Source organism: Cyclospora cayetanensis, unplaced genomic scaffold (genome assembly GCF_002999335.1).
Source record: "Cyclospora cayetanensis isolate NF1_C8 unplaced genomic scaffold, CcayRef3 CcayRef3_contig_1, whole genome shotgun sequence".
NCBI classification, from domain to species: domain Eukaryota; phylum Apicomplexa; class Conoidasida; order Eucoccidiorida; family Eimeriidae; genus Cyclospora; species Cyclospora cayetanensis.
In genome coordinates, this window is record NW_020312036.1 from 28,293 (window position 1) to 139,666 (window position 111,374).

At 53.9% G+C, this 111,374-nt stretch overlaps 21 protein-coding genes and 1 non-coding gene across 22 annotated transcripts in view; 12 read left to right on the top strand and 10 right to left on the bottom strand.

The window, feature by feature from the left end:
• Positions 1 to 2,412, bottom strand: part of LOC34622599 — a 4,218-nt gene extending 1,806 nt beyond the window's left edge. Inside the window, exons 1-4 of the mRNA XM_026334107.1 lie at positions 2,335 to 2,412; positions 1,966 to 2,196; positions 775 to 1,878; positions 23 to 534 (exon numbers count right to left, since the gene is read on the bottom strand). Coding sequence (XP_026189892.1) covers positions 23 to 534; positions 775 to 1,878; positions 1,966 to 2,196; positions 2,335 to 2,412 — 1,925 coding nt within the window. The remainder of the gene's footprint in view (positions 1 to 22; positions 535 to 774; positions 1,879 to 1,965; positions 2,197 to 2,334) is intronic.
• Positions 2,413 to 3,885: 1,473 nt separating this feature from the next.
• On the bottom strand, positions 3,886 to 9,657 carry LOC34621448. The gene is made up of 13 exons (XM_026334194.1): positions 9,464 to 9,657; positions 8,271 to 9,228; positions 7,425 to 7,999; positions 6,905 to 6,997; positions 6,362 to 6,792; positions 6,152 to 6,260; positions 5,899 to 6,061; positions 5,503 to 5,601; positions 4,808 to 4,908; positions 4,459 to 4,617; positions 4,403 to 4,424; positions 4,159 to 4,350; positions 3,886 to 3,948 (listed from the first exon to the last, which is right to left on the bottom strand). The coding sequence occupies exons 1-13, from the start codon at positions 9,655 to 9,657 to the stop codon at positions 3,886 to 3,888; spliced, it is 3,159 nt and encodes a 1,052-aa protein (XP_026189979.1).
• A 317-nt stretch (positions 9,658 to 9,974) lies between these two features.
• Positions 9,975 to 12,051, top strand: LOC34621447 (ADP-ribosylation factor-like protein 2). Its single transcript, XM_026334286.1, has 4 exons — positions 9,975 to 10,039; positions 10,705 to 10,867; positions 11,483 to 11,563; positions 11,914 to 12,051. Exons 1-4 carry the CDS (start codon positions 9,975 to 9,977, stop codon positions 12,049 to 12,051), a joined length of 447 nt encoding a protein of 148 aa, XP_026190071.1.
• Positions 12,052 to 12,472: 421 nt separating this feature from the next.
• Positions 12,473 to 14,168, bottom strand: LOC34621446. The gene is made up of 3 exons (XM_026334379.1): positions 13,866 to 14,168; positions 13,512 to 13,736; positions 12,473 to 13,288 (listed from the first exon to the last, which is right to left on the bottom strand). The coding sequence occupies exons 1-3, from the start codon at positions 14,166 to 14,168 to the stop codon at positions 12,473 to 12,475; spliced, it is 1,344 nt and encodes a 447-aa protein (XP_026190164.1).
• A 1,771-nt stretch (positions 14,169 to 15,939) lies between these two features.
• LOC113146595 lies at positions 15,940 to 17,424 on the bottom strand. Its single transcript, XM_026334462.1, has 2 exons — positions 17,385 to 17,424; positions 15,940 to 17,225 (listed from the first exon to the last, which is right to left on the bottom strand). Exons 1-2 carry the CDS (start codon positions 17,422 to 17,424, stop codon positions 15,940 to 15,942), a joined length of 1,326 nt encoding a protein of 441 aa, XP_026190247.1.
• Positions 17,425 to 18,178: 754 nt separating this feature from the next.
• On the bottom strand, positions 18,179 to 24,448 carry LOC34621445 (probable cathepsin C; the record flags this gene model as incomplete). The annotated part of the gene is given in 17 exon segments (XM_026334556.1): positions 18,179 to 18,347; positions 18,402 to 18,449; positions 18,514 to 18,565; positions 18,627 to 18,745; positions 18,810 to 18,893; positions 18,952 to 19,014; positions 19,086 to 19,219; positions 19,277 to 19,419; positions 19,473 to 19,537; positions 19,593 to 19,880; positions 19,942 to 20,096; positions 20,161 to 20,240; positions 20,301 to 20,382; positions 20,441 to 20,634; positions 20,703 to 20,811; positions 20,872 to 20,899; positions 24,420 to 24,448. Coding segments are annotated over 17 exon segments (1,842 nt in total), but the record flags the coding sequence as incomplete, so codon positions are not given.
• Positions 21,540 to 22,873, bottom strand: LOC113147447. The gene is made up of 5 exons (XM_026338108.1): positions 22,787 to 22,873; positions 22,512 to 22,617; positions 22,163 to 22,266; positions 21,946 to 22,041; positions 21,540 to 21,839 (listed from the first exon to the last, which is right to left on the bottom strand). The coding sequence occupies exons 1-5, from the start codon at positions 22,871 to 22,873 to the stop codon at positions 21,540 to 21,542; spliced, it is 693 nt and encodes a 230-aa protein (XP_026193893.1).
• Positions 24,449 to 24,496: 48 nt separating the features above from the next.
• LOC34621444 lies at positions 24,497 to 25,817 on the top strand (the record flags this gene model as incomplete). Its single annotated transcript, XM_022734658.2, has 5 exons — positions 24,497 to 24,697; positions 24,837 to 24,918; positions 25,077 to 25,236; positions 25,446 to 25,536; positions 25,683 to 25,817. Coding segments are annotated over 5 exons (669 nt in total), but the record flags the coding sequence as incomplete, so codon positions are not given.
• A 675-nt stretch (positions 25,818 to 26,492) lies between these two features.
• On the bottom strand, positions 26,493 to 27,449 carry LOC34621443 (hypoxanthine-guanine-xanthine phosphoribosyltransferase). Its single transcript, XM_026334738.1, has 3 exons — positions 27,442 to 27,449; positions 27,136 to 27,283; positions 26,493 to 27,005 (listed from the first exon to the last, which is right to left on the bottom strand). The coding sequence occupies exons 1-3, from the start codon at positions 27,447 to 27,449 to the stop codon at positions 26,493 to 26,495; spliced, it is 669 nt and encodes a 222-aa protein (XP_026190523.1).
• Positions 27,450 to 33,529: 6,080 nt separating this feature from the next.
• Positions 33,530 to 35,053, top strand: LOC34621442 (ultraviolet-B receptor UVR8). Its single transcript, XM_022734656.2, has one exon. The coding sequence runs from the start codon at positions 33,530 to 33,532 to the stop codon at positions 35,051 to 35,053; it is 1,524 nt and encodes a 507-aa protein (XP_022588093.2).
• Positions 35,054 to 36,310: 1,257 nt separating this feature from the next.
• On the bottom strand, positions 36,311 to 38,200 carry LOC34621441 (protein disulfide-isomerase A4). The gene is made up of 2 exons (XM_026334915.1): positions 38,141 to 38,200; positions 36,311 to 38,032 (listed from the first exon to the last, which is right to left on the bottom strand). Exons 1-2 carry the CDS (start codon positions 38,198 to 38,200, stop codon positions 36,311 to 36,313), a joined length of 1,782 nt encoding a protein of 593 aa, XP_026190700.1.
• A 4,086-nt stretch (positions 38,201 to 42,286) lies between these two features.
• On the bottom strand, positions 42,287 to 53,991 carry LOC34621440 (zinc finger CCCH domain-containing protein 13; the record flags this gene model as incomplete). Its single annotated transcript, XM_026335011.1, has 4 exons — positions 42,287 to 44,197; positions 44,382 to 44,458; positions 44,647 to 44,764; positions 53,872 to 53,991. Coding segments are annotated over 4 exons (2,226 nt in total), but the record flags the coding sequence as incomplete, so codon positions are not given.
• Positions 53,992 to 55,199: 1,208 nt separating this feature from the next.
• LOC34622913 (probable splicing factor, arginine/serine-rich 4) lies at positions 55,200 to 57,309 on the bottom strand. The gene is made up of 5 exons (XM_026335106.1): positions 57,238 to 57,309; positions 56,447 to 56,662; positions 56,081 to 56,169; positions 55,725 to 55,890; positions 55,200 to 55,262 (listed from the first exon to the last, which is right to left on the bottom strand). The coding sequence occupies exons 1-5, from the start codon at positions 57,307 to 57,309 to the stop codon at positions 55,200 to 55,202; spliced, it is 606 nt and encodes a 201-aa protein (XP_026190891.1).
• A 7,071-nt stretch (positions 57,310 to 64,380) lies between these two features.
• Positions 64,381 to 65,976, top strand: LOC34622912 (AF4/FMR2 family member 4). Its single transcript, XM_026336852.1, has 2 exons — positions 64,381 to 65,289; positions 65,404 to 65,976. Exons 1-2 carry the CDS (start codon positions 64,381 to 64,383, stop codon positions 65,974 to 65,976), a joined length of 1,482 nt encoding a protein of 493 aa, XP_026192637.1.
• A 187-nt stretch (positions 65,977 to 66,163) lies between these two features.
• LOC34622911 (mediator of RNA polymerase II transcription subunit 15) lies at positions 66,164 to 67,542 on the top strand. Its single transcript, XM_026335196.1, has 4 exons — positions 66,164 to 66,586; positions 66,724 to 66,799; positions 66,888 to 67,044; positions 67,176 to 67,542. The coding sequence occupies exons 1-4, from the start codon at positions 66,164 to 66,166 to the stop codon at positions 67,540 to 67,542; spliced, it is 1,023 nt and encodes a 340-aa protein (XP_026190981.1).
• A 3,232-nt stretch (positions 67,543 to 70,774) lies between these two features.
• On the top strand, positions 70,775 to 76,031 carry LOC34622910. The gene is made up of 16 exons (XM_026335293.1): positions 70,775 to 70,909; positions 71,015 to 71,602; positions 71,687 to 71,851; positions 72,130 to 72,182; positions 72,269 to 72,365; positions 72,627 to 72,770; positions 72,873 to 73,017; positions 73,134 to 73,226; positions 73,397 to 73,548; positions 73,769 to 73,874; positions 74,178 to 74,377; positions 74,537 to 74,566; positions 74,727 to 74,802; positions 74,996 to 75,106; positions 75,278 to 75,588; positions 75,861 to 76,031. Exons 1-16 carry the CDS (start codon positions 70,775 to 70,777, stop codon positions 76,029 to 76,031), a joined length of 2,577 nt encoding a protein of 858 aa, XP_026191078.1.
• A 1,000-nt stretch (positions 76,032 to 77,031) lies between these two features.
• On the top strand, positions 77,032 to 86,329 carry LOC113146833. The gene is made up of 9 exons (XM_026335384.1): positions 77,032 to 77,274; positions 77,334 to 77,531; positions 77,597 to 77,668; positions 77,715 to 77,756; positions 77,816 to 77,908; positions 77,979 to 78,072; positions 84,080 to 84,086; positions 86,072 to 86,184; positions 86,307 to 86,329. Exons 1-9 carry the CDS (start codon positions 77,032 to 77,034, stop codon positions 86,327 to 86,329), a joined length of 885 nt encoding a protein of 294 aa, XP_026191169.1.
• A 3,854-nt stretch (positions 86,330 to 90,183) lies between these two features.
• Positions 90,184 to 96,709, top strand: LOC113146855 (ice-structuring glycoprotein-like; the record flags this gene model as incomplete). The annotated part of the gene is made up of 8 exons (XM_026335481.1): positions 90,184 to 90,377; positions 91,174 to 91,312; positions 91,380 to 91,408; positions 91,745 to 91,760; positions 93,382 to 93,568; positions 93,695 to 93,769; positions 94,541 to 94,921; positions 95,589 to 96,709. Coding segments are annotated over exons 1-8 (2,142 nt in total), but the record flags the coding sequence as incomplete, so codon positions are not given.
• Positions 96,710 to 99,510: 2,801 nt separating this feature from the next.
• LOC34621138 lies at positions 99,511 to 102,869 on the top strand. Its single transcript, XM_026335574.1, is given in 6 exon segments — positions 99,511 to 99,538; positions 99,749 to 99,854; positions 100,415 to 100,624; positions 101,038 to 101,638; positions 102,586 to 102,617; positions 102,803 to 102,869. Coding segments are annotated over 6 exon segments (1,044 nt in total).
• A 114-nt stretch (positions 102,870 to 102,983) lies between these two features.
• LOC34621139 lies at positions 102,984 to 103,925 on the top strand. Its single transcript, XM_026335668.1, has 2 exons — positions 102,984 to 103,260; positions 103,621 to 103,925. Exons 1-2 carry the CDS (start codon positions 102,984 to 102,986, stop codon positions 103,923 to 103,925), a joined length of 582 nt encoding a protein of 193 aa, XP_026191453.1.
• A 522-nt stretch (positions 103,926 to 104,447) lies between these two features.
• On the top strand, positions 104,448 to 104,519 carry Trnap-agg. Its single transcript has one exon. It is a non-coding gene; the product is annotated as a tRNA-Pro (tRNA).
• Positions 104,520 to 105,105: 586 nt separating this feature from the next.
• On the top strand, positions 105,106 to 107,378 carry LOC34621140 (alkyl hydroperoxide reductase C). Its single transcript, XM_026335757.1, has 3 exons — positions 105,106 to 105,349; positions 105,727 to 105,878; positions 106,992 to 107,378. The coding sequence occupies exons 1-3, from the start codon at positions 105,106 to 105,108 to the stop codon at positions 107,376 to 107,378; spliced, it is 783 nt and encodes a 260-aa protein (XP_026191542.1).
• The last annotated feature ends 3,996 nt before the right edge of the window (positions 107,379 to 111,374 follow it).

Genomic DNA, 111,374 nt, shown 5'->3' on the forward strand with positions numbered 1-111,374 from the left:
CCCATGAGTCGGCTGCCGCTGCAGCAGCTGCAGCCTCGCCACAGCTCCCAACAGACTTAGCACCTGCGAAGGTGTCAGCTGCAACGGCAAAGCTTCCATGAAGGGCCTTCCTGTAGGTGCCTCTGCCGCCAGTGCTTCTTCTCTGCTTGCTTCTTTCGGTGTAGCTGCGGTGGGAATCCCCCCGAAGGTGTCTGTGGCAGAATCTCTGGAGGCGGAAGCAGCCGCAGTGCACTCTGCTGCACCCTCTCCGCAGAAGGAAGCACCAGACGGCCGATAAAAGACTTCGCCGTATCTCCCACCTGCACCTGCTGCGCTCCCTGCCAAATGTCGTGGCAGCTGCGACAGCACCCGCGAGGCCTCTACCGAGTCGCTGCGGAGTCGCACCAAAGCGTTCACTAAGTCCACAAGACAAGCCAAAGCTGGCTGTCTGCATCTTGGAGAATTCTCAGGGGCCCCCTGAGTTTGCACCGCCTTCCCCGAAGGCGGTGAGGGGTTCTCCAAGGGCGAGAAAGGCCCTCTCATGCCGTCCAGCTGCTGCAGGTGTACCAAAAGCCGAAGAAGAGCTTCTCTGCATATTTGGCGCATGTACGTCTGAGTGCTGTCGCTGCTGCAGCTGCTTTTCCTGGGGTTGCTGCTCTGTTTATTATCACCACTCCTGGGGCCCTCTTTCTGGCGGGGGGCCCCCTGAAGGCCCCTCCGTCGCGTTTCCAGCGCTCCTCGGGTCCAGATGGGGCACCTCCTCTGAGCCTTGTTGCTGCTGTGCTGCAGGTACACCGCAGCAGCAGCAATGAGCCTCTGCAAGGCCTTCAGAGAGGCGATGTCGTGTTGCTGCAGCACTAATCCACCACTTTGAGGTGTCTGCTGCGGCGACCTCCTCCCGCCTTCGACGTGCAGAAGGAGCCAGAGGGCCCTCTGAGCCATAGAAGCAGATAGTCTCTGCACAATTCCAGCGCAGAACAGAAACCATGAGATGGAATCGTGCAGAAGCAAGCTTCTCCTGAGCTCGCTCTGCTGTTTTTCTGGCAACAGGAACGGCTGCCACTGCCGCAGCTGCTGCACTCTGCTGACCAGAGGCTGGAGCAGCTGCTCCTGCCGCTGTAGCAGCAGCTCAGAGAGCTTCACCAGCTGCTGAAGGGGCCTATTCTCAAACTCTTGGGGGGCCCAACCCCTCGCCACGACCCCCCACAGGAGCGCAGTAGACACGCCGTGACTCCGCAGGCGGTTCGCAGCAGCAGCAGCTGCAATTTCTGCAGCTGCAGCTCCAAGGGCCTGTGCTGCGGCATCCCTGACGCTGGAAGGCACACCACCACTGGCTCCGACAGCCGAGGATTCAGCGTGCGGCAAAGGAGTCTGCGCAAGGCTGTCTCCAATCTGTGAATTGGTCGCACGAGTCCCCTTCCCGCAAACAGCCTGGGCAAGGCTCCCGTGTGAAGCTGCCTTCGCGCCGCAGGATGCGGGGGGCAGCTTCAAGCCTCCCAAGACGTCTGGAGGGCTGCCGTCTGCAATCTGCCGCGTGAGCTGCTGTATGGCTGCCTCGGTTGAAGCAACAAATAACTGCTCGCACGCTCGCGTGTCAAGAAGGCGCCTCGCGACTGTGCTGCAGAGGCCTGAGTTGCTGCTGCTCAGTCGACTCAGAGAAGATATAAAGTGGGCTGTATCCCGTAAGGAAGTTTTCAGACACACTGCCCTCAGATGAGCCTCTGCTGCAGCAGCGACGGCTGCAAGGCGCTCCTCAGCAGACTGGCCTGAGGCTTCCGCCGCCTCGAAAGCGTGGCAAAGTCTCCGCAACAGCTCGCGGTGCTGCCGCTGAAGCTCTGCTCCTGGGGTGATCCCACCGAGGGATTCACCGCCTTGTGCAGCGTGTGAGAGGCAAGCGTCCTTCCCCAGTGCAGGAGTGTGTTTCGGCATGGGTTCTACGCCAGCCGTGCTGCTGCCGCCGTGGCTGCCGCCGTGGCTGCTGCCGCTGCTGCTGCTGCTGCTGCTGCTGCACTCCTGCAGCGCCGCGATTACGAGGGGCCCCCAGGCCCAGGGCCCCGCGGCTTCAAAGAGTTTCTGCAGCTTTTCTTGAAGGCAAGCGTGACGTTGTGACGTGGGATTGTGCCCTTCAGAGGCCCTCACGGGGAATCCTTGCAGCTGGCTTCCTTCCTGGCGTTGCTGCGTGGAGTGTCTCCGCGCGCTGAGGCGCGGCGGCTGTTGCTGAGCCTCAGCCCGATGAAAAAAAAGACTCGGAGGAAACATCCATCCACGCGGCAGCCACCGCTTCCAGCGGCTTCCCCGGGAGGCCCTCGAAGTCGGGTGTGCCTCTGGGAGTCGGCAGGGAGGGAAATGTGTCGCCCTCCTAGGAGCAGTCTGCCCGATACTGAGGTCCTTTAGGGGTGCTAGCCAGCAGGCGTGCCTTTGCCGGCACGCCATCTTAACAGGAGGCCGAGTTTCGCGCCGAGAGGGAGGAGAAGAAAGGCGGGAAGGGGGCCAGTAGTCGCCCCCTTCCCGCCACTTCCTCCCTCTCAGTGCAAAAACTGGTGCATCCAGCTAGGGGCCCCCGAGGCTAGGCTGCCAAAAGAGGCGAGACACTGGAGAACAGCCAGAACAAAGGTTTTTGAGCCTCGTTTCCAATTCTCGTATAAGCCTTGTGGTGGAAGACAGTCGGTGACAACTGGAAAAAGGCGTATCCGAGTTCCCTGTGTCAGCAGCAGGGGTCCAAGGACGACTCGTTCAGGGGCCCCCGCCCAAGCGCCGCGGGGGGGCCCCGTAGTTGGAGAGGTGTTGCGGGAAAGAGGAAACCGGGTGGGGTAAAATTATCCAAAATGAGCCGGAATCACCCTCATGAGAAAGAAAACAATGGACGCACAGCCACACGAAGGCTCCGCCGTTCTGGACGTGTGCTACCCGTGATAGCTCGAGGGTCCCCCGAACGGTTACTCCTAAAGCCTCTTAGAATGCTGGCCTTTGAAGCGAGTTGTCTTTCGCTTTATCTTCGAGCTCCACACATATGTCACGCTGACCAGCCACTGCGCTTAGCTAGCGGCGCGCTGGCTCGCTTTTAGGGTGTATCTCACTAGCTGACTGGGGGGTCGCTTCTTGGTGCCCCTCAGTGCGCGTTGTGACACGCCAGAAGGTATAGAAAACAGAGACTGCCGCCCCACGCGTTTCCGATAGCAGTAGTGGCAGCAGCCGCACTAACAACAGGTGCGACAGCGGCGCAACCGAGGGGACTACACACCAAGGCGAATGCGAGTGGGGGCCCTAACGCCTTATAAATACAGAGCAGCAACTGAACTCAGGGACCTCTGCCTGGAGGCCCTGTACCAAAAGCCCGGAGGCTGCTAAACACAAACAAGAATGGAGCCTGTGGCGTCTAGCAAGGGGCCCCTGCTCCCCGAAGTGCTGCAATCGGGTATCTCTCTAAAGACCCCTGTAAAGGACCTCGTGAAAACGGGCGTGCATGCACCGTTAGATTTTCTACTGGGACGATAAGACGCTCCTGAAAAATCAGACGGCAGCGACGTACTGCTGACAACTGAGCTGGGGAAAAGCAGCGGCCTTCGTTGACAGCAAAGGCGGCAACAACGGCAATAACAGCGTCAGAAAAAGTGTCTCAGGTCTCACTGGATCTGCCCTGGTGTTAGATGAACCTGAATCTTAAAGTCTGCCGCCTCAGTGGGACCACTGGCTTCCTCTGTTTCCTCTGCAGGAGCACAACAACCAGTCGCTTACGCAAGCCGCTTCTGGCTGTTGTTGCCTCGCCAAGTGCTCCTCTGAGCGCGTCGGAAGTCAGACTAGCTGTTCACGCTTTTTTCTCTGCGCGTTCGCCACACGAGGGCTCACAAGAGGCCCACACAGCGGCCCCCCTTCCCTCTTCCCCTCCTCCCCCCTACGCTTGGGTTGTCACCACTTACGGGAGTCTTCCTCTGTCTCCTGAAGAATGGAAACTTTTCTGGCGTTTGTCAGCTGCGGCGAAAACGCATTCTCTAGACCCTGACACACGGCTTGCAAGAGTCTTCGAGAGTCTTCGATTCCCCAGTCCTTCTGGAAGCCTAGGCTCTTGAATACGAGGGCCCTGAATTATGCAGAGGGCGCTCAAGCGAGAGCGAGGGGCCCCACCCCAGGGGTGTCCACTGTACAGGGGAGTTTTTTGGGGGCAATAAACACAATCCTCACCAAAAGCGTTGTGAGGAAGGCCCTGCAGACCTCATATCGAGGTTTCCCCTGAACCAGCGATGCAAATGTAGCTGTTGGACTGCTGGTGCGAGCGCCACTGCCACTGTCGCTGCTGGGATTAGGGCTCTCAAGCGAGGCGGAAGGAGAACTCTCCTGGGGATGTCTGACAACGTCAGGCAGCGCACGAGGTCCCTGAAGCACCAGAGCACCGCCGTATCAGAGCTGACACATCAAGGCTTGAAACGATTTCAGGATCATCTATCTCCCTCTCCTCCCCCGCCGCACGGGAGACTCGCAAACGCCTCTCTTCGCACCTCTCGCTCCTGTGACTGCTGCTGCTTCTGTTGCAGGAGCAAGGCCTCCCGAAGGAGAGACGTCTCATATGCCCGAATATCAAACGATGGCAGCGACTGCAGCGTCAGCAGACGGTCCTCCACGTACGCATTCCAGCGGGCTACCCTGTGCATGCGTCAGCAGTGACCATAACAACACCCGACACTCAGCAGCCCCAGAATCATCAGGAGCATGCAGCGACAGCGCAAGTAGCAGTGCAAGTAGCAGCGCAAGTAGCAGCCGAGAGCAGCAGCGTCGACTATAAGGCACGCAGTAAAAGCAGACGCGGCTTGAGTATACAAAAGCACATCCTGACCGCATTTGTATGGCAAGCTCCTCATCTGCTGCAGCAGTTGGCAGCCCTCCTCCTTCTCCTTTGGAGCTCCTCCTTGCCGCTGCTGCTGCTGCGTTCAGCTCCTGAAACGCAACACGCCGGCTGCGGCAGCAGCAAGTAGAGAGGCGAGGCTGCGGAGGCAAACGCTTCTCTCGAGCAAAAAGTATTCACAGAGGGTCAGAGGGTCGTATCGAGCGAAGCGCCAAGAAGGGCAGCACAGCGCAAACGGGGAGCAGAGAGCAACGGGCAGACGTCAGCAGGACTGAAAGGCATGCACGCGTTGAGGGCGAGAAGGGGCTTCATCCTGAGAGCAGCTGCCTCAGCGACTGCCGAATGAGAACTCCTTGGCTTTCGTATGAGTTGTGTGAAGGTCTCTACTGTTGCCGCAGCTGCTGCTGGGTGTCTCGCGGCTAAGGGGGCTGCACGCGGACGAAGAAGCCCTCTTTCGATTGCTTTTCTGGCTAGAGCCTTTCTCTGGCAAACCGCGGTGTCTCCGCCCCGCAAGGCCCTTAAGCCCAGCTCAGAAGAAGAAGCTCGAGAGGGAGGCACAACCTTGCAAGCTGCTGCTGCTGCTACTACTACCCAACGAGCCATCCCAAGGCCAGTAGGGAGCAGAGACGGAAGGGGAGCCATAAGAGCCAACCGCGAAGAGCAGAGAGGGATAGAGAGGGGCCTACCGCCATTCGGTGCTGTTGTGCCTTGCAGATTTCCTCTTGTATTGCCGCAGCCTCCGTCGCACTCAACCGCAGCTCCCCGCATTCCCACGCGTCCTCTCCCTGAGAAGGCGCAGAAAGCACAAGCCCGCAGGAACGCCGTGGGCAGACCGGAGGAAGTCTTTAAACTTCTCTAGGGGTAAAAAAAGAGACAACAAAAACGAATCAAGCGCGTGAGCCCCCCTACAGCAGTCTACTGCAGTGACCCCCTCCTCCGTTCCCTACGCCGCATTCTCTCCGGGAGTTGCTGCACTCTATCGAGGATGCATGCGAGAAAGCAGCCCTAACACTTTTTCCGGCAAGAAGGGCAGCAGCAGCACAAGCAGCCATAGCACAAGGAGACTTTTCATGAAGACGCACAAAATTATCTGCCATGGCCTCGTCCTCTCCCCGTTCGCATGAACCAAGAACTGCCAAACTCTCTTCTGCCGCGGCAGCCTCCGCCTGTGCCGCTGCAGTGGCTGCTGCTGCTCTCTCTGCTGCTGCTGTCTCTGCTGCTGCTGCGGATGGACAGAGAAAGCGACTCCGCGAAAGGAAGGATCGAGCCAGACGACGGCAGTCCGCCCGCTGCATGCCAAGAAATATTCGCAGCGGCAGGCGCAGCAGGAGATACATCGGAGCCACGAAAGATGCACCAACGACGACTACTACTTCTGCTATTACTACTACTTCCATCAACCCTCTGTCGGTAGGGGCAGGAGCTTCAGCACGTGCTGCAGCCACTGTAGGAAGGAGGGGGGGATCCACGGCGTGTGTCTCTGCGCGAAAGATAGGAGTTTCCTAGGAAGCACTAGGACTGCGGTCTAGGATTTCGATGGCTGGCTTGCCTGCATCCGCACGACCTGCTTCCTTGCGGAGAGGTGCTCCCGAAGACGCAGCAGCAGCAAGTCATCTGCCCACTGCCAGCGCTGCAGCCACTGTAGTCGCTGCGGTTGCTGCTGCTGCTGCTGCAGGTGTCTGTCCAAGAGAGGAGGGCACAGTTGTCGCCACAGGAGGCGCGCGTGGGGGGCCCCAGGGAGCCGAATCTTTGGGTAGCCGGGCAGCGTTGCGCAACACGGAGGGGCCCCCTTCGAGTTTGCGCTTGCGACACCGCCAGAATGCGGGATCTCTCTCGTGGGGATCGCTCCCCAGAGGCCCCTAAGAAGGGCCTCCTGCCCCTCCCTTGTAGAGGCCCTATGAAACATGAGGGGGCCCCCAGGAACTTGCAGCAGCGAGTTTTCTTCGGGCGCCTCCAAGATGCTTGGCGGGGGGGCCCTGAGCAGGCAGCAGGAGCAGAAAAGAGACAAAAAACTCCCGAGTGGAAGAGTAGCGGACTTCGCAGGAAGGCAGGCGGCTTTGGATGCAGCCTGAAAAGGCGAGAACCTACCGGCACACGACCCCCCCCTGGGGCCCCTGAGTCTCTCTGGGATCTTCGCACGTGCTTGGTAAGCTCATCAGCGCATCGAAGAGAGCGCAGCCTCTGAAGACTTCTTGAGGAGGAATTTGGGATGCCCCAGGGGCCTCCTTCTCGCGCTGCGTGGGCCCCTCTGCCAGAATCATCTCCAGCAGCGTGGCGGCTGTAGGACCCCCCCCGGAAGATGCCCCCTTCTCCTGGAGACGTCTTCGCTTCTGCTTCAAAAACAAGAATTCGAGATGCAGGTGTGCTGAGAACGCAAGCCTATCAAGGGCATTAGCCGCGACGTGGTGGGGGGGCACGCCCAGGAGGTCGCCATAGAGAGCTGCACAGCAATCCGCAGCACCGCAATGCACATCCTAGAGAGGAGGAGAGGGCTGCATGCACTGCCGCTGCTCTTTCACGGGCTGCTGCTGCCGTTGGGAGTGAACTGTTGCAGCGCGTGAGGAGAAGGGCCTCACAGTTAAGGAAGGAAATACGATGAGGGGGGAGCTCTAGGGGGCGAGTTTTAATTAGCCCTTCAGCAGGGGCCTCCTGAGGGCCAGAATCTTCTGGCAGTCCCAGAACAGCGCGAATTTCGGGTATACCCAGAGAGACAAGGGGGCCCCCAGGGGCCCCGCAGGATTTCTCATGGGGGGGGGCCCCTTGGCCCTCTCGCAAAAGCTCACGAACCCAACAGTCGGGTTCGTTGAGTTGCTGCCGAGGGGATCTCCCGAAGCCTTCGCCTTGGTCTGTCTGTAGAGCTCCGGAACTAGTCGCTGTGACTGGAGAAAAGCCATTTCGAGAGTCTTTTGCAGAGGAGGGGGCCCCTTTGGGCCCCTCTTCTGGATGCGGCGGTGGGGTTGCGCGAGCCTCGCATTCCTCAAACACGTCTGCAGACTCCTCCCATGTGCCAGCAGAACCCGCCTCCGCATACGGAAGGCCTTCCGCAGGAGACACCGTCACTAGGCCCTCTTTTGGACGTTCCTGGTGTCTATCAGCTTCTCTAGCAAGCGCGTTGTAAGCGGCAGCGTCAGAGGCAGTCGCTAGAAGGGCCCCCGTCTCCCTATGGACCCTCAAGATCGTCACCTGAGTGAGGTGTCGAAAGCGGCCAGCACAGCTCGAGAAAACACTGAGGATTCGAGAGGGAGTGACTGCAGGATTAGATGCATCAAAATCAACATACAGAGCGAGCCCACTGCAATGGCAGCAGCAGCAGTGGCATCCGCAAAAGCCCCCCAGTACACAGGCTGTGGGGAAGCAGGATCTTCACCCTGTGCCGACCCCTCCTTCGCTCGCTTTACGACACCCGTAAGGGCCCAATCAGGGGCCCCCCAAGAGACGGACGCCCCAGTCTTACCTGTAAACCACGTAGCTCGTTGTATGCCATTCGAGGCCCCTCGTCTGGTGCCTGAGGCATCGCTACAGCGCTGCAAAGTCTCTTTTCGGAGCCTCCGTCCTCAGCGCTCTGGTTCTTCGCCTTTTCCGGGAAGGGAGGCGCTGAGGGGCCCCTAAGAATCGCAGGTAGGCGGATGATGTCAGGGGCTTTGGTCCCCTGAGGCCCCGGGGGGGGCCCCTCTTGCCGGAGCGCAGGTGGGGCCTCTGGCATCAGAAGACAAGGGGCCGACCCCAACTGGCGAAGCGTTTTCTGTCTCAGTTGTTGCAAGGTGAGAGGGGGCCCCCCGAGATCCTCAGTGAGCCTCCTGCAGGCCTGCTGTTGTTGCTGCTGCTGCGCATGGTGGAGCAAATTGAAGGCCATCGCATGCAGACTTTCTATGCGTGTGCCCCAAACTGCCGTCGAGCGCTCAATCAATAGTGCAGCTTGGGAAAAGTTCATAGTATGGGCTGCATCGCCCCTCCGCCTGCTTCTGGGCGACTTGCTACCGAGGGGGCCCCCCTCCGGGGATCCGTCGTCTGGGGACAGAGAAGGGATGGGAGACCCTTCGAGGCCCCTATCGTCTGCATGCTCCATCTCTATGAGGCCCTCGTCCGTCAGTCGCAGGAAGTCTGAAAGAATGGACCCCAGATCATAATCCCAAAGCCCTCGTGCTGCTGCTGCTTGTGCTGCTGCTGCCTGTGCTGCGCCTCCCTGAGGCCCTTGCAACATCAGACGAGCCAGCTCGGAGAAGAACGCCTCCACAGAGTTCTCCGAGGGGCCCTCTTCGTGAGTATCCCCTAAAGGGCTCCTGCATTCTTCTGGAGTCAGGGACGCCTTCATCTCTGCAGTGTGTGGCCTAGGAGCCTCTGAAGGCCCCTTCCACAAACGTGCGGGTACTATCCCAAGCCGAGATCCTCCACGAGGCCCCTTCTGGCCGCCGCTTCTCAAGAAAGTGAGGGGGAGGGGCCAGGGCCCCTCGATGCATCTGCTGTACGCAGGGAGAAATGTATCCGTCCACCCTTTCTTGAATTGTAGAGAGGCCAGTGGGCCTCTCTGCAGTCACCGGCATAAGGATGCAAGAAACCCCCAGTAACTAATGCCTAAGAGGTCTCCCCTATTGCTTTGAGCTCACTTTTGCAAGAAGACACTGCCCTGAGTCTCTGCCCCCTACTTACTACAGGGAGGCCCGAGGCGCCTGTGGTGGTGCTGCTGCGCCGTGTACGACCCTCGAAATTAAGGAGAACGCGTAATTAAGTATTTCTAATAATACAGGGGAGCAATGTGGGCCTATGAGTTCCGCCAGAAAAATAGCACAGTTTTCACGTCCCATGGGGGGCCCCCGTACCACCGACCCGGTCATGGACCCCATTCGGCAGGGGGCCTCGCGGAACCAATCCGGATTGCAGAAATCCATTCTCTAGATATTTTTAGATTGCGTTCGCACATTTCTGGCTGCTGCGATTCCTGTGCCTGCTTATTTCGCAAGAAACGCTGAATCAACCTGCGTATGCTTCTGCAGCGCAGGGCGTGGCGGTGTCTCGCCAGCTGCACTACAGAAGGCCCCTTGGGGGCCCTTCCTCGCTGGTTTGGCCTTGCACTGTCACCACAGAGCTCCCTTAGGACCCTCTTTGAAGGGTGCATGCGCCCGTGTACTTCCTGAAGGGGCCTTCGGAGGCAGACTTCAAGATGGTGCTCCTGAAGGTTCTGAGGAAAACAAAGGCGAGAGAGAAGGAACTTCGCCTCCTCATGCTGTAGGCCCCTCCAACCGTCCCGTTCGCTGCATGCCTTGCCCTTTGTATCCATCCAAAGTGCCCCTCCCATAAAGACACCCTAACGGGTGCGTGTGAGAGGTCTCTCTGTCGCCCTCAGGACGGGGGGAGGCAGCTGCCCTTGTGCGCTGCCTTATGGGCTTTTCCCCTAACCACCCCAACAACGGCTCCGATCACCGATCCCTCGAGAGCTTCTTGAAGCTGCTGTTCACTCGGTGATTTTGCGTATGCACAGAGGCCTGGATGCGGCGGGAAAAACAACTTTTGTTCGCCGACTGAACGGCTCGGAAGTTGATTCCGTGGCACCCACCCTTGGCTTCAGCATTTACCCGTTCTCCTTCCAAGGGTAAGATACGCCTCGTTTTCTGCTTTCTTCTTTCTCAAGCCTCCCGTTGGCATGGCTGGGGCCCCTCTGCTCCGTCAGAGAGACTCCCCCCACGGGCTCTCCGGCCCTCTACCCCATGCTCCGCACATGCACCACCCACCCCACCACTCCCAAGACGCCCCTTCTGGCCTTTTCTGCTCGTTCTTTGCACCGCGGATAAGCTGCGCATCTCCGTCTTCCCTGGATACCTCTTTCCGGCCCTCTAGGGAAGCCTGCTTTGCATGCATAGAGGAAGCGCTTGTGTTGCTGTCCATGCATGCAGGTTCCGTCTAAGCGTTTGGGATGTAGGGGGTCAAAGAACCATTCGGGCTTTTTGGAGGCATTACTTTGAGTGTACGGATGGCCTCATCTGGGTAGTGGACTCGGCAGACAGAGAAAGGATGAAGATCTGCAGAGAAGAACTTCACAGACTCCTAAAGGAAGAGGTACTGATTGAAAGCCATGCTTGGGATAGACAGACTCCACAAAGAGGGAAGCGGGGAGGCGCTCGTGCGATGCGCAGTTGAATGTGGTGGGCATGAGACATACATGTACATACACACATGTAGATACACACACATATATACACACACTCATACGCATACCCATGCACATAGGCATGGGACATACATATACATGCACATATGTGTACACACACATGCACATACATACACATATATATACACACACATGCACATACACATAGGCATGAGACCTACATATACATACACACATGCACATACATACACATATATATACACACACATACACATACACACACAAACACACATACACATACCCTATACGTTTTAGGGGCTAGGATGCAATTTAGATGAGAGGAGCGAGGAAGTCTCTTGCGTTCTCGTCTGCCTTTACTTGTCTGTGTGCGGTTCTTTCTCGCCCTGCGTACTGTTGGTATTTGCTGGTGACTGAGTCACTTCTCTGCCCTTCCGTAGTGCCTTTCAGGCCTTCTGCCTCCCTGAAAAGAATGCTTCTCTTCCCCCCTTGTGGGGCAAACCTTAAAACAGCTTGCACGCGTCTGCTCCGCTGCTTTCTTGCAGCGCCTGGCCGGCATTCCCGTGCTGATCCTTGCGAATAAACAGGACGTTCCATCAGCTCTCTCCCCAGAAGAAATCAAGCTGGTCAGTGAAGGCCTCTGAAGGTCGCCTCGAGGGAGAAGCCCCTCCCTCCCTTCCCCCCCACCCCGCCTCCGATGCTGGAGCTATAAAAGGCCAAAAAGGATAAGAAAGGCAGTCGTCTTGCACGTATCTTGCAAGAGATGTCTCCCGAGAGCTGCAGGGCGCTTATGCCTGCGTGAGGTCGTTGCGCAGAGAATTTGGTAATAGATTGCGTTTCCAGAGAGAGAGAGCGACTTTTGCTGCTGTCTAGTGCGTGGCCGCTTAGGCTCTCTCCCCTTATGCGTCTGTGCATCATTCGCCGCTTTTCTCAATTTCTGCATGCGCCGTATGGGTGTATCTACCTGTCTCATCAGGCCCTCGGTCTGGACGCCATGGCTTCCTCCCGCCACTGGGCAGTTTTGCCCTGCAGCGCTAAACAGGGAACCGGCTTGCTCGAGGGGATGACATGGCTCGTTTCGGATATTGCAAACAGAGTTTTCATCAGACTCTGAAACAAGAGAGGCCCCTTTTTTTGGACCACCGGCTTTAAGGAAAGCGCCAGAGGGCTTCCTTGCCGCGAAGGCTAATTGAGAGTCGCAGTATAGCTCTTCTCCCGCGGGATGCCAGAATTCCCCATCTTTGCTGCACTAAGGGCACTTCTTTCTAGAAAGGCTTCTCGTGTGCATCCCATGGCCCTTCCTGTACAGAGTGGCTCTTTTTCGTGCCTATATATGAACAGTGAGACCGGCCTACTGCCTCTCGAGGCTGGAGCACGGAGAGCTTGCTGAGCCTCCGAAGCTTAAAATGGGGGCCTCTATGCGGCGGCCGCACGTAATCCCGCCTCGCGAGGCTCAGCAAGGCAGGTTGTTATGGTTTCGGAAAGCATTGTGCACTTGTGTCACTGCCAACACACAGGCTGCTGCTCGCAGCCGCCTATAGGGCCTGCACGAGGGCGAAAAGGGTACCGACCCAGTGGTCAACAACTGCCCTGAGCCCCCCCCTACTTGAGGGGTTAAAATGTAGGAAGCAGCTTATGCGGTCCCCCGGGGGCCTCGCGAGCTGCCAGGCGGTGAGGCTCTCAGCGTCTTGTCGCCCTGTCGGGGGGGCCCCCGCTAAGAAGCGGCTTTTATGCCCGGCAAGGGGCACAGGCAGCAAATCCGCCACTGCTCCCACCTCGGGGAGCGGCGTCTCAAGAAGGGCCTCGGTGGCTCCCAGAAGGGAGATGAGCTCTGATACGGCGGTTTTCAGGGCGGGGCGCTGCTGTCGATACACCTCCAGGGCCAAGACAACGGTGGCTTGCCCTGTGGGGGCTCCCAGGGTGTGCATCACCCAGTCGAGTTCGTTGCCTTTCGCATGGAAGAAGTTCGCAATAGAGCCAAAATCGCACGGCTGGTCCTCCAGGACGCAGGCGGAGGCTCGAACTTGCCCAGCAACGGTCTCCTGCTTCGATGCCGCCCCCATGAATGTGCCCTCTGCAAAACTGGAGGAGGGACCATCACGGTCGCTAGAAAAGTGCCTTTCTTGAGGCCTTGATGGAGCGCCACTTGGCAGATAGACACCGTAATCCCCCGAGTGCACAGACACGAAAGCAGTTGGCTGGTACTCTTTCAGCACAGACTGAAGGATGCGCGTCTCAGGTTGTTGGGGGCGCCCTACCCTTGCTAGGCCTATAGTGGCTGCTGCTGCTGAGGCTTCCCAGTCGCGGTTGAGGTCTGCACCCCTCGGATTAGTTCGCATGCAGTATGCCCCCTGAAACAAAGAGCACAGTATGCTGCAACAGGCCTTTTGCACCAATAGCAGGGCAGTAACACGGCCTGGTCCTCCCCAGGATGCACAGACATACATCGAAACACACACTCACACTGGCAGCACACGGTTCTCCTGGCAGGCAGGCAAGCTGGGTAACGTCGGGCCCGTAATATGTGAACCGTCTTTAGGGACTGTGTTGCCTGTGGGAACACACTCGCTCGACCGCTTCTCTCGCTGCGGAGCTAACACTGAGCACAGCCATAACCTCCAGATTGCTTCTCCGTGCATGGAGGCTGGCTCTCTCCTGGGGAAGCCCCTCGCCCCTGCAGAGGGTCTTCAGGAAGGCAAACACAACTTCAGGGGCAACGACCTCTCGGGCGTGGTCTCCAGCGAGAAGAAAAAGGCGTTCGGATGGGATCGAACTCGCCTTCAGTACGAAGAAGTCCACCTACCCGCAGAGACGCACACCTACAGCTCTAAGATCACCTCTCAGCAATGATGAAAGAAACACTTTGGGCAATTTCACCGTCGCTGCAGCATCGGTGCAGAAAAAAGCCAGACGCCTTGCAAGACCCACCCTAACGCCGTCTTCCGTCTTCTGCATCAATTCGAGGCCACAAGAAGACCCCAGTCTCTGCAGCTCTTCTAACATCTCAGCATACGAGTGGTACCAGCTAGGAAGCGCGTAGTCATGATACACTGTATCGCCAGAAGCCTCTGATTGTTGCTTATAGGCGTGTTCTGATGTACCTTGTGGTGACCCCAGGTTGCCCTGCCGATGTCTGTGCTGAAAGTCAAGGGCGTCCGCAATCCAACGGCCAAGAGCTATAACGGCCAAAAGAGCCAACGCAATCATCCAGAGTAGCTGCTTTTTTCCCATCTTGTGAGATTTCAACGGTAGAAGGAGCCTGGATTTTGGGTAGCCCATAGACACTAGAGCTAGAGGCTCTACCAGTAGGCCACCAAACCCTGAGGCAACTAGCCTTCACACGTCCAGGCAGTTTGGAAGCATAGCTCGCTTATCTTTTGAGTAGCATGATCTGAGATGCGTCAGAATAGCTGCGAGTTGCATACTCGGGTTCTTAGCAGTACACCTCCACCAGTTCAAAGCGGCGATGCTCCAGGAAGCCGGCTACCGGAATTATTACGCAGGCAACCCCGGCCACCCCGGAATATGGACTTGGAATAATACAATATCCAAGCGCATTAAAAAGGGGAAGCAGATTGAGCTTCTCCTATTTGGAAGAGAATCAGATGCTATGGGCGTGGTCCATTTCATTGCCGGCGTCGGGTGAGCCTGGAGGTGCGGAGTCGGCCCAAGCAAACACCGCGACTGATGGAAGCAATAACGATTTTGCCAAATTCTGTAAGTCCTGAAAATACAAGTGTGATTTATCAGGTGTTCCCGTGTCTTTCACATACTTTCGATGTTCCTGCAAGGCCTTTGCACTTGGGGGACCTCAGTCGCTGCAGCGTGCGTCTCGTTGCATTGTTTCTGCGACGGTAACACGTCTCAAAAATGCAGCTACGCAGCACATATTTCATCAGTTCTTCACAATTAATAATTTTGTTGTCGGTTTCAGTCCGTGTCTACCTGTGCTACCTCCCTTCCATGATTGGACAAACTTGCCGAAATCATGGATGCCCCCAAAATACCGCATGGCGTGAAGAACGTCAGGCTCAAAGCGCGCGTTGTCCAAAGCATTAGGTGTCCCTTTACTCTGCACAGTCGCCTGTGTTCGTCTCGCTCAACCCCGTTGGCTATTTTACGTGCCTCTTAGCTCAAGGTAGCACTCACACTTCGCTTCCACCAACACCTGCAACCCGAAATTCCCACCTACATAGGTAGCCCTCATAGGTTGAACACTGTCAGTGGATGCATTGGGTCATACTGGGACGGGAGTGGGGGGAGAAAGACAGGATGCCAGCGCCTGGCCTTGGCAAGCGGCAACTTGAAAGAAGGCAAAGGGCTAATGGGAATGTTGCACATACTCGCGAGACTGCAGATGCAAACGAGACATAGGGAGGCACAAAAAATGGCATGAAAACAGAAGATGCGTGCAAACCATAGAAGTCACCGCGGTCAGTCAAACAGATGCAGTAGGTAAAGGATGGTGGAAGCCTTTTGGAGGGGGCCCAAGAAAAAGCACCCACGGTGAGAAACACGCAGAAGAGTGGGTAGAGGAAGGCGTGGGTCGTGCAGCAAGAGAAGACAGAGTTCGGCGACAGGAAGATAGAAAAGCTACATTAGAAGCGGAGCCTTGTAAAGCATGTAAATGCACATGGACGCTCTCCAAGGGACCGTTAGAGACAAGCCAGGAAGACAGGGTGACAGAGGGCAAAGCGGCCCAAGAATAATTTAGAGACAAATAGAACGATCCTGCTGCAGCACACCACACAGTTCCTCACCATTGACCTATTCAGCTGTTAGTGACAGCATTCCGTAAAAACGGGAGAATGACCCGTCGCCTGCCACCAGACTCTAGTAGCAGCCAATAATACTTCATAGTATAATGGTATACATGTTATTTCGCGCACAAAGCGAATACAGGACAGTTTGAAACGACAAATACATGCACTGAAAGGCGGAAGAGATACAAAGTCAGGAAATTCCTTCTGCCTGCGTGTTGAGGTGGACTGTAGAACATAGCCTACGGCACAGGCTTCTCAAGATCTAGCTGATGCTGTGCCGCACGGCGTCTCCTAAGGGCTGCCAGGAGAACAGCGCCCTGAACGTTGTTAAGAATGTGGAGCGCTAGAGACATCAGAGGCAAAAGTGCCCTTTTCTTTTCAAGTACTGAATCCCTAAGCACAATGCGGGGACCTAGGCCCCACAAAAGGCCTTGGAGAGTCGCTGTGAGGCAGCGATTGGCTCTGATGCATGCAATAGTAGTCGCTGAAGGGGGAGGAGCCCCTTCAGGTGACAGCGCAAGGGGTGCACCGTGGTGAGCCAGGCCAAACAGCACTGAGCAGGCACAAACAATGCCCGTACTGTGGATACACCTGAAGATGGTTACCGGTGGCCTTCGCCTCGCTTTCCCTTCGTGCAGTAAATTCCGATTGATGCCTTTCTTAGACTGCCCCTCCCACCTTTCATATTTTTCTCCTTGTTGTCTCTTTCCTCGCCGTAGAACCCCCGCAGCTCTCCAACCACGACGGAGCCTAGCTGCGCTCGTGAGATATCGCGCGGCGGGTAGCAGTAAACAGGGGAGTGCTAAGCGAAACTGAAGCTCCTCTAACAAGGGACCCAGAAGGAGCTGCTGCAGCCACGGGCTTCTAGGGAGGATACGACCAAGGGCCTCTGCATGCCATCGAGCGTGCAGTGCCCCCGCTGCGGCAATGGATGGAGGTAGCCGCAGAAAGATGCCCCGGCGTGAAAGGCATACGTTTGCCGCCACGCCGACGGCAACCACACTCGAGCTCAGCAGATGCAACACTAGAAATCTCGCAAATAGAGATTTCACGTTCTGTATCCGCCGTTTGGTATTTGCGGCCCTAGGTGTGCCCAAGGGTCTCCTGCTTGGGATGAAAGCTATTTGGAGAGGGACCGCTACAGTGACACGCCTGGCTTTCCCGTAATGAAGCTGTCGCGCACGAGCTGAAGCTGGCCTTTCTATGCTGAAGGCTTTGGAGAGGACGATTTGGGAGAAACTTTTGAGGGTAGTATTGCGGAGGAGACGACCTTGGAGTGCCTCTGTCGCGGAGGCTGTCGGATTGACACGCGTAGCGGGATGGAAATCCCATCTCTGTCTATCCTTCCTTCTATCCTTGGAGGGCTTCTTCAGCCATGCTAACACAGCCCTCTCGCCCGCTCCGTTCTTGGGTGTTGGTGCTTGCAGCAATGCAGCGCCGGAGAGTCCGCAAAGGGAAGGATCGTGGAAGTGTTGGTGCACTTGAGATCCACGACAGTGCGTCTCTGCACCAGAAGTTACCAGGCCTAAAGGGGCAAAAATCAGAGTACAAAGGAGGGAGGAGAGGGAGAGCATTGGTGAAGGGGGCTATGAGGAGTGAGCTGCCCTGTGGCAGCTCGACTCCTCAGATCCCTGAGTCTCGTCCTCTTCCTCGATTCCGTAGACGTGACATCCCCCGAGCTAACAGCAACAGTAGGACGAATCAATCCCGAACCTTGAATTCATGCTAACGGCTTATTGATCGCTGCACTGCTAACCGCCGAAAGGCCCCAGTCGACAGGTCCGCGTCGGCGGTGGCTTGGGGTAACTTGAGCCCCACGCCTCGGGGACCCACTTGTCTGCAGAGGGAGTGAGGCTGCTTTGCTTTCTGGTAAATATCTTGCAACTACTTTTGCCGAAATTAGTGTGAAGCGTAAAAAGGGTCGCAGTCAGGGGCCTTGGTTGGGTAGGAGGGGAACACCAACGCCTTTCGGAGGAACAGGCTATGGCCTGGGAGAGGAGCTGCAGGAAGAACTGTTGGCAACCTCCACCATTCGAATAGAGATGCTGCCTAGCCGCTTCAGCAGCTGAGGACGCGTGACCATGGCTGCATGGAGATAAATACAGAAAGAGGAGGGGCCCAGCGCCTGGTTTTAGGGCCGTCTTCTTGGCGTGCTCCTGCTGACTCCCTGAGACCTCCCTCCAGCGTGGGTTTGCCTCTACGCTGGGGTGAAATGCGGCTCCTCCTAAGATAATGTACAGGTTTCCGCACCGCAACAAGACGTGTGCGTCTGCGGGGAGAAAGCGGGCGTTGGAACGGAATGGGAAGTAGGTGTTTTGATGGCCAATTCTTCGGACGTAGACCGGGCCCAATAAGTTTTGAACGATGCTGAATGCTGTTGTTGGAGGGCATGCGTTGCTCCTAGAGATATTCTGTTGCAGCGTGCCTCCGCTGTGGAGCGTTGCGCGTGGATTAGATGTGCTCCGCTGACTGAATCCTTTAGGGGCTTTCCTTTGCCATCTGGGCCCGCAACTGCTTCACAAGGTCAGCTGCTCTCCCCCGTGTCAAGTCCGGGTCGATTGCCACAGCCTGAGACTCTATTGCTGCCAGGTTCTCCCCGCGCTTCATCTTTACATAGCCATTACGCCCCCATTCGTTGCCCCACGTACTGCATCCAGGATATGGTATTTGGATTCTCCAGAAGCTACGCAAACAACCTTACTTTCTCACTACCCAAAACTTGCGGGGTGGCATCCCTGGCATTCTAGGGCTGTGCAGAAGTTGGTTGATTAGCCGTCTTGGTGAGCCTCCCATTAAGAAAAATCGCAGCTTACGGGTCTTCACCCCATCCGACGATGGCTATTGCGTGATTCGTGTACTCCCACCCTGAAGTTTCCACCTGCTTGTAAAAACAGCCTAAATAAAGCAACCGACTAGAGCGACTCACCAGTGAACCCCTTGTGGGGAGAGTCGCACAGCTTCCCATGATCGGCTGGCTTCGTGTCGAAAAATCCATCATCATAGAGGAACAACGCGTCTGGTGCATCAATGGCGGCAACCAGCGGCCTGAAAAGTGGTAGTCATAAGGGAGTTCGCTGTCGTAGGGCTAGAAAGCTGAACTGCACAGTACCCATGGTTATAAATTTCTTCCATCATCTTCTGTTCGTCGCACCCCTCGTAGAACCCGCCGACATAGTTGTAGTCTTTGGCGTACCTGCAAATTTGCTGGGGTTCCCGCGTTTACCAGCCACTTCGAAATAGAGCCAACCCACCATCGATCCTCTGGGCCGCATCCCGGCTCAGATTCCTTAGGTGACCGGAGAAAGTTTCCCATGCTAAAGGAAGCAAGAAAACCAGCGGAAGCTTTGCTGTAGGGGGAGAGGCAGACAGGACTGTCGAATCTCACTGCATCGGGCAGGGTGCCTCCGATGGACTGTGTGTCGCCAGATACTTCTGGCAGTCTTCAGTCCCCACACCAAATTCCTTGGCGTGCTTCCCGACGAGGAAAGGGTAACCCCCGTCGCAGCCCTGGTTAAAAGGCTGAAAACACTTTTCAATAGAAAGGGCACGGCCACATAAGTGTTTTATGAGGCATACTGAACAGCTTAGGACGGTCTGCGCAGAGAGGGGCGAGGAAAATATCGGTGTCTTTTTGTTTGGAAACAGCTTGGAGAGGAGGATTTCAAAACGTTTCTGCAGAGCATACACGCCAGAAACGGCGTAGCAGCTGCCGCAGTTCCCTGAAAAATCATGTGCAGAGCACACTATTGATAGGGCGCCTGGCTCTCCTTACTTTGATTCACCACAGGGTCAGATTCCGGGTCGTAATTCACAGAAAGAAAGGGGTCACCCCATGTCCTGAAAACAGCAATGAACCAACTTTCAAGTCATGGAGCTTCTGATAGGAACATACCACTCGGTAGGGAGGGGAGCTGAGGGTTTCTCCGCGTGGAGCATGACTGGATCCTCGCACGCATATGGCTTGTCAGAAACATCCTTGCCTGCGTCAGCAGTTGCTTATCGGGCTAGGAAGAGATTTGGTGTGAACTCACCATCGCTGTCTTTTTGAAGGAAATTCGGCAGCGCATACTCTAACTTCTTATGATACTTCTGGTAGCCCATATGGCCCTTATACATTGCCAGTTCGTCGGGTGGTATATTGCTGAACTGCTTGTGATCCGCAATCCATGAGCTGTGCTTGCTGCACAAATGCGGAAAGTATGCATCTTCGTGAACAGCGAATGGCGCACTAAAAGACTTACTGTTCAAAAGAAGACGCAGATAGGTTTGCTGGCAGCACAGGTAAGCCGTAACCGTGGCCAGACATCACAAATGACTCCTCGGTATTTGTTGGGCTCTCCTTTTCAGCATAGAAGCACCCCCATTTGTAACGTGTTTTATCCCCTTCGCGGCCCTCCTGAGAGTAGCGTCCCGGCTCGTCTATCTACCATTGGCATTAATTTACTGCTCAAGGTATTTACCTTTACGGTCCAGCCCATGTGAAGCTTTGAGGAGTCTGTCGCATAGCATTTTGTTCGACCAAAAACATCTTCGGAATCTCCTGAATACGAGAATTCCGCTCGAAGATTCAAATAACTCTGAAGCAGTATGGTCATCTTACCATTCATTCTAGCTGTACACTTTTCTCCACCGGTCGTGCGGTATTTCATGAGACCAAAAAATCGCTTTGCTCCAATCCGCACCTGGTCAAGCGGCAATGTTGCATCTACCTCAAGGGGGGATTTGTCCCCAAGTACTTACTTCAAACCCTTCGTCGTAAACCATGCTCCACGTGCCAATTTGCTTTTGACTATTTGGCAGCGTTACGGCTAAGTAGCTCCACCGTTTTCGAGTTGGTGTGCTCGTTTGAATAGAGCGCTGATCAGTGAGAACTAGTCTCGTGGTCAACCCTAGACCAGTTTCTTGTGTTAGCCATGAGTAATAGTCTTCGATCCCTACGCAATTATAATAGGAAGCGAATTTAATTCCTATTTCCTTGGGTACTCATGGTGAAGGGCCTTACTGGGCTCGAGGTTTTCGAGATTCATGTTTGGGGCGCCGCCGCCGCAGGCCATGGGTTCGTCTGCTTCCTCAGCACTAACGCTGAACCGCCATGTGCCCACAATATCTGACTGGAGAATTGTGTAAAAGATAAAAGATATGAACGGGAATACTGGGAAACTCCAACTCACTAGAAGCGCGTGAATTGGGAGGTCCGCCCTCACCGTTTCAGCGGCAAGTGCGGCACCCGCTGCAAAAACAAGTCTCAGTACAGGCATTCTTAATACTGGAATAATTGCATAATCCCCCAATTTGGCCGCTAGTTGGCGCGTGTCTGGGATGCGCCCTCTCAATACACTTGTACAGAGGGCTATAGTGGAATTTGATTGCTCTACTAGGGGTCCCTACACTCGACAACTATCTACAGTAGCACCTTATCGATGTTTTAGTGGTTCATGGTGCATTGCGAACTGACAATGCCCTTCTTGGCCGATGACGAGGGGGCAACCCACATCATTATTCATAAGAGCGCGCCATTGCGTTTTGGTTCTTCCAGGTATCTGGACTCATGGGGTCTGTCTGTTTCATGACGAACGAGGAACCAGCTAATATCAACTGTCGAGTTGAAAAACTAAGGTGCAGCTTATTACAGGGTGAATTTTCTGCAGTGGAAGATGCCCCAAAATCTTTGAAACGGAAAGTTGACTGGTAGAGTCTAAATGGCGCTTAGCTGTTCAAAAACTGTCCATCGCAAGCCACTGGAAGTACAAGAAGGCGCGCTCCAAGGACAAAGGAAACCACAAGCCACTAATACGGCTCATATTGGAGGGGTAAGGCCTGTGTCACGACCGCTCGGCCCTCAGTTTCTAGTCACCTCGGCAGAGTATGTAACCACTGACGACGACGGCGCACCGTAGACGGTTGTCGTGGTATATGGAGCCGGGTGGTATGACAGAGGGCTTGTAGGGGCGGGGTTGCTGTTACAACAGCTTCCAGTCGAAGGAGGGAAGGAGGAGGTAAACCCAGCCGGCTGGAGCGGCAATAGGCTGTGCTTACTGACCACCTGCGGATGCGGGCAGAAGCCCGACGCAGCCCGTATAATGTAGTCACGTTCCTCCGTAAAAGCGCGAACGCGTCCAGCAATATCAGCGAATGTTTGCTGAGCACCACAATCATAAAGAAGATAGTGTTCTTTAAAGGGTGATCTTCCGAGTAATTCTACTTCTACCATCTGCCTGTGTCCAGGGTGACGCCTTCACTCCTACCTGTAAGCGCACTTTGTGACCAGGCAACCACATTGCCTGGCTGAATTTCTCTATGTCGTCTAGAGATTCAGCAGTCAAAGTACAGAGCGTTTCAAGCTGCGGAAATCCAACAACATTAATACTAGTACAGGTTTGCAATGATTCACCCCCGCAAAGGACCCGATGCATGAGAATCGTCATCAATGCCATAAATACAAAAAGATTGCGCACAACTCACTGTGTCAAATCCTGCATTGGTGAAGTGCAGTGCCACATTTGTGGGCAATTTCTGGGCCTTAAAGAATTCAACGACCATCAGCCGCTCTCTCTCCAACTCGGGATCTGTTAGTCGTAACAACCACAATAGTGTGACACACTAAATGTTCTCTTCAACTAAGTTGCTCAGAATGGTGTTACAACGAGGAGTTGCGATAGTGCAAAAGATTAAACCGTTTCTGTGCCCCTAGACCCTCACCCCTTAAGCGCATAAACATCTGTAGTTCCCTCTTTTAAGCAAACGCTAATTTCAGAAGTATGGAATGAAAAGAATAGTGTAACTGAAAAACTCTGTATGCTATTTGCCGTACCAGCATTCCAAACCGATGCAAATCCTTTAAGATGCTCGGGGTAATGTTTGCACAGAAAGTCCACAATGAAGTAAATGGCATTTTGCGGCCTAGCTTCTTCAACTTCCTGAGGAATACAACACCCCATGATAATTTCAGACTGTCCCAGCCTATGGCTACGCTAATCTGTTCATCGTGGTATGTGGCGGTATTTCCTGCACAGTAGATGCTGGATCAAGCCTCTACATGTGCGGCATCATACGTACCTGCTGAAGACGGGCGAACAGCTGGGCGACCCGAGATACTTGTGCCTTTGCGAGACGCTCTGCTTCAGCTCCCGCTTCAGCACGGGCTCCTTTGCTCGTTCCTTCCTGTTGTGGCATCGTGACGAACTCGTTGACAGGGGGCTGGCAAGCTTCAAGTGCTTTGCAGTGGTTCTCACCTGAACCCTTTACGAGTTTGGCTTTTGAGGATGTTTGTTGTATGCCCCCCCCTATAATCTCAGAACCAACGACGGAAATGATAAGCGCAGGTTTGCTGGGGGGAGCCGCAGCGACACCAGTGGCTTGACAGACAAGACCTGCAGAAACAGGGTGCGTCACCCTGTGGGTATTTTGCGTTGTTTTTCTCGCCAAATCAAATTTGGCTTAAGCCCAAACAAATAATGGCCAGATCGGGCACGTGCTGAGGTGTGCAGAAAGGGTGTTCTTCCGCCTGACTAGCTTGGGCAACGGTCGCAGCAGGGCTTTGTAAGATCTACTTTTCTCTCCAGAATGTTACGTATTCCCCGGTTGACAAAGACGACCAAACGAAGCTGAGGTTTGAAAGCCTGAAGGATGATTTTAAGACTTCTAATGTTTCCTTCAGCATCGCCGTCCGGGGACTGCCGAGCATCAGGGCAGTCGGGGGAGGTGATTGGCTGTATCAATCGCGCCCGAAGAGAAGCAGGGAAACTCTTAATAGCACCAGAAGTGGCTTTGTCTGAGACTTTTGTTCTCGAGGAAGAAAAGAAGGCACTGGTGACGACAAGGCAATAAATGACCGAGTGCCGCTCCCAAATTAGGGCTTCATCATCTCTGAGGAACACTGTAGCGGCGAGTCACGTACTGCTAGTGCTGCTGTTGCTGCCGGCTCGCTGTAAGCATGTATCCAGTGTAACAAGACAAATATCCATGTGTGCAGATTATCTATTCTTTATGCCTCTGGCCTTGCTCTTTCTCTTTTTAGCCCTCTTTAGCCCGTCTTCACGCCGACGACCACTTGAGGGCCCCGCGATCGTCTGTGGCAGCACGTGCAACGTCGAGCTGACGCAAGAATTCTGTGTATCTCATTCATATCCCGGGCCTTTATCTGCTCGTCTTCGGCTCAGCAAGGCTCAATCACCAGGTCTGTTGTTGACCTCATGCGAACCGTACTGCGTCAAGTTACCTCCAGCGTGAACTCCTAATCACCGTAGCCATTACAGGCGAAGAATTTCAAATAAGGGCGGCGGCATTCCTGTAACGCACTTTATAATGCTCTAATAAGTGGCCCAGCGGCTTTTTGCCCTCCACGGGTGCCGCGCATGCCTGGTGCTTTGGAGTGCTTCCGTTCACGTACCCATTCCACCCTTCCCTCGGTGCTCTATTATGGGGCGGAAGGAGGACTTAGGGCAAGAAATATCTGAATGTGTCGCCGCCTCGGCAATAGCAGCAGCTCCGGGGAAGTCGCTCCGCAGACGGCGACGGCCGCCTCGTGGCTCTGCAGACACGGTCCCCGCAGCTGCAGTCGACGAGGCAGCACCTGAATCCCGATATAGCAGCTCCAGTATATCTAGAGCTGGAAGAAGAGATTCATGCGACAGCAATGCCCCCGACGGAAGGCATGCTGGCCATCGCAGCAGCAGCAACGGCAGGGATGAAGCAAATAGTACAGAAAGCCGGAAAGCACAAGACGAAGACGAGCAGAGCAGCACTGCTGGTGCATCAGCCGAGGGCGCTGCTGAATCCTGCAGGGAGAAAGATCAGGATGAAGACAAAGAGCAGCCTACCGGTGACACCAAGGCTGCCCAGGAGCAGCAGCACCCGCAGCGAGGCAAAGGAGGTTCTCGCCTGCTGATAGAGGTGACGCCGAAGATCCGGGAATTCCTTGAGAATCTCGCATCGCGGAAAAAGCAGCGTTGCATCATTGCGCAAGACAGAATCGATCTTGACGTCCTGCAGCGCTTGGTGAGAGGACTCATGTACGATGGGGAAGAGATATTTTTGTGGGCGGAGGCTGTGTCGGGCACCAGGAGGCAGCATGTCGTTCTTTGCCTCTTTTTAGCACTAAGGTTTTCCTTTATCACGCTTGTTTGATGGGCTGTAGGTCAAGGAATGGAACTCGGAAACCGCGAAGAACTGCCAGAATGTGTGCATGGCCGACTTGGTAGAGGGCTCTCATGTTGTTGGTAGGGCGTTCCCCTATTGCGTCGTCCCCCTCATGTATTGGCTGTTGCTGCCACGTCAATTGTGAAGCTTGCTAGTCCAAAACAAAGAAGGCTGCGCATGGTGAGGGATTTAGGGGCTGCACTGCTTTTTTCTTCTCTATTGGCTCGTGCTCTGACAGAGCGAATTGAGGCTCCTCCCGTGCACCTCGAGTCTCTCAGCTTCAAAGAGCGCACTAGGCTTTTAGCGGATGAGAGGAGGCACCAAGCGGCCGTTCGAAGCTTATGGGGAGAGAAAGGTGGCCACCAGGACTCCTTCGCTGATCTCAATAAAAGCCTTGCGTACGCTCTGGGCGTTCGCGGACCCTTCCTTCTCATACCTGTTAGCACCGGAATCCAGCGCTCACAACATTCCAAAAGATTTCTTTGAGTGGAACTCTTAGCACCTTGTGTGCACGGGTCTTAAGCGAAAAAGGGAGCTTAAAGCAGAAATTCTCTGGGCTTCAAGGTAGAGTGTTGGCGAGTTCACTGCTCTGTGTCTGGGGTTGCAGGATGGGGGTTAACGCGCTCCTTGGACTGTTCCTCACGTTCCTCGGCGGCTACTGGGCAGCACTGTACAGCGGAGTCGAGACCTTCCAAACTGTAAGTCAAGGGGCAGTCTACGCCTCAAGCACCGCAGCTGTTGCCAGCAGGGGGTACTGGGTCGGCCGGCCTGATGGGCTGTACAGGTAAGCCTCCATCCGTATACCACGTGCAGCCTCCCGTGTGGCACCTTCCATTGTATGCAGCGCGTGGTCGTGGGCCTCGTCTGTTCCATTGTGTGCCTGGTGGTGGAGGTGCTGCTTTTTGCGATTCACGACGAGCGGCAGAGGCTAAAGGCACAAAAGAAGCTGTCTCGAGGCCTCGTGCTCAAATCAATCTAGCCACTGTCGCCCTCGAGTCGCTAGTATACTTTCCCAATTCGGCGCTTTCCGAGGAAGTTACCGGTTGCGGGTTGGAGAGTAGCAGTGTGTATGGCAGTGGCTAAAGTCTGGAGGGACCCTTTAGGTCACAAGACTCACTCCCCTGCTTTCACCCCATATAGAGCTAATACAGATCAAAAAGGTATTTATTCCTTGCCGTTTGGAGACCCGTCTGTTCGCCACAAGGCGGGACGGTCCGAGGGTAGTAAATGATAAGTCACCTTTACCGATACGCCCCAGCCCGTAAGGAGGCGTGAAAACTTGCCTCCTTACAGAGCGGTCTGTGCGGGATCTTTGCTTTCCCGTAAGCTAAAAGACAAGATACGAGGTCAAACGCATAAATCTGGGCAAATGAATCTTTAAGCGTCTTCAAAACTGACCATCGTGACAGGCGGTGACCTATTATGCAACAGGGAAAGACCGTTGCAACCGACAAGACACATATAAGTAGCTGGAGAGCATCCAACGCGAGAAATAGGTGGTCGCAAAAGTCGTGTTGTGTAAGTGTGGAGCAAGTAACATGGAAAGTCAGAGCCAAGAAGCAGCCTTCTCCTCCCCTCCATGCGGCCTCACGCCGTATACGTCCGCACAGAGCACCACTACGCAATGCAGACTAGAAAGCACGTTCACATCCACCTAGACCCCCAGCAGCTTCTTTCCATTTTCACTAAGCGTACAAACATGAGGGATATCCCTAAACATCTGATCGCAATCGAAGCTGAATCCGATGACCCATTTGTCGGGGAGCGAAAACCCGATAAAATCGGCACTCTGTCCGTTTGAGCGAGTGGTCCTCTTCAGTGTAAGGGTTGCAATCTTCACGCTCTTTGGCTCGAACTGTTGCAAGTACTTTTGCAACTCTGTGAGGGTCAGCCCGGTGTCAATGATGTCCTCGACGATCAGCACATCCTTACCCTTCAGGCAAGACAAATCGTCACTCAATACCTTCAGCTTGTTGGTACTCTGCGTCCCCGCACAGGAGCTCACCCGCAAGTAGTGCTCGAAAAAGGGTGGGCAGGTTGCTGCCTCATCATAAAGGCTGAGTTTGGTCAAGTGCTGGAACAAGGCGGAAAAGAAGCTCCGTGAGCCCTTCAGCAAACAGAGGCAGTGAAGCTCCTGGTTCCTATAGGTGGTGCGGATGTCGCACGCCTGAGAACATGGCGCACAGTAATGGAAAAGTGACCATTAATGCGCTTATTTCTTTCTTTTTGAGGACGCCAGCACTGATGGTAGGTGCCAAGTGGCGTGGTCTTTCCACTGTGTCCAATTACTGCCCTACCATCTTTTCAATTCTATCCATAAGAAGCCCATTGGGGATGAGGATCTTTTCGATATACTTATGGTACTGCTTAGGCACCAACAAATCGTCGGGGGTGTAACACACAGAATCCTCTATCACAATGGGTTTGCTGGCCGCAACACAAATTCTGCAAGGACAGAGAAGCGCAAAGCAACACGGCAAAGAGCACTAGGTGAAACAATGAAAGCAAAAAGGAACACCACGTGAATCAAACGGAAGGCCAATATACTCCGTAATAGGAAGGTGGAAGAACATCCTGTAACAACAGAAGGAACGAAGACATACTGAGTCATCTTGACTGGCGCTGGCAAGGAAGGACGGAGAGCGAAGGTGCAGGGGTCCAAATATCCGGGAGATCATACGAGCGAAAAAATGAGAGTCGGCTTTCCTTGCGATTGTCTTTAAGCGTCAAGGGTTCCCCCCGCGAAGCCGGGGAGTGTCCGTCAACTTTCATGTGGGGCGGGAGGGTTTAGTGCCTGTCCGGAGCACAGGGCCTCTGGCAAATCGATATTAGCCATGCCAATTATGGATAGCTATTGTAAATACACATTAACACGGTGCATTAGGTTGTTCATCTCGAAAGCAAGCCAGATTTATTGAAAAGCTGTTCTGTAAACGGTGTTCCCACCCAAAATAGCGCGTTTAAAGGCGCACTCACGCAGTGCACCCAAGGCTGTGCTTCCCCACTTTTCTCCCTCGCAAAGCTTCCAAATTCAAATAAAATATAAGTACTCTCTTTTCCTTCGAATTATGGAAGGTCTCCGTCACTTCACTAAATATTGGTGAATGACAGGCGCCATCATGTAGGCCTCAAGATAACTAATGCCCCACGATGCAGAAAGGCAGGAAAGACACACGATATTTTGGGGGCTTTCCTCAGACTTCTCTGCACAAGACTTCTTAGGAAAAAATGGTTTCGACGGCTTGGGTGTGGCTAGATCGTGTGTGTTGCAGGACAGAAATGTGGCACTGTTGGTGCTCGGGCTGCCCGAGTAGCAGGCGAATACACGTAGCACTTTCTGCTACACTACTTTGTTAACTACAAACAAAGAGCTTATCAGCTTTTTGGTGAGGCTGTTCGCATACCTCAGCTTTAAAAGCGTAGCGGCAGCTCAGTATAATACAGAGCAGTGCTCCGTGCATGTGCGCTAGGTGCAAATGCCTTGTTTGCTTTGCGGGTCCAGTTACACGTTACCTAGCTGACCCTCTCTCCATGTGTTGGAACCCTGAGGAACGCGTGCGGGGTATGAAAGCAGTTCTTCTTTAAAAGTACTCAATACATTCTACAGAGTTTGTATTGACTCTGGAGTACAGACCTTTGAGGGGGCGTTCCAGCCAGTGGCACCTCTTAGCTCGATGCAGCTGCTCCCCTTCATTCACTTCCTGTGGAGATATTGGGATGTCAGGATTCTCTACACAAGTTGTCTCGTTTGAGCCAATTTGTTTCGCAATTCAGTATTTTAGTTTGTTGACAACAACCTGGGAAACCGCACCCTATGTCAATGCAAGCTGACGGCGGCGCAACGCCTGCTGGGGTGCACACAGCCCCGACTGCAAGCGCATATGAACGCATTAGCTCCACAGCTGTAAGAAAGGCATGACTTGTCAGCCGCTGACAAGCTTATGGATGCGTCAAGTAGGGAATGCCGATCAAGAAGGAATGGGGGCCGTGTTTGTGAGCAAATATTTTAAGATTTTATCGGCCAACTATAAAAGTATATCGCTTTGTACCCCTTAGTTGGAGGAAAACGGGTTATCCTAGCGGCATATTTATTGGGGGTAGAAGCTTTTTAACGGTGGCTCTGCTCTTTTAGAGGAAATAATCTGCCTGCAGGAACTGCTACAACCCAAGCCTTCTTCTAAGCCCTTACTCATTGGTTGTCGCCGAGACCAGCAAAATAGCAAGCTGTGGGAAAACTGAGGGATGAGGCAGGGAATTTAGCAATATATCTGCACGTCAATATGCGTAAAACTTTGGCCCGCACGAACCACAACGAGACGAACACATTCTTACTCAATGATTTTCTCAGGTCAACCAGAAAGGCCGCAGAAGGTGGCAGCAAAATGGGAAGCGACTCAACGATGAATTAACCGATCCTTAATGCTCCGACAAGTGATGGGCTGCTTGGGGCATCAAGAGCAAATGAGCATCCTTGCTGCGCCTTCCTGCTAAAAAAACAAGCGAAATCAGGGGAGTTTAGACTTATGGGTGTGACAGCTGTTTCACCTGGTCCTAGCCTACAGTCGAAAGCGACTGAGGAAAAAGCCGGATGGAACCCGCTTGCCTATGCAGCCCCAGGTAGCCCCAACAACACACTTCCTTTCACTGAGGGAGATTGACTCATGCCATCCGGAGCTGCAAGCGCACGCAATTTTATAAGAAACTTTGAACAACCAAATTAGATCTACCAGTTTGCTCGGAAAGCAAAGAAGGCGCATCAGGGAAAGGCAGCAAACAAAATTTGATATTCTCCGACAAACGAACCTATTGGGAGAGTTCCCTAGGTACACTTTCCTAATTATTTTAGAGCTTGCGGTTGAGCTGATCTCGGAAGGGGAGCTACAGAGGATGGAGTCGTAATTGGGGACCCCCACAGGTAAGCTCTGTGCTGATGTAAGTCCTCATTAATAGTAGGAAATCACCAGTGGTATTTAGCAGTAGGTTTAAAGCGTAACTGTTGCGTGAGACGAGGGTTCAGATGTGCGTTCTGTCTGTTCACTCGTTAAGCGCATTGTCTAAGATTCAGGATTAGTTGCGGGAGGCAGAACAAAGTGATCAGCAAGTCTGTGGCGAATAAAGCTACTGCAAATTGTATCTGGGTTATTTCTGCATGGCCAGTGACTTATAGACTGAACCCGCGCAGCGTACATAATCGAAGGTATGCCAATAATGACCCAGAGGAACGCGCACGCTCACGAGTCTGCGCATTGTGGAGGTGGAGTGTTAGGAGGCGCCAAAAAGAAAATGGTTTGTGGTCTCCTTATTACCACTCATTTCGCTCATGGTGAGAGGGCTTGCGTCAGTACCTCAAACAAGGTGAGGCGGGGCCTCCATGCGAATGTCTCGGGGTCACAGAAAGAGAAGACGGTCGTTTTATAAGCATTCATAGCCCTTCTTACTGTATCTGCATGTAGCACTCAATTAAAAATGTATTTAGCCGTATTTAAGGAAGAGCTGGAATCGGCAAAATGTGAAGGATGAGTCCGGGAATGTGCTACGTAATGACGAGTTGCCAGCAGTCCGGGAACCCGCCATTCGTTGGTGCACTGTACTGGGCTAATCATTAGCCTTGCTCCGTGTTATGTTTCACGGTATCTAAATTTCTTACACTATGCTTTTAAAAATGGATGCCAGGCAGATAATTTGTAGAAAACAAGTAGCAGGAATCGACCAGCGCTTTGGGGCGTAACCTGGTGCTAATGCCAAAAACAAAGAGATGGTAGCGCACATGCGTTAGCCTTGAAGCTCTTAAAAGGTCAACTGCGAAACAAAAACTTCTGACTATTCGCGAGGTACTTGACAAACTACACTGATCTACAGCCTACCTAACATTTAACTTCACCTTCCAAGGGCCCTGTGCACCCATATGACCGCCACGAAACGGCTCTACACACTCCCACCCGCAAACTTGAGTATCCCTATAGGCCGTTTGGAATTTTAGTGACCAATTCAGACTGCAAAAGCAAGCTTATTGGGACTTTGAATGAGCCTGTGAAGCGTGGCGGAATGGCTGTCTTTATAGACGACGTCTTATTCTCTAGCCAAAGCTTTAAGATTGCCCACAGCACCAACGGCGTGTGCATCAGTTGTTCGGAGAAGCAAAGCAGTCAGTGGTTTGTGGTAGCAAGCAAGATTGTTCTCATGACAACGCTTTTCCTCGGATTTCATGTTTTGGCTTCATGAATTGAGCCGCAACTAGCCGAGCTTCTGGCACTTGGGGCGTGGCCTTAATCTCAACACACCTGGAAGGACGCCGCAAAGCTCACTAGGCTTGCGTCTTGCTACAAAAATTTTATTCCTCGAATATTTCTTGCTTCTGCTCCTATGACTGATCCTCAGAGCAACACGCAGTATTTATGAATTTGGAGAGAGGAGGCTGTTGCAGCATCAAGTACGCTTGTAGGTCACCTCCAAAGTCCTCTGGCACTTGTGTTACCCCATTATTAGCATTAATTTTTAAACAGCGAATGCTAGAGACGTGGTGGTGCGTACTATGATCTCCCAGAAGGCTAGGTAGTCTCCAATGCACCAAATTCTTACTTGTCATTTCCATCGCTTAATAAAACTGGCAAAGCCATTCGGTGGGGGAGAAGCAAAATTGAACGCACTGTGGCAGGACGCTTTGAAATAGCCGAAACTATTTATGTGGGCGCCAGCCTACTTTAGTCAACCGAAAATCATTCTTTTGTGTACCTGAGGGGGAGTTTTCAGGACTTCGATAATCATACAGTTGTTCACCGGCTTAAACGGTATTTCCTGCAGTGCGAGCTTAGAGTAAAAAACATTACCAATATCACAAACGTGGTCGCCAACGCGCTCTCACGACTCCTCAGCACTTCATTGTTGTGCACTGTAACCACTCTTATTTGTAATGCTTCGTGACGTTTATCACAATTGCGTGAGTCTTTTCCTTTTGCCATTCTTGCGCCCTCTAATACTACCAAAATATACAGTAGCAAGGGTGCAGCACTAACAAGCTGGGGATGGCCGCCTGTTGTGGTTTGAAAAAAAGTAAATTTGTCGTTTGCGCATTCTGGCTATGCCCAGCACTTCGGCTTTGTGCAAAGCACATGTTCTTGTCCTTTCAAACTATGGTGCAACTCACAGTACGGTACAAAAGCTCTGATGGTCCTTCAGGAGGTATGGGATGCTCCTCGCGGAAGAGGAGCGTGCACTGTCAGGCCCGGCTTGTCAGCAGGGAAAGCCGTGCTGTCCGTCTGCTTGCAATGTACTCCGGTCCTGCTGTTGGACTGCCGGAGGTTAAGAATTAGGATATCATGTACGTCGTTGCCCAAACCTCAGCAAGTATGCCCATTCCATCCCTTAATCCAGCTGCGTCATGGCTCAGCAGGTAGCTCAATTTTTTTACGCTCATATCGGAAAGTCTCAAGTACTCCCCAGGAGTAACGTTACGGATAGGGAGCTGGCGTTTGTGCGTTTTGGCTCGTGGCAAGAAGTGCCCAAGTGTAGCGTAGCTCGGTGCAGCTCACGTATGCAACTAATCACCAGCAATCTTTACCACTGTACACTTCTTTTAATGCAGTCTGCGCAGACCCTTTTACAATTCTCTGTTAGTCCTCAGGTTCGCTTCAACAGTGTTTGCTCAACCCTTTCCCTACAGCTCACAGAAACTCTGCTGCTGCTAGCCTTGTGTGCAGAAAAGGGGAGTTAATTGCCTTAAGCTGCGTACTCAACGCCTGCCCCTTGGAGCAGCATGCATACGGGCTTGGATCACTGAAGGGGGCTCCAACGAGGCTGTCCGCTTCGCGGTAGATCGAGAACTTGCTCCTGAGAGATTCACAAGCTTCCTTTGCATGAATATTCGAGAGTAGCACCTTGAAAGGGCACTGGAAGACCTAGTGCTAGGCCCCCAAGGGATTTCATAAGGCCGAGGAAAGTAGCAGTTGGGATGAAGCAAACGGTAAATTCTCTTAAGATTTAGATATATGTCTAAGTACGAGACATTTGAGCTTTTAAATATGAAGAATTAGGGATAAGCATATGTAAATGATTCCCCAGCAGCATGTAGAAACCTAAATCCCCCACCGAAGGACGTCTCTTTTTATATACCTTGTGTATGAGCAGAGGCATGTGTCAGCTCCCTACTGTATATATGTGCTGGTTATATACCTGTTACAATTTGAATAATCAAGGAAAGTCTTATCAATGCCCCACATCTCCGAAAAGGGTGGGGCCTTTAGAGCCCGCCCCAGGGTGATAGCTCAGTCTGGCCTTTATGCATCCGCTAGTTTGTTTGTCCTTTTTTCCTTCATAAGTTGAATATTATGAAACATTGAGCAGAGATACCCTAGGTCGTGGCCTTCGTTCAAGCGATTTTTGCACCCTGATGGGGCCCCAGGCATATGGGGGCCCTCTGTGACACTAGGGTACTCATCGACTTCTTCGGCATTACGCGTCCCTACCCCCGCCTGAGTCTCTGCATCGTCTTGCCTAAACTTCCATTGGAGTTGTGCGTCTCTTCGACTGCCCTCCGGTGAGACACTTCATCCTTTGCCGTGCAGATTGTGGGGGTGCCCAAGCACGTCAGCCCCTCAGAAGGTCGCCATGGCCCTCCCCTCCGCAGCGAAGCACTTGGGCTTTCTCGCCTCGAGGCGAGGGGGAGTCTTGCAGCAGCAGCGGCTGTGGATTAAGATGGCCTCCTCGTATCCAGCGCCTGCAGCGGCAGTACCGGTGGAAGAAGTCGGGAATCGCGGCAGCAGCAGGTCCTCGCACAACACTGGCCGAAGAAACGAACGCGAGACTCTCATTGCTATAGCTGCAACAGGGTTGTCGGCGGCTTTTTTGAGCTGGCAGAGCTGCACTGGGAGGAGGAGGAGCAACAGCCAAGTTGCCTGTTGCTCCTCCTCCTCTTCCTCTGCCGTGCCGTCGGGTGGTTCTGAAGTGTACGTGTGGGGCGCGAACATTGATGGCCAGGTGGGGGTGGGTTCTGGCGTGTCGGTGTCTTTGCCAGCACTCCTCTCTACTCTCCCTCTACGTCCCCATGAGACAGTTTCTGCGCTGTCGGGGGGGGCCCGCCACTCAGCGTGCATCACCTCGGAGGGCAGGGTGTTTTTGTGGGGCAGGGGAGCAGAAGGAGAGGGAGGGGTTCCGTCTGCTGCTGAAGGGCCCAGGGAGATCGTGCTGCCGCTTCAGGAGGGCGACAAGCCGATCTTGGTTTCCTGCGGCAGCGACTTTTCGTTGGTGGTGACTAGAATGGGCTGTCTGTACACTTGGGGTAGAAACACACACGGGCAGTGCGGGCGGCCCTCGTCAGAGGGGCCAGCCGAGCAGCGGGGGGGGGCGCGGGGATCGTCTGCTCCCTTCCCGCTCGAGGGGATCGGCAGTCGGGATGTCTTTGGGGGCCGAGGACGCTCCGTCTCCTCGCTGCCTCCTGGGCAAGTGGGGGGTCAGCTTAGTGGTCGGAAGGTTGTGGGGGCGTCTTGCGGGGATCGCGTGTGCGCGGCAGTGACGGCGGAGGGGGAGGTCTTCGTGTGGGGCGAGGCGCGTGCAGGGGGCCCCCTTGGGGGCAGGTCGGAGGGGGGGGCTGCTGCTCCCCACGGGCCCCGGCTGGTGCCCTTGCCTGCCGAGGGGGGGGCGCCTGCATGCGCGGTTGCAGTGGCTTGTGGGGAGAGCCACTGTGTGGCTTTGAGCGCTAGTGGCCGTGTCTATGCCTGGGGGAGCAATGCTTACGGCCAGCTGGGGTTGGGCGGGGGTGCCCGAACAGTGGAGGGCCCCCATCTGGTGACTGCCCTTAGGGATCACAAGGTTACCGCCATCGCCTGTGGGGCCCTGCACACCCTGTGCCTCACGGAGCAGGGGAGTGTTTTTGTTTGGGGATACGGGAAGGACGGCCAGTGCGCGGAGCCGTCGCATTTGGACGTGCCCTTGCCCCTTCAGGTTGCAGTCGAGGGCCCCTCCGGAGGGCCCCTAGTGGGGCCGTGCACACACATCAGCGGGGGGGAAGGCCACAGCCTCGCAGTCTGTAGCGGGGGAAGGCTTTTTGTGTGGGGACGCGGAAGAGAAGGGCAGCTAGGTCGGGGAGGTCTCATTGAGAGCCCAGCAGCCTCCCGAGACGTGCCTCTAGAGGTGCTTCTCCCGGGAGGGAAGCGTGTGGTTACTGCTGCGTGTGGCGGGTGTCACACGATCGCAGCAACGTGCGCACCCGCTAGGGCATAGACCGCGCGCCGTGTCTCCGCTCGTGCAGCGACTCCGTAGAGGAAATAAACCCCTGTGACGGGGAAGTGGCGAGCGATGATAGAAAGTGTGTGGCTGTGCACAGGCGCCTCGCACTCTTCTTGCTGCTGTGTTTTATTAGAAACCGAAACAAAAGCGGAGCCATGTGACCCTCAAAAGCACACTCGAGAGACGGACTCTGATATGTATATATATACATGTATATATCTATATACGTATACATATATACACAATTAAAAAAGACGCCACCGCACACATCCTTTTTAGCATCGATACAGAGAGGAGGGCCCCTCACCATCCATGAGCACAAGGGTTTCGAAGACCCCTGCTCCTTGTGCTGACACATCGAGAGGCCCCAGCACTTTGTAGAGTCCAGGCAGGGGGCCCCTTGAAGCAGAGAGTTCGAGCAACCAGTGCAGGCCGGAGTTCTATGTATGTAGAAAGTATCCTCTGTCCCTCGAGGATTGTCCCCTCCGCCTGACGGGGTCCAGCCCCCTGCCACTCCGGCTGTCGCTCGCTGCACCCCGTAGCTGAGCACCTAAAGGCCTTTTAAGGGAGTCTTTGTGCGGAAAGGAGAGGTGGGGCCAACAGTGCCTTTAAAGAATTGGCCCCCTTGACGAAACGGGCAGTTCGCAAGCAAGCTACGGAAGGGGGGCGTGTCACGCCAATACATGGTAAGGAGCAAAGGGGGTCGGCACTGCAGTGGGTGGGAGTGCAGGAGGCAGCGGCAATCGATCTACGGCTACGGAATCCAAGAAAGCTCAGGGACCGACCCCACGGGAGGGCAGGAGGAAAGAGCGAGGGAGGGGCAGTGGGATGGAGAGCGCCCGGAAGTAGGAGCCAAAGCAAACGCCCTAGGGCAAAGTTTCTGGGGACTGCGTTGTTTGGGGTGTATGTACACCTTCCCTACTCCGTACTCATACCCCTAAACCCCGCGTGCCAGCAGCGAAAGGCCACATGGCCCGTCATTCCCCCGCGACCCCACCAGGTAGCAAAAGCGGAGAGCCGCTCGGCAACAGCAGCAGCAGCAGCAGACGTCGCTTCAGCTGGCTCTACAGGAAGTAGTACACCGCAGAAAGGCCACCAGCAGTTGCAGCACCAGCGGTGCAACACAGACGCTCCCCATCAGAGCTGCAGCAGCAACGGCAGCAAATCCCCCAACTTCAACCCCGTGGTCCCCCCTCTTCCTCCCCCTCTCCCCTGCTTTCCCCCCTCAGCACCCTCGATCCTCACCAGCCATCACAACTCCTCTAGAGCCGAGGCAGGCCCTTTGCCGCCATTGCTGCCTCCCAAGTCTTTCGCCATCAGTGCAAGGGGATCGAAAGAAGGGATGCCCCGAACCCTGGAATGAAGCCACTGAAGCATATCGGCTGTAGTCCGATCCCCTATATAAAGCAGCGGCTCCTGCTCCCCCGTTCTGTACAAGTAAAGCGTGGGATATCCGCTTATCGCAACGCCGTCTACCTCATTCCGAGTGGCGTCGATGCGCGCGATGATGAGGCCCGGCACATCGGCCACACGCGCCGCCAGCTCCTTGTACGCGGGCTCCATCTTGCGGCAGAAGCCACACCACGGAGCATAGAACTCTACGAGAACGTTCGCCTCCTGTCGCACATCTGAAGCAAAGGTAGATGCGACAAGCGTTCGAACACGGCCCTTCGGTTCTGGCACCTCCGGGGGGGCTTCCGAGCGGAAGTACGGCGCAAGCTGGTGTGTGAGCACCGCCTTTATGAAGCCATCAAGAGCACGAGAGAAGGCCTCTTGGCTGCCGCTGCTCTTGTCCGATCCTGGCGCAGGGAACGGCAAAGAGGGAGACGGTTTGTACTTCTGTGTGGGGTGGTGAGGCCCCTCCGACTTCGGACTCACGTACAAAAGGCGCACTTGCGGAAGGGACTCCTCCTCGATTCCTAGGAGGCTAAGAAGTTGCTTCTCGAAGCGCGTTGTGTTCCCGGATACGGCAGCGACAACGTTTGCTCTATGAGCCTCTGCCTGAGCGCGAAAGGCAGCAAGAAGGGGGTCCTTAGGTCTGGAGGCCGTTGCCTGCTTGAGCAGAACCCCGTGCTCCTGGCTGTCCAGCAGGAGCAGGAGCTTCGGCCTTAGATCCTTGAAGAAGGTGTTTCCAATCGTTTCCATGTCGAAGAGGGAGACAACTGGGAATAGCCACTGCCGTACAAACAAACGGAGCTCGTTGACTTCTCCCACAGAACCCCTGTAGATGTGGGCCGCTGTCTCATCCTTGTGAGGCACGAAGACTACAACAAACGGAGGAACGAGTTCTTTCAACGCTGCCTTCCCGCGGCGCTCAGCTGCAGGCAGTCCAGGCAGCACGTGCGCATCGATCAGATGCTTGATGACGTCTGGATTGGCGGTGTCTCCAAAGAATACTTCTTCGCCAAACGCTCGTGCCACCGACTGGAAGCCCCCCTTGTTGTAATCCGGAGGAAAGGCAGCCACCACTACAACGTGGCCGTCCTCCCCCTCGCCGCGTCTGCTGCTGTTAATGAGCTCATCTAGATGAGCAGTCGACACGAGCTGCTTGTCTCGATCCACCCTAAGGTCTACCCAATGAACAAGGTTCGTCCTCTCACGGCGGCCCTCGTAGAGCTGTGCCACCCCGTCTATGTAGAGCCTAATCGTCGGATAGGCCTGGATAAACTCGTTGTTGCACGTATCTTCATGCTCCGTGCAATCGATCTTCGCAGCAATCACCGGAGGCTCATGGTGAGACAGGAGCTTCGCTGCGGCGTCCAGCTCTGCGAAAGCAGCGCGGGACCAGTAACACCACGGGGCATAGTACATGACGAGCACGAGGGAGTGCGCAGCCATGAATCCGTCATAAGAGTCGCCAGACAAAGCAACGGCGCCAGAATCCATTGCGAACTTCTGATCAGCAGCGGCTCGCTCCTTCTGAGCCTCCGTGTAGACACGACGCTCACTGCGCAGTCCTTCTTCTTCAGCAGCCTCTGGTAGGGAGGCGGCTGCGGAAATTGCAGGAGCAAGGCAAGACAGGGAAACCACAAGCAACAAAACTTGCGAAAGGCGTCGAAGAACACTCGGGAAAAGGAAAGCTTTTGCAGGGGCCCGTGAGGGCCCCGTGGTTCCCAGAACGGGTGACGGGGGGCAGGCCATATTGGTAGAGGAGTCAAAACGCGAAGAAACTGAGCGAGCGAGCACAGTAGATGGAGCAGCTCTAGAGGCTCGCGGCGAAGGCAGAGAGACGAAAGCAGTTGCAGGACCGTTGATAGCACGTGGGTTGCCCACAGCAGACGAGGAGCCTCTATGTCCGCAACGCCGCCACAGCCGTCACTCAGATAGCACAAGAAGACAGAAAAGCCAAAGGGAGTAAGAGAGGCAAGTACAGACAAATCCAAGGAGTGTTCCGACCGACCCAGAAATGCGGTCTGGAGAAGAGAGGTTGAGAAGGAAGAAGAGGAAGAGAAGAGGGCGCTGAAGGTGCCCGCGCCACTAAAATGCACGCAGGACAAATCGAAAAGCACGTAGTGGCTATTTTCTAAATACTGAAAAGTACATAAAAACAAAATATCATGAAATCGTTCATGAAGGGAGAGGACACCCGCCGGCGACACAGAGTCACACACATAACACTACATGCACCTCAGCCCATAAAAGCAGCGAATGGAGACATAATCCAAATTATTTCGACACTTCCCTCTCGATTAAGAACAAAAAGATTTTATGCTAGCAGAATTCTATAGGACTGAAACGCTAGAATATTCGAAGGATTTGTCTCTATGCTTTTCCTGAACTTCTACAGCAGTCTCGCGGGGCCCTTAGGGGGCCCTGGCCGGTAACTTGAATAGGGCCATCTGCTCTTCCGCCGAATCAAGGAGACTGCTGTGTCGTACTCTCCCTCACATGCTAGTCTCTGCGGTTGTTGCTTGAGAAGATGATTTGCTTTACGCCTACGTGTTAGCTCGCAAAACTTATGCCGGCCTGCTCACGCAGGGGCTGCCCCTGATCCTTCTCCGGCCTCCCCCTTGTCCCATGCAGATGCCACGATCACCTATGCTTAGCAGGTCTGGCAAAAAGAATGCCCATATGTAGCCTGTGTTCTGCAGGCCAGAGCTCCCGGCGTCCTCTTCTTGGGGGGCTCTTGCAGGTACAGGTCTGGCGGCTCCGCAACGTCTGGTCAGGCCGCGGGGGGAAGCCGAAGTAATATGCACTTTTTGCTGTGCATTTCGGGCAGCACTTTTCCTGACTGTTCATAGAGTGTGTTGGTCGCTCGAACTGCTCTCCCCTCCGCGACCCTCTAAAAGCTGCTTTGCAATAAATGGGGACTTGGTTTGAGGCGAAACTCAGTGTAGTGGGTATTCAAAAAGTCTGCAGGACAGCTGGCCAATCAATGTGTGAAGACGGGAGCATGTTTCTTCTTTCTGTTCACGCGCTATAGAAGAAGAAGCAAGCGTATGCTGGGTATTGGGGTCTAGCAGGCTACACTACACTTAGGCGCCTTCGAATACTGTTGTTCAGTAACAATTACCTATGAATTGACGGCTTGGTATGGCTTTTCGTTCGTATTATTTCGTGCGGAGCAATTTGGTGGCTCGGGACGTCAATAATCGATTCTATGTCCGCGCCAATCGTAATGGGTAACTAGCTGGGAATGCTCGTAATGTTTTAAGGGCGCACTCTAGCTGTCGTTTTTCACCAATGTCGAAACCCTGAGGAGCGAGGCCGGGGAAAAGGAGGAAATCTATTGAAAGCACACGGAGTTTGTATTGAGGCTGGTTCTAACGGTCTACCTGCAACGACCACAGATAAAGCGTTACCCAGTATTGAAATGTAGAAGTGCGATCTTTTCTGCATCTCGTTTATGACAAGGCTAAAGGTGTAGTCTTGTGCTATCGGCTTGCAACTGATGCAATTGGTAGCCTCTATCAGGCTTGGCTAAGATCATGGCACAGATGTATACCTAATGGTACCCTGCAAGCCCATTCATGTGCTGAAGGCGCTTTCTCACTACCTTCTGCTTTCTGCATATGTGCTGAGGACCTCCACTATGCTTTTTCAGCCGTTCATGTTGTGGATCCAGTCCAAAATTCCCTTCGTGCACGCTGCTGTAAGCCAGGATGGTCTTTGCTACGGATATCAGTCGCAAGAGTCTTAGCGAGGTTGAGTGACAGTACTATACAGTCAAAAAGGCATTCTTGGAGAGCCCAGCCTGCATTATCTGCTTTCTCCAGCCGTGTTGGCATCTGAAGGAGAGGGAGGTTTTGATGCTTTGGCTATTTACAGAACATGCTTGGGTTTAACATAGGAGCTCGCAATATCTACAATATCATTCGAGCATTCTCGCTGGCGGATACACTAGAAATGACCAGCACGGCACAGAAGCCTTGTCCAGCTATCGCAGCACCATGTGCGTGATTGGACACACGGCGCATACCTCTTGTGCAAAAACCCTTCAACTGGCCTGTCTGGCGGCCAATGTTGCTTACTCAGTACTCTTAAAAGCGCTGTGCTCTCTTTTTGTCTTGAGCTCTTGTGTCGTAGTGCTTTATCTGACAGGTTTATCAACTGCCTGAAGAGCACCCACATCTTTTCGCTGTCTCTTCCCTCGCTGCCTTTTCCGAGCCAAGGCACTCCGCTGCCTTCTGCAAGAGGGCAGCAAGCACGGTATTCCACAACCAACAGAGAATCAATGGATAGTCTTCAGCTGCCTGGCATCAAGAAGTCAATCCTCCGTGGATATTTGCATCAAGCGAGACTGCTGTTGGCGTGAAGCCCCTTATAGCGTCTTCAGAATGCCAGGGGCTGTAGGAGGGCTACAACGATACCCCTACAAAACTGTGGCTGCTTGCAGCTACTTGGACGAGCAGTGCTCAGACAGCACTGCCCAAATGGCAGATGAGCCTCGACAGTTCAGGATGCACAAGGTGTAGCTAGTTACAAGGCCTCTCTAGCTCAGTTCGTGCATTGCTTGCTGTCTTTATTCATGGTGAGGTATACAGGCCAGCACACACGGCAAGACTAAGGGTAGTCTTGGGGTTACAAAGACGGTTACCAAGCTGGCCAATGCGTCGCCTTGTTCAAAAAGCGCCTCGTTCCCTAAGCAATATTGCTATTTGGACTTGCAAGTTGAACTTGCGATGCACGAACAGCGAGTAGGAATAGGACTTCGGCTTTGCATCTAGCCTTCGATCCTTCCTTGGTAGACTGACGAAAGGTTTCTTATGTGGACTGCATCTCCGCGCCAAAAATTTTCTTTGTTTGCCTTCAGAGAGAGCCGTCTCACTGTGGGTTGTAGCTGCTCGGACTCTAGGGGTGTATATATGACCAATAGGCAACCAAGTGACTTGCTGAGGCGGACTCCAACTGACCACGTGAATGATGTAGCTAGCCAGTCGCATCAGGGGTCTGCAGACTACAGCTTGCCCTGCATATTTTAGGAAGCAAACAACAATTGTTCCCCGCTGTGTGTTAGCTTGAGGCTCTCTAGAGGCATTGGGAAACCCTGCAAGGGCTAAGGGGGACTGTCCACATTTGGTAGCCAAGTGGAGCCACGTACGAGCCGTCCGCTAGCTGCCTGTACAGCCACAAAAAAACTGCTTACTAGCAGTAAAAAAGCCACAGACGCAGCAGCAACTCGCTGTCCCTGTCTTCTCCTAAACCCATTCCCGGCTGCGTGTGGCGCAACCTGAAAGAAAAGTGGCCGCTTGAGGTGCTTTTCGCATTGCGAATAGAATTTCACACCGCTACTGCAGTTGCCCATACACGCAGGCGAATGACCGCCAAGTAGGCCAGATGCGTAGATGTCTCAGATCAGGTTGTGCGTGAATAGCCACGAAGGCCGTTGTAGGCATACGCATCGGCGTACGGTGACTCTTCAAGTTCCCCGCTGCAGGGGCCGAAAAGGGGAAATTCTACGGCTGGCTTTTTGATTCCCAGCGTGGCACATCTAGCTGGCAACAAAAGTGCACAAAAACGCACGAGAGCTCTACAAGACTCTCAGCCGCACCTGACTGCGTAAGAGCAGGTAGAAAAGAGGGGCTCCTCCGGTGTCTCCGGTGGCCTCTCACGAAGGGGCGAGTACAGCCTCAAACGGATGTGTGAGTTCACTTTGATTTAGTTGAGGTGCGATGGTAAAAAGGAGAAGAGAAGGGCAGTAACAGGACGAGGCAACGCAGTTTTCTGCCCAGTGCTGTGCACTGGAGGGAGGCTCGAAGTGCAGACCACCTAACGTTGTTTGCACCCTCATGAGCGCCTCTTCCGGTTACGATGCTTCCGTTTTGAGGAACTCGGTCTCGCCAAAGTTTTATGCTGCGGGTTTTGCGGATGCGGATTTTGCCTTTGCTGCGACCCCTGCTGCTGCACTTGGGTGTTGTTTATATCGGCATCCTGGAAGGCAACGGAAGACATCAGTAGCATGGAGCCCTCAAGGAGAAGAGGGGGCCGCCCATTGGAATCTACGGGGCCCTGTACAGGCACCGTTGCCTGCCGTTGCTCCTGCTGAGGTCGCTGGCGCTGGACGAGAGGGGTTCCTTTCACAATGAGGGGAGCTGGAGGCGCCATTTGCACGTTCTCTGTGGAGGAGGCCGCCGACGTGTCCGCCTCATACGGCATTTCCTCACAGCTGCTACCGCAGCCCTTCGGGCAGGGGATGTCTAGAGAGCTGTCGGAGTCAATGAATCTCCACATTGCATGCTTCTTCTGAGTCACCGGGAGGCCCCTCTGTCCGCAAGTGGAGGGTCTACCTGGGTTGCTCTCAGCAGCTTGGGTTCGCTCCACACCAGAGGATGGTGCTCCCATCGTTTTGCGAGTGGTTTTTGCATAAAATAATTCCCAGAAGATCTCGGGGCTCAGGTCACTCTGAGGTGCTGCAGAAGCAGGCCGGCGAGCCGGAACACTTGCTGCTGCAGGTTGAGGCTGAGGCACTCCAGTTGCTGCTATGTGGGTTGCCGGTTGGAGCGCGGAGAGTGTGCGTGGGCCCTCTGCAGTAGGGTTGTCTGGTCTCCTGGCCCTGGGCATCGGTGAGGTGCAGCGAAGAGCTGACGTGTTAGAGCTAGTGGCAGCTGTCTCTTGCTGCGGCTGCTGCGGATCCTGCTGTTGCGGCAGGATGTGCATTGCACAAAAAGCCGGTGTTTTTTCTGCCTTAGTCTGGGCACTCTCCCTGGGAACTCGCCGTCCCCTACGTTGCTTTCCTGTGGTAAGGTTCCTTGGGCTTTGGAGCTCAATATCCTGGAAATCGTTGGGGGCCTCATCCAGCCAATCTGCGCTGCTGCTGCCGCTGCTGCAGCTGCTGCTGCTCCCAGGGGCTGTCTGTTTGAACTGTTGCTGCGCGGCCTCTCGCCGCCTCAGACTTGCAGGCGACGGAGAAGCGTCCGCAGCTAGGAGTCGCTCACTGATGGGCTTCCCATGTTCCTGGGTGGGGATGTTTGCAGGGGCTTGTGACCCCTTTTTTTTGCCACTGAGCTGCACTTCTGCAGGGTCTTTAGTGTCCTGCTTGCTAGTGATCTGATCCTTCACACCGACATCCTTCTGTGAAGGGCTTCTGCCGAAGAGCAGCGAGAGGTGTAGAGACTGACTGTCCCCTGCTCCGTCTGGGAGGTCTGTAAGAGATCCAATGCGCTCAAGGAGACTAAGGTGAAGATTTTCGCTGGCCTCCTCCTGCTGCGCCAGCTGCTCACTGATGGATTTGGGAACTCTACTGACGCCTGTCTTCTTCTTTCCTTTGGCGGACTTGGCACGCCCAGGGGCTGTCCCTCTAGAGGGCCCCTTGCCTGCTGGCGGCTTCTGCGTAGGAGGGGCCTCTTTCAGGGAAGAAAGATTGTGTAGCATGGACAGATGCAGCGTCTCATGATCCTCTCCACTTCCCAGACGCTCCAGAAGGCTGGGGGGAACTGCCCCGCCACTGCCTGTGTCCCGCAGCAAGAGGGCTTCCTTGATCTCCTGTGGCTCGGTTGAGGCCAGACGCTGCAACAGGTCCAGCCGCTGCAGAGTCTTCTCTCGCTGTTGTGGATCTTCCTGCTGTTGCGGCTGCCTCTGCTCCTTCTGGTGACCCTCCATATCCTTTGCGAAATCGAGGGAGAGGAGGCGAAGAAGCTCCAAGAGAAAGCCGTCGAAGCTTTGCGAACTTCCCGAAGAAACAGACGGCTGTCCCATCACCTGCCGCAATGCGCACACACACGATTCCAAAACAATAGGCTCAATACGGCGGAGTAGAAAAACCTGCACCCTAGAGTCAAAAAGCTGCAGTCTAAGTACTAGCCACATGGCAGGTCGTCAGGAGTCTCTGGAATTTCCTGTGCATATGCATGAGGAGTATCTGCCCAGGAAACTTTAGTCCAACCTGCTGGTCTGCAAAGGTGGTGGAACCAGAAAAGTCTTCCTGGACGGAGAGGTCGAGAAGAGCATCCGTCGCTTTTGCTGGCACAGCGAGCAAGTGCACATAGTGCGTTCGAAAGATCATTCAGCGGAACCTGCCCCAGAGGACGGGATGTTGAAAGGACACTTCCTGTTTAGGACGTATAACACGCTGTGTTTGTACTTTCTGTAGCGTGCATGAGCGCATTTTGTTGTTTCTAGTGCTGCAAAGGTGAAAGGTATATCCATACCTGCAGCGGTAGCGAGGGCGACTGCGTCCTCGAAATTCTTATATGCTTTTCTCTCGAGCTCAATGAGGGCACTGATGGCTCTCTCCCTAAGGTATTGTGGGTAGTTCGCCTCTTGTGGCTTTATCTGCAAAAAAAACGAGAGCAAAGCAACGCGTTCCGTTAGATTGTTTGTTACCCTCATACCAGCGCTTGTCTCTCCGGCGGGGGTGCCATGGAAGGGCCCCAAGCACATTGAAGGAGGGGAAGCAAGGCGAATCTGACCTCCCGTGCAAGGATCACATCACGACTGGACATGTGGCCATCGGGAACGTTGGAAATGGTCCTCTCGAACCGTTTTATGCCGTGGATGTGCCCTGTATTTTCTTCATTTGAAGGCTGTAAGTTGACAAGTCCCGTGCTGTTGGTGTTGCTGACGCTGCTGCTGGTACGGCTGTGCTCATTGCAGTTAGCGCTGTTGTGGGCACAGGACCTCCTGCTTCGCCGTGCCATTGTGCTTGAACAGAAGGGGCTGATGACAGAAAAAGTGATGGGGAAAGAGAGCCTTATTCGGTGGTTCGTTCCAAGGAAGCAGCCGCAGTTTTAGTATGGGGAGGTCCCCAGCAAACCGAGTGAAGCGCAGCCCCACGTAAACTATAAAAAGACGCGGAACCGATATGAGGAAAGACGCTACAGCCGGTGCTATCAACTAGTCAAAGGGGCCTTCTGCAGTGCGCCTTGCCAGACACCGCAGTAGGTAAGATTTCGGACAGAGATTATGGCCTTTTGGGCTGAACAGAAGACAGCTACAGCAATATGCAAGGCACCATCGCAAAAGGCAGTGGCGTGGAGGAGGCAGAAGGACGACGAGGGTGAGTGCTGTGCGCTCTTCAAGGCAAGACAAATGACTCCTTGCTAACGGCCAAGCGGGAGACTTTGAAGGCCAATTCCGCCTGCACGGCTGATAATAAAAAGAAATCAATATAGGAAAAGGAGAGGAAGGGAGCCTTAAAAACTTAGAAACTGTTTATTTAACGCAGATAAAAAGAATTAAAAATGCTGCATTCGCTCTTCGAGTGCACGTTAAGCCCCCTCCTGCGAGGAGCGGCAAGGCCAGCAGGCACTACAGCAAGCCGGGGTGTGCTCGTATATAGTATAAAAACAGCGGGCTTTCCCTTCGCCAGGAAGAGCGGCAAATAAAAAGGGGTACTGATATAATTTTAGAAAAGAAAATAAAATGGGCAGAATGAAGCCCTCAGTTGCACTCCCTGCACAGAGAGCGCGCGTATAGAGAGGGCATCGAGGTGCGTGTGGTTGTCGCGTAGCGCGGGTGGCGCCGCAACAAGCTCTCTATGCCCTCGTCGTTTCCTTTCGTTTTTCATAATGAAATTCCCAATAACTTTACTGATTTAACCCTAATTATGTAGCTCTATACCAAACTTCATGTAGGTACTCTGCACATAGCTTTAGAGCAAGCGACTACGAGCGGCTAGAAACCGTGGCAATCGATGGCTGCACGAGGTCACTTGGGGAGGACCATCGAGGGGCGTTCTTACAGAAAAGGTGAATCTAGAAAACCAAAACGTCCTTATAAGTCTAAATTTTGTCTGCTCACAGAAATTCACACGAGGAGTTTTTCGTCCGGCTACTTTCCTCATGTCCGGAAGCCGCTCAGGAGGCGCTTGTGAGCGTCAGAGCTGCACGAAGAGGAGGCTTAAGGTACTCTCTAGTGCCACAAAGCAAAAGATATTGAAAGCCGCTTAAATTATGATGTGCGCTAGCTCTTTTTAGAACAGCTCTGGTCATTGTCTGTTGCCATGTGAAAAGCACACTTGCTACCAGACCACACAGTCCCCCCCTGATGCTTCCCGTAGTAGGGCACACGACTGCCAACAGCACACGAGTGCCTCCTTGACTCAGCCGTGAACACACGGCATATAATCCCAGATCTAGAGAAGGAGAGTAGCGTACAGCAGCTTTCTGTACAGCTCCCACAGCGGGAGATAAACTTGTGCCCATGCCCTCGTGGCACAGGGGTGGCGCCACCTCTCCTAGAGCCTCCCCAAGGCGACCTTTTCTTAGCCACAACCCAATGAAAGCGCGATAAATTGCTGGTCAGTGCTTTTGCAAAAGAGCCTTCTCCCCCTCCCTGCTGTCCTTCCCCACACCACACCGTCCCTGCGTGAAGGGACCGAGACAGCCAACGTACCAGCTGCGCGCATCAACTCATAGCGCACAGGCATTGAAAACCCACTCCTATCCTATTGAGCTAAATCCTCAAGCTCCGCTGGAAGCAACAGACGAACAGCCCAGCCAAACAGCCAATTCTCCACTGGTCCTTGACAAAATACATTTAGCATAGTCGAAAGTAATACCACACTGGAAACGTTAACCGGACGCAGAAGGCCATGAAGCAGTCCCCTGAACAAGGGCTCACTAATAGCGTAACGAAGGATCAACCGGCAGAAGGCATTGGGGCCATTCGGGCAAACCATTTGTTGGTCTGCTTTCTCGTGCCCTCTGAGCATGCACGTCCGCTCCTCCATGCAGACTCGGTTAGCTAGATACCTACGCCAACCAGGCAATACAGGAACTCCCCTTCTGTATGCTCCTACACCAGGAAGGAATTCCTCACTCTACGTTCTCTCCAATCACCTTGAAGGCAGAGCAAGCGTTTCCTGTTGAATAAGGTGAGTCTCTGCTTCTTTCTGCCTCAACCGAGCAAACAGCTCCTTCTTTTAGAGGCATGCCACCAGCAAGTAAGCTGTGTACAGCCTGTAAATCCGAAGGCCGCAGCGCAGCCGCAGCTACAAGGAGGGGGAAAGGTCCTCGATGGACCTTTTGTTGAGGCTCATCAGATTTGCGTTGCTCTCGTGGTGCGGGAAGGCGACAGCAGCGCCAAGACGCGAAAAAATACAAGCCATTTATGGCAACAATGAGGGATACTTTTAATCTCTACGAGGATTTTTCTATTCGGGAACACAGTGCAATGCCCCTGTGAAGCAGCAGTAGCAGCGTGGCATAAGTTAAGGGGCGAGAGACTGACCATAACGGGTGAAGGAGCGTGGGGGAGAGAGAGAGCAAGATCGAGATAGCGATAAAAAGCTTATGCATATACTGGGGCCGAGGGCATGGAAGGCTAACAAAAGCCTTTAGGCTAACGGCGAGAGGACAGACACATGCTAGAGAGGCGTTCAGCAGAAGTCCTCCTTCTGCAATTTTTCTGCAGTTCACAGGTTCGAGAAGCGTCTTCTGTGCAGCATGTATTGTTGTACAAACTCAAGGGCCCCCTTGCAAAGGGGTCCTGAGCACTTCAGACTGGCGAGTCCCTCGGGGGCCCTCAACACGTTCGTCAGGGGCCCCTCCTGAGGAGTTCAGAAGCCTATCAGGTGTGCTTCATGATGAGGAGAACAAGCTGCAAAGCCAAATCCAGCAGCTGCGATGGGTAACTGTGCCAACTAAGAGCCAAATTGATAAAATCACGGAAACGAGGAAGGTACGAGGTGCGTTACACACCAGGTAAATATCTGCTCTCCCTACATGCATGTGCCCCCTGAAGACTGACCCCAGCACCTCAGGGATGCAGCGATATGGTGAGTCGCAGAAAGTGAGTGGAGCACAGAGTTACGGAGATTAGAGGGAGGGCAGAATGGAAGGAAAGAGGGAGGTGGACACACAGAGCCGAAACAACGCAAGACGCGATCAGCAGTGTGAAGATATTTACATGAATGCGTTCAAAGGAGATGCGGCCCGTGTGTGAGTACATGTGCCTAGAGGGAGGCCTAGCGAAGAGCAACAGAGCTCCTGAAGACGGCAGAAACGCTGCTTACGAGGAAGAAGATGGTAGCTGAGAGGGTAAAGATGCACTTCGCGGCTAGGCCGCTCCTTCTGCTCTCCTCTGCCTTGCGGATCTCCCGCGTCGCTTCGGCAGACTGATGTGCCACCCGTTCTACGTTGTAGTCGATTCGGTCCAAAATTGTGCCCTGAAGTAGAATAATTTGCGAAAAAGATTGTTGCAAGTGGGGCTAATGCGGCGAGAATCGAAACATGGAGGCCAGCGAGCGGCGGGGACGGGCAGGAGCAGCAGGGGTTTTATCGATAGGCTCTGAGAAGTATATCGCGAGCAGGGAGAGGGGTGAGAAGGCGAGGCTTCCAGGAGGCGTCAGCGTAACGCAGGATGCAAGGAGTGCGAAGACAGGTGTGATTTCACCCAGGGAATTCACGGGAGCAAAGGGCTGTGGTGACAGCAGGCCCCCTGCTGAAGCTTCAACTAGGGCGCGTTGCTAAGAGCGACAACTCTATACGCGTTTGGCACTAGAGGCTTTCGTTCTGTTTATATGATACCTGCTCGATAACGAGGGTCGCAGTGTCTCTGAACATCTGGTGCAGCTCTGCCATGGACTGCGCGATCTTTGTGATCTCCTGTGCGGGGAGAGGGCGGAAGCAGACGCAGGCAGACTCGTGGGTGTAAGGCGAGATGGACAGCAAACAAAAAGGGAGAGGAAAAGTGGTGTGGGTAGTGTTGCATGGCTGAGAGGCCTTCGAGAGGCCAAAAACACGCACTGAGTAAGGCGAGAGCAGCGGAAAGGAGATGGCAGGGTAGGGCTTATCAAGATAGGCATGAGGCTGTCGAGTAGACTGCTACAGGGGGAAACATTGCACTGCAGAGGTGGAGCAGAGAGGCGGACGTAGGGGAACTAGAGGGGGTCCCCGTCTGGACAGATGCACCATAAAGAAGCGGTCGCGCAGCCTTCCACGGCAGAGACACAAGCAGAAAGGAGACAAGAAGTAGAGAGAGAGAAAGGCGTCAAAGACACAGGACAGCCGCAGCCTCCCGTGATTAAACATCGGCAGAGGAGACTGGAAGCAATGGGTAGAGGTGGGAGGCGGCCGCAAAGGATGCTACACGCTACAGAAAGCACAGAGAGATCTATCTATCTATCTATATATATATGTATATATCTGGTCTAAGCATCCTATGGGCGCTACATCTGTGATGCTGCCTCACTTCTCGGCGAACATCGGTTTCTGACTCGAGAACATCCAACTGAACCGTCAAATCGTCGCTAAACCCCTGGTGAAGAACGAAGGACAGGTAAAAGGGCAGCGAGGGCAGCCACTAGACAGCGTGTCGAAAAGCAGCCACCGAAGGAGCTGGAGGCAGCAGAGACTCTGGGAGGTGATGGAAGGGACTGCAGCGCGAGACTCGTCGAAATTTCAGACCGCAAGGTGCAAAAAGCGCCTTTGCATGAGAGATGGCACGCACGCAGTTAGAGAGAACAAGGCGGGAGAAAGTGCGAAGGGAGGGCTTCTCGCTCACTCGTTGAGAGGCCGATGTGGACTCCTGCGCATCTTGCATGAGCTCACTGCCCTGGCAGCGTCTCCTGATTTCTGTAGTGCAGACGCAATCAAAAAGCGCTGGAGCCGACACATGGGGAAGGAAGGAAGGGGGGAGGAGGCATGCACGTAAGAAGGCGCTCTTTTCTTAGTCGCAGTGCAGCTCGTAAAGTCTCGATTACCGCATGCCCTGCGACTCTATCACTACCCCTGCAATCCCATCACACCTCTTCGACCCTAGAGGCTCCCCGTTTTCCCGTGGAGATCTTCTGGCTGAAAGCCTACCTTCCAAGTAAGCCTTCTGTTGCTGCCGAAAGGTTTGCGTCAGGCCCTGCAGCTGTTGCGCCACCGCCTTCTGTGCGTTCTGCTGCATCACGCAATCAGGAGACGTCCCCGCGGAAGACTCCCGAGGGCATAGCTGCTGCAACTTCGCCTCGCAGCTGCGGAAAAGCTGCAGAGCAGAGAGCCACCAAACAGAAGTCAGGAGCGAGAGGAGTAGGCTAGGCTTGCGGAGAGACGAATGGAGCACGTGGAGAACCGACAAAGGCGGTAGAGGGCGTGGAAAAAATTCTGCACAAGCAACTGTGCAGGCAATGGGAAGAGGCACAGGCTCCAGACGGATGCTACAGCCAACAAAGGCGGGGACTGGAAGCCGAAGCCACACAGCGGCCTTTTAAAGCTGAAGAGGAGTGCTGAGGAGCGAGAAAGGGGCAAGACGACAAAGGCAGAGACACAGAGCCGTTGGAGGCAGCAGATAAGGGGCAAAAGACACCTGCAAGACAGCGTGTCACACACATGGGAAAGTCGGAAACATGATGCACTTGACGGTGCGTCGACCACAGTGCAGCAGCACACAAAGGGCAAGCGGAGAGCAGGATAATATTTTTTAGAATAGGTAATCTCCAATTGGGTCGAGACAAAGAAGAAAAGAGCAAAGCGCACCTGCGAAAGGGCTGCTGTTTGACTCTCGATTTCTCTGCCAATAGCTGTCTCTCCGTATGAATCCCCAAAGACTTGCAGCAGGCGCCGCTGCTGCACTTTCTGCAGCTGACCCACTGCACAGGCGGCATGCAGATTCGCATGCATGCATGCATGTAGATATAAAAGTACATGCACACACATACATATATATATACATATATATGTATGTATATATATATATATATATATATATATATATATATATATACATACACACACCCACACCCACACCCACATACACACACCCACACACACACACACATACACATACACACATACACATACACATACATATATATCTATACACTGGTACGCAGGGATATGCAGGCAACTGGACAAATAAGTGAAGCATAATAAAGACCATTCGTGCTGCGCCTGCAGGCCCTGGCCGTTGCTTGCAGCAATAGCCGCTGGCATCCAACACGCGCCCAAGCATCATGAAACTTTAGCACGAATTTCGTTCGCAAGCAAATTTACACTCCCTGATCCCCCCCTCAAATGAATGGGGATCCCCTGACGGACTCCTCTCCTTGATGTGAGCGATTTCATCGTGCAGCTCCTCGAGGGCATCGACCTGCAGCGGCAAAACACGCCCATGAAGTTTCAGCTCTTTCTACCGAAGAGTGCCAGCCTTGAAATGGCACTCTAATGGACAGAGGGCTCAAGGGGCTCAAAAGACAGACCCAGCGGGGGGGGAGCTGCGGAGATAGTGCCCCTAAGTCGTCGTCATCTGCCTGAAAAGACAGCAGGCGTTGCTGCCCTGAGAAAGGCGCAGGAACAACCGTGCATCCCCCATAGAGTTGACGGAACAAGCAGCACTTGCACGGAAGTGCAGCAGCAGCAGCGGCCTCCCTCCCTCCCTGCCTCCTTTCCGCCTCTAGAAAATAACTACACGATCGAAGATTCAGAATTTTAAAAGGGATCCTACGAGTAGCGCTTCTGCCAGTAGGGCTGGGGATGCAGCCGTTCGGCTTGGAGAACCTCAGCCTCTTTTCGCGTGCCTGAGCCTTCAGGCGAAAGAATAGAGGACTCAGGTCCCTTATTGCCAGGGGCGCTGCCATGGGTGTCGCTAGTGAGTATAGCACTGCGGCAATGGCTGCAGGTAGGGGCCTCCTGCTGCAGTTGCTGCCTGCGCCGTCACGGCAGCGAATGTTGCTGCCAGGGGGACCTGCCTCGCCTTACGCTACGAGGCCTGGCAGACCAAATCCCCTGTCCTAGGCAGGAGCTGCCCGAAGAACTCCTGTTCTTTATAGTGGCAGACAGGATCTGGCCGGTTAATTGAGGTGCGCTGCGAATAGCCGCTCCAACGCGGGTGCTAACGGTTTGCGGCTCAGGGCTCCAAGATGCAGCTGCCTACGGTTGGGGCAGCGTCCCGCAAAGGAGCTGCAGAAAACTAGCGACGATAGTCGTTGGTTGCACGTACACCGACCGGAGCTCTACCAATGGACCGGTGGCAGCTGCAGAAGCAGCCACAAGACAAGAGCATCACACGCAGTCAGCGCCGACGCAGTTAGCTGCCCTACAGACAAAGCCTGCTATTGAAAAGCAGAATTTAGACACTTTTCCCATGTGTCCAGAAATCGCCTAGCTGTAGGGTGAGAGGCCCCTTGCTTGTGGGGGCCCCCCGAGTACCCGTGACCCAACCACAGCGCCGCCGGCTCGGCTGGGGGGCCCTCGTCCAGGATACCATATAAAAAAAACAAATAGTCAATCCAAGTGAAGTACCTACTTCTCATAATATCTATTTGGGGGTTTTGCCCTTCTCAGTTGCCGCTTTCGTGTAAGAATCATGAAAACTGTGCCCCTGAACTCCCCCTTATTGCTCCCTCCAGCAGCTACGGTGTATGTACTCCTGAGTGCACAGATCGTGAATATGCACCTAATGCCTTCATACTATCTTTTCGAAGGATTCTGTGTTTCGCCACCAGCCCTGCCTAATGCCTTCCTAATTCTGTGGTCCATAGGTACCATGCGGGACATATACCCATCCTAGAGCCCACGCCAATGAGATCTTTTGTGTTGGGCGCTTCCGATCCATAAGTCCACGCCTCTCAGTGGACAACACACTCGTGCGCTCTGCCCTTGAATCTTCTCTCGCGTTCTCCGTAACCAAAAAGACGTGTTCTTGTGCCCCTGGCAGACTACGCTACTTGCAACTCCTCCACAGGTGTAGGTCCATTGTGCACGCATTGGCAGATAAGGTTCCTAAGCACCCAAAAGGGCAGCTAGTCAGAGGAGAGTCTACGCATCATTCACTCAGAACGATCAGGAGAAGCAGAGGCGTCCCAAAGAGCGAGAGATAGCACCAGTGCAGCGGGCTAGGTTAACATTCTCTAGTACACTGAATGTATTTAGCTGGCAGTCAATAAAGTATTGAAAGTCCGTTTAGTTCGTATTAAGTTTGAAGCTAAGTGTTTCCTAGTGGAAGGATCTAGATGGGAATATATAAGTGGCCACTCAAGCCCCCACTTCCTGCAAAGGAGCAGCGTCTCAGCATATTTGGGTTCGAAATTGCGAGGAGATATTGTGCCTCCAGAAAACCTGCTAAACGTTTGATTCCTGATGTGGAAGCGTGTCTGCTCTTCATCACGGGGGGCTTGCGCAATGCAGCGAAACGACACCCCAGTAGATGTACACTCCAACGACAGAGACTACGATACATGGTTAAAGAGCAAGGGCAAGTCCCCAAAACGCACAGCAACAAGAGCTGCAGCTACAGTGCACGTACTGCAGAGGAAAGACGTCTAATGCCGTGCCCTTTTGGTATAGCGTTGTATCATGCCTTTCGAATCAATATGCAGTCAGTAACCGTGGTCATGGCAGCCTTGGCCTAGCAAAAGAAAACTCATTTTCTCACCACCTCCCCCCCACTACACCGGAAGGAGAGGACTGCAGTCCTTGATTTATCAGATACACGTCCACTATTGAGACGCGATCGCTCTCTCTCTCTCTCTGTGCCTCTCTCGCTGTCTCTGTCCGTCTGTCTGTCTGTTTGTCTCTCTGTCTCTCTCTCTGTCTCTGTCTCTGTCTCTCTCTCTGTCTCTGTCTCTGTCTCTGTCTCTCTCTCTCTCTCTCTCTCTCTCTCTCTCTCTCTCTCTCTCTCTCTCTCTCTCTGTCTCTCTGTCTCTCTCCAACACATCACGCGCCTCCTCCTTCTCCGACGCCCTTCTTACGGTACACGGAACCTTTTGAGGCCGCTGGGCAGATATGTGCATGCTTCGCGTACAGATGCACAGTCAATAGACGCACTGCAGGGCGCTTGACGGCCAAGTGTCCCCCCACAGAGGGAAAAGTAGAAGCTTCAGCTAGCTGGCCAAGCAAATCCCAAGGTGCTAGCTGACTAAGATATGTTCAATAGGGATGAAGCATCCATGTGAGCACCTCATAGAGACGTCCTCAGGCCCCCACAGAAAAGTACCTACAAATTGGCACCCAACTAGGCCAAAAACCCCGCCAAAATCCGGCGCAGATGCTACCCCGCGAAGCGCTCCCCCTCGCCCACCCCCGCTGCAAGTAAACGGCAACACTACAGCTACGCGTTCAGGTGGTGCCTTGCATTAGGCCGACAGTGAGCCCCGTCACCATCTCAGATTGGTGCGTCTGCCACTGTACTTGCTGGTCAAATGCCTGCTGCCGCTGCTGCGACCGCTCTTGCAGCCAGAATTGCAGCTGCTTCTGCTTCTGTGGCTATCGTTCCTATTGGAAAGCCCTGCTTCTGCGGGCTGCAGCCACCAGCAGAAACAGCATCCACAACCGCGGACGCTGGCTGCAACAAAAGCGTGTCTTTTTGTGCCGCGCGCACGCGACTTGCACTCTGCCCTCGTAGACTGATGTCTCAAGAGGCCCCCGCCGCATGCCGCTATATATATATATATATATATATATATATATATATATATAGCAGCCCAGAAACCCCTGCTGCTAGGTGCAGTTGCAACTGCAACTGCACCAAACATATCCCTCCCAGGGCCTCACGGGCCCGGGCATCTCCAGGCTCTCTTACCCGCCAAGTGTAGAATTATACATATATATATATATATGTACGTGGAGTGCACATGCATCACCACTCATACTAGCTGCACGGTGTCAATACAGCAGGCATCTGCAAGTGCCCGCCCGAGAGAAGCAAGCGGATGCCCAAGAGGCAACCCAACCAAAGCGCATCCATGAAAATTGATTATCCATGAGCTCTAAGGGCCGCGGCTTGCCCCCCCCACACAGGGCAGCCAACGACGAAGGCTCAAGGACGCTCCCTTGAGTCACCACTGTAGGAGGGAGATCGACGTGGTGAACGGCTGCGCGGGCTCCGGCTTCGCGTGCGACTGCGGCTTCTGTTTGCACACCAACACGGAGATACCAAGAGAATGGAGTGCGATACACATATACACACATACACACATACATATATATACATACAAACGTATACATACACATGTACATACATACATATATACATATACACGTGTACATACACACACACAAATATATACATATAAACACATGCATACACACATACATATATACATATACACGTATACATACACACACACAAATATACACATATAAACATATACATACACACATATCTATATATATAAACATATACATACACACATACATATACACATACACATACACACATACATACACATATACATACATATGCATCAGCGGGGACGGCAGCGCTTTCCGTATGAAAGGCTCCATAATGAACATCTTGCAAATCCCAAAAAGAGGAAGAAGGATAGCCCCTGGATGGATGCCAGGACAAAACAGACTTACGCGCGCCTCCGAGAGTCTCGATAATCGTCTCTATAGCCGCCGCCACCTCCTCTATAGCCGTGTCCACCGTCTTCCCTTTCGCGATCTCTCCTGTCGTAAGCTCCCCACCAGCCTCTGTCTCGATAATCACGACCCCCCCGTTCTCGACTGCCGTATCGCCGACGAGGGCTGTTGCGCAACACACAGATATCCTGAATCCTTCTAGGCTTCGCGTGGCAACACTCCCAAGTGCGTGAAACGCACAGCCACACAGACAAATATGCAGCACATAGCCAATCCACAAACGCCCCCCGTGCTCATCTACACCAACACACAGGCCTCATCGAACCCTGAACTCTGTGTTCAGAAGAAAGCCTACGGCGAATCCATTCGGCTGTATCGCCGATCATCCTCGTAGCGGCGACCACGGGGAGAGACATCCCTGCGTCCCCGCTCATCTCGTTGCTTCTGAAAGCGAGGCAAAAGGCATCAACGCCACACAGCCACGAATGCCACACAGCCGCGAATGCCACACAGCCACGAGTTGCAAAGCGGCGGAGCGACAAGCAGCGAAGGGTAGCCGAAGAAAGAGCAGTCACGCATCACAAGGGGAGGCGGCAAAAGGGGCACTGACGCTGCATTGCGCCCCCCCCAACAGGGGTAGAGCGAACGCTTGCCGCAACACCCCCAAAAGAGGCTGTTGCCTCAACAATGCACCGCACAAAGTCTCTGCGGGAGGCCTGACCATTTGTTGGGGGGCAGACCGCCCCTTCTTTGCAATGGCGACTTCGATCGCTTTGCCATCGAGCTCGAAGCCGTCCATCTTCTCGAGCGCGCGCTCTGCATCCTCCCGGTGCCAGAACTCGACAAATCCAAAGCCCCTAGGCAAGCGACTATGATAGTCCAGTGGCAGATAGACGTCCTTCACCGATCCATATACCGCGAAGGCATTGCGCACTGCCTACACACACACACGGAGGGCAGGCAGGCACGCAGGCGTCATCTAGCAGGAGCAGAGATGGGTGCGCAGAGATGGAAAGGAGCCGCTCAATGACGGGCGGGAGTCAAGGCGGTTTGCCTCCTGTTGGCAGCAGGAGGAGGCAAACTCCCAGGGACGAAGACGAAACACACACACACACACACAGAGCGAGTGCACGGGGCAAGCACGACAGGAGGGGAAAAGCATCGGAAGGACGAGAGTGGCGAAGACAGAGAAGGCTTGATCGAAGGAGATGAGAGCAAGCCCAGTAGAGAGGAGGCAAAGCTGCAACACGAAAGGGAGCTGGCCAGGGAAGCGGCAAGAGGGGAGAGAAAGAGAGAGTGAGAGAGAGGGAGAGAGTGAGGGAGCAAGAGAGAGAGAGAGAGAAAAAAAAAGAGCTAGAACGACTATGATCTGCATGGCAACAGAGACGGCTTAAAACGCGATTCGCACCGTCTCTGTAGGCTGCTCTGCCCCTCACGCCTCTGCTTGACGGCACATATGCGTAGGGGGGCCTTCTTGCCTTGAATCGACGCGCGAAGGTAGGAATGCCTCACCTCTGGACTTGTCTGGTAGCTCAGGTTCCTAACGAGCAGCGACATGCGCTGCTGACCATCTGATTCGCTCATTGTGCCTCAAGGATGCGGAGACGGGGAGAACGGGGCGGGGAGCGGGGGAAAGGCTGTGCGGAGGAGGAAGGGCCTCAAGCCCTCATAAGGTGCTGTCGCGATCGCGGTGATTCGGTTGCGCCTGCTCCTGTTGCTGCTGCTGCTCCTGCTGAAGTTACCTTTAGAGCAGCAACAGGAACGGCGGATTGCAGGGGCCGCCTCAGCAAGAGGGAAGTCACGCGCGCAGAGGGGGCTATACGCGTCCTAGCGCGCCGTGTTGTATTAGGTGCTGTTGCCACCCCTCCCCTTCCGGCTTCTGCAGACGAGTCTCGTGCGTACAATGCGCAGCAAAAACGCTACAGAAACGGTTGTGGCGGCTTGTGGGCAGATTGCAACACCCCCTACGGCGGGAGCACAGGGCCCTGCTGCAGTCTTGCAGTCTGGCGCGTAGGCAGAGCGTGCAAGTGTGGCGCTCTCGCTTTTCCGCAAGGCTTTTGGCTTCTTTTACTGCTTCTTTCGTATAAATGTTCGGGGTCGGTGCTAACGTTACGGGGACCGAAAAGCCTCAAGGCGCCAGGCAGCAAGAGCGACCCCGGCAGCAGCCGCAGCAGCAGCCCCTACCCCCCGTCGACCCCCTGCTGCGGCTGCATGCGCGGCTGCTGCAGCTGGGGCTTTCTTCGGCTGGCGCACAAGCAAATGCATGTACACACTCTCCTCCCTCGAGCTCAGATGCTTGTTGGCTTCGTCCCTCAGCCAATTCGAAGCTGAGCAGGACGTAGGAATGACTCTGTAAGGGACAAACCGGCAGACGGAAACGGAGAGAAAGGGAAGCCGCAGGCTAAGCAGGGAGGGGGACGCAGAGTCTCCGCCTTTGGGGAATCTGGCGATGAAAGCTACCCTATATGCATGTCTGCGGTGTCTGTGTATTGGGAGCGGCGAATGGGCAGTTAAAGAGGAGAAAGCAATGTAGTTTTAGTACCGCACTGGATACGCTTGAAAGGCAGCGACTGCAAGGAGGGACGGCACGAGGGTCGAGGCGGAAAGGATAAATGGGCAAAGAGGGATGCCGTACGGGGAAGTCAAGGGGAGCTCACACTTGGTAAATGCACAACACCCCTCAGGATTCATGTAACACCGCATATCAGGCCTTCGTAGTGTAAGACACGTATCGTCGTGCTCAGTACAAGCTTAGAGCGTGTTACTCAAAGAAAACCATCTCCCGCTGCATGCAGCACTCAAAGCTTCTAAAAGGGAGAAAGGGACAAACAGGGCTTGCGTTGCTGCATCCCCTAAGCACTCCGAGCCTTCACTGCTAGCCATACATTGTAGCTAGCGCACGCTCCCAAGCCTTGCGTCTTTTTGTATCGACGCAGCAACGCTCTACGAAAAACTGGGTTGCACGAACAGAAAAACCAATGAATCAGTCATTTTGTACTTTCTAGCTAGATATAACTTGTAGAAAGTGGTTAAGTGCAGTTTAAGCTGCTACTGCTCATCCCCTCGTCAGAGCACACGCTCTCGCTTTCCGCATGTCCGCCGAAAACATCTGCACGCCGGGCAGCGGAAGAATTTTTGACCCATCACAGCTCCCCAGGCTGTCACAAACGTGAAAGATGCTGCAATTGAGATCTGCAAAGTGCGCTACTGCTAAAGTGAAACCAACAGGGATAAAGCCACGCACACACTAGCCAAGACCGACGAGGAACCAAACCAGCACAACTGCGGTAGCGCAATCGCTTGCTCTCGTAGAAGCGCTGAAATGTATGAGCTCCCTGCTGTGAGAAAATGCAATACAGACAAAATTTGCAGAGGGAATCAAGCTTAACACTAGTTCACCAGAGCCTCCGCGCCTCATATGGCAATCTCTGCAATAAAATGCACCCGGCGCGTGCAGCGTAGTCGACTTCAAAAGTCCAAAATGGACATGTGGGAGAATTCAAGCATGCCTGAGAGTGCCTGTGCAAAAAGCTGAGTGTAAAGAATACCTCAACAACAGCAACAGTCCACATTTTCAGCAATGCCCATGCATAGGGCGGTTATTTCTTGCAGGGCATGCGCTGGAAAGAGCAAAGTACCAAGGAATGATAGGAATAGCGTCGATGTCGACTATTGTTGTAGACCAAAAATAGTTGCAAGTTCCCCGTCGGCAATGAAGTTCGCGGCTCCCCCTCTGTCAACGGTTAAGGTGGACGCTCTTCACACCAGTGCACTAGAAACTCCCCGCTAGTGTATACTCAGTAACTACTAGTCCTATAATCCAGCAGTTCCACGGCTTTATGTGGATCCATTCCCTCCACGTGGGTCACTCACCTGCGCGGCCAAGTCTGCGTATTATTCGGGGGGCTGTGGAATTTAGGAAACCAGGATTAATAGTTTCGGTGACACCCCGACTTTTTAAGCAAATCGATATGGCAAGAAGGAGCACTGATTGGTGAGAGGGTGGGGAATGTCTGTAGCCAACTGGCCGCAAGCTTCTTCGTTTGGCCGCTTTTGAAGGCACCTCTCAGTGCACGGTGATTCAGCAGGACCAAATCTCCACGCTCAAACACACAGCTAACTGCTGCCTGTCATAATTTCGTGCTCGTCTCTCTCAAGGTTTGCGCATACATCTGTGTGCACTGGTTAGCTGTTCTCTGAATTCTACTGCCACAATGTTGGCGGCTGAGTTTGGACCAGCAGGCTCAGGCTCAGATTGAAGAAGGGCTTCTCGTGGTAGACTGGGGATACAGGAGAGCCATGGGGAGACGAGTATGCCGTTCCAGTATACATTCACTCACCACCAGGAAGAAAATCAAGCCAAGCAATAGGAGGTCTGCGAGCACAGACCTCCCACTGCAAAAGAGTGTGGTTGATGCGCTTGGTCTGTCTGTCTGCCTCACAGTGACTCGCAGTGGGCATTTTGTAATCAATTTGGAGGCGGATCACGAAGGCACATCGAAACCCACTAACGCCAGAACCCTATCCGTGGTGACGCTCCTGAGGAATCCGTGAAGCTTCCAGACATGAATTAAGAATACCTGGGCAAGTTCTTGGGCCATGGTTGAGGTGAAGCAATGGATGAATGGACATTTTCGCTGAATGTGTAGACAACGACGTTAATGCTCTCCTTACTCTTGACCTCAGACAGCCCAGCGATAAAGTCTATAGACAGATCAATCCGAATCCTTAAAGGAACCTGAAGGGCTTGCAAATGGCCAGGTTTAGGAGAAATGCGCGGCCTCCGCTGCTGAGAAACTAAGCGTCACAAATTATACTTCTCTGCCGCTAGAGAAATCCACGCTACCAGAAGGACTAAGAGAGCTTTTCATTGGACCGTGAATCTCTTGTTGTCTATTAGAAAATGATCCTGTGCTTTGCACAAATCGTCACTGCAGACTAAACTCGGGATGTACAAGCCACGGTATCCCAGGTGTACTTTGAAGCAGCAGGCCATGCTAAACGTAGTAATGTTTCACCCTGTCACCGTTCTGAAGCTCGGCAACAATAGCGACTGTAGGCATGTCGAAAGCATATACCTCACCCGATAGCGGTAGAAAATGTGAAGCCTCACAATAAATGTTTGCGCTGCATAGCAGTGAATTGCTGGGTCGTCACGAGAGCGTGTCGGCAACCACAGTGGTGATGCCCTTGATATACTTCCCCGTGAGGTCGTGCAGAAACCACCGAAGCCAGGGAAGACCACCAAACTCCTGAAACATTGTAGGGTGCCCAGAATACTGCTGGCAGCTCGCTTATTTTTAGCACATCCGCGAACTCATCCTTGATTTATGCACATTATTGCTGTACCCCCATAATTATTCAATCGAGTTCAGTAAGTAAACTGCCAGACGCAGAGGTAACAAGACTGGATCTGAGTTCAGGAATGTCGTCTTTTGTTTCGCTGCTGAGGCACCCGCATAAAGAAATTGCCTCGCCTTCTTGAGGTACCAACTCTACCCCTATCGCCGTAGGTAAAATGAGCATTGTTAAGACCATGATTTGCGTCTTCTTCTCGCTTCTTGGGCAACTGGCCTCCAAATCGCACAGCTGTGGTCTTGTGCGTGCCTCCCGTTGGGCCACCCATGGCATGCCTAGGATTACTACGTGGTGTGTAAAATTCCAGCATAGAGATCACGGGCTATGATGATAGTAGTTCAACTCCTTTCTAAAGTGGCATTGAACTGCCTTAGCCTTGTCGCTCTTTGCATTTGACTGCTCTTCAGCGAGCCGGAGTCTGTGGGACTACGCTACCGAGTTAACAGGCACATCGCACTTCTGCCTTGTCTGCTCGGCTGATAGATCCACTTCGAATCCAGAGCGAAGCTGAGTTAGTAATTCTTGCTATCATTGATGTAACTTCTATTAGCGCAAAACCTAGCCGTGGTGGGCCCCGACTGCGGCTAAGTCCTTCGTAGCCCTCTTCCAGGCGCCTCAACATGCATGGGGGGAGCTTTCTGTTTCCTCGATGCGCCTGCCTTGCTCTCCACGCAGCCTGCCTCCGCTGAGCCTAGTCCCTGTGCTTGAAATTCTCGGAGTTTTGCATGCACTTGCAGTTCGGGATGATTGACCTGATCTCCCACCGCGCGGGTGACGGGGAGGGGGAGGTTGTCTGGGGTCGCTTAGCAACGCGGGTTCCCTCAGGTTTTCCTATTAAATTTACTTTAGACTGTAGCTCCTATATTCATCGGTTCTGAATTCCGATTTGGCTTCGTCTATGAAGCCAAAGACTGAAGAGCTGTGCTCATTTTTTTCCGTGACATCAGACAAGTTATTTGTGGAAGCGTCTCTGATCGGTTATTTAATCGCTGAATCGCTGCACACAGCGCGACCACCTGGCGTGAGACTTCGGGTAGACCCAAGATAAATCACTGACAAATCAGCCGTTCGTCTAGGCTGTGGCTCTTGCAAACCAAAGTCTCGATTTTTACCGATAGGGTGACCAATTTTTGTGTTCAAGCTTTACAATTTCTCCAAATCTTGTTTTTAAAGGTAATAGAGGCACAACTGGACGATCCAGGACGTTTTCGAAGATTTGAGTGGCAAACACTCCTGCAGGCAAGCGATTCCCGCTACATGAATAGAGCCACCACTGAAGCGTTCGTCTATCCAATAGCTATACCTCCATGCTTACACGGTTCTTTTTGTTGGGGATTACAAAGCTAGGTACATCTCCATTCGGTTATTGATTATGTATACATCGATATGATTATGCTGGCCCGGCCGTAGAGCTGAGCAAGCACTCGAATAGTTTATCTTATCGGCCCACAAGTCAAGCCTATTTACCAGCTGCGAAACTGCCGCAGTCACGGCAGCTTGCAGGCTGGCCACTGCCGGCCCACCAGGCACAATGCAACCGTCTACTTCCAGTGACAAAAGAGCTTTTCATTCTTATGCCAATTAAATAATCACTAAGTTACCTACTGACTTCATGCAAAGCGGACACCTGTTGTCGGGCAACCTGACATCCTGCTGCATACCAAGCCATTGGATGAGCGGGGCCAGCTGCATCAAACCATGTGGTGCTAGCAGTGTAGCAGCTGTGACGCCCTTTCGCAAACCACCCTAGAAAAGCAGTTAGCTCCAGAGGTACATAATAGAACATTGAACATTTTTCGAAGGAAGTCTCGCCTTCTCCTACACGTGGCACTCAGAGTTCCTCCAAGGGAAGCGGGGCAGCTGGGATGCGTTTCTCTGCACGCTTTAAGCCTCTCAAGCATTCGCAGCTGGTTGCACATAGCGTGTAACACACATACACACAACGTTTTATCCTTCTACTTGGAGCTAATTCTACGCTGCAAACGAAGAGCAAGAACATACAAACTAAGTAGTCAATGCTTAAGTTGAAGATAACTAGCGAAGCAGGAAGTGTTCAAGTGTAATTTTGCCAGCCACATGAATGCCTTGCTGCGAAGCGCAGATCGTGTATTAGGCCAAATGCAGGCTGCCCCATATGCTGCAGCTACTGGGGAATGGGAGCACAACCGTGGCATAGAATGCATAACAGAACACTGCAGAAGGGATGACTCAGGGCACACCCATTTTTGAGTTGTTGCAAGCCACCCAAAACTTGAAAACCATTGCATTCACTCAAACGCGTTTTTGGTCTGGGCTGCTTCTGCGCACATGGATTCAGGATATACTGCAGAGTCATGGGGTCCTGGGCTAGCGATGACAAGGAAGAGACACAGTTTAGACATTTGCCGCGCACCCGTGCCAACTCCATGGTAGAGAAAGCACTTAGACTTCTTCCATTATGGAGAAGCACTCGTGGGCCTCCCGCAGGGGCGAGCCCGTGCAATTGTCCAATCAGTGTATTCTGCTAGTGTGTGGGCAGATCTGTTGTCACGCGAATAGGTCTAGAGTCGTGCTAATGGACCACGCGAAAAGCGCGCAGATGCCGTGATACCGTCTTACACAGAGAAACAACTAGACATGTTACACCCTGACAGGCCAATCCTTCAGCAGCAGCATCAACAGGAGCCATCATAGCAGCTCGTGCGCTACGTGGCGTGTCTGAAATGACGACTTGGCCGTACATATACAGATCATCCCCTCGAACCATGAGCAAACAAAACACTGTACGACTGGGACGGTCATGGGGCAGGATCATTGCAAATTTTGCATGTAATCCGGTATCCGCATGAACGAAGTGGAGTATGGCACACCCGAATCGATGACTATGCTGTTTTCCATGAAATTTTAGAGCTACAGCTACACAGGGCAGTAAGTTTAGCAGCAGCAGCCCCTGCAGCCGCTGCAGCCTCTGAACTACCAGCAGCCGCAGCGGCCGCACAACCACCACATCTCACTGCGGGTACTCCCCCAAAAGGCTCCCTGCCCCTTCCTTCAGGAGAGCTTCTCGGACAAAATTTAGTCTGAAGATTGTGTGCTTTTTTGTTGCTGATCGCAGTGCCAGCGGTAGCTGCGGCGTCGGCAGGGCCCTGCCGCGCTTTCCGTGTACTTGCACCCCTTCAGATCCATGCTTCACGGAAATTGTCGCCTTCTCTTATGGACTTGGCGAACAAGAGAGCTATCGAAGGCGTTTAGTTTGCGATCCCCATCGCTGGCAGCCGCGCTAGCTGCAGCTGCAGGAACAGGTCGTGACATCCGAACATGAAGGAGGGGCCGAAAGCTCCCCAGGATAATACCCCATCAGCAACTGGGAACTCTGGCACCCAGTGTCCTCTCCTCTCTCCCCTTCATCCCCCTCGAGAAGGCGACAGCAGCGGCAGCCGCCTACAACCGCGAGAATTCCTGGATACGTGCTCCGCTCCCGTTCCCTCCGAGTACAAAGCAACAGCCTTCGCTGCGCTTAGCGGCTTCCTGCACTCAGCCCTGGCTGCAGGAGGTGCCGCTGCAGCAACTGCGGCGGCAGTTCCCCAGCGCCTCGCCTCGCTTGCAGCTGCGGCAGGCCAAACTGCTCCCCACTCGCCAGCGCAACAGCAACAGCAGAAGCAACAGCAGCAGCGGCAGCACACGCAACAGCCACAGCCGCACGTGGACTTAGAGGAGCCTCTGTCGTGGCGCTGCCCCTTCCACTGCTCCGACAGCCGGCGAAGCCCCCCTGCTCCTCCAGCGACGGGAGCTTCGCCCCGCGGCAGACACCTCCAGAGGGCGTCTTTACCAGTATCGGGGAGTAGAAATCGCAGTTCAAGCCACAGAGGACCTCTCCGTCGCCATCGGTTGTCTAGCAGGAGGGCGCACCAGGCAAGGCCGTACAGTCGGCCCCGGCAGCAGCAGCAGCAACAGCAGCAGCAGCAGCAGCAACCCCAAGAAGCTGCCCCTTGGTTCGCTGATTTCTCCTTGAACTCCATCTGCCCCTTTTGTGTGGCCGTCTCCCTCTCGGCTGCAGCGCGAGGTCGCGCAGAGCATGCGCTCGAGGCGTGTCTCAGCGCTCTCGACAAACAGCAGCAGCAACGGCAAGGGGAGCAGGAAGGCAGCCTCTCCGACGACTCCTTGCCTTCCACCCCCGGCGGCAGCCCAAGCCAGCAGCCGCTGTGCAGCGCGCACTGCACGAGCTCTGCTTCCCATCTAGGCGAGCAGCAGCTCCTCCAGCAGAAGCAGCTGCAGCAGAAGCAGCTGCAGCAGAAGCAGCTGCAGCAGAAGCAGCTGCAGCAGAAGCAGCTGCAGCAGAAGCAGCTGCAGCAGAAGCAGCTGCAGCAGAAGCAGCAGCAGCAGAAGCAGCAGCAGCAGCGTCTGCGGGGAGGAGGACCTCTTTTGGGAGGCTGCTCCGACACACGACAGGTTGCGCAGCAGCAGCGGCGTCATAGAGCGCTGGACGTCATTATTTCTACTCTCTTGCCACGCTCTCTGGGGCGTAGAGACACTCCGTCGCGTCAAGCAGCAGCAGCTGCTGCTGCAGCTGAAGTGACAGGCGGAGGAGGAACTCCCAGCAGCAGCAAAAGGGGGCAGTTTGTTTCGTCGATCCCCTCGCGCGCCCTTGCATTGGCGGGTGCTGCAGCAGCAGCAGCAGCAGCAGCAGCAGCAGCAGCAGCAGCAGCGGCCCCCGCGAATTTGCGCCGCAGGCAGAGCAGCAGCAACAGCAGCAGCAGCGCTGGATACGCAGTCGAGACGAACGAGGCTTCGGATTACGCAGAGTACTTGGCCTTGCATGTAGAAAAGTGGCGCGAGGGATCTTTCGACCGACTGGAAGTGGAGGCGGATAGCGTCCTGTTCGATCCCCTGCAGGCTCGTTGCAAAATTATGTAGTTTTTTGAGTGCTGCCGCTGCTCTTTTCTTTGTTTCAGCGTCGACGCCTCCTCATCAGGCAGGCAGGCAGGCAAGGGGGAGGGAAGGGCCTCTTGAAGCGACGCGCGTGTCGCCTCGACTGGCGGCGCAAAACTCAACAACCACTCTACACCTGCCCCCGTGTTGCTTTGCATGCCCCTTCGTGCCTATGGGGAGGACGTCGCGGTGGAAGGCGCGCAGGAGGGGCCCCCAAACCCCCCGGGGGGCCCCTCTTACGGCGGCAGCCGTTCTGTTGCGCAACGCGCAGCAGGAGAGTAAGAAGTACAACAGACCGCCAACAAGCAAGCAGATAAAGCAGAATTCGCAGCCTCCGCAGCCTAGACAGCAGCAGGCGCAGAAGGCTGAGCCGAAGCCGAAGCAAGCAAAGGGCGGCAGGCACAGCCAGCTGCCGCGGCAAGAGCAGCAGCAAGCGAGTGAGCAGAAACGAAACAAGACGGAGGCAAGCAAGCACAGCCGACAGTCTCAGCAGAAGCAAGAGACGCAGAAACTCTCTAGGAATCTCCGAAGGAAGCTTCGGCTTTTGCAGCAGCGGCAAGGTCCTCAGCATCGGCAGCAGTTGCAGCAGGGAGAGAAGCAGTTGCTGCAGCGAGAGCAAGAAGTCACGGCTTCTGTGCAGCGCACGCCAGCTGTAGAGAAACACCAGCGGTATGGCGCTGAGACAGGAGGTGTAGGGGGCCTTTCGAGAGTCTTTCCGTAAAGGGGGTGAAGGGGCCTACTGAAAGCCTTTGGTTTGGCGTTGCTTTGCTATTCGGAAGGGGTGTCTTGGTTGCAGGAGGATGCGCATGCGCGTGTTTTGCTGCTGTTGTTGCTGCCCGATCGCAGGCGCAAGCACCAGCGCAGTCCCCAAGATGTGTCTGCGGAAGAGGGAGAAGATGCAGCAGCTTCGACAGGCTGTGCGGCAGCAGCTCCTCCAGCAGCGAAGTGTGAAAAGAAGCCGTGCCTGACTTTGTGGGGAGACGTGGCAGATGGACCGCCTGACTTGAGAGGGTTCAAACAGAAGTTCGAAGCTTTAAAGGCCAAGTCTGCCAAGTATGTCGTGGGGGGAGGTGCTGCGTTCTTGCTTGTTTTCGGCTGCTGCGTGGCTGGAGCCGTTGAGGAGTGACGACGTGGTAGAAGTGTGAGTTGGAGCGTTGCCGCCACTTTGCTGCTGGTGTTTGTAGGACTAGGGAGAAGACAGCAGCGGAGGAAGCTGCCGCAACGGCGACGGCTGCTGTCGAAGAGGATCAGCGACTTGCCGCTTCCAAGAAGCGGCGGAAGGGAGCCGCTGCTGTCGCCGATGCGGATCCTTATCAGCAACAGGCGATGGAGGCGTACAGACAGCTCAAGAAGCAGCGCAAGGAGGCAGAAGCGCAGCAGCAACAGCGAAAGCAGCAGCAGCAGCAAAGGCGAGATGGCTATCGCAAGGGCCGTCAGCAGGAGGAGGCACCAGGCAAGGCTCCTGGCAGCAAGAAGCAGTGGTCTTACGACAAGGCTCTGCTCTACAGGAGCGATTGGATTTTTAAGCACCACGTGAACGATCAGGAGTAATGCCTGTTAGAGCAGTTGTCGCTGCCGCTGCAGCAAAGGACGCGTTTGCGGCTACAGCAATGCGTGTGGTTAGCCCTGCTGCTGTTTCTGTTGCTGGTGCTGCAGCGAGCTCGCTAGCAGCTGCTGCATCCATCCAAATCACTCGATAAACCTTAGTGGTGTTGTTGGGTATTGAGCGCGTCCGGCACCGCGGTCCCTCTCGCGTAGCGGGCTAAAGAGCAGCCAGAAGAGGCGGTGCATGCGACGTGCTGAACCTTTCGCTTCTGCTGCAACGTCAGTAACAGCGGCGGCAGTAAAAGGCGAAGAGGGCCTCTTAAAGGCCCCTAATCCCCGTGTTGTGTCACACGCTTCTGGGGCATCCTCGGCGCTGTTGGCAGCCGCTTCCTTTCCCCCCCTTTCCCCCCTGTATTCTCGGCGATTTTCGACTGAGAGGCTTTCCGTTGTATCGTAAGTTTGTAATTGATAGTGGCATTGCATTTTTGCGTCTGCCGCGGCGCTGTATCACGCCGTGCCTCGCTCCACCGGAGCGCGCGCCGAGAAGCCCTTAGGATTGCTGGGCAAGCAGTTCGAAGCGAGAGGTTTGTAAGAAACGTTGCGAAGGGGCTAGTAGAGCAGGGTGCTTTAGAGCAAAGCCTGGGAAGTAGCGGTGACGATCTTGAATAAGAGGGGTCCTTCCCCGGGCCGTGCTGTTGCGGCTTTTATCCGCCACGAAGCGATGGGAAGAAACTGCTGCCAAAGGCGGAAGGCGCCTAGTGCAGCAGCAAGGCGTTGCGCGACTGCCGTGTGGATGGAAGGCAGGCGGCGAGAAAAATTCAATGTGTGTCTCCGCACATTGTGGCAGATAAAGCACGCGGGTTGAGTGTGCGAGCAGGGCACCGTGAAGGTTTGGAGAATGTGTCGTTGGTAGTTCGAGAGCATCCAGACTTCCTGGTGAATGTCGTGGGGGTCGGGTTAGGCGAAAGTCATTGACTTGCTCTTGCCAAGGCGTGGAAAAAGCAGCTTGGGTAGGTGCGAGGAAGGACGTGGCGGTGTAAATGCAAAGCGCTTCGAGAGCGTCAACTCCACAGAACGGAGGATGTTCAATGAAGGCTTCTTGAGCTGCGCTACGCTGCGCTGGAGCGAACTGTTGCTTACCGCTTCTTGGTGACTGTGTTTTCTCCCTAGACGCCAGAAAAAGAAGCGCAGGATCGGCTGGCCGTTGCGACGGCACCGTGGTCTCCAAGGACCCCTCTTCCTGGGAGGGTGTGTGGCTTTCCACGAATCCGGAGTTTTCTTGGATTGTAGTCAGTGTTGCAATAATGCGCAGGAGAGAGTTGGCTCGAAGGCTTCCCGCCGAGTCACTGGAGCGCGCAGCAGTGCAAACGGCTGAGTGCGCATTTAGCCCTGGACTAAGCGAGTTTTGTAGAAGGACGCTGGAGGGGCGTAGGCTTACAATGCCTTCTTAGAACCAATGCAAAGCTACAGTTCCCGGCGCGCCGGGGACTGTTGCTTTGGTGCACTCCCTGTGTACAGAGAGGGGGCTTGGAGACAGAGTACGGAATCATTCACAGCAAGCAGCAACGGGTTGTTCTCTTCAGTGTAGCAACACAGCGCAGGAGATGGCCTGAGCCTAACCGGCACTCCACCTGCCCGACTGGATCGTTCGTTGACACTTGGCCTTCCGGATTTACGTGTCCAACAGAAGCGCAAGCGCAGCAGCAACAGGGGAGCCTGCAAAAGTAGCAAGCCCAGTGCAGGAGGTGCGTTTCGCACAAAGTCAGATGCATATTAAAACATTGGCATCTTAATTGGGGGAAACTCCCTAAACGTCGGAATTATCGGCTAAACCCCCTCTGTGCCTTGCTTTGTGGCTCCTGCTTGCTCTACAGCAATCGGTCATGGCTCCTCTGCCGTGAGAACACAACAGCAGAACGGTTCCGGAGCAAAAAGGGTGGCGCATGGGGCTGTGTACAGAGGCACCACACTCACCAGTGTGAAGGCGTGTTTAAACAGAAATGGTGTTACGGGGAGCACACCTACTGTAGCACTCCCTCTAGTTTCTACGCACGAAGACACTTTTAGAGCCAGACGAAGTACGTCATTCTACAGAAAGTTATCAGAATCCACCCATCCCAAAAGCACTCTGCCCCCTCGGGGGTCCTGCATGAGGGGAGAGGGAGCGGCGAGCGCAAGGGAGCATGCATTGGCTTTTTGCTGTCCTTTCTAAAACGCTTCCGACACTGACAGCGAGTGCCCCATGGATGAGTGCAGAAGCCCACAATGTTCACTCGTGTAGCGTTGAACTCGCGAGTTTCTCTGCATTTACAAGGGTATACGAAAAGCCAAGCCAAGTAATAGTCTTAATGCTTGCTTTTCTGAATGATATATGGCTAATACGGTGGAAAGTGTCTTAATATTAAGTAGCTTTGGGACCGATACACCGAGACTTTCCAGTGGTTCTCCAGGGCGTTCTAAAGGTGGCCACGCTACCGCCGCTGGACTGCGCAGGGGGCGTTCTTTATTTGAGGCCGCTCTCAAGGGCATGAGTTAGCTCTTTTTGCCAGGAGCCGCCACACGCGTCATCATTGAAGTGAGCCAGCAGGGTAACTGTACGCACAGTGGGGGAGGGAGAGTGTGCTGTGCAGCGCTTCGCTGCACAGCACCTTGTGGTCGGCGTCCGTCGGAAGGCGCAGAAGTGCTCACAGACGGGCAAGCAGCAAAAGAGGGCAGCGGAGACAGAGAAACACGTCTTGGAGAGACACAAAGAACGCACCGCAACTCACAGAGAGGCCCCAAGTCTCACGTGGTGACTCCCCTACTGATCAGGTCAAGCTGTCTTCAGTGTATCAGGGGGCCCCCACTGCACCAGCCACTGCCGCTCTTTTAGGTGCACCTTCTTATTGTGCGAAGGAGAACACAGGCGACTCAAGACTGGCTGTTCATCTTGCAATCTGAGGAGAGGAATACTCTCCTGCTGCTGCTGAGAGATTCCAGAGGCTTCCGCTTGGGCTGCGGTTCATCCCGCGGATGCATCATTCACGGGAACCTGGAAAGTTATTTCGTTGTTACATGTTGAAAAAGGCATTTCTCACAAAAAACACTAGAAGAAGAGCCGGCAGCAGCAGCAGCCTCGGGGGGCAGCCGCAGCTGTCTCACCGCGTGGCGTAGTCCGTCGCTGGCCGCTGCAGCTGCCTGCTGCTGCAGCAACAACTCGCGATGATCATCAGCAGGAACAGACGCTTCCGCTGTCAGGATGACTGACACAGCCGAAGGGGCCCCTCCCGAAGGGCCCTCCTCACAGGAGTCGCCGAAGGAAGAGTCTGCTCATGAGCTACCAGCCACGACGAGCGCCACTGAAGGGATGGCTGTGGCAGAACGGGGGGAGCACGCGGATCATCAGCAACAGCAGGCGCAAGAAAGCAAAGAAAAGGAGCAGCAAGAACCGCGGCAGCCTCCAGAGAAGCTGCATGAAAGAATGCGTTCCCTCACGCAGCTTGACCAAAGCCTTCCAGAAGAGCAGCATTCGAGCACGCCACGACTTCGTAGGGATCAGCAGCAGCAGCATCACCAAGAAGCGGCTAAGGAGGCCGCTCCAGCGGGAATCGGTGAAAGGCTGCTATCCGCGTCTGCCAAGCCAGGCGAAGCCAGCCTCAGCCTGGCGCAAAGGATGAAAGCTGCCGCTTCCAAAACAGAAGTTAGAACCAGCGACAGCAGCGCCGTCATGGCGGGAGGGCCCCTCTTCCCTGCGACTGAGTGTGGCTCTGGCCGTTTTCGGCTGAGAACGCGTGAGGCTTCTCTATCTTTTGGAGGATTTCGTGGAGCTGCTGAGGGGGGAAGGACGCCAGACGATGAGCTGCAGCGCCAGAAACAGCACAGCGGGAGCGTTAGCGCAATAAGCTCTCCGCTTGGGAGCTCTCCCTCGCCGCTGAGTCGCTCCCGACACAGCGTCAGTTTCGCTGAACTGGAAGTCAAATCCGGTCAAGAAGAGCTAGCAGAGCTGTTTTGGAGGGGTAGCGACACTGAACTGCACAGCCCGCGTACGTGTGTAGATGCCTCGAAGCTTGCTGCTGCTCGATTCTGTGTGAGGTAGATTTGCGAAATTGACGGTTCAGGGTTGCAGGCTCGGATTGCTTTTTATTTCTGAATAACTGGGCACTGTTTCAAGCCTTTACGAGCGCGCTTCTCGGGTTTGAAGTGGACGTGTTCCTCGCGCGCGATCGAGGGGATAGGATATGGGTTCATTCCTGTGCTTGCAGAGCTGAGCGGAGTTGGCAGACGTCGAGCTCAGTTTTTCCTCAGCGGGAGCCGAGATGCCTCGCTATCGGGCGAGGTAAGGGGCTGCAGTGGGCGGCTAGGCCGATAAGGATAAATGCCGAGTTGAGCGCAGTATGAGTAGAAGACTTTTACGCACACACACACGCACACACAGCGACGGGCTGAAGTCTTTGGACAGCAGCACTGGCAGGAGGGAGCAGACGGAGGCGTCAGAATGGAAGCTACAGCGACGGCAGGCTTCTTGCTGCCTTCTAGGGGGGCTTCTGGATGCGGAGCCTTTCAGAACGCGCGAAAAACGAAGAGCTTGCATGCGTTTGCTGCTGCCAAGTGCAGATCCCTGTGGCTCTTGTTCAGGATCTCCGCGAAGCTGGCAGTTCTATGCAGCGGCCCCGTGAGCTAACTTCTTGAAAAATCGTTACCGTAGGATATTTCTCGAGTGGATCTTCAGGATTTTCGGTTTAGCGTTTCGGAGAGCGGCTGCTGCGGCTGTCTGTTCCTGGTGCAGAGGCAAGAGCGCAGCAAGACTGGATGCTCAAGAGGCGACAGTCTCTTCGTCATGTCGGAACGAGGCGTTACAGTTCTCACTCGGACAGAAAGGTAGCTGACTCTCGATCAGCTAGCGGGCTCTATAACTTCCTCGAAGCTAGTTCTCTCGCTGGCCATGTAGCTAGCCGTTCAGGTAGCTAGTGCGCTGGTTGCCTCCTGCGTGAGTTTTTTCACCTGCTCGGCGGAAGCGGCGCATTTCCAGCTAGCTAGCTGGCTAGATGGCGAGCTGTCCCTTCGACTAGCCGCGCTCGCCGTCCCTACGCTCTGCGGCGCAGGCGCTGGAGGTTCTTGCTGCGATGGAAAAACGGTTTTTGCCGGATGTTTATGAGGAGCTGCAAGCTCGTATTGGCAGCCTCAAAGAAAAGAGACGGCAGCAACAACAGCAGCAACAACAGCAGCAACAACAGCAGCAACAACAGCAGCAACAACAGCAGCAACAACAGCAGCAACAACAGCAGCAACAGCTCCACTTTTTACTGGAGCGAGAACCAGATGTATACGAGGTGCCCGGCGTGACTCCTCTACCCCAGGCTCCAGCACAAATTTGCGAGGAAGCTGCACTTATGGGTGTGTTTGCGCTGTGTTGCTCTGGGCACTGGCTAGCCGCTTCCAAGGGTACAGCAATTGCCTATGCGCTTGGTGTCAGAGGCTGCGGTCCTGCGAGTGCTGCCGTTCGTGTTGAGTTTTTCTGCGACTGCGGCTCCTACTGCAGAGTGGCTTGTTAATATGTGCGTTTCCTGACGCTTCGCTGCATGCCTTCACCGTGTGTTGCTGCTGCGCTGCCTCATCAGAGGCGGGATCTGACACCCTGCTCATGGAAGTCTCCTTTGCTCCCTTGGACCTTGACTTGGCTTTCGAGCGTTTCACCGGAGCAGGCTTTTTCCGTGAGACAGCTGCCAACGGTTCCCCTTGCAATTATTCTCCCCTCGGGTGTGGAGGCGGCAAGCTTCCCGCAGTGTGGTACAGCAAGCCAAGCCATGCAGCCGACTGCCTAGTGCGTGTAGAGCTGCAGGCAGCTAGCGCCCTTCGCAAGTTGTGGTCTTCCGTGTTGCAGCGAATGAGCAGCTGGATGAAGACTTGCGCCAACTCTATAGAAAAACCTCCGTGGACGTAACGCACCTGTTGGGTCCTACAGAGAGGAAGGAGTCGCCAATGAGCAGGCTTGCCAGGCTCAGGGTGGAAGTACCAGATGCAATTAAGCTGCTTGTAAAGAATTCTATCTTCCTGATGCTGCTTTTAGTGCATGATGCTGTGGCGCCTTCGCTGCTGAATGGCTGCATGTACCTACGGGATGCGCTCAAGCTTGTCTTGAGCCGATGTCGCCTTGGTGGTTTGCTGGCTGCATGTGCTGGAGGCAGGCGGAGCTGGAAAGCTGCCGCTGCCTAAGGACCTGTCCACTGCCGTTTTTTCGCTGTTGCAATCTCAGGAAGGCCTCTGTGCGCATGCAGACGAATCTCGGAGGCAGCAGGAGCAGTTCGGCGACGTTTCCTCTGGAGCAGCTTACATTTACTCCCTCAACGAAGCGCTCGCCAGTGAGGAGCCGTTGGCTCTTCGAGTTACACGCCGTCCTGCAGATTTCCTGCTCCCCCCATTGACTCTCTCGTGCCGTGTGTCTGTGTGCTGATGCTGGATGCCACCCCACGTGCGACGCGCCTGGCCGCTGCTGCGCAATCCAGCTCCTCTTGCCGTGTCTCTACACCCCGAATGGAAAGTGTCGCGTCTCACAGGAGCCACCACACTCACCGTGCTAGAGACAGTGGTGCCTCGCGAGCAGCGGCAGCGAGGGATGCGACAGGAAGGCCGTGCCGCTTATGTGAGTGGCTGTGCTGTTTCAGAGACTTCTAAGGAGCTGAAAGACAACGTGCGAGAGGGAGTCGCTGCAGATGCCGCATTGCAGCGCATCCTCTTCAAGCATCATCATCCGCAACGGCAGCAGTTGTTTTTGGCAGCACAAGGCGATTCCAGTGGTCTTCTTGCTCCTCTCTATTGCCCGAATTCGTGTGTGGTCATGGATACTCTGGCGCGCGACGCGCAGGTTTGCGGCACTTTACCCTTTCCCTCGGCCCCTTCCAATGGCAGATTCACCTCTTTGCCCTTGCAGTGCCTCCTTCTCTCTCCTTGAGCGTTGTGTCGCCACCACCGTTGCTGCTCCCGCATTTGCATGCACGGGCCTCTTTTCAGTGTCTGTGAGCAGGAGCAGCTGCAAGTCTCCGCTCAACAGCAGCAGCAACAGCAGCAGCAACAGCAGCGTGCTCCCCATACTGGAGAAGCTATTGAAGTGCTGGTGCGCTCTTCTCGTTCCGCAAGCCACGGTATAGGCTTAGGGGTCAGTGTTTGGGAGGAAGGGTCAAGGGAGAAGGGTGCAGCGTGAGGGTTTGATGCAGGATGCAGCACAGCTAGCTGCAGCTTCTCGGGAGGAGGCTAACCGACGGCTCCAACAACTAGAAGAGAGAATCCGCCGTAAGCTGGACGTGCTTCCTGGCATTGCCACGTGCAGCAACTGCCGCGACTCGCACTTTTGCTCTACTAGCAGCCACTCCAGCTGCTGTTGCTCGCCGCGTGCTTTTACAGCTGCAACGGCCACAGAAGCGTTAGGAGCAGCGGTGTTGCATGTGTCATTCCCACGCATATTTCCCCCTGTACATGCACTCAGGGCTCGAGCAAATGTGCTCTCCCTCTGCGGCAGCAACGCAAATTGAGAGTGCGGAGGTTCTTCAGCTGGCTGACCAGTGGTCAGCAGATCCCAAAGCTCCTTCCCTCGTAGGTAAGCCGCTAACCACGCGTTTCCGAAAAAAGCACCAGGTGTAGCCCGCTAGTTGTGGAGGGATAGCTTATAGTCTTCGACCCCTTTGGATCTCTTTTCTATACCTCGAGCGCTGCTGCGCTCACAAATTAGCTGTTGTTGGTGTTGATATTTCTGCTGTGACTGCTGTAGAGATGGCGTCGCAGCTTCACCACTTGCTTGCCCTCGTTGCTGACCCTTCTCCCCTGTCCGTCCTGTCTGCACGACTCGCCGTGCTGAGGTGCTGTCAGGAGGAACAGCAGCAGCAGCAACAGCAGCAGCAGAGGCATCAGGAGCGATGGGAGGAGGAAAGGAGGGGCATTGAAGAGGACGAATTTTCAGAGTTCCTCCCGGAGAAGATTGTGCTGTCTCTACATCAAAAACTAATGCCTTGCAGCTCCATTGTGGAGGGCTTACCAAAGATTACGGAGGGTCTTATCCAGGCAAAGGACAAATTTGCTGACGTAATTAAAACCTTACACTATCAAAACAAAATCCAGGAACCGACGAGCACGCTCTCGACCCTTGGGTGTAGCCCTACTACTTGACGCATTAGGACGAACTTAAGGTCCCCGTAACTGGGCTGGCTTCACCCATATCTGCATTCACTTTTTAAAAATATCTAGAGCAACGTGCACTACGGCAGCAATAAGCATGTGCTAGTCAACGCCACCGAAAAAGCCGAGGAAGGCTTTATGAAGAAGTTTTGCCCTTGTTCGAACTCTGTTTTCTGCAGGTGGTTTCACTTTTACAGAGGATGGCGTCTCAGTGTTCGCAGCAGCAAACCCTTAAGGATAAATTGGCGAGCCTCCACTCCGTTGCCTCGTCCTTTGTTACGGCACCCGCTGTACAGAAAAAGGCGAATGAGGCAAACACTAAATTTTCTTTGCAAAGAACACAGAACTGAGCTGGCCTGGGGACCCCTGACCCTGGACTATTTATTCTATTCCTGCATAGTGCGTTATTTCTCTAGTAATTAGCTTTAGAGCGCCTTGTTCTGGGCTCTAGCTGCAGGCATGAGGAGGCGGGAACACGATGACAAACACTCTGAAACTTGTATCTGAAGTCGATGCACGTTTTACTTAGGAGCCATCTACATAAGGTGCTAGCGGGTCTCATTAGTTGCTTTTTAAAAGGCTATTCCTCAGACGCAGCAGCTTCGCGGTTCTGTGCTTCGCTTTGCTAGGATTTCTGGTCACTGATACAAGCAGCGGCCGAAGCAATGTACACAAATGCCGGCCATATTTGCATCATCAACAACACACTGCATTGGAGTGGCCTCGCTTTATGTGGCTTGAAGTTCATTATAGTTGCTATGGCTTACCTGGCCGTAGTGGCTGTGCTCTGTTGATCCACCATGTAGCAAGTAGTGACACGGGGCTGCCTAGATACAGGTGAGAGGATTTGAAGGCGTGAGGAATATCATTCATTGGCTAGTTCAGTCACTGACCCTGAAATTTATACTTTGTTGAGGGACCAGAATAACGGTCATCCACCCATTAATTGTAGCTTTTATAGTAAGTGACTGCGAATCCTGACTCGATAGATGGTCATTCACCTTTTGCAAGAAATAAGTGGTTCTTACTGGGAGGTGCAGGCACTCGTTTCTGAATCAGCAACAGGTTGCATGGGTAGGCCCGCTGTAATACGGGCAAATGCACAGTTTCCGATGGGAGCAATGATTCAATGAGCTAGCAATACTTCAGAAGCAGGGACCTCCAAATAGGTATTGTTCACATGATTCAAATCAAATCAATTCAAAGCTGAGCCATGGAAGGCGTAGGGTGTCTGCGCACCTTCTGTTAGCAACACCTTTCAGGATATCAACGCGACTCATATCTGAAGGAAGAGTTCTGAGAATTTGCAAATACACATTGAAAACAATACAGTATTGCGTGCGTGAAACGATGCAGGTGGCCGTTCGAACTTGCGTGGACATCACCACGCGGCAACAGTCGTTGCAGATACTGAAGAATACAGTTTCCTTGGGAGTATCGTCTGTTTTGTATCTTCGGAATATTTTTGAAGAGGCAGCTTTCTCCTCTGTTTGGTTTGAGGGTCTGAGGCTGGTCCAGTTGCGACCAGCCGACAAGAAATCGGACTTCATTGTTAGTCTTCTACGAAACGGTGTAAACGAAGCATTGCAGAAAGTAAGGGGCACACAAGTTCGAGTGCCTAAAATCACTAAAACGGATCAAAACCCCTCCAGGAATGCCTCGAACAGCTACTGCTGGGTATTCATGAGCACAAAACAGATGCGCTGCTTGAGTCGTATGAATTCACATTCGGTTATGGTGGCCGCCAGCCTCAACTAACCATTTCCTTGGGCGGCGAGATGCGGGTTCCACAAGACACTCGTGAGGTGGAGCCCGTGTCAAAGGCTGAAGCCAAGAAACAAACGGAAGCTGTAAATCCGAACGCAGTTGCGATATGTTCATAGCTTTCCTGTGCTGTCATCTTGGCCTTTCGTAGCTCCTACAGTCACTGTGTGCCATTACGCAGCAGCTGGAGCCGCTGCCGGAAAACCCCTACGTATCACTACGGGTGAGCTACCCTAAACGGCCGTCATTCGTTCATGCATGACTGACAGCAATGCACGTGTCTTCTTCAGCTTTTCTTCAACGAAGCTCGAGTAGGAACCAAATACATGTAACTTCCACTGCATGGGTGTCGAGGCTAAAACACCTGTAGGCCCCGCCCAACTATGTTCCGAAGGGCTTCACGCCCAAGCTTGATGATATATCTTTTGGAGGCGAAGTGCCATTCACAGCAATAAGTGACAAGGTATAGTTCCACTCTATCTTCAGCAACCGAGGGCAGTCGAAGTGGTTCATGCTGCTTTCTAATTGTCTAGATCGATACAAAGCATCATACTCTAGAGCTTTCTATCCAGTCTCTGGCGGACCCGCCTCAGATCTTGCCGGCTCTAGAGGGAGGTCGAGCTGGAGGTAGGAAAAGGCCAACAGCTTTTTGCGGTTTGCACTCACGCGGTTTACAATTTTCTCAGTGCTACGCATTGTGGAAGAGGTCAAGGCCTACATGCTGGCCACAGGTAGTATACACCAGAAAATCTGCAACAGAAGATGCGAGCAATATATTTATTAAAACATTAAATGCCTCTCTAGGCGAAATGAATGTTGAGAAGCTTGCAAAAAAACTTGGAACAAACTGCGAACCCTTCATAGCAGCAGCACATGCACAGCTCATATCGTCGGGCCTAATAGGTACCTGAAACATCTACTGCGTTCATTCTACATGTGTTGCATGCCCTTTCAACTTGTGGATGAAGAAAAAAAAAAAGAGGCCCTAGAACCTTTCCATGCAAAGAAGCACACTGCACACACTTCACACACACACGCGCCAGAGAAAAACGGGCATGCAGCGGGTGTTCATGGACTACGAACAGGCGCAATATCTCAGCGGCAAAACCAGCAAACAGTGCCGCAAAAGCCGCAGCCCACAACAAGGCCCCAAGTGGAGCAAAGAACTGCAATAGGCAAGGAGTTTCAAGTCTCATCGCTGCCGGAGGGGCATCTTGCAACGGCAGTAGAACCCGAGCTGCCTCCAAGCGCGGCAGTTCCCCAACGCCAACTACGAACACGGGGCCCCCGAGAGGCCCCCAATTCTCAGGTTGAGCCTGCCCCAGCTACAGCCGCACACACGGAAGTTTCACACACGAGAGGAAAAAGCGCAGAAGACGCACCAATGGTAATTTGTTTCTCTCCTCCAAACTGGAGCTGCAATCTCTACTCAATCGTCCGCCCTTCCCGCATTCTTCCTGCCTATATAGCATCCGCCAGATGTCATGAAGGCGGCAGTCGCGTTGATAGAGCAGTGCACAAGCCTGGCGCGTCGAACAAAGCAAATAAGTGCAGAAACTATTGCCTCTTTCTGCGTAGTCTCATCGGAGGTGGCGAACGAGCTGCTACAAAAACTGTTGGCCACGGGTATCGTCCAGCGAGAGCCAGGCAAGGGAAAGAAATACACGTAAGCAGATCCAGAACACAAAACTGTGAAGATCTCGTGCTGTGCATATGGTGAAACAGGTCGGCATTGTACACAGGACCACTTCCTCAGGAGGGGCAGGCACAGCCGCAGCAACAGAAGCAGCCGCTGAAAACACGAAGCAGTGACAGCACCGCTCAAGCACTATTAGCAGCAACAGCTGCGCCGTCCGGACGGCGTCGAACTCGTGCAGCAGCGCTAGAACGAGTTCAGGAAGAAGCTGCATCTGCTCGTTGCAACAAGAGAAAGACGCGACCAGCAGCCTCCAGAGGCCCCCCGTCCACTAGACCCTCTGCAGAGAGACCACGCTTTCCGAAAAAGCGCACCAAAAACTGAACTTAAACTTTAAACTCGATGCCTGTGCTGGGCTTTCCTCCAGGTGTATTATGGCCGCTAGCTGGGCTGTCGAGCACAATGAGCAGAACGGAGGGGCAGACATTGAACTCATAACAGTCGTGCAGCTGAATACGACGTTTACTACTTCTTTTCAATGCACAAGGCTAAACGGTATCAAGACAAGCATTTCAGTGTGGTGGTTGTGGGGTCGATGGCAGTGGTTGCGGTTGTTGCGGCTGCATGCAAGTGAGGGAAGCCTTTTGGGCGCCTCCATGTGGAGCCATGTTCCTTTACTTTTTAAATAATAAAAACGCGTAAAATCCCCTTATTCCACGACTCCTAGAGCGCGTGCACGATTTTTTTCTATTGAATGTACTGCCGCTGCATTGCGCAGGCTGCTGCCCAGCCCCCGAGCAGCAAGCGTCTGTAGTGCTGGCAGAGTACGACCAGACGACGCTGCGACAGGCAAGCGTCTTATTTGCGGCATCCTTTAATTGACGAGGTTTGGGCAGCTGTGCAGGAGAGCGTGCAGCTTCGGGGGAAGGGGGAGCCTGACAGGAGAAGCGGAGCCGAGACACCGCATGCACCCCCAAGAAAATCCGCAGTGTACTATCAGCAGCAGCAGCCAGCAGCATTTCGGCATGGGGGAGCAAGAGGATGGGGAGGGGGGGGGGCCCGCTGCAGCGGCTCTGCGACTGGCGCATGCTCGCCAGCGTCTTCGGCAGATGGCTGCCTCTACGCAGTCCCTTCTCGAGCGATGCAGCGTAGGTGTAATACATACCCTGACACCTGGTGCTCCGCGAGGCTATATTCTGGTCGTTTGAGGCGTGTAGTTGGGTGTATATCGGGGCCCTTGAGGGCAGCAGCAGCAGCAGCAGTCGTGTTTCCTGCAGTGGAGAGGCGGGGAGTGTGCTGATGACTTGCCTGTATGTTGGCTGGGGAAGCACAGAAGCCACTGTTGCGGCTGCTGCTGCCGCTGCTTCAGGAGGAGGCGGCAAAGCCCAGCGACGACGTGCGCATAGAGGAGATACGATGCCGCCTTGCTGCTGCAGACGAGGAGTTCGCAGAGGCGCAGAAGCAACAGGAGGAGAGAGACAGAAGCTCTTTGAAGCGGCAGCTGCAGCAGTTGCAACTGCAGCAGAAGCGACAGAGGAGTGTGTGGACCTAAAGGGTCCGCGAATGCGGCTAAGAGGCGTTTTAGAAGAAGCCAATCTCCTAAGGGGAGGAGGCAACACAGTAGTAGTGTGCTGCAGCCATGTGCACCAGGGGTAGCGTCTAGTGAGTGCCACCTCGCAGCGGCTTTTTTTCTGCGTGTGGCGCAAGTGCTACACTGCTGTGAAGAGTGGCAAGCTGAGTCGTGTGTTGTCAACACCGTGCGCAGATAAGACGGAAGCGGAGGAAGAGAAGCTGCAACGGCGCGTGTATGAGCTGGAGGCGGCAGTTGTGGTAGCGAAGGCAAGCGCAACAGAGGCTTACACGGTAAATGCGAGTGAAACAGCTTATTATGACGTGGTGTATTCGAGGTGTGCAGAGACAGCTACTCGCTGCATCTTGCCCCTCAGACGTTGGGCTACACCTGCTGTCGTGACAACTGCTGCTGCTCTTCAAGTGCTGCTCCTGCGGAAGCTGCTGCTGCTCTTCTACTGTTGCTGCTGCTAAAAGTGCAACTGTTTGCTGCAGACTGCGGAGAAAAGGCTCATGCAGCTACGTTGTGAGCTGGAGGAGGCGTCTTCTGGGAAGGAGGCGCTGCAGCACCGAGTGGATGTTTTGGAGAAGGCACTGCAGCAGCAGCGGGAGCAGCAGCAGCGGCAACAAGAGCAGCACGAGGCAGCAGCGCATGCGTTGCAGGAGGAGCTCACAGAGACGCAGCAAGCGCTGCAGCGGGAGCAGCAGCAGCATCTGCAGCAGGTGTCTGGCCGTCTTCAGCAACAGGAGGAGATGGTAGGGCTGCTGAGGCAGCAGCTGGAAGAAGCTGATGCAGCTCACGAACGCGCTCTCCATGTAGTAAGCGTCTCCCGTTGAGTGCGTGTGTGTGTAGAGAGCCCACAGGTGCCTTGCGGCGTTCGCCTTGCTGCGTGTCTTTTGCGCGGCGAATTGGCGCTTCTGCAGCCGTCTGCTGTAGTCTGCTGCTGAGTGTCGCATCTTGGGCTTTGCGCATGCATGCAGGCAGCGGAGGATTTCCGTTTGGAAAGAGAAGCCCTACAGCTGCAGCTGCACACTGCGCAGGAGAAGCTGCAGACGATTTCCAGCATCAAGGCAGCCGTGAGGAAAAGATTTGCTCCTTTTTGCCTCTTGAAACGCCATACTTTGGCATCTGCCCCTACCTCCCTTGGAGCAGCGGCGGCGCGTGAAACGTCTTTTTTCGTGGGAGTGTGTCTCTTCTGCGGCTGTCTGATTGCGCGTTCCTGCTGCAGGGGCTTCAGGAGAGGCACTGCGTGGATAAGCTTCAATGCGCAAACGCTGTACGTTGCTGCTGATTACGTGTCTTGGTGCTGCTGCTGGTGTCGTGCTCGGCTGCGTGGGTAGCAATGGCGACAGCGGCAGGAGTAGAGTTGCTGTGTGTTCGGCGCAAGTCTTGGTAGAAAATATGCAGATGTGTGCATGTTTATGCGCGGATGCATTTTCGCGCCCTCAGAGCCTACGCAGAGAGAAAGACCAGCTGCAGCAGCAGCTTGTGGAGGCGGCAAAGCAGCAGGAGCAGCTGCAGCGGCAAGAGCAGCAGCAGCAGCAGCAGCAGAAGCAGGAGCAGCAGCTCTTGGACTGCACGCGAGAGCTCAAGGAAGCACAACTCCAGAGGCAGGATCTCCTCGCTGAAGTGATGCAGTGGAGGAAGCTTGCAGCCTGTGAGGCTTGGTCGTGCCGTTGGTGATGTGCTGCTGCTACAGCGGAGACTGCCTCTCTCGTCTTTCTTCGGTGGCATTCGGGGAGTTGGATGCTGCGCGCTGTTGCTGCAGACAGATGCTGTTGAGAGGGGTTGCTTTATGGGCAGCTGCCGAAAGAGGGGCCTTAAAAAAGCCTCAACGTGCCTGCAGTCGTCAGCTCACTGAGCCTTCGCTGCGAATAGACTCGCGCGTCTCTTTTCCCCTGAGCGATCCTCTGCGCTGCCGCTGATTATGTGGCTTTGGTGCTGCTGCTGCATGCTTCGCAGCCTTTGTCGTTGAGGAGACACCCACACGCGATGCCTTCCGCCGCTGGCTGCTGCTGCTCGTCAACTCTGTTCAAGCGCTGCAGTTCACGCGGAGAGAGGCTGAGGCTGAGCTGCAGCAGCTGCAGCAGCAGCAGCAGCTGCTGCAGCGGGAGCTTCAAGTGAGAGCAGCAGCCTTCTTTCTGGCAAGGGCGCACTTGCGCCGCTGCGTGAGGCGAGCAGAGTTGCTGCAGCAGTAATTACGGGAGCTGCTGCTCATTTGGAACGGCAGCGGTGGGGGTGTTGTTGCTGCTGCTCCTCCTACTGCTGGTACCTTTCTGTGGCGTTTCCTGTCTTTTTCAGCACGAGAAAGACTCGATCGCAGCTCTTAAGCTGCAACTGGCTGAGGCAGAGCTGCAGCACCAACACCAGCAGCGCAAGCAGGAGGGTCTGCTGTCTGCAGAGAAGTCTACAAATGCATTGCTCAAGGTATGCATATATGTATGTCTGCGTGTATGTATGTGTGTATGGTATGTATGTATATTATGTATGGATGCATGTTATGCGTGTATGTGTGTGCTTGTATTCACATATGTACGTACGTATGTACGTATGTATGTATGTATGCGACACCGTTTCAACTCGAATCTTCGTCAAAGCAGTGGGAGTGGCAGCATCGCATCGCGTGTGGAGGGCTGTTGTTGTTGTTGCTGCCGTTTCTGCTGCTGCTGCTGGTGGCATGTCATCTCTGCTCGCTCTCATAAGTTTGCGCAGAAGTGTGGCTTTTGCTGCCTGTGCTGATTGGGTGTTTTAGGTGAAGCTGGCGGGAGCTTTGCATGCAACGAGCGAGCAAATTGAGCGGCTGCTGCTGCAGCCAGCAGCGGCAGCAACCCCAGGGGAGGGGTGCAGTGGCAACTGCAAGCAGCTGCAAGCTTCTCTGGAAGCAAGCCAGGAGGAAGTGGAACGCATGCAGCAGCTGCTGCAGGGGCATCAGAAGCTTGTAAGCAAGCCTCTGCTACTGTGCGACTCCCGTATTTCCACCCTCCGTCGTCTCTTTCTTTTTCCTTGCCCAAGCTGGTTGCTCGCTTACCTCGTCGCATGCTGTCTCCTTCAGAAGCGTTTATGCTAAATCGATGCATGCGGTTTGTGCTAAATCGATGCATGCGGTTTATGCTAAATCGATGCATGCGGCTTGTGCTAAATCGATGCATGCGGCTTGTGCTAAATTGATGCATGCGGTTTGTGCTGAATCGATGCATGCGGTTTGTGCTAAATCGATGCATGCGGCTTGTGCTAAATCGATGCATGCGGTTTGTGCTAAACGATGCATGCTGCAGCTGCAGCGGCAAGACGCAGAGCTGCAGCGGCTGCGACAAGTCGAGCGGCAGCAGGCAAGTGCCGCGATGGAGGGAGATCAACTGACCAAAGTGCGTGTTTTTTCTGCTCCTCCTGCTCTGTCTCTCCTGCTCAGCGCTCTCTGCTTCCAGAAGGGCAGCTGTTGCCACTAGCAGTGCCGTTAAAGAAGCAGCTTTAGCAGGAGCTTTAGGAGGGTTCTTTTCTGAAACAGAGAGAGAGAGCACACCAGTTTCACCCTCCGTAGTTTTTGGCAGACCTTCCAGAGGCACGACGCAAGCAAGCCACACAGGCTTCTTCTAGAAGCGTCTTTGCGGGTTGCTAGCCAGTGAGATTTGCTGCTGCTGCTCCTGCGGCTGCTTTTTTTTTCAGGAGAATGCGCGTCTCAGAGGCGAGCTGCAGCGAAAAGCAACCGAGACTGCCGAACTTGAGAGGCGTCAGGGTATGGGCGACTGCTGCAGTTCTTGAGCTTCTAGAAAAGCGGGAGCTCTTTGTTTGCAGCTCAGCAGTATATCGGCAGGAGGAAAAGGCTGCGCTATCCTACACGAGCTCGAATTTGCAACGCTCTGGACGGCTGCTCTTGACTGCGCTGCTGCCGTGTGCCTGTGCAGAAAAGCTACTCAACGAACTGGCAGATGTTTCGATCTGCCTGGGTCGGGAACGCAGTCTTCAGACACAGCTGGTATGTCTTGAGGAGGGCAGTCTTACGCTTGTTTGCACAGATCCGTGTGTGCAAGAGGGCGTTGGCAATGACGCTCTTGCTTTTGTTGCTGGTGTTGCTGTTGTTGCTGTTGTTGCTGTTGTTGTTGCTGCTGCAAAGAGAGAAAGCGATATTTAAGGCTTGCGATTACTTTCGATGGTGTTAGTGCTTTTGTTGTTGCTGCTGCTATTGCTGCAAAGAGAAAGCGATTTTTAAGGCTTGCGATTACTTTCCATGGTGTTAGTGCTTTTGTTGTTGCTGCTGCTATTGCTGCAAAGAGAGAAAGCGCTTTTTAAGGCTTGCGATTACTTTTGTTGGTGCTGGCTGCAGCAAAGAGCTCTCGAGAGAGTCTCAACTCTCGAAGGCTTGCTGCGTGGAGGTTCTGGCGATGCAACTCAGCACGCCGATAGAGTTCGAACCCTCGAGACAGAGGTAATCTTTGCAGCTGTAGCAGCTACAGCGTCGATGGCACGCCTGCTTGGCTGCTGCTAGAGGGTCGTAGGAGCTCCCAAGTCGTCTTTTAACTGCATGCAAAGGGGGCAGCAGCGAAGAAACAGTATTTTTCTGCGGCAGGCGTTTCTGCGGCTTCGTCCTTAGGCTGCGAGGATGAAGCAAAAAATGGGACTGCTGCAACAGCACTGCATGCAGCAAATATCGTAGGTTGAAGTGTCTGCTGTGCGGCTTTAAAGGGGTGTATTTATTGCTCTTGTGGAAAGAGGTGCCAGCGTGTATTATTCCCCTTGCCCTTCCCCCTCCTCCAACAGTCCTTCACCAGCACTTATAGCACCCTAAGCGACAGCTGCAGAAAAGCCTCCTCGCTTGCCTTATTCTTCTCTGTGCAGCGCCATGCGCGAAGCCGTGTATCACATTCTCGGATGGGATGTTGCGTACAAGAGCGGTGAGGCATCGTGTAGATGCAGGGATGCAGGGATGCAAGGATGCATGCATCTAGCGTCATCATCCTGCTGTTGCTGCTGCTGCTGGTGCGCCTTTTTGGGTGCTGTGCAGCGCAGTAGTTCGTTCTGCGTGAATATTTGCAAATGCGTGTGCATGCGTGTGTTGGCGTAGGAGGGGAAGGCGCTGGAGAAACCGTGATTTTGCAGTGTCTATACGCCACTCACGACGGCGTCCTCGTGTTCACCAGGCAGCAAGAGCAGCCGCAAGAAAAGCAGCCGCAAGAAAAGCAGCCGCAAGAAAAGCAGCCGCAAGAAAAGCAGCCGCAAGAAAAGCAGCCGCAAGAAAAGCAGCCGCAAGAAAAGCAGCAGGAAAAGGATCAAGAGAAGTCTCAGGATGCTGCTGCTGCCTCCGAGCCGAATCGGCAAGAAGCAGCAAACGAAAAGCAAGGGGATGGACAGCAAGATGCAGAAGAAGGTTCTACACCCTCCTCAAGTGCCGCTTCTGAAGAAGCGCCTCTCTCTGCGTCAGACAGAGATTGCCTCTCTGCAGCGGCATGCGCAGCAGCAGCAGCAGCAGCAGCAGCAGCAGCAGCAGCAGCATCTGAAGGTGTTTCCGATTCTGCATGGCCTACGTCGAGATGCGACAGCGCCTCTCAGCCTCTGCAACTTCAGCAGCGGCAGCCTCAACAAGGCGACGCTGCACTCCAGCGCTTCGCCAAGTCGCAATACCGTGTATCCTTTTTGAATTTCTACGCGGATCTGTTGCAGAGGGATGCTCAGCTCGTATGTAGTGTCGCTGCTGCTGCGGCTGCTGCTGCAGACGTGGCAATCGCTGCTGCTGGGACTGCTGTCTATGTGTCTATCTGTCTATCTGTCTCTCTGTCTATCTGTCTCTATCTTTCTCTGTCTCTTTCTCTCTCTCTGTCTCTCTCTGTCTCTTTCTCTCTGTCTCTCTCTCCCTCTATGTAGGTGCGTGTGTAGGACTATACGGCGAGCCTCTGCATAACGGGCAGTGCTTGCCGCTTCCTTCAATTTGCTGCAAATATGTTTCCTTTTCTCTGCTGCCACCAAGTTTCCTGCTGATCGCTGCAAAAAGGGCCCTCCCCCAGCTCAAAGCTCTTCCTCTCTCTCTGATCTTGCTGCAGCCTTTTGACTTTCATTGCGTTGCTGCTGCTGCCTCAGGGTGGACGTGCCCTTTCACAGCCTTGGCCGGCATTCGTCGCCTCGCTGTGCCTCGAGGAGCTGCGACGTCTGGTTTCCATTTTTCATGGAAAGACACCCAGAAATATTCATGGAATGCTGCTGCCGCTATCGTAACGCCAGCGAACTCCCTCCCATGTATCCGTGCATATGTACATGTGCGATCTTACCTGTACATATGTGTACATATACATATATAGACACATACATGCACATATTTATACATATGTATACATGTGCATATATATATGTATATACAGGCAAATACATTATAAATATATATGTATATGTATATATGTATATATATATATATATATGTATGCTGCCTGTTCATTTGTGCCTACAATACCGTTGCGGTCCTTACAGGGATTAGAAAAGATGTAGGTGCATGCATAGGACACAAAGGCCGTTCTATTATGCGGCATTTGCAGCGCCTTTATGTGCCTTTGTCAGTGGTTCTGCACATGTCTGCATGCACCGTGTGTCTGCCTGCATGTCTTTTCGCCTACCGCTTCTCTGCGTCTGCAAGCCAGCAGATAGTGCCCAGGCCTGCAGCTCCCCAGCCCTCCCAGATGCGCATGCGATTATTGGGGAGACACCCTCTTGACTTGCATCGCAGTTCGCGCTTTTTCCACGCAATTCGACTCGAGCTTCGAGGGTTAAGGCGTGTGAGATGGCTTGGGAGTGAGATAGCACTCCTGGCGCGGTTTGAGTTGCTCAGCTTTCGAAAGGAGGAGGCGCTATACATGCCCATCCCCGTAGAGGCGCATTCAAGTGGATTGTTGGCAGCATGTGTATATGTAGCTGTGTGTGTATGTGTGGTGTACGTGTGCGGGCTTGCGCGCGTGTTGCGTCTGCAAAAATCAAAGATTTTGGAATGGCGATTTCGTCAGAGCGTTGCTGCGAAACGGCCTGCTTGACACAGGCGGGGGGGAGGGGGGGGAAAGGGCAGGCGGGGAGACTCAAGCCAGCGGACTTGGATCGATTTCTGGCCGTAGCTCCCATCAGCTAGTCACGACTGCTCCTCCTGTCTTTTCGTTTGCTGTTGTTTCTGCCGCTGCTACGCACACACACACACCCTGCTGTCAATCTACAGCTAGGGGGACTAGGGGAGCCCTTGAAAGCTGTAGGTGCAAGGATCATGTGCAGAGACGAGACACCAACGGCACTTATGCACGAATACTTTGGCGGGGGGTGGGAGGCATGGGAGGCTAAGGGAAAGCCTCGAGTGCGTTTCTTCCTAAGAAGACCCTCTCAGCACCAATGAGCCAGTAGCCGAAGAAGTGGGGGATACATCTGGGAGGTGCCTCTCTCTGAAGGAATATTCTGCCGCTTCTTTCTTTCCACAGCCCCTAACAGGAGGACTCCCGCTTCGCGGAACAGAGAGCGAAAATAAGGATAGTTGGTTCCAGGCGGGCTGGCTGGCTGGGGGCTGGCGCGCATGCGCCTTGCTGCATGCCTTCGTGGCGTCTTGAAATCTGACTCTTTTGAGTTGAGCTTTGAAAACTCGAAGTGCACTCGAACACAGCGCGCGCGCTTGATGCATAAAAAACAATGTAGTTCCACGCGCTGCTACATGGGCCTCTGCGAAGGGGAAGAATCTCCGTGCCTTGCGTGCTTGGCTTTATTGTGTCAAGAAATGGATATGCATTTAGCGAGCAGTGGGGGATGCGCGCGAGGGAAGTCGCACCTTTTTGCCGAGCTCGAGTTATGAAAGGAAGGTGCAGGATGCATCGAAGGGAAACCCTTTTCGATCGGCTGCGGGAGCCTCAATTTGAGCAGGAGGCTTTGCAGGTTCAAAAAGAGGGGCGGGATGTGTAGTTCCTCGCGCGTAGCGTTTATGGGGGCTCAAGAGGTGGTGGCTGTCGCAGCCCATGGGAAGGTTCCACCCCATGCTGGTATTGTGTTCAGAAAGAAGGAGGCTTTCTTCCTTTCCCTTCGGCATAGCGCCTCCTATCGCGAAACGCAGCTTGTGGCGTATCTCTGTCACAGAAGGGCCTCTGCTACCTGAAGGCTGCAGAGATCCTGGGTTCTACGCACTGAGCAAAGAGCCTGCGAAGGGCAGCTAGATATGTACTGTGATATGTGTGTTTCTCCATGCAGATCTGTAGGTATATATGTGTGTTTCTACATGTGTGTGTGTATGTGTGATGCCTGCGTGCTGCGCAGGAAACTTCCTAATCCTGGATTGCGCGCAGGAGGGGCATTGGCCATTTTAATGGCGGTGAGAATGACCTTTTCCCACGCATCCTGCGAATTTTGGGATGGATCTCCAAAGTCTCGAATAAAATGGGGGGGTGGGGGGCCCCACCAGGGGCCCTCAGAACAACTTGGGGCCCCCCGGGTGCTGCGGGGGCCTCTCCCAGTGTCTGTGCCACCTCGGCCATGCTTGCACGATGACTCCTCCGCCCGCCTTCTTAATTCGTGTGACTTCTTTCGTTTTTGCATGCGAAGCTGAAATCCTGTAGGAGCCTGCGCTCGAGAAAGCCGCGACTGCGTCCTCCGCTTCCAGCTGTACAGACGCTGTGGCAGCGGCAGGATGTGCGCTCCTGCCTCTGCAACAGCACCAGATGCCGCGGAATCTCCCGTTTGTTTCCACTTTTGGCAACGAAATTCTCTATTTTGGAGGCTTTAGCGCGCCGCGGAGATCCGTATCTCACCAAAGGTAAGAAGACGAAAGTCGCGGTCCGTCCTGCGACAGCAGTGTACAGACAGCACCCATAACAAGCGGACAGGGCCCAGTTTCAGGCTTAGAGTGGTGGCACCGCCATGAACGCCGCACGGAGCGCTGCATGCATGCGCCACCCTTCCTGCTGCGCTTCCGACAGCAGCAGCAGCATTTACAGCAGCAGCAGCATTTACAGCAGCAGCGATCACATCCGCAGCAACGGCAGCAGCAGCTGTACTCTCGAATAACAGCGGCCGCAGCAGCAGCACCATTCTCTTTGTACGACTTCTCGCTCATTGCTCCTGCTTTTCCTCCTGTCTGCCTGTCTGCCTGTCTGCTGCTTAGCGCTCCTGTCGTGGCAGTGGACTAGGCAATGCGTCACTCCACACCCTCTGGAGGTAGGACGTCCCCCCCATCCCTTCCCAGAGGCTCCTTTTCGGGTGCTCACTTGCCCGCAGATGCCACCAGGAGGCCCTTCTTTAGGGGGCCCCCCCCTCAGACCCCCATCGGTGTGGGGCCCCCCCTCTCCCCCCTGCCTCCCCCTGGATTCGCATATGCCCCCCACACACCTCCCCCCCCCCTATACTCTCCAGTTGATTGGCGAGTATCTCCTCTTGACCTGAGGCGGCTGCAGCAGCAGAACCAGCAGCAGCAGCAGCAGCAGCCTTACCAGCAGCAGCAGCAGCTCCGACGTGTGCACCAGCAGAACCAGCAGCATCGGCAACAGCAACAACAGCAGCTGGCGCAAAACGCCGCTCTCCAGGAACCTCCACAAAGATGGGCATCCTCCCCACAACAGCATGCGTGGCAGCAGCCTTACCAGCCGCAGCAGATGCCACAGCAGCTCGTAGAGGGCCTTACATCACCTTGGTCGGAGATGCAACAACCCACGGAGACTCAACAACTGCCTCCCCAGCAACACTTAAGGGGGCTGAACTTCCTGCAAAAGAACCGCCCCCAGGCTTTTCCTAGTAAACGTCTGCAATCGCAGCAACAGCATCAGCAACAGCATCAGCAACAACTACTACACCCTAATCTGCAAGCACAGCAACAGCATCAGCAACAGCATCAACAGCAACAACTACTACACCCTAATCTGCGCTTACAGCAACAGCATCAGCAACAACTACTACACCCTAATCTGCGCTTACAGCAACAGCATCAGCAACAGCAGCAACAACAGCAACAACTACTACACCCTAATCTGCGCTTACAGCAACAGCAACAGCATCAGCAACAGCAACAGCAACAACAGCAACAACTACTACACCCTAATCTGCAATTACAACAACAACAGCAACAACAACATCCGCAGCTGGCGTGGCATGGGGTGTTACCATCTGCGCAGGAGGGCAGCCTTCACTGGCACGGCCGAGAACAACAGGCGCAGCGAAGGCGTAATGAGGAGTCGAATTTCTTTCAGTGGAAACCTCAGCGGCAGCAGTTACAGCAGCTAGAGCAGCAGCAGCAGTTGCAGCTAGAGCAGCAGCAGCTAGAGCAGCAGCAGCAGCAGCAGCTAGAGCAGCGGCCGCCTCTACGCAGTCGCGAAGGTTCTCCAGAAGCTGGTGAGATACCGTACTCGGAGTATGAAGAAAGCACAGGGGAGCAGCACACAGAGCAGCAGCGTGCAGCATTAGGCGTCGGAGCAGAAGCAGCAGCCGCAGTTTCGCTTCATGCAGCAGCAGAGAGAGGCGATGGAGAGTTCGTCGGGCCTAGTGGGGAGGAGCCGCATGTCTTAAGTCTTGCGGATTCCCTCTCCACCATCAGCAGCGATGAATTGACAGCAGTCGAGGAGGATTTAGAAGAGTTGGATGTGCATGCAGCAGGAGGGCAGGCTGGCTTTTCTGAGGCGAGCGTCGCAAGGGAAGGAGGCCAGGCTGTAGCGACAGAAGCATTTTTCGCAGCAGTTTCTGCTGGTGGGGGGGGGAGGGAAGCTCCCGCTGCGCCTGAGGCTGCTGTTTCTCCTGCTGCTCCTGCTGTTGCTCCTGTTGCTGCTGCTGCTGTTGCTCCTGCTCTTGTTGCCAATGAGAAGGATATGCAGCACCACCGTTTGCAGCAGCGGGAGCCGCTGCCACTGCTTGGGCGTTCTCCTGCTGCTGCTTCACAGTGCAAGCAGCAGCAGCAGCAGGTGCTAGAGCACCTGCAGACACACCAGAGGCTTCCAACGGAGGCATTTGCACGGACAGACACTATTCCTCAGGTTCCTGCTACAGACGCAGAGGCTGTCAATGCAGCAAAAGCAGAGCCTACAACTGCAGCCGAAGGAACTATCAAGCAGGAGGTGTCAAGGCATGCACTCAGAACGACTTGTGTAGCAGAAGAAAAAACAGCAGTAGAGCCAGCGCCAGCAGCAGTTGCAGTAGAATCAGCAGTAAAAACAGCAGCAGCAGCCGTAGCAGCATCATCACCAGTACAACCAGCAGCCGCAGAAACAGGAGCTGCGTCACGATCCGCAGCAGAATCACCCTCTGCAACTCTGTCAGCAGAATCACCCTCTGCAACTCTGTCAGCAGAATTGCCCTCTTCAACTCCATCAGCAGAATTACCCTCTTCAACTCTGTCAGCAGAATTACCCTCTGCAATTCCATCAGCAGAATTACCAGCAGCAGAGACAGCGCCCGCAACACGAGCAGCAGCAGCGGTAGCGATGGTTCTGTCGGGAGAGACTTCACAAGACGAAGCCTCGACAACAGCAGCCATTCCAGCAGATGAAGCAGCAGCAGCAGTGCATGCCTGCAATCCCCGCTTGTCTGTTGGGCGATCTTACTCCTTGCAGCAGCTTTGCAAGAAGCAACGACGAGACTTGCAAAATACGCGGGTGGCTATTATTGGTGCAGGCCTCTCGGGGATGAGGTATGTAGAATGAGAGGTAGAATGAGAGGTAGAATGAGAGGTAGAATGAGAGATAGAATCAGAGGTAGAATTAGGGGTGTTGGCTTGAAGAGGTGTAACAGTAGTTGCACTTGCAGAGAATATTTTTTTTGCAGCCACAGGTCTTCAAAACTCAGGCGTCGCGTGCTGGTTAGCCTCCGCTGGAGGGGATTTCCTAGGCAGAGCATTCACGTGTGTGCAGCAGGTTCACGATGCAGTGTCGATGCGACACGGAGGGAGGGGTGTTATGACTTGTGCAGCGCCGCACGGCTCTTGTCTTCCTTTGGAGTCCAAGTCGAAGTCTTTGAAGCTCGGGGAAGAATTGGTGGGCGCTGTTGCAGCGTGCAAGTTGGTGGCATCGACGGCATCGATCTTGTAAGGACCTAAGGCAAAGCGAAGGGAAGAAGGGCAGCTACTAGCCAGGGAAAAAACATTTCCGGGCAGACAGACGGTGGAACGATTTTAGCGTCTGGCTGCCTCCTTCGAGCCGCTGGTAGTCTTCAGTCGAACGGGGAAGGGAGGGAAAAAGAAAGCCCGTAGATCGCACGCGCAGCTGTAGCTGTAGCTGCAGCATGCGCTTCTCAGTAACTACTGCTTCGTTCTGTCAATGTGCTGTACTACATAAATATATATACATAAATTTATATCTACATCTATGTATATTTATATAAATATATTAACTTTTTTGCATCGCCGGCCGGTAGAGCATGCGTCCTGCGCATGCGCAGTATGTATGCACTGCAGGGAGCATCATGGATTCATGGCATTGAGGGCAATCCGCTATACCGAATTTGCAGGGATTACGGGCTGCTGGTTTACGGAGATGATGATCGCGATGTACGGCTGCCGAAAGCGCAGATGCAGCATTGCAAACAGGGGGGCAGAAATAACGCAGAGGGGGAAAAAGGGGGAAAGAAAGAGAAGGGAAGAAAAGAACCAGCTAGGCAGTTCTGTAGTGTTTTTTAAAAAAAAGCGCTTTTCTTCTTCTCCCTGGCATCCCTGCACGTGCTTTGTTTCGTTGTTGTAATCGTTGCTGCTGCAGATGGATATCCCTGTGCCGCTGTACAGCCTGGACGGTTCCTTAATGGACCCTGAACTTGACAGCTGGTGCGAAGCCACCCGAGCGCAGCAGCAACAGGATGTCGATGCCTTTCTTTGGGGGGCATGCAACAAACTGTGCGTTCATCTCAAGTGTGCAGAGATGTACAACAAACAGCAGCAGCGCGTGCTGCACCAGAACCGCGTGCTGCAGCGGCTGCAGCAGCAGCAGCGGCGGCTGCAGCAGCAGAGTGTTGCTCAGCGCAGGCAGGGAAGCGGGCTGACGCTCACGGGAAGGGCCACAAAGCGATCTATTCTTTCGACGTTGCCTCTTCAGAAGCAGCAAATATCACAGAAGCGCTTTCGCGCGGCTTCGAAGCAACAGCAGCAGCAGCAGCGACAGCAGCAGCCGCAGCAGCAGGTGTGTATGCATGCGTGCCGAGAGGCGCTCAAGGTGTCTATAGGCCAGTACCTCTCGGAGAAGAATGACATCGCTCTTAATCGAATGGAGGCGGAAGACAGGGGTCAGTCTGAGGAACAGCGCATTGTGGGCTTTGCTTCAAATTGCGGCTGCTGCTCCCTCTTTCCAGCGGCTGCCTGATTCGCTTGCTTGCTGCCGTCATGCTCACCAGCGTAGAGAGGGCTCAATCCCTAGAAAGCGAGAAGAGAAGAAGCGTAACGGGTGAGGCTGCTGCGATGCCGCTGCTGGTGCCTCTGCAGCGGCGGGGAGAGACTGGAAGGCCTTACGGGATGCTCGACGACGCTTGTTAGAATGGCATATTTCCAACACTGAATATTCCACAGGCGCGGACGCTCACGGCATCTGTCTTGCCACATGGGATCAGGTAGACCATCACATAGTTGCAGTTGCCTCTGCTTCTTGTACTGTCTCAGTGGAGGACGTAGCAGGGCGGGGTGTGTATGTGTGTATATCTGTATGTGTATTGTGTATCTGTATTTGTATTGTGTGTCTGTATCGTGTATCTGTACTTGTATTGTGTATCTCTATTGCGTATGTGTATCGTGTATTGTGCATATGTATTGTGTATGTGTATTTGTATTCTGTATGTGCATTGTGTATGTGTATTGTGTACCTGTATTTGCATTGTGTATCTGTATTGTGTATCTGTATTGTGTATCTGTATGTGACTCATGATGACGCTTTTTGGACTGTGGCCGAGTGGGTGTACAGACACCGTTTTTTGTGGGATCTTCATGTTTTTAGTCTTTATGCATAGCTTTTTGACGAAGGTGTTTTGTCTGATTCCGTGCTTTTGGCTTCCCCTCTGCGTGCAGGATGATGTGACGGGTTTATCCGGCCGTCATGTGATGATTTTTAGAGGATATAAGTCAATCGTTGAGTGTCTAGCTGCGCCACCCTCTGTTGTGGCGGCAGCAGGGGCAGCAGCGCCCCCTCCCCCCGGCCCTGCGGCAGCTGCAGCAGGAAGCGCAGCAGCGGCTGTGCGGCTGCTGCTCCGGCATCCAAAGATTCATTTGAATACGCCTGTTCGACGGGTAGCAGTGACAGAGGAAGGAGTTACTCTGCAGCTTTTGGCTGGGCAGGAAACTGCGCCGTTCGACTATTGTCTTATTACGCTGCCTCTAGGTCAGCTGGCTGTGATGGTCTTGTAGTAGTTTTTGGTGTTGGTGTTTTTGGTGTTGGTGGGGTTGTTGGTGTTTTTGGTGGGGTTGTTGGTGTTTTTGGTGTTGTTGGTGGTGTAGGTGGGGTTGGTGGTATTGTTGGGGTTGTCAGTGGGGTTGTTGTTGCAGGGTGTTGGTAACAACCGGTAGCGTTGTGTTTCCTGATCCGTGTTTGAGCGGGGTGGCGGGTTGCGCAGCAATGCGGAACTGAGGGGGAGGGAAGGGGAGGCGGATGGATGGAGGGAGAGAGAGAGGATGAAAAGGCTCGTGTCTGAAATTTGATGCATGACTAGAAGGCTTGTGCTCGGGGTGTTTTTTGGGGTGGGGGGCGGGGGGTGGGTGGGAAGAGGGAGTGGAGAGGTTTGGGCATAAGGGTTTGGTGCATGCCACTGCTGATATCGGAGCAGCTGGTTGGTTTGTTCGGCTTAGCGCGATTCAAAAGGTTTTTTTTGTGTTTAGGGGCGAGTAGCCTCTGACACCACATCAATGTTTTGCGCCCTCCTTCCTAGAGAAGTGGCTCTTTGTGCACTGTCTGGCTGTGTGCGGTGAGCTAGCTAGCTAGCTAGCGGCTTGCGTAGATGATGCAGGGGGGCTGTATAGCCTGGCTGCATGCATGTGTATGCGCTGTGCAGGTGTGCTGAAAGCGTCTCTCGACGCCTACAGCACCGACGGCAGCAACAGCTGCACTGAGACTGCAACAAGTGGGGAGGCATGCGGCGCAGTCTCGGTAGAAGGCAGCGGAGCAGCTGCTGATGGGCAGTGTCTCCCTGCTGCTGCTGCCGCTGCTGCAGCGACAACGGCTGCTGCCGCGCGCATGCTGGGTATGGCGGAGGCGACTATGCATCACGTGGCTGCATGCGGACTGGAAGCTGCCGCAGCGGAGGCTGCGGCAGCGGCTGCAGCGGGGAGTTGCAGCGGCAAAATGCTGATTCATGGCACAGGGCTAAATACGGCTGCTGCAGCAAGTGGCGCAGCAGTTGCAACAAATGCTGCAGCGGCTGCTATCGCGACAGTGCGTGCTGCGGAGTCGGGAGCGGCGTACTCCCCTGCAGCTGCTGCAGCTGCAGGGGAGTATTTGGGGTGTCTGGACAGCTTCCACGAGCTGCCTATCCCTTTGGCGCTTCCAGATCACATTTGCAATCTCATTTCCACAGGAGAGGCGTCGTCGAGTGTGGCGGGGCAGCAGCAGCAGCAAGCAGCCGCTGCTGCTGCAGCCGCTGCTGCCGCAGACAAGGCAGCAGCAGCAGCAGCAGCTGCGATGCAGGTGGGAGGATCGCAAGGACGCTTTTCCACGTGGGCTTTGCAGCACGCAGACTCGACAGCCGCTGCAGCAGCGGCTGCTGCAGTCGCAGCTCAAGGCGTCTCTCCAGCTGCAGCGGCAAGAGCATCTGCCGTGGCAGAAGCAGCCGCTGCTGCAGCTGCAGAGGCTGCCGTCGCAGCGGGAGAGTCGGATGCCATAGCTGCAGCTGCGGCGTCTATTGAGTCGCGAGCTGCTGCCCTCGCAGAAGCAGCAACAAGGCGCATGCAGCAGCTGTTAGATGTCACTCGTGCTGCAGCAGCAGGCAACCCCACAGAATATGCTGCTTTAAAGGTATCTCCGGGGGCGGCAGCGGCTGCAGCTTCCGCTGTAGATGCTGGCGTTCGTGCAGCAGTTGCTGCAGCATGCAGCACAGCGCATGCCGCGGTAGAGGGAGCAAAGGCGCGTGCGTGGCATTTGTCCTTTAGTAGGAATAACAGCAGCAGCAGCAACAACAGCAGCAGTACGATTGCAGGCAGCAACAGCAGCAGCAGCAACAGCAACAGTACGATTGCAGGCAGCAACAGCAACAGCAGCAACAGCACAATTGCGGGGAGCAACAGCAACAGCAGCAGCAGCAGCAGCAACAGCAACAGCAGCACGATTGCAGGCAGCATCAGCAGCAACAGTAACAGCAACAGTACGATTGCAGGCAACAACAGCAACAGCAACAGTACGATTGCAGGCAGCAACAGCAACAGCAACAGCAATACAATTGCGGGCATTAGCAGCAACAGCAGCAACAGCAGCAGCAATACGACTACTCCTACTACCCCCACCCCCACTACCAGCGGGGTGCTTGTAAGCGATTTGAGAGAAGCGAGGTTGCTACTATGCGCGTCTCAGGCTGTGGAAGCAGAAGGGGTAGAAACGGAAACAGCTGCAGCAGTAGCAGCAACAATGGATACAGCAGCACCATATGCAGCAGCAACAACAGATGCAGCAGTAGCAGCAGTAGCAACTACAGTAGACGCAGCAGTAGGAGCAGCAGAAACAACAACAGATGCAGCAGCAGCAGCAACAGATGCAGTAGTAGCAGCAACAACAACAGATGCAGCACCAGCAACAACAACAAGAGATGCAGCAGAAACAACAACAGATGCAGCAGAAACAACAACAGATGCAGCAGCAACAACAATAGATGCAGCAATAGATGCAGCAACAGCAACAATAGATGCAGCAGTAGGAGCAGCAGCAACAGCAACAATAGATGCAGCACTAGTAGCAGCAGAAACAACAATAGATGCAGCACTAGTAGCAGCAGAAACAACAATAGATGCAGCAGCAACAACAACAACAGATGCAGCAGCAGCAGCAGCAGCGGCTGGCAGTAAGGTCGGCTTGGTGGAGTTTGATCCCCCTTTGCCTGAATGGAAGCGACATGCAATCCGTGTTGTTGGTATGGGAGCCATCAACAAGCTGGTGATTGTGTTTGATCGCATCTTCTGGCAGACTGAGCAAGTGCTGCAGACGGCTGCTCCAGAGGAGGCTCCTGCGGCGAAAGCCTGGAGGCTGCAGCAGCAGCAGTCAGCAGCACCTGCAGGGTCTGATCAGACGCCCAATCTTCCCAACGCAGCATGCGCAGCAGATGCAGCAAATGCAGCAGATGCAGAGCAGCAGACGGCGGATGTTGCTGCCCAGGCAGCAGCAGCAGCAGCAGCAGCGGCAGCAGTCGCGGCTGGGGAGGTTGACTCTAAAGGTCGACCTTTGCGGATGGGGTGTAGGCAAAAGGGATGGGCGTCTGACGAGAAAGGCGCGCATGCGCAGATCGTATACCTTCATCCTAAGCCTGCCGTCCTTATACTTGTACGTCTGCTGAAGGAGTATGCAGAAAGAAGGCTGTCTTCTCTCTCCCCCTTCCCTCCATGCCAAGCGTGTGCAGACGTCTCTAAACATCTTGCTCTCTTGGGGAGTCTCGCTCATCATGAGGCTTGCCAGTGCTACTGCCCCAAGCATGAAAAGCGATTGCCTTCGCAGCTTTCCTAAGCTCCGCTGTGTGTCTCGCGACGCCTTCCTTCTGAAAATGCTCGAGGCAGCGCCTTCCATGAAATCCTCCTATCGCAAGCCTTCCTTCCCTTTCTCCTGACTTTGGCTTCTCCTGCGGCTTCCTTTATCCGCATTGCGCTGCTCTTCTGGAGCCTGTGCTCTAATATACATACATACTTGAGTGTCTATGTGTGTGTGTGTATGTATATATGTATCAGTGTATATGTGTGTATGTACGTATATTTGTATCTGTGTGTATGTATATATATGCGTATATGTATGCATGCATGTGCTGGTATGCATGCATGTGTGTACATTGAGATATATACATACATATATATATATATCCATGTGTTTGTATTAAATATGTACGAAACATTCATATATGTATGCATGTTTGCATGCGTATCGGTTTGTATTTGTTTGTGTGTGTTTGTCTGTTTGAAGCTATCAGGCCGGTTTGCCTTTGCTTCAGAATCGCGTCCGAAGGAGGCGCTGCTGGTAGAGGCACTTTCTGTGTTGGGGTTGCTGCACGGGCGATTGTCTTTACCTGTGGCAGCGTTTGTGTCTCGATGGTTGAAAGATCCATTCGCGAGGGGTAGCTACTCTTACCTTCCTCCGGGAGCTACGGGGAAAGACTTGGATCTCCTGGCTGCTCCCGTAAGAGGCAGACTTCTTTTTGCTGGCGAGCATACCATCAGGCCTTATCCGTCGACTGCGCATGGTCAGTTTTTCTTTATAGTCGGGGAAGAAGGGGGGAGGGGTTGAATTAGCTCCTGCTAGGCTTGGTTTCTGCGCAAAAAGGCAGTTGTGCTGCTGCAGCGTGTAAAAAGGGGCAGTTCACTGTATGTACATATATATATATACATATATATATATACGCGTGGCTACTTTGAGCTGAGAAACCGAAGCCTCCTTCTGTAGAGCAACTGCTGCATCGCAGTGTTGCTTCAGCAGCAGTCCTCGCAGCATGTGTTCACGGTGTTGGCTTGTGCTGGAATGCTGCTGCTGCTGCTGCTCTGAGTGATGGTATGCTGCTCTGAGTGATGGTGTGCTGCTCTGAGTGATGGTATGCTGCTCTGAGTGATGGTAGGCTGCTCTGAGTGATGGTAGGCTGCTCTGAGTGATGGTATGCTGCGCTGAATGCTGGTGTGCTGCTCTGAGTGATGGTATGCTGCTCTGAGTGCCGCTGCTTTGACTGCTGCTGCTCTCGCAGGTGCTTGCATCAGCGGCAGCAGAGAGGCGCAGCGTATCGTGGACTGGGTAGCGAAATGCATTCCCAAGAAGAAGCTACAGAAGGTAGAGAAAAAAGCCCCTCTAAAGCCTTCGAAGTGCTCCCTCACGCTGTCGCTTGTTGCTTGCTTCAAGGCTGCCTCTGTGCGGCTAAAGAGGAGGATGCCTGCGCCGCAGTGTAGCTACAGCTAAAGCGCTGATCCTCAGCATGCGCGCTGCTGCTGCTGCTGTTGCTCGGTTGCTGATTGTGTGCCTTAAACATACAGGGGCCAGTAGGATCTGTAGAGGGCATCCAAACTTTGGATATTGATGACGGAGTCGCTGGCTCGAAGGGGAGTCTATCTGCTGTGTCGGAAGATACTATCGAGGGGCCTAGGGAAGAGTGAGCTGCCTTCCCCTTCCTTATCTCCTCTACTCCATAGTCAACATCCGTGCAAAGCGAGAAAGAGAAAGCGACAGAGAAAGAGAGAGAAAAAGACAGAGACAGAGAGAGAGAGAGACGGCACCAGAGCTTCTGGTGCTCCCCGATTTCTCTCTCCTCTTCTATTTCTCTTTCTTTCTATTCTCTCTTCCTCTCTGTCCCTCTCTCTATCTCTCCCTGTCTCTTTCTCTCTGTCTCTCTCTCTCTTTCTCTCTCCCCCCCACTCTCTTTCTGTCTCTCTTTCTCTCTCTCTCTATCTCTTTCTCCTCTCTGTCTCTCTCTCTTTCTCTCTCCCCCCCACTCTCTCTCTGTCTCTCTTTCTCCTCTCTGTCTCTCTCTACCCACCGATTGCTGCGCTGCCCCCGAGTTGAGAGCGGTCTGACGACGTACGAAGAAAGAAAGCGCCTACAGTGGCGGCTCGTTCGCAGCTGCGCTGTTTTTGCAGCAGCAACTGCGGCTGCAGCCCACCTGCTATTGCTGCTGTCGCCTGAGGTGTCGCTTGCGATTTTTTTGTGTGGCAGGGAGCGTTGTGAGTGGTTCGGCGCGGTGCGTTGTGCCTTTTGTGGGGAGGCGCAAACGCTGGATCGGCTTTTTGTGGGGTGTCTCTCGATCCCCCTGCCGAAGGGCAGCGGCAGCAGCAGCGGCAGTGACGGTGTGCTGCGTGTGGCTGCGCACGAAGACTGCAGCTACCACTGTCAGGAAGTTCTAAGCAGCGCTGAGGGGAGTCAGTGGTATAATTTACGGCGGGGTGTCTTGCGGGCTGCATGCACGCGCTGCTGCTGGTGTGGAGCACTTGGTGCAGGGAGATTGTGTAGCAGCAGCAAATGCGAGGCTGCAGCACACCTTCCATGCTTCCTCAGAGTGACACAGCAGCGGCACGACCTGTGAGCATCGACAAACCCCCTCTTAGCCGCCGTCTTTGCTGCTGAAAGCCTGTTTGTTTCTCTCTCTATCTCTCTTTCTATCTCTTTTTTTCTCTCTCTTGAGGCCAGTCGGTTGCCTCTTCGGGGTGCTCCTTTTTGCGGCTGCAGATGAGGGGATGGGTAGTGGGGGCACTTCTTTTTCTTCGCAGTTGCGAGGTACTTGTTCGCCGCTCGCGAGTCTGTCTGCTGCGAGTGCTCCTGATTTGCTGTTGGTGCTGCAGACCCTTCTTGTGCCCAGATCACTTGCTGGAAAAGAGCCGTGGCTTTGCGGTGAGCAACGGGCTCACTCCAGGAGCCGCTGCTGCTGCTGCAGCCGAAGAAGAATCTCGTCGAGAAGTTCGACAAACAGTGCTACTCCAGCAACAACGCCGTCTTCGAGAACGGCAGCAGCAGGAGCAGGAGGAGGCGGCTTGCTGCTTGTGCTCCGCTGTACGTACCGGCGCCGCGCTGGCTAGCGCCATGCAGCACACAAGCGACGCTGCAGCAGCAGCAGCCACGAGCAGTGGTCATGAACTTGCTGCTCTTGCTGCTGGAATCGCTGCTGCTGCAGACTCAGTCACAGCAATGCTGCGGCCTGAGGAGCGCGACTTTGCTGCTGCTGCTGCAGTGGTGCATGCTGCGGCAGCCGCCTCGCCCCCCGCGGAGAGCAGCCGCAAGAGCTCCACATACAGTGGGCAGGAAGGGGGCCCCTTGCAGCAAGAAGTTCTAGCTGTACGGCCCCTTCCCCACGCGTTCCAAGTGAAACAGCAGCAGCAGCGACACCAACTGCAGCAGCAGCAGCGGGATACTTTCTGCTCGCAGCTCACTGCCTTTTTGCAAGCCGTTCGGCAGCAGCAGCAGCAGCAGCTGCAGCAGCAGCAGCAGGGGGAGGACGATCCACTGAAGCCGTAGGCGTAACAGAAACAGCGATCGGTTTACCCTAGTGATCTCGAATTCCAGTCAGGGGATTTATATGTAATTCGTGAGGGGTTGGGGTAGGGGGCAGGTCGCTTATGACCTCAGTACCTTTCTGAAATGCTCGTTTTTTTCGCATGCAAACAAAAAATAATAGCATTCATAAGGATTCCAGCCAGGCAGTGCTAGTGGGCTCTAGATTTAATCCTACACCACGAGCGGCCTTCACGCACCGCAGCACAGCTGCGCGCGCTCAAGAACACAGGCTCACAGGCATTGAATACAGTCACTTGATGGATCTCCCACTCCCGCATGCACACTCCTAAGACAACTTTTTTTCTCTCTGGTGCCCCTCTGCCGGCTCTTCTCTCCCTCTCTCTCTTGCATGGAATCTAAATTCCACTCCTCCCTGTTTCTTCTCATACTGCTGCTCTTTCTGTTCCTCCACGACACAGACAGCGCGCCGTTTCGCCAACACCGCTCGGCTCCTCTGTGTTTGCCATCTTGCTGGCTTGGTCAGCCTTTTCCTGCCGTGCTCCTCCTTTGCGCTCACCCCTCCAAATCCCCCTGCATCGGCCCCCCTTTACTTTCATCGCAGACTACGGAGGGCACCGAGATGATGCCTGGCGATACAGAGAGGGGCAGAATACTGGGGACGGCAGACACCAGGCTTTTGATCAGCAGCAAAAAACTCTTTTGCAGGCAACACCAATCACTTTTTTGGAAGGCCTCTTAAGGCATCGGCCTACGAGCGAGCCACTTGGGGCTTACCCCTCCAAAAGCCCATTAAACGACGGAAGCCAAGACTTTTCAAGGCTCCGATTTTGTGATTAAACTTTGAATCCGAGGCCTATACTTTTGACCGAGCGTTTCAGGCTAAAGTTGCAGGTTTCGGTGTGCCGACACTGCAAGTCCGCCGCCGACTGCCAGAATAACATTGAAGGCTCCACCCAGTTTTGAGATCTGCAGCAGTCTGCAAGCACAAATAATATTCTGTCTAATACAATTCTTTCTCTTAGTTCAAGGCTCCTTCCCTGAACTCCCGGTTGGGATACATATGCTCTCCATAGTTTGCACTCATGGCATCCGCAGAGCTGCCGTTGTAGCAGCAGAGCGCCAACAGTTTTTCTGGGAGTCAATTGCTAGTCTTGTTCCATAGTCAGCTCACACCCCATTCTGCGTCTCTTTCAGCGGTTCCTTCTCTCTCCGTCCTCCCATCTTCCCTATTCATGTTTCACCCGGTGCTGCATCCCCTGCACGTACACCTGCAAAGATGTTGTCTGTCATGAAGAACGCCCTAGTTACGGGGGCAAGTAAGGAGGACGTGAGTATACGCAAAAGAGAACTCGATTGGTTCTCGCGAAACTGCTGGATCATTGCTTCCCAAGCGACCGTCATTGCCGGCTTCGCCTTTTCCCAGCTCTCCAGGCCTGGTAATCCAGAAGGCGCAGGGTGGTCATATCTTCTCCAGGTGACGCTCACGGGGATTGCATTCGTGTGCGCACTCAATGTACTCGTCAGAGCAACGCTATCTGGCATCTACGCGCAAGGCAAGTTGGGGAGTCGTGGAACTCATTGTGCACTTTTCACATTTCACCCTTGATGCTCTGTCTCAGGCGGTGCCCCTCTTTGTTTACTTTTCTTTTTGTATTTTTATCCATGCCCCCACCACCTTTATGTAGCCGTTTCTCACATTCATTTCCTGCTGCTTCCTTGATGCTTCTTGAGCGTCGTCGGGGCGCGTATTGGCAGAAGCCCGTAGGCAGCTGCCTTTGCTCCTGCTATCCCCCCTCATGACCATGACGCGTTTAAAAGCTAGGATCGGCTGCTGATTTCTCGCCTTTCCCTGCTAGACTTTAGGGGTCTCCTGCATCCCTGCATAGTGCCTTTTATTCTCTCTCTCTCTCTAGCAAGCAAGCAAGCTCTGCTACGCTCCGGTTCTTCTGATTCAGGTCTAGCCTTAAGAGGCCACGAAGGTTTCAGCGACTTGGCAGTGGCCATCCGTCGACTGAGAAACGACCAGGACCGCATCCTGCGACAGTTTATAACTTGTTTGGTGTGCTTCGTTCTCTCCAGCTTTGCTGCTGTTTGTGAGACTGGAAGACAGGGAAGGGCCTCTGTCAAAGTAGAGGCTGCATTGCTCTTCGTCTCGCTTGCCCTCGCCGCTGTCGCGTGGAGATCCATCAGCCTTTTCTACCATGCAGCGTACGGATGAACTAGGCTTTAGGGTTTGCAGCAGCAGGGTTCGTAGAAGAAAAAGTGCCCGCATAGGGAGAGTGCGCAGGGTTCGAAGGTTTAATGGGTAAGCAGGCAGTCTATGCGAAAGACTACCGAGTTGAGGCTCTCCCCTGCTGTCTTCGCCCGTGCGTTTCCCTTTTTTGCTGCAGCGCTGCGGGAGGAGGTGTTACCGGCATAGAGGGCGTCTACTCCCGCGTGGGTGACTTGGACGCTATTGTTGCGGAAGACTGAGGTCGCAAACAGAAAGAGAAGGGCTTAAACAGGGCGGTAGAAGGAAACAAAGAGGCGAGAAACCAACACCAGAGGCAAGTGGCTTCTCCGCTCTGCTGTATCTCCATCGTTTTGTCTGTCCTCCGCGTTCCTAGCTACACCACCTCTCTGCCTTTTTATGACTCACCCCGGGAGTGATCACAATCCGCAATCTAGAGAGCATATTCTGTATGTATGTGTTTTGGGAATTTGCATGGCGAAGGCCTCTGCTGAACGGACGGCGGCTGTCGGCTGCTTAGTCTAGTGGTATGATTCTCGCTTAGGGTGCGAGAGGTCCCGGGTTCAATTCCCGGAGCAGCCCGTTTTTCCATTTGATTTATGGACCCTTGTTACTCTCGAGTTTCTAATCAAGTTTAACTTCAGAGTGATAGAGAGAAAAACCAAATGTATCATTGTAACGGGTCCTTTTGCCGCTGACACCGAGAAGTGGCATCCTGTGTGCGCTGGTGGACGAAGCCGAGCGCAAGCCCGAGAGCGTTTGATGGACGCATCACTCTATGGTGCAGGAAAGATGGTGATAAACATGCACACATCAGCACACACGCACAGACATACGCTGAAGAAGCACGAAATACGAAGTCTCATTCATGAGTTTTTGATATTTAGGAATTTTCGGAGAGAATATTACAAGGAGGCTACCGCTGCCTGCCTTCCACCGAGAGCCCCTCCGGGAGTGGAGAACAATGAAGGGGCCGCAGCGGTGTCGAGGCAAGAGCCACGTACCCTCGAAAAGCTGTCCGCCTGCCTTCCTGTAGCCATGTTTTCACATCTCCATATCGAACTAAATTGTACATTAACTCACTCTTGCGCTTCTTCCTATCGAACCACATCACGTGCCTCTAGAACAGCCTTTTAGCAGACGCACCACGCTTCCTCCGAGAGTTAAAATGGCAGCAAGCGTGCGCTGTCTAGCCGCCTTCTCCTCCCGGCGCTTTATGGGATTTCTGAGCCGTCCGCTCCTTTCAAGGCTACCTTCTCAACCACTGGGAGTTCCCCGACATTTCCCCCCCTTCGTCCCTGTGGCAGGTACACAAGCAACTGCATCGAGAGAATTCGCGACGGCATTCAACTTGGAGCCCCTCGTGGGTGGCTCAGCACCCGACTTTGAGGCCGACGCCTACATGCCATCAGGTCGGCAAACGGATCTCCAACAACGCTGGAGCAGCCCTCTAATTTAGAACACTTAAGCGATACACATCCAGCATGTACTGGGTAGATATTAGCTCTATATGGATGTTCGCCCTGCTACAATGAGACTCTTCCCTCAGCCTGCCCGTTCCTATGCTGCCAAACCCTTCTTTTCCCTGCTGTGCTTCGCAAATACATGTACATCCTGCCCTGTAAGTGATATGTACGTATACATGGGTAGAGTGCATGTTGCGACTAGGCGCTTTGCTTGCATTTGAGTCTTACATTCAATAGGTGTAGCGTTCGTCAATGCGCGCAACCATGCCTGCCTAGCCGGTTCTCCATACTGTACGCGGTTCTGCTTGTGTGTGTTGTGTCAGGAAAAATTGAAAAGCTGTCTCTCCAGGCATTGCTACAGGCTCACGATGGTGTTTGCCTCCTCTTTTATCCTCTCGACTTCACCTTCGTGTGCCCTACAGAGCTCGTCGCCTACAATAAAGAGGCAGCCTCATTCAAGGAGAAGAACTGGGCGGTAAGGGGCCGAAAACGCTGCCACACATAAACACACGTACAAACACATGTACATGCAAATACGCACACGTTCAAACAAGCACACACATGCACACACACACACATGCATACGCATATACATGCATGCATACATATATACATGCACATACCGATATATAGCCGTATCCAATCCGAGAGAGTTGTGGGGGTATCTGGTGAATGGCGAGCCAACGGAGGACTATTATGCCTCGCCGTTCCTTCTAAATCATAGTTTGACAGCAGAACCTCGACGCGTTACACACCTAGCTGATAGAGAGAGTAACTCACGTCGTAGCCCATGTGTGTATGGATATATATATATGTATGAATATAAATATGCATATTTTTACATAAGTGTGTGTGTGTATGCGCGCTGGATCATGTAAAATTCATGGTTCCTGTTACTGTAGCCCGTCTCTGGCCCTCATGCTCTTCAGGAGCAGTGAGACAAGCCATTGTTTAATGACCTGCGCCTCTTTCCACGTGTTGTCGTGTTTCGGCCGCATCGTGAAGGGGCTTTGGGAATTTGTGTGTGTGAATGTGTACGTGTATATGTATATGAATATGTCTGTGTATATGTATATGAATATGTATGTGAATATGAATATGTATATAAATATGAATACATGTATATGAATATGAATATATGTATATGAATATGTATATCAATATGTATATAAATATGTATATATATGTATGTAACTATGAATATATGTATATGTATATGAATATGTCTGTGTATATGTATATGAATGTGTATGTGAATATGAATATGTATACAAGTATGAATATATGTATATGAATATGAATATATGTATATGAATATGTATATGAATATGTATACAAGTATGAATATATGTATATGAATATGAATATATGTATGTGTATGTGAATATGTATGTGTACATGTATAGCTTCATCAGCACCCATTATGACGGGTATGTAGGGGGGGCGTGTTGGCACGAGCCTCTGTTCGATATTTGGCGGCGATGTGTGCGCGTGTACCCTCCCGCTGACCCCCGAATACTTTGTGTTTGCCTGCATCCTGGCTGCTGTGTATTTCTGTGCGTGAACTTTTGTTGTGTTTGCGTGCCAGTTGGTCGGGATTTCTGTTGACAGCGCTCACGCGCATGCCGCATGGAGTCGCATGCCTCCGTCCGAAGGCGGTGTTGGCGCGTTGTCCTTTCCGCTAGTCTCTGATCTGACGAAAGAAATCTCCCGCAGTTTCAGACTGCTGAGTCGCGGGGCGTACAGCCTGCGGGGGTGTGTGCTGATCGACAAGCTGGGCACGGTAAGGCACATGACGGTGAATGACGCGTCCATGGGTAGGAACGTGGAGGAAACCTTGAGAGTCATCGACATGATTTCCCACTTGAGCGTCAACAAGACGCGCGTCTGCCCTGCCTGCTGGGTGAAGGGATCTCAAGACATGGCCCCCTCCGTCCAGGGTGTGCAGGATTACGTGGCAGGCTTGAAGAAGTGAGGGCTGCTATAAGCAGACACAGGATATGGCAAACTCAGAATCGCCAGAGCAGCTGCTTTTGGTCCCATCTTTGCGACATGCGCCTCTCTGTGCAATCCTTGCTCTCTTGCGGCTCCTTCTTCTACCCGTGTGAGCGGTTCAATCTCCGAGTTTCCTGCGTGACTAACGACGTACCTGATGCCGGCAGGCAGAGCGAGACGTGCGCGCAGGCATGCGTGCATGGGCAAAAGGGGTGGGTAGGCGGGGCGGTGTAGTGTGGAGGGCGCAACGGAGCTTTATCGTGCGCAAGGTTGGGAGGAAGAGGGGTACAGACACCTCGAAGTACGCTGGACGGCTGCCTCTTCTAGCGTGTGATGGGCTGCAAGCGTGCTCTCCCGCGTTTCGCAGCCAGCCACATTCGGGGGGGCTCAATAAGGCCCCCCCGAATGACACTTGCTGCGGCTGGCCAAGTGTGTAGATACACTTAGGCACTGTCTCGAGTACACCCGTTACGTTTTTAGAGTTGGTAAACACCTGATTCCTTGGTGTTTGCCCGTCCGCATGTCGAATGTGTCGCTGTACACCAGCGCGGCGCGATACAATAAACCTCCATGCAGTGCACCTCTGCGCATCTAAGACGCTATGTACATGCGCCCTTGAATGTTCGGCGTGCCTGGTCGACGCACATGAGCGCTCTGTTTTAGCCTCTTCTCTCCCCTCCTTTCGAAGCCTGGAGGGGCGCAGGCAGGGGGGAAACACACGGGATCCTTCTGCAAGAGCACTATGAATTAGCTCTCTTCTCTCGTCGTTATGAATTAGTTCTCTTATTTCGTCGACGGTATTGCGCGTCTGAACTAACACGTCTCCCTGCAGGGATTTCGGTAAACAGCCAGCCGCGTCTGCAGTGGCTCCCGTCAACAGGCTATACACTGCAAACGCGCTGCCGCGAGACCTTCTCTAGCAGTTCGAGGCTCGTTGCGCTCTAGGGTGTCTCTCGCTTCCTGTGGTGCCCTTCTTTTTTTCCTGGCTCGACAAAACTCCCAATTCTTCTATTTTGCTTTGCATGCCCGTCTTTCCAATGCTTCTGGGAGTGCGGCCCAGGCCGTTAGACTCCCTTGAAAGGTTCCCGTTCCCAGTGACAGCGTCACCTCCCTGTACACCGACTAACCCACCCCTCCTGCCTGCCGCCTTCCGCCTATCCATCACGCCACTGCCCCTCAGGTAACACTGTTTATTAGCAGCCACGCAGACGAATCTCTCCTTTAACCAATTCCGCTTTGTGCTACCGCAAGGAAGTAACACACTGCTGCAACCGGGACTGAGTGTCGCGACAACACCGGAGCGCACTCAAGGCAGCTTTGCACGTCAGCAGCAGCAATCCGTTCCTGCTGCTGACACTGAGGAGCCCTTGTTGCTGCTCTCCTTCGTGCAGCATGAGGAGGAGGGCCAGCACACAGCTGCAGCTTTGGAAGAAGATACTGACGCCTCCAACAACAACTCCCCCCCTTTCCCAAGCCCGTGTGCACAGCTTACGGAAGGAGAAGCACCACCTCTGGCAAAAAAGTACTCCGCTGCTGTCGGATGTGCTTGGAGCAGCGCTACTGCCGCCAGGGAGTACATACATGCAGAGAGGGCTCTGCAGCACGGACTGCAGCATTCGATCTCGCATTAAATACCCCGCTGCCAAACACCAGCTGCCTCAACGCCTGCTGCTTTCACGGTTGCAGCAGCTAAACGCATTGCAGAAAAAGAGTCTGCATGCACCTATCACGCACCGGGTCCCACAAGAATGTTGTTGATGGGAATAAAGACGAGCTTCACGAAGTAGCCGATAAATCCCATCAGCAGAAAGCCGACTGCGCAGGCCCATGCGATTTTCTTGAATTCCTTGGCATCCGGCTTTGTGCATCTGCACGGCGCATAGCAGGCAATCACCACGAAAAAAGCACTGCCGAGCATCATCATTAGTCTACACACAGCATGCGAAAAAGCCTCCATGTTGAAACGAGCGCACAGAGCTGTACATACACCCCATCATGGGACCGCTCGAGGGAATACGCGTTCAAAAAGTCCTTAATGAATGCAAGGCACACCACCACAAACTCTCGATCCGCCTCCTTCCCTTTCCTACTCGCGGTTTCCACGAAACTGTCTAGATGCTTTTTGCCGTGCCAAGACAGCGTGCAGTGCTCACCTGCGCACGAGCCTTACAGAATCCGAGATAAAATCTCGAAGCTCACATATCCAATACCCAATGGGGTGCGACGAATCTGTTGCAAACGCGGGCAGCTTGTTGAGCTGCACCATTGTCGGTCTGCGTGGATGGAAGGCCGAGAAGGAGGAAAGCTCTGCGAATGCATGCACAGGATGCGCATACATACATATATACATACACATATATATACATATATACGTACATACACATGCATAACACGCACTCTTGCACATGAACAACGGTGTCGCTGTTGCCACCCACTGCCCTGCAGGCCTGTGGAAGTCGTTTCCCGCCGAGGAGCTGCAAGGAGCCAGTGAGGCAGAGAGTCACAGCTCATGCATGGATGCATGAGCTGTGACTCTCTGGCGCAACGGCGGCGAGATAGGCGCAAAGGCAGCCAACCACTCAAGCCGTGAAGGCTCCTAAGAGCAAGTAAGGGGGCGGAGGCAACAAGAAGGGCGAAGAGAAGCCATGGTAGAAGGACCACAAGCATCATTCTACGACCCCCTCATGAGCAGTCGCAGGAGCAACTGCGCCGTCGGGAGCGACTGAGGGAGCCTCCATTTTTGTGGCACTAGCGATCTCCCGCCGCGCTGAACTCCAAGCCATCGGCTCATGAGACAGTAAGAGCTGCCATGTTAGAGGGTTCTAATAGGCTGTGTCAAAGAAACTGGGCTGCGCGCCTCTCTCCCTGCACGCTGTTGGTGTTGCCGCTGCTGCTGCTGCTAGACAAGAAACGCGACATGTCAATTTGTATCGCAAACTTGGAGAATCGGCAATCAGCTCTGCTGCAGAGTACCTCAGCATGCAAACCAGCCACTCCCGTTGGGAAGTGCTGCTGCGTCTGGACTCTAGAGGAGTGTCAACCGCGCGAGAAAGGGCGACACAGAGAGAAGGGAGAAAGCGGATCGCGAGCAGCAAGAGGACAAGGTCTTGTTACAGCGAGAGACGGCAGCAGCATGCAGTTCGTTCGCGTTTCTTCAGCTGCTGAGAGAGAGGAAAGCAGAGAAAAGGAGAGTTATGTCACCGCCTACCTACCTGAAACGCGCCGGTGCTCTGCAGCAGCAACGGCTGGAAGTGGGCCGTCTCTTTGGGAGTGTTCTCGTGTCTTGGACCGGCAACAGGATTGGCGAATACTAACAAGCCAGGAAAAGCTGGTATCGCATTCCCCAAAAATATATCTTCCCCCTTTTCACATCCGTGGCGGCAGCATCGCAGCAGCAGCATCGCAGCAAAGACGAGAAGAGCACAGCAGCCGGCACCAGGAGGGGGCTGCGCAGCAGCAGCTGCACAACAGGCTGTGTTTGTATGGGAGTGTGTGTGTCTGTGTGCTGGTCTTGAGATGAGGATTCCAGCGCTTTCCTTAGCGCAAGAAGATGAAGAATCATAGAAATGCTCGCAATTCAAGAAGGAAGAAGGAGGTATATAGGGGCGACGGTAAGCAGCTGCTGCTCCCTGGCAAACACCCGTGTCACCTGCCACCAGCTGTAGGAGCAGCAGCAGCTCCTGTGAGAGAACTGAAGGCGCCGTACCGCCTCGTGGCGGAGTGATCCAAAATGTGAATTCAGAAAACTTAGTGACTTCGACCGTCGCCTCCCCGTCCGCAAATTTGCCGCTTTTATGACTAAACAAACGGTTTTTCTTCGGCGCGTCTCTCTCATTGCCTTAAAATTTCTTTCCTGCGCTTTCTACGCCTGTAGCTGCCGCGGCGATCCAGTGGCGATACAGCTGGAAGCCGTTCGTCCCTTTGACAGCAGCGGCTGGAAGGAGGCAGACGCGGACGGGGGACCATTGCGATTCTC

Bases quoted from the DNA above. Each gene is read 5' to 3' on its own strand.
- LOC34621448 (XM_026334194.1), bottom strand. From the start codon at position 9,657: ATGGGGTCCATGACCGGGTCGGTGGTACGGGGGCCCCCCATGGGACGT. The intron at 4,425-4,458 runs GTTTGCGAGTCT...GGGGGAGGAGAG, and splicing joins CGAGAGGTGCGAAGAGAGGC to GGAGATAGATGATCCTGAAA. The intron at 3,949-4,158 runs GTGAGGATTGTG...TTTTCGCCGCAG, and splicing joins CCTTCCTCACAACGCTTTTG to CTGACAAACGCCAGAAAAGT.
- LOC34621447 (XM_026334286.1), top strand. From the start codon at position 9,975: ATGGTGCTCCTGAAGGTTCTGAGGAAAACAAAGGCGAGAGAGAAGGAA. The intron at 10,868-11,482 runs GTACTGATTGAA...GCTTTCTTGCAG, and splicing joins ACAGACTCCTAAAGGAAGAG to CGCCTGGCCGGCATTCCCGT. The intron at 11,564-11,913 runs GTCAGTGAAGGC...CTGTCTCATCAG, and splicing joins CCCCAGAAGAAATCAAGCTG to GCCCTCGGTCTGGACGCCAT.
- LOC34621446 (XM_026334379.1), bottom strand. From the start codon at position 14,168: ATGGGAAAAAAGCAGCTACTCTGGATGATTGCGTTGGCTCTTTTGGCC. The intron at 13,737-13,865 runs GTGGGTCTTGCA...CTCTGCGGGTAG, and splicing joins AGACGGAAGACGGCGTTAGG to GTGGACTTCTTCGTACTGAA. The intron at 13,289-13,511 runs GTCGAGCGAGTG...TCTTTGTTTCAG, and splicing joins GCTCCGCAGCGAGAGAAGCG to GGGGCATACTGCATGCGAAC.
- LOC113146595 (XM_026334462.1), bottom strand. From the start codon at position 17,424: ATGAATTCAAGGTTCGGGATTGATTCGTCCTACTGTTGCT. The intron at 17,226-17,384 runs GTTAGCTCGGGG...TTGCCCCTTTAG, and splicing joins TGATTCGTCCTACTGTTGCT to GCCTGGTAACTTCTGGTGCA.
- LOC113147447 (XM_026338108.1), bottom strand. From the start codon at position 22,873: ATGCCACAACAGGAAGGAACGAGCAAAGGAGCCCGTGCTGAAGCGGGA. The intron at 22,618-22,786 runs GTCGCCCAGCTG...TGTATTCCTCAG, and splicing joins CAAAGGCACAAGTATCTCGG to GAAGTTGAAGAAGCTAGGCC. The intron at 22,267-22,511 runs GTACGGCAAATA...TACGACTAACAG, and splicing joins TGCATCGGTTTGGAATGCTG to ATCCCGAGTTGGAGAGAGAG.
- LOC34621443 (XM_026334738.1), bottom strand. The intron at 27,006-27,135 runs GTAGGGCAGTAA...CCATGTTCTCAG, and splicing joins TGGATAGAATTGAAAAGATG to GCGTGCGACATCCGCACCAC.
- LOC34621442 (XM_022734656.2), top strand. From the start codon at position 33,530: ATGGCCTCCTCGTATCCAGCGCCTGCAGCGGCAGTACCGGTGGAAGAA.
- LOC34621441 (XM_026334915.1), bottom strand. From the start codon at position 38,200: ATGGCCTGCCCCCCGTCACCCGTTCTGGGAACCACGGGGCCCTCACGG. The intron at 38,033-38,140 runs GCTTTCCTTTTC...TCCCTACCAGAG, and splicing joins CCTCACGGGCCCCTGCAAAA to GCTGCTGAAGAAGAAGGACT.
- LOC34622913 (XM_026335106.1), bottom strand. From the start codon at position 57,309: ATGAGCGAATCAGATGGTCAGCAGCGCATGTCGCTGCTCGTTAGGAAC. The intron at 56,663-57,237 runs GTGAGGCATTCC...GTGTGTGTGTAG, and splicing joins GCTACCAGACAAGTCCAGAG to GCAGTGCGCAATGCCTTCGC. The intron at 56,170-56,446 runs GTCAGGCCTCCC...CCTCGCTTTCAG, and splicing joins GGTCTGCCCCCCAACAAATG to AAGCAACGAGATGAGCGGGG.
- LOC34622912 (XM_026336852.1), top strand. From the start codon at position 64,381: ATGAAGGAGGGGCCGAAAGCTCCCCAGGATAATACCCCATCAGCAACT. The intron at 65,290-65,403 runs GCTTCCCATCTA...CTGCAGCAGAAG, and splicing joins GCGCGCACTGCACGAGCTCT to CAGCTGCAGCAGAAGCAGCT.
- LOC34622911 (XM_026335196.1), top strand. From the start codon at position 66,164: ATGGGGAGGACGTCGCGGTGGAAGGCGCGCAGGAGGGGCCCCCAAACC. The intron at 66,587-66,723 runs AAGCAGTTGCTG...AAGGGGGTGAAG, and splicing joins AGCAGTTGCAGCAGGGAGAG to GGGCCTACTGAAAGCCTTTG. The intron at 67,045-67,175 runs GTATGTCGTGGG...TGGTGTTTGTAG, and splicing joins TTAAAGGCCAAGTCTGCCAA to GACTAGGGAGAAGACAGCAG.
- LOC34622910 (XM_026335293.1), top strand. From the start codon at position 70,775: ATGACTGACACAGCCGAAGGGGCCCCTCCCGAAGGGCCCTCCTCACAG. The intron at 74,567-74,726 runs CAGCAACAGCAG...GGTTTGATGCAG, and splicing joins AAGTCTCCGCTCAACAGCAG to GATGCAGCACAGCTAGCTGC. The intron at 75,107-75,277 runs GTAAGCCGCTAA...TGACTGCTGTAG, and splicing joins CAAAGCTCCTTCCCTCGTAG to AGATGGCGTCGCAGCTTCAC.
- LOC113146833 (XM_026335384.1), top strand. From the start codon at position 77,032: ATGCAGGTGGCCGTTCGAACTTGCGTGGACATCACCACGCGGCAACAG. The intron at 77,532-77,596 runs GTAAATCCGAAC...GGCCTTTCGTAG, and splicing joins CCAAGAAACAAACGGAAGCT to CTCCTACAGTCACTGTGTGC. The intron at 77,757-77,815 runs GTAGGAACCAAA...AAACACCTGTAG, and splicing joins TTTTCTTCAACGAAGCTCGA to GCCCCGCCCAACTATGTTCC.
- LOC34621139 (XM_026335668.1), top strand. From the start codon at position 102,984: ATGTTGTCTGTCATGAAGAACGCCCTAGTTACGGGGGCAAGTAAGGAG. The intron at 103,261-103,620 runs GCAAGTTGGGGA...CTCTCTCTCTAG, and splicing joins ATCTGGCATCTACGCGCAAG to CAAGCAAGCAAGCTCTGCTA.
- LOC34621140 (XM_026335757.1), top strand. From the start codon at position 105,106: ATGGCAGCAAGCGTGCGCTGTCTAGCCGCCTTCTCCTCCCGGCGCTTT. The intron at 105,350-105,726 runs GTCGGCAAACGG...GTGTTGTGTCAG, and splicing joins CGACGCCTACATGCCATCAG to GAAAAATTGAAAAGCTGTCT. The intron at 105,879-106,991 runs GTAAGGGGCCGA...TTTGCGTGCCAG, and splicing joins TCAAGGAGAAGAACTGGGCG to TTGGTCGGGATTTCTGTTGA.